The sequence below is a fragment of the Anomaloglossus baeobatrachus genome, chromosome 5 (assembly GCF_048569485.1).
Source record: "Anomaloglossus baeobatrachus isolate aAnoBae1 chromosome 5, aAnoBae1.hap1, whole genome shotgun sequence".
In the NCBI taxonomy this organism is placed as follows: Eukaryota; Metazoa; Chordata; class Amphibia; order Anura; family Aromobatidae; genus Anomaloglossus; species Anomaloglossus baeobatrachus.
The window spans coordinates 240,930,486-241,074,664 of record NC_134357.1 but is presented as its reverse complement, the minus strand read 5'-3'; the positions used below and the strand labels follow the sequence as shown (position 1 = coordinate 241,074,664).

General features: G+C 44.2%; 3 protein-coding genes across 4 annotated transcripts in view; 1 reads left to right on the top strand and 2 right to left on the bottom strand.

The window, feature by feature from the left end:
• Positions 1 to 12,796, top strand: part of LOC142312715 (uncharacterized) — a 16,950-nt gene extending 4,154 nt beyond the window's left edge. The window contains exons 3-6 of the mRNA XM_075351704.1: positions 5,491 to 5,566; positions 7,193 to 7,275; positions 7,352 to 7,463; positions 11,166 to 12,796. Of these exons, the coding sequence (XP_075207819.1) occupies positions 5,491 to 5,566; positions 7,193 to 7,275; positions 7,352 to 7,463; positions 11,166 to 11,953 (1,059 nt within the window). The 3' untranslated portion in view covers positions 11,954 to 12,796. The remainder of the gene's footprint in view (positions 1 to 5,490; positions 5,567 to 7,192; positions 7,276 to 7,351; positions 7,464 to 11,165) is intronic.
• A 36,715-nt stretch (positions 12,797 to 49,511) lies between these two features.
• LOC142311112 (uncharacterized) lies at positions 49,512 to 73,514 on the bottom strand. The gene is made up of 5 exons (XM_075349229.1): positions 73,397 to 73,514; positions 58,106 to 58,258; positions 57,750 to 57,938; positions 57,562 to 57,664; positions 49,512 to 51,405 (listed from the first exon to the last, which is right to left on the bottom strand). The coding sequence occupies exons 2-5, from the start codon at positions 58,181 to 58,183 to the stop codon at positions 49,655 to 49,657; spliced, it is 2,121 nt and encodes a 706-aa protein (XP_075205344.1). The 5' UTR covers positions 58,184 to 58,258; positions 73,397 to 73,514; the 3' UTR covers positions 49,512 to 49,654.
• Positions 73,515 to 88,178: 14,664 nt separating this feature from the next.
• LOC142311117 (uncharacterized) lies at positions 88,179 to 141,225 on the bottom strand. 2 transcript variants are annotated; one of them, XM_075349241.1, is made up of 5 exons: positions 141,048 to 141,225; positions 122,408 to 122,546; positions 111,930 to 112,076; positions 111,725 to 111,854; positions 88,179 to 90,256 (listed from the first exon to the last, which is right to left on the bottom strand). In XM_075349241.1, exons 2-5 carry the CDS (start codon positions 122,483 to 122,485, stop codon positions 88,842 to 88,844), a joined length of 1,770 nt encoding a protein of 589 aa, XP_075205356.1. In that variant the 5' UTR covers positions 122,486 to 122,546; positions 141,048 to 141,225; the 3' UTR covers positions 88,179 to 88,841. The 2 variants fall into 2 exon arrangements, with proteins under 2 accessions (XP_075205356.1, XP_075205357.1); XM_075349242.1 differs by lacking the exon at positions 141,048 to 141,225 and adding an exon at positions 126,805 to 126,889.
• Between the last annotated feature and the right edge of the window lie 2,954 nt (positions 141,226 to 144,179).

Here is a 144,179-nt window from a genome sequence, read left to right as displayed (position 1 = left end):
GCCAGTTGAATGCAGTCAAACATAGTGAATGTTGCAGAATTAAAAATTGCAAATAAGGCCTTGTCGTGTCCTGTATATTGCAGTGGCCATACATTGTGCCCAGCTCATGCTTTGGGAAACCTGCGTCCCATAAATTAAGTGGCCTCTCCGCACTACAACAATGCCAAACATGTGGATGCTAACTGTGGTTTAGACACATTGTGGTGCTCAGAAGAGAGGGGAGCATTTGCGAGCACACAATTTGCTGGATTTCTATTTTGAGGTGAGGTAGCCATAGCGTTTTTTGAAAGCCTTTGTGTTACAAGTAATGTGGAAGCTTCCTATACTTCCGTTAACAGATGACGGCCCTTAGTGGGGACTTGTGTTTTTTGTGGGTTGAGTTGAATGCTATTTGGTGGCAATTTTGGTACAGAACATTTTGAATCAGTTCACATTTTTCTTGTAAGCGCTCAGCATAGAGCACATCGGGGTTTCCATCTGGATCTTTGAAATATGTGATTCAGTTGAAACACCCGACAAATCCATTCATTATAATGAGGCAGCAGAGTTTGCAGGAGACCGCAGCTGCCCGTGCCCACAATCTGGGTTTGGAGCACTGCGGACTTTCGCTCTGTTTTCCCCGCAAATAACACTTGTGTTTCCGCAAGCATAAATTGACATGCTGCGGCTCGGTGAAGCCGCACCGCATGTGAGTTTACGCTGCAGAGACGAGATGCTTACTGGGCATGGGATTTCTATATATCCCATCCACTGTGCTTGTACTGTGCAACGCAGAGTTCCTGATCATGGGCACGCAGCCTTACATGTATTCCTCAGTATAAGCACTCAGTGTAGCGTGCAGGATAAATATCAGCCGTGGCGTACTGAGACCTTTGGGAGACTGAACAAATCAACAGCAGTTGAAGAATCGGCTTTATGTATTTATTACACCGTACACCATGCGGTATAAATGATTAGGCGCCTTTTATTCTTCCGGTCAGTGCGGTTACAGTGATACCAGGTTTATATAACTTTTTTTAGGTTTGGCTACTATCATGCTAAAACGCTTTTTAACAAAATAAAGGTTTTTTTGTATCACTGAGTGTTAAAGGCTATAGTCATGTGAGAGCTTGTGTTGTTTTTTTTTCTATTGGTACCATTTTGGGCCACATAATATGTTATGTTTTGTTCGCTTTCTATTCTGCTTTTTGTCAGATAGAAGAATGAAGAAACAGCAGTTCAGGAATTTTTTTTTTTTTTTGCGCCGTTCACCGTTTCGTAAACGTGATAAGACTGCTTTATTCTTTGGGTCAGTATGATTACAGCGATACCACTTTTTTATAGTTGTTTTTTGTTTTTTTATGTGTTGCTGCTTTTAACCATAAAAACTATTTTATAGAAAAAAAGTTTTTACATTGCTGTATTCTGAGAGCTATAGTTTTTTTTTTTTTTTTTTTTTTTTTTTTTTTTTTTTTTTTTTAGCTGACAGCTGTATGGCGGCATGTTTTTTGCGGGACAGGATGAGGTTTTCAGCGGTACCATTTTTATTTATGTATGTCTTTTGTCTTTTTTATTGCATGTTAGTCCACTGTTTTTGTCAGCTGTATGATTAAGAAGGCAGTTTTTGCTACTTTTTTTATTTATTTATTTATTTTGTTTTACAATGTTCACTTCAGTGGTTAACTAGTATGACAGTTTTATAGATCAAGTTGTCGCCATGGCGATGATCGGGTCCTTGTGATGACGTCATGGCGGCACTGATCAGAGAGGAGTGGGAGCGCAATCCCTCTCCCAATCCCCTAAGTGAAGCGATCGATATTGCATTTAGGGGGTTAAACAGCCAGGCACTGCTCGGTCACCATCCCGGGCTGTGAGAGCTGGGGCTCGGCTTTTGGGAAAGCCTCATATCGATGTTTGAACGATCGTCAGGGCATACTAATGTCCTTGGCCGGGAACGGCTTCCCTTCCAAGACTCCCTGGTGCGGTGGCAATCGGGGAAATATAAGGTGTTAATGACAGCTGTGATTTGTCAAAAAAAAAAATCACAGCAGTCATCAAACCCTATGTTGGTAAAGGGTTGGGGTCTATGAGATCCCCTGCATTATTAATTGTGTAAGTAAAAAGAAAAAGCCTTTAATTATTTAAAAAAAAAAAAAAAAACACCTTTTCTGCAATTTATTAACTGCCAAAACACCACTGCAGGTCTGACGCAATCCATAGCACTTTGTCACATGACGATCCCGGCTGTGCTAGATCTGAGGTCCCAATGGGCGTTTACATTAGAAAATGCTACTAAGCACTGTGGCGTCAGGGACACCGGGATGGAGCCGCAGCTGTGAGAGCACTGAGGTCACAGCTGGCAGTTCCCACTTAACCCCAGCTGTGATCTCAATGAACTCTGTGAAGTTCCCTCAGGTGAACTCATTTGGTGTAGAAATCTGCATCTCTTGGCAGAAAAATGCACCAAAAATGTGTTTTTGACTCATTTTCTGCCAGGAGATACAGAATTGGTGCAGAAATGTGTGCAACCAAATAGTCAATGTGTGCACATAGCCTAAAGGGTGCTTTACACGCTGCGACATAGCTAGCGATTGCTAGCGATGTCGCGAGCGATAGCACCCGCCCCCGTCGTACGTGCGACATGTGGTGATCGCTGCCGTAGTGAACAATATCGCTACAGCAGCGTCACACGCACATAACTATTCAGTGATGTCGCTATGGCCGCCGAACAATCCCTCCTTCAAGGGGGAGATGCGTTCGGCATCACAGCGGCGTCCCTAAACGGCCGCCCAATAGAAGAGGAGGGGAGGAGCTGAGCGGCGGGAACATACCACCCACCTCCTTCCTTCCTCCTTTCCGGTGGACGCAGGTAGGATGATGTTCGTCGTTCCTGCGGTGTCACACATAGAGATGTGTGATGCCGCAGGAACAACGAACAACCAGCAGCATGCACCACCAACGATATTATGAAAAGGAGCGACGTGTCAACGATCAACTATTTTTGCCGTTTTTGCGATCGTTGATCGTCGCTCCTAACTGTCGCACGCTGCGATGTCGCTAACGACGCCGGATGTGCGTCAAAAACACCGTGACCCCGACGATATATCGTTAGCGATGTCGCAGCGTATAAAGCACCCTTAATACGATATTGAGTTCAATGAGTTCACTTGTAGTGAGTTCACCTGAGGTCACAGCTGGGGTAGAGTGAGAATTTCATACAAAACCCCGAAAATGGGCTACCCAAAATTGCTGGTACCTTTCCAAAATTTTGGGTGAACATTGTTTCAAGCATGTGGTGCTTGTTCAAACTCACCTGTGCCAAGTAACAGGTGTGAGCAACATCAAAATCATATTTGAAACCAGATAAAAAAAAGGGGAGAAGTTGATTTAATATTTTCATTGTTTGTCTGTGTGTGCCACACTAAGCATGGATAACAGAGAGAGGAGAAGAGTGCTGTCTGGATACTTGAGAACCAAAATTGTTGAAAAATATCAAAAGCCTTAAGGGTGCTTTACACGCTGCGACATCGCTAACTATATATCGTTGGGGTCACGGTGTTGTGACGCACATCCGGCGTCGATGGCGACATCGCAGCGTGTGACAGCTAGGAGCGACGATCAACGATCGCAAAAACGGCAAAAATTGTTGATCGTTGACACATCGCTCCTTTTCATAATATCGTTGGTGGTGCATTCCGCTGGTTGTTCGTCGTTCCTGTGGCATCGCACATCGCTGTGTGTGACACGCCAGGAACGACGAACATCATCCTACCTGTGTCCACCGGAAAGTTCTGGCCGCTCAGCTCCTCCCCTCCTCTTCTATTGGGTGGCCGTTTAGTGACGCCACTGTGACTCCGAACGCACCTTCCCCTTGAAGGAGGGTTTGTTCGGCAGCCACAGCGACGTCGCTGAAGAGGTATGTGCGTGTGACGCTGCCGTAGCAATATTGTTTGCTACGGCAGCGATCACCACATGTCGCGCGTACGACGGGGGCGGGTGCTCTCGCTCGCAACATCGCTAGCGATGTTGCAGCGTGTAAAGCACTCTTTAAGGTTACAAGTCCAACTCTAAAGATCTTGTTGTTCCTTTGTCCACAGTGCGCGACATAATCAAGCAGTTTACAACCCATTGCACTGTAGCTAATATCCTTTGAATTAGAACACAGCAAAAAATTGATGAAAGGTTGCAACTTAGGATAGTCCGGATGGTGGATAAGCAGCCCCAATCAATTTCCAAAGAAATTTAAACTGTCCTGCAGGCTCCGGGTGAATCAGTGTTAGCTCGAACTATCCAGCCACATTTAAATGAAATGAAAGGCCTATGGCAGGAGACCCAGGAGGACCACACTGCTGACACGGACATAAAGCTAGACTGCAGTTGGTCAAAATGTACGCGAGTAATCCAAAATACTTCTGGGAAAGCATCTTGTAAACAGATGAGACCAAGATAGAGCTTTTTGAAAAAGCTCATCATTTTACTGTTAAGCATAAACGGAATGAGGCCAACAAACAAAAGAACACAGTACATGTAGTCAAATATGGTGGGGGTTCAAAGATATTTTGGGCTTGTTTTTCTGCCCCTGGGTGCCATAACAGTGTGCAAGGCATCACAAAATTTGAAGATTACCAAATTATTTTGATTGCAGTGTAGTACACAGTGTCAGAAAGCTGGGTTTGTATCCTAGGTCATGTGTTTTCCAGCGGGACAATGACCCCAAACATACTTCAAGAAGTGCTCAGAAATGGATGGAGAGTTCTGAACTGGCCACCCATGAGTTTTGCTCTAATTCCCATTGAACAGCTGTGGAGAGATCTATAAATCGCTGTTGGGAGGAGGCAGCCTTCAAATATGAGAGACCTGGAGCAGTCTGCAAAAGAAGAGAGGAACAAAGTTCCAGTTGAGAGGTGATGGTTATAGGAAGCAATTGATTGCAGTTATTTATTCCAAAGGGTGTGCAACCAAATATTAAGTTGAGAGGGCCAATGATTTTGCCCAGTCCTTTTATTGGAGTTTTGTGTGAAATTATGCCCAATTTTCTTCTTATTTGTTTATATCTAACCTAATATGCAATAATATTTAGAGCTGTGTTACAATTTATAGACCATTAACTAATCGATATGTTGTCTTTGGCTTCGTGGCCACGATCAGGGTTTGCAGCATTTTGGATGCATGTTTTCGCTGCATCCAAAACGCTGCAATGTACAATACAAGCACAGTGGATGGTTCTAGAAATCTCATGCCCACTGTGCTTGTTTTTCCCACAACAAATACTGACCTGTTGCGCGCCTCCCCAAAGCCGCAGCATGTCAATTCTTTGTTGCGGAGACCCAAACGTTCTCCACAGGGGGAACACAGCTGAGGATGGGCACTTCCCTTTCTAACAAAAGGGAGGTAGGGGAGTACCCTATTTTTTTGTATGCCCTGTTTGCCAGATTACATAATAACCACCCTGTGATTACAGTATTATTGTCTGTGTCCAATTCCTAAATACATTGTAATATTTTCACCTAGGTTTGGGAGTATTTAGAAGGACACCGGAATCTGTACATGGACATCGTAGTAAATGACCCATCCCTCACACCACAGGGTAAGAGTTGTCTCATTACTGGTTACGATAGCTATCTTAATTCTCTGGCCAGTACATAAAGGAGATAGATAGATAGATAGATAGATATGTTAACCTCTTTATGACCTATGACATATTTACGTCATGGGTCATGTTTTCTGCTTTGATGCAGACTCGCATGCCGAGCCCACAGCTTTCTCTGCACATGTTGGCTGATCTGATGGGGGAAAAAAAAAGCAAGCCACGTGGGGTACCTCTTATTTTGATAAACAGCCAAGATAAGCACATGGCTGGGGGCTGCAGCCTGTAGCTGTATGCATTCTCTATGCTGAGTGAGTATCACAATATGGGAGGACCCTACGCAATTTTTTTTTTTTAATTTATTTTTTACAGCTATATAGACACAGTGTCTCTGAAAGCATTTAGACACTCTGTCACACAGGGTGGGGGCGTGTCTGACTGCAACCAGTGCCAGTGGGTGGGGGAAGCAGTGCATATGTATGAGGTTAATGAGCAGCCACAGAAGTAGTATGAGCAGCTCAGAAGCAGTGTACAGCTGTGCGAGAGACACTGGAACTGCATGGCGCCCGCTTCCACCCCCCCTCCTTTTTATTTTTTTATTTCTTTATTTTTTTCCTTTTATTTATTTACTTTTTTTAATACCAGAGTTGCAGGATTCTGATCATTACCTGGAGTTCCCGGGGAACTCCGGGGCCGGTACTTGATACTTTTGAACTTGCGCGGATCTGAACTTTTAAACTCCAGATCCACCCATCACTACTAGGAAGTCATAGTTTCTGCTGTAGAAAGCAATGATGATGCACTGCTCTGCACAGCACAAGTAATCAGATGACTGCAGCTTGAAGTCTCCTAAGGAGACTAGAAAATATAACAAAAAGTAAAGGGGAAAAAAAGTTTTTAAAAATTTGAAGAAAAATAAATGTCCAAATCACCCCCCTTTTTGCCCCATTGAAACTAAAACAATAAAAAAATACATATTTTGGTATCTCTGTGTTCACAATATAAAATCAATGTAATCAGTAACCGGCATAGCGGGAAAAAATTCAGAACACCAGAATTATGTTTTCTTGGCCGCCACAACCTTGTGATAAAATACAATAAGAGGCAATCGAAAAGTTGTAGTTACCCAAATATACTATTTGTAAAAATGTTAGCTCAGGGTGCAAAAAAATAAGCCATTGCTTAGCCTAAAAAAAAAGAAAAGAAAAAAAAGCGTTACAGACCTTGGAAAATGGCAAAATGTCACCAAAAGAAAACATTTTTTTTTTAAGAAAACTATACATGTTTGATATCTACAATCCCGTACTGATCTGGGGAATCATATTGCCAGGTCAGTTTTACCATATAGTGAACACTGTAAATAAAAAACCCAAAAAACATTTGTGGAATTGCACTTTGTTTTGCAATTTCACCGCAGTTGGATTTTTTTTTTCCCATTTTACAATACAATATGGTAAAATGAATAGCTCCATTCAAAATTACAACATGTCTCTCAAAAAACAAGCCCTCATATTGCTATACTGATGGAAAAATAAAAAGTTGGCGAAAGTGCAGGAAAAAGCAAACACATCGTCTGGTGTAGGAGTTCAAAACCCTTGTGTATTTATTTTTATTTTTTTGCTACAGCTGGTTCCAATAGGAGATATACACCTGGAAAATGCCCCAAGGACTTTCCAAAGGAAGATCAGGATATCTCACAACACTGTCAGGTATGGAATTGAGATGGCCACTTAAAATCCTCACTTTATCTCAATATGACCATAGTGTTGTTTCTGGATCACTTAGGATGAAGACTTGATTGATATTAAAGTTGAAGTACTAGAGGAAGAAGATGATGATGCATTTGAGAAGAGCGAGGAGCAGTGCAAAGTGGAGACACCTTCTACTACCAGACCATGTGAGTAGTAATTGCTAAACCTCTAAGCTAAGGCCTTGTGCACACGCTGCAGTTTTTTGTTTTTTTTTTTGCATTCTTTATTTTAGAATGTTCAACATATCAGATAAACATCATTTATAGCAATATTCTTTTTATATATACATAGCAGAAAAAGTAGGGGAAAAGAAAAAAGGGAGAATTAACAGGGTAGGAATAGGGGAGTGGAAAGGAGGGAGGGGTTAAGGTGATGTAGAGAGGGTATAGGGACAGAAGGAAGGAATACAGTCCTGACAAGCAAATGTGCATTTTTAGAAAATAAATAATAATGAACTTATATGATATAAATGTGCAATATAACTTTCCACATATCACCAGCAATATTAAAGGTGCGGGTTTTTTTTACTAATTTTTTATGCATTTTTTTCAAAATCTGCACCAAAATCTGCATGCCTCTCCTGAAGCAGCAAAGTCTATGAGGTTTCTGAAGTGCTGTGCCAACGTTACTTTTTTTTTTTTCCTTGCAGATTTTGATGCAGAAAAAATCTGCAGCATGTCGATTGTTGGGGCTAATTTCCTGCGTTTTTTTTTTTTTTTTTTGCCCTTCCAGCCATTGACTTCACTAAAGAAACACACGGGGAAAAAAAAACGCACGCAAACGGATGTGTTTCTGGATGCGTTTTTCTGCCAGAAGGTGCAGATTTTAAATGATTTCTGCAGCGTGTGCATATACCTGAATGGTATACCACATGTTTGTGGCCTTTTTTCCTTGTCATAAGATTTCATTCAGATGTCTGTTTTCATGTATATATTCTATCTGTGTTTATCAATACACACACATTCTAGTTTATGAAGCTGTTTATAGCTTTGAGCTTTTGCAGACTGAATGTCAACAAAAAATAAGACCAGAGACATGTCTGTTTTTTATCCAAATCATTTATCAAACTCCCCAATGACGTACTATATGTCTGTTGCATTAAAGGGAATCTGTCACTTTTTGGTACTGAGAGCAGTATAATGTAGTAGCAGAGACCCTGATTCCAGCGATGTCACTTCCTGAACTGTTTGCTGTCAAATTGATAAAATAACTTTTCTCTGCTGGTGATCTAGTATTTAAATGTAGAGCAGGGTTATAACGAGCTCATGGAGCTGCTGGACTACCTGCAGCACGCCAAGTAGTCCTCAAATGGTAATCTACTGCTGATTAAACAGTGATAGCTCAATAAGTGACAAACAGCTGGAATCAGGGTTTCTGTCTCTACGTTATGCTGCAGAAGTGTTTTAGAGTTTGGAGCTGAACTCATTAAGTAGCTTATGACACTTAATTTTGAGAATCTTTTCAGTGCTGTGTGCCACCTTGCACCTCACGAAAAGTGGTACGCCAATCATGAACTGGATTAACAGCATTGGCGAACTTGATGAACAGGCGTTTTTTTTTTTGTTTTTTTTTATCTACCATGTTCACTATATGGTAAAAATGGCTTGGCCATATGATTCCCCAGGTCAGTACAAGTTTGTAGATACCAAAAACATATACGTTTATTTCTATCTAAATGGTGAAAAAATTCAGAATTTTGTAAACAAAAAATTGTGCTTTTGTCACCATTTTCCGAGACCCATGCTGTTCTCATTTTTCAGGATCTGAGGCTCAGTGATGGCTTATTTTTTTTGTCTTGAGCTGACATTTTTAATTATAGGAAAAAAGTCCATCGCAGTTAAAATCATCAGTATTTATTTGTAGAATCCAATAAAAGCCATATAGTATAAAGCGGTCAGCAAAATATGGAACACGAGTAAGACTGTGTCGAAACGCGTAGTTCTGTGGGGTCTCTATATCTGTATCCCTTGTATATTTTGCTGACCGCTTTATACTATATGGCTTTTATTGGATTCTACAAATAAATACTGATGATTTTAAAGTCTACATCCTGAGGACTGCGCTGGACTTTTTTCCTATATCGTACATTTGGCTGCCAAGCTTTCCCTGCGCTCGGTCCACACAGACAGCGGTGAACAGCAACTCGGTGAGCTGAACTTTTTTCTTTATCTTTGGACATTTTTAATTATACCATTTTTGGGTAGATGTGATGTTTTGATCTAATGTTATTGCATTTTATTGCAATGTTGCGGCGACCCAAAAAATGTAATTCTGGAGTTTTGATTTTATTTTTCGCTACTCCCTTTACCGATCAGATTAATTGATTTTATATTTTGATGGATCTGGCATTTCTGAACATAGCGATACCAAATGTGTGTTTTTAGGTTTTGTTTTTTTGTGGTTTTATTTATTTATTTTTATCGTTTTCAGTGGGACAAAAGGGAGTTAATTTGAACTTTTTTGGCTTTTTCCTTTTTTTTTTTAAAAAAACTTTTTTTTTCTTTTACATATTTTTTAATGGATTTTACTAGTCCTCTTAGGGGACTTTATGCTTTTAGTATCCGATCACTTCAGCATTGCTCTGATTAGCAAAATTATTGATCTCCTGTGAATGCAGGCAATCTGCCAGCAATACCATGAAGTGAGTCATAGCGGTGACAAGGGTCATAAACTGACCTCGCTCTGTCATGACAACCCATTGTCGTGCTGGGATCGCTTCACAGGGCTACCGATGATTGCAAGGAACAGTGTGATCTCCACCGGAGCACCTTAGATCACGCTGTCAAGAGTTTGACAGCACAACCTAAGGGGTTAACAGGCGCAGGTATATCTCTGATCCACCCTCGTTTGTTAAGGTACCGTCACACTTAGCGACGCTCCAGCGATCCCACCAACGATCTGACCTGGCTGGGATCGCTAGAGCGTCGCTACATGGTCGCTGGTGAGCTGTCAATCAGGCAGATCTCCACAGCAATCACAGATCAGCGACCCGTGTAACGACGCTGTGCTTCATAACCATGGTACACATCAGGTTACTAAGCAAAGCGCTTTGCTTATAGTTACCGAGGTGTACCTTGGCTACGTGTGCAGGGACCCGGCTTCTAGAAGCTGCGGACGCTGGTACCCAAGGTAAATATTGGGTAACCAAGCAAAGCCTTTGCTTGGTTACCCGATGTGTACCTTGGTTACCAGCGTCCGCAGAAGCCGACTCCCTGCACATTCAGATCATTGTTCTCTCACTGTCAAACACAGCGATGTGTACTTCACAACGGGAGAGCAACGACCAAAAAATGGTCCAGGATATTCAGCAACGACCGGCGACCTCACAGCAGGGGCCAGGTTGTTGCTGGATGTCACGCACAGCAACATCGCTAGCAAGATCGCTGTTGCGTCACAAAAACCGTGACTCAGCAGCGATGTCTCTTAGTGAGACGTGGCCTTTAGCTGCACGTGTTGGCTAATCAAATAAGCCAATAGGTGCGGGGAAAGACGTGGGCTCAACGTGTGAGCCCACATCAAAGGTAGGAAAGTGACCTAGGTTGTAGATATACACATCCTAGGTTGCTAAAGGATTAAAGTGTTTAATTTCCTGGCATATACACTTTGATGAATCAGGACCTGTGGGTCTGTGAAACACTGCAAATAGCACATGCCTGCCATACTAGTGGCAACATAATGCTATGCATTATTTGCTGACTGGTACGAGAAGTTTTTCTTTTGCATACAAGAAAAAGTGATGAATCACTACTGGTAAAAAAAAGAGACTGACCAAACACTGATGAATATCTTAGACTTTTGTATACTATATAGTGCTGTTCCACACTGAAAGCTTGTATTATATTTTGTAGGTGATGGAAATAATAGAAGAATTGTTGCAGAAGAAGATCCAATTATATCTGTTATTTGTGATATGAAAGAAAAACAAATTGCGGTGGTTAAGGAAAATCAGGTTCCTTGTGAAGCAGATGTACTATGTGATAGCTCTGGCCACAGAGATGGATCCGATGCGACGAATATTGATGCACAGTGCACATCTCATACATGCAGTGACTTGTTCCCATGTTTTGATTGTTTTACTAAAAATTCAAGTCTAATTCCACAAGAGACCATTGACTTGAGTAAAACCCCATTTTTATGCTCTGCTTGTGGAAAATCTTTTACCAAGAAATCAAATCTGGTTCGTCATCAGATCATTCATACAGGCGAAAAGCCATTCCCTTGCCCGGAGTGTGGAAAGCGCTTCAAAACAAAGAGTGATCTGGTCAAGCATAAGAAAACGCACACTGGAGAGAGACCATTTTCATGCATTGAATGTGGCAAATGTTTCTCTGGGAAATCTAACCTTTTCTATCATCAGCTAATCCACACAGGGGAGAAGCCATTTCCATGTTCTGAGTGCGGCAAATGCTTTACACGTAAGCAGCAGCTCCTTGTTCACCAAAGGACACACACAGGGGAGAAACCATTCCCATGTTTGGAATGTGGGAGATGTTTCAGTAATAAATGCGATCTAGTTTTCCATGAGAAGACTCACACTGGAGAAAGACCATTTTCCTGTTCCAAATGTGGGAAAAGTTTTATTCGTAAGTTTCGGCTCGTTCATCACCAAAAAACTTGTAGACATCAAGAGACTTAACTGTGCAGCTAGGGAACACATGTTAATAAAAATCACAGTGATCCCTCAAGTTGAAGCTAGTCTCAATGTCTTTACTGTAATGGATCATTCACCAAGGAGCTTTGGAGCGTGAAAATGACTGCATTCAATACACATGAGGTGCTAAATTATATGGGGAATATGGAATCGACAGTGGTACTAAGCTTTAAAGATAAATTAAGAGACAAATTTGAGAATGGTATATACCCAGATTAAAAGAAGCGAGATAGTACTGTTTGAGAAATAATTTTTATTAGAATATGTTAAAATACAGACAGAGTAAAATGATCAGCATCGGTGTCTACTAAGATAGGGTCGTGAGCTACCATATATTAGGTAAGTATAATATAGAATAATTAGAATATACAAGACATATCGTTAAGCATGGGAAAGTTAATAAATAGAAAGTTTACATATATACCGTTATAGGGTCTGTACTCAAATCATTATAAAGTACATACAATTTAGCAGCAAAAAAAAATGACTCTAAAGTGTTGTGTATGTAGTTGTGGGGTCTGTATTAACATCACCCTTAAATATCAGCATTCAAACAGTGGCTAAATATATCCACGAGTAAGAGTAGTGGTAGTGGTAGTAGTAGGTTGTAGGTTAGTTGTGGTTGTAGGTTAGTTGTTGTTTATAACAGTCACTGCTGTTCAACTGCCTTACAATATAAAAATGATCAATATAATAATGCACTATACATTATTTAAGCAATGTTTATCAATGCCAAATCCATATTATATTAACCCCGTAACATTGATGTGTGCTGGATATAAGATAACCTTAAAGGGGTTGTCTTGAGACATTACATAAATGTGTATTAAATACATAAATTCTGTAAATAATTTTCCACAAGTGACTAAACTGGTTGTAATTAAGGAAGCTGCGAGAAAAATAGCTCCGTAAAGGAGCTGTTCGATCTTCTGAATCGTTACAGCTTGCGGTAATAGTGGGTGGTCATGTGCCCTGCAAGAATACAATTTGCATACATGCGGTCACTTTGACTAGTGTTATACACATTCCTCACTTACACACATGGGTAAGAGAAAAGAGTAAGACACGGCTGCACCCCACTGGTCCCTATACAGACTATAAGATCCTAGCCGTACAACTAACAGCACCACCGTGGACCTGGCTCTCTGAAAGGCCTTCGAGGAATTTCTTCTGCCTCCTGAGGGACTAGAGGGGAAGCCGCACAAATAATCTACAATGGGGGAGGAAGATGTGAAGGAACAAACAAACTCAGTGTGAACTAAAACAAATTCAAATAACGTGAAAGAATAAGGGTCTGGAAAGGAAAACACAGAGGAATCATAGACACTGAAATTGTGTTTTCTGCCAAGGGAAACCCCAAATATGAAGACCTGGAAATCCCAACAAGTTCACATAGAATTATAGCCAGGAAGGACATGCAGTGAAGGGAGAACATATATATCCTCACCCAGGCTGTGATAGGACAAACCAAAACAGGACAATGAAAAACATTTGAAGAGGATAAAGCCCAGAAAGGAAAAATGGAATTAGACTTGCCAGTAATGCCTTTTCTAGGACATACATTTTCCAGTAAAAATGTGTATTTAGAAACGTTAAAATCGTACCACAACCCCAGGGATATAGTGCATGTGACTAACAAAACCAAACTGAATAAAATCAATCAAGATAAGGGGTTTACCAATATGGACGTAATAAGCACCTAAAATGTCCCTGTGTGTCTATCAGTGCCTGCGTGAGGAGGTTATTTACCCTATTTTCCGTGGCACCCCTGCTCCTCAATAGGTAGTCCTCACTGTACCTGTAAACTCCCGTACAGAGAAGAAACTGGCGAGGGGGATAAATAGCAAATGTCCAAAGGAGCAAAGATAAATTACCGTGTTTATGTATGTATGTGTGTGTGTGTGTATGTATATATATATATATATATATATACATACATACATACATACATACACAGATATAGATATAGATATATATATCTATATCTATATATCTATATCTATATATCTATATCTATATATCTATATCTATATATCTATATCTATATATATGTATGTATGTATGTATGTATGTGTATATATATATATATATATATATACATATATATATATATATATATATATATATCACTACAGGGGAGCTGGGGGCAGCTCTGGTATGCTGCTGGGGGCTGGTGAAAGCTGCAGGAGGCAGCGTTAGATCTCCTGCTCCCGCTCATATAATATGCACTGCCGCTGTCCATCACCGTGATGCTGAAACCGCACCGCGGTGATGGGCTGGGGCAGCGGCGCATATTATATCTGCCTGCGGCCCCCTTTGATGGCACATGCCCGCCCCCATGCTGCTGCCCATAGTAAAATAAAAAACTCTTTATTCACCTCCTCCAGGTATCTCCTGGTCTCTGCTGCCACTGTGATCAGGCACGCAGAGATAATATCACTCTGCTGTGCCAATCACATGACCGGCACCGAGAACCAGGAAGTGCAGGAGCTCAGCAGCACGGAGGGAGACATGAGGGAGGACAGCACTGGAGAAGGTAAGGAAAGAGTGTTTTATTTTACTATGGGCAGCAGCATGGGGGCCATATCTAACACAGGGGGAAGTTTGCCATCCATAGGGGGCCATATCTAACACAGGGGGAGGTGTGCCATCCATAGGGGGCCATATCTAACACAGGGGGAGGTGTGCCATCCATAGGGGGCCATGGGCAGCACAGGGGGACGTGTGCCATCCATAGGAGACCTGTGCCAGCTGTAGGAGATGTGTGCCATCTATAGGAGACCTGTGCCAGCTGTAGGGGATGTGTGCCAGCAATAGGGGACCTGTGCCATCAATGGGGGACCTGTGGCATCACTGGGGGATGTGTGCCAGCATAAGGGGGCTATATTCAATATAAGGGGGCCATATCCAGATTAAGGGGGTTAATTTTAGGATGGGGGCTATGAGGGACATATACCCTATATGATTTGTTAGATGGACACTGGCATAAGACGGACCCCATTTAACATTAAAAAAAATATATCTTTTCTTTCACCAAATTTGGGGGTGCGTCTTTTAATCAGGTGCGTCTTATAAAGCGAAAAATACAGTACATATGAATGATCACAGCAGCAACCATATTTGGCATAATGGATTGTATGTCAAAAGATAAATAAGGTGCAAGACAGTTTGTTTTTCAAGTCAATAGTAACATAAAGTCACTTAGATTCTCAATGATTTCTCCTAAGGAAAAATCATCTAAAAGCTAAATAACTTTATGGGTCAGTAATATAATGGTGTGAGGAGACATTTATTTGGAGGGCCGCACAGCCCTCCATTTGCTAGCGAGAGTTACACTGACTGCCATTAGGTTCCAGGATGAGATCCTCCGACCCAATGTGAGACCAGGTGCAGGTGCAGTGGGTTCTGGGTTCTTTCTGAAGCTAGGCCTCGTTTGGCTCAACTGTGTCAGCAGTTCCTGCATGAGGAAGGCATTGATGCTATGGACTGGCCTGCCATCCAATCGAGCACATCTAGGACATCATGTCTTATTGTTCTCAATGCATTCCACTATGTAATGAATGAAGATTTGCAACTAGAATATTTCAGTCATTAAGATCTAGGATGTGGTATTTTAGTGCTCCCTTATTGTTTTGAGCTGTGTTTATTCGATACAACTTTAGAATACAAAAAACTTTAATAAATTGCAAATATGCAATACACTATGCAGGAAGTAGAAAAAAGTTTTCAACAAAAATGTATGGAATATTTGTGCCGTCTACAAATTTGTTCTGAGAAATATTGCCTCCATCAGATTCTCCTTCATAGATGACCTTAAATCTGATGTACTTATTTTAAGGCTAGAGAAAATCCTCTCTATACTAACTCAGGTTGGTGGCAAAGGAGCAACCACATGGGTAACATCTCTAAAAATCTCAGGGTATAACCCCTTAACGACCCATGACGTACTGGGTACGTCATGGATCGTGTGCTGTTAAACCCCGCCCCCTGCCGTGGGCAGGAGGCGACGATCCGCACACATATCAGCTGTTTTCAACAGCTGACATGTGTGCCTGCTTGCCGCGGGTGGAATCGCTTCCACCTGCGGCCCTTAACCCCTTGCATCTCGCTGCCAAAATCTGGCAGCGATATGTATGTGCGCGCTGCCATGACAGTCCCTTACCCCGCCCCCACCGGAAGTCACGTGACATGATCACGTGACTTTCAGTGGTTGCCATGGTAGCACAGGGTCATGTGATGAGGCCTGTAGCTAACATGACTCACTTCCTCTCAATGCCGGAATACAGCCGGCATTGAAAGTAAAGCACCAAATCTGCAGTTCTCAGCTCTGTAGCTGAGATCTGCAGATAGTGCAGAGCGATGGGATTGCTGATTGCTATAGCCCCCTAGGGGGACTAGTAAAATAAAAAAGTAGTAAAAAAAAAAAAGTTCTAAAAAAAAAAGAACTAAAAGTTCAAATCACCCCCCTTTCACTCCATTGAAAATTAAAGGGTTAAAAAAATATACACACATTTGGTATTGTCGCGTTCAGAAATGCCCAATCTATCAAAATATAAAATCAATTAATCTGATCAGTAAATGGAGTAGCGGCAAAAAATTCCAATTTTCACAAAAATCGCAACAGGCGATCAAAACGTAGCATCTGCGCAAAAATGGTACCGATAAAAACGTCAGGTCGAGACGCAAAAAATAAGCCGTCACAGAGCCTCAGATCCCGAAAAATGAGAACGCTACGGGTTTTGGAAAATGGCGCAAAACGTGCGCCACTTTTTTTGGACAAGCTTGTGAATTTTTTTTAACCCCTTAGACACAAGTAAACCTATACATGTTTGGTGTCTACAAACTCGCACTGACCTGAGGCATCACATAGATGCATCAGTTTTACCATATAGTGAACACTGTGAATAAAATATCCCAAAAACTATTGTACGATCACACTTTTTTTTTTGCAATTTTAAAGCACTTGGAATTTTTTTGCCATTTTCCTGTACACTATATGGTAAAACTTATGGTTTCATTTAAAAGTACAACTCGTCCCGCAAAAAACAAGCCCTTACATGGCAAGATTGATGGAAAAATAAAAAAGTTACGGCTCTCGGAAGAAGGGGAGCAAAAAACAAAAACTGAAAGTGCCCGAGGGCTAAAGGGGTTTTAGGAATTGCCTCATGCACAGTCAGTGTTGATGAACGGATCAACTCTTCTACTTTGAGAGCAAGTCTGTTTACTTATGGAAGTGGAATATTGTTCCTTTCGGCAACGCTTTGCTTACTCAATGACGTCCAAATACTTTTCAAAATTACACACCTCAGCTGATGATGCTGAAGATATGGCAGCAGTAGCACTGGATGACAGAATTCCTCTTGCTCTTGGCCGTCCTGTAGCCGCTCATCCTAACTGCTACCTTTGTCAGAGCTTCTTTTCCTTTAGTAAGCGATTTATCATCCAGCAATATACAATAACTTGGGTCCACATAAACAGCTGCCAGAGAAATGTTTTTTGTAATAGCAGTGTTTCTCTCCATTTCATTAAAGCAGCAATATCATGTTCAATTTACCTACTCTTTTGGCCAGGCAAAAAAGCAAGTTCTTCCACTCCTTTACGAAAATGCTAGGAGATAAATTCTCAGCTTGTAATTTTTTTAGTGACTGTAAATGGGTGCTGAAGCAATTCTCTCAGCCAGCTGTGTCCATTGACCTTCATTTAGCAAAAAAAAATATTCAGCACATACTGCATTGAACTGCTGTACCCAATTTATTATATATTTTCGGAGTCGACCCATTTTATACTGACTCAGACTCCACCAAAATGTACTCTGAGTTCACAGCCCTTTAAATTAAACGTACTCTGGATCTCATATTACATTGCTTTTGGTGGCTCAGAATCCGGAGGGATGCAGTGTCCTATGTGTCTGCAGTCTTTGAGTGTCCCTAGTCAACTTTGGACAGACATTTCCATGGACTTTATTATGGAATTACCTATCTCTGCTGGTAATACGGCAATTTTGGTGATGGTGGATAGGTTTTCTCCTATTACTCGTGTAAATAAAAAATTGGGGCTATAGTAACATTGTCGTGTAATAAACATTATTATTTTAACAAACTTTCTGACAAGATTGGGAATTTCTAAGGGTCAAGTGGCCTCTTGTAGAAGGAAGAGAGTTACTGTCATGGCCCCACTCCGGAGTTCAAACCGGTGATTGGTCTTTCTCTTGGTTGGATCACAGCCTGTTTTGTGTTAGTCCAACAGCTGGCGTATCTCTTGTACAGTGGGTACGGAAAATATTCAGACCCTTTTAAATTTTTCACTATTTGTTTCTTTGCAGCCATTTGGTAAATTAAAAAAAAAGTTCATTTTTTTCTCATTAATGTACACTCTGCACCCCATCTTGTCAGGAAAAAAAAAACAAATGTAGAAATTGTTGCAAATTTATTAAACAAGAAAAACGGAAATATCACATTGGCCCAAGTATTCAGACCCTTTGCTCAGACACTCATATTTAAGTCATATGTTTGCCATTTCCTTGGGATCTTCCTTGAGATGGTTCTACTCCTTCATTGGAGTCCAGCTGTGTTTAATTACACTGATAGGACTTGATTTGGAAAGGTACACACCTGTCTATATAAGACCTCACAACTCACAGTGCATGTCAGACCAAATGAGAATCATGAGGTCAAAGGAACTGCCTAAGTAGCTCAGAGACAGAATTGTGGCAAGGCACTGATCTGGCCAAGGTTACAAAATAATTTATGTAGTACTCAAGGTTCCTAAGAGCACAGTGGACTCCATAATCCTTAAATGGAAGAAGTTTGGGACCACCAGAACTCTTCCTAGACCTGGCCATCCAGGAAAACTGAGCAATCGTGGGAGAAGAGCCTTGGTGAGAGAGGTGCTGTGAATGTTAGTTATGTTTTGGCTGCTGGAAGGCTCCCTCTGGTGGCCAGGAATGGTTTGGACTTGGACCAGGTGTGTTGTGCAGTGGGTGTTTCCTTTGCTAACTCTCTGCTTATTTAAATCCTGGTCTGATTGCAGGCTGTTGCCGGATGTCAGTTGTTCTTTGTATTTCCAGCCTGCTTAATCCTGCTCTACACCACATCTTCCCCAGATAGGTGCTTGCTCTTTATTTATTGTCTGGTTCTTTTGTTTATCTGGGTTTGTCATTTGCTGTGGTTGGTTTCAGTTTATTTGCTTGCAGTGATTTTCCCCCTTAGTGGATTGTTGAGGAACTCCCTGCAGTTCTGTGTGGAGTATAGCTCCTTTGGGTCCATGTGTTTGTGGCTTGTTGACTTTGTTATGATTCTTGTTTTCTGTTCATTGGTATGACAAGGGCACCTGGTATAGGACAGAGTTCAGATCGTGCGATCTGAGGGCCTTTTTGTACTATCAGGAAGTTGGTATTTTGCAGGGTTTTTCTCTGGCCACCATCAGTCCCTTTCCTGTCCTTTCCTATTTTAGTCAGCGGGGGCCTCACCTTTTGCTAATCCTGTCATCTACCTGTGTATTGTGTTTTTCCTATATCACCGCAGTCTTTTAATGTGGGGGGCTTGCTATTCTTGTCTATTTTCTGAGGCAGAGAATTATTCATCTTTCCTACCTTTAGGATAGTTAGTTCTCCGGCTGGGTTCGCGGTGCACAGGATGTTAGTTCACCCCTCGGCTACTTCTAGTTGTGATGGTTAGTAAGGGGATGGCGGCCAGATTAGTTGCCAATACTCTTGTCACCTTTTGTCTTCATACACCGAAACTTTCTATTACCTTAAAAACCATAATTTTTATTTGACATATATGCCACAAACAGAGTACATACGTACATAGAATATAATAAAAATTATTAAATTATTGTGAGGAAGAAAGGTGGGAAAATTGTAATATCCTTCTCTCACCCATCCTCACATACGGAGGTCGGCGTCCTAATAGATCATGACGCCTCCGTTCCTCGTCGACTGACGTCCTATGCTGACCCTTCACTTGCTCTCAAGTGGGTAAGGTGCAACACCAAAGATAAAGCCCACAAAAGTTGTATGTACATATAGGATATGCAGAGAAAAAGGGGGGAGCTATGTCCGTCACTAAACATCCGTCAAAAGACTATCAGGGATGGGTCAGACTAAGTCCTTAAGTCGACATTCAATAGAATTCTAATATTGACTTAAGCTGTATTTTTTTGTCCAGGATTCACCCTACGCGTTTCGCCCCTTAGCAAAAGGGGGCTCATCAGGGGTATATCAGCATGGATCCTTGAAACTCACAGCTTCAAACCTAGAATAGAACAAAGGTTTTTTTTTTTACTAAAAAGACTACTGTTGCCATCAATACGGATGCAAACACCACAATGTGGCATATAAAGTATAATTCACTGACCATTTCCATAAAATAGCACCGGAACCAATGAAAAATCTGGTACATCCTCCAGAATCAATATGACACCACTTGATGCACCTAACAAAGATGGTAGCCATTTTTAATGTCACTTACAAATATATTTATATTTAAATGAGGAGGAAAGTGTACCAGTCTGATACCTGATAAATTGCTGCTAAACATAGAATCTGAGATTAAATCGGGTTCAGGCTAACTTGCCGCAACAAATAAAATCCGTGCCCCCAGCACTTACTTATGCGGAGTGTGCAACCTTAAAAAACAAGCTGCTTGCTAATGGCACCGGTCACCTAGCTGCTGAGCTCCAGCCACCTCGACTCCTAACCGGCTCACTGCGGCTCACCAGTGGCACCAATCTCTCTGCACACGGGGGGAAAGTGCTGCGGAGGTACCCAGGAACGTGGCATGCCAAGGGGAAAGTCCCAGAAGAAGCCGTCCCCGGCGAAAGTTACAGACTTCTTCTCCAGCACGGGAAGAGGGAAAATGGCAGCAGCATCCTCCTCCACAACTTCCTCACGCTCATCCAGGAGGGGATCCACAGCAGGCCCAGACTTGGACACAGACGCTGCAGATATACCGCTTACCAAAGGTACCATGCAGAAACTGCTCAGTGCCCTCCGCTCATCACTGCAGCAGGATTGGAAAGATATGGTGGCTGAGCTGAGGGGAGATATCACTGCCATAGGCAGTCGCACAGCACACATTGAAACTAAAATGCAGGAGCTGACAAAGTCACACAATAGCCTCATTGATGCCAATGCAGCACTGGAGGAACAAGTGCAAAAGCTCCATACCAAGGTCTTGGATTTAGAGGACAGGTCCCGCAGAAACAACATAAGAATCAGAGGAATTCCAGAGGCCATACCAGACAAGGGGCTGCAGAGCTTTCTAGGCTCCTTGCTGCAGGAGCTGCTTCCAGACCTGTCTGCAACTGATTTCCTGGTGGACAGAATACACAGAGTCCCTAAGCCTAAATCCCTCAGTGCTGATGCCCCCCGGGACACTTTGGCTCGCCTGCACTTTTACAAGACCAAAGAAGCCCTGCTGCGAGCCCTGAGAAGGAGGCCGCCTCTGTCTGAGCAATTCCAGCACCTGTCCATTTTTCCGGATCTGTCTGCAGGAACCCTGGCAAAAAGGAGGGAATTTGCCCCTTATACCAAAATTCTCAGGGATGAAGCTATATCCTATAGATGGGGTTTCCCTGTAAAGATCCTGCTTTTCCGTGCAGGAAACACCCACGTCTGCCATTCCCCACAACAGTTGGCAAAGCTCCTATCCTCATGGAACATGGCAAATCTCCCGGCCAGATCTCCAAGAGCCACAGGATCATCCCAAAGGGATAAAGTGAATGAAGATTGGTCCGTCGCGTGAGTTATGTGATATGTCTGAGTCGCGGCTGAGACTTAGTTGCTACTTTTAAGGTCCGCTGGTTCTGTTCAACCAGGACCCTGAGCCCCCATGGCGGTACATTTCCACCATACCGCAGGCCCCCTTTTTGGGCTTTTTTCTATGTGGACTGATGCTCCCTACATCAGTAATGTTAGTGATGTTAATGTTGTCAGTGTTACCTCTTTCCTGCCTAACCTTCCTTTCTCCCCCCGCAGCTCTAGGCAAGAGACTTTTTTTCATGTACAATGGTACTGAACTGTATGTCTATAAATGTTAGGGGCCTGAACTCGCCGGCCAAGAGATCCATGTTTTGGCGGGAAGTGGTTAAATCCAAATGTGACGTGATTTGTGGTCAAGAGTCTCATCTCCTCCAGGGGGACTCGCACAGGTTAAATAATGCTAAATTTCCTTTCATACTGCTGGCTTGTGGGAAAAAAAAAAAGGCTGGAGTATTCATTTGTGTAAAAAATACTGTTGCGTTCACACTACATTCCCAACATTTAGACCCTGAAGGTAGATACGCCATTATTAATTGCTCCATAAATGGATCTAAGTATACTATTGCAACCCTTTACGCCCCCAACTCTGGTCAGATCAGCTTTCTGCGGAGGTTTCTTTCCAAGCTTTCATCCGTTACAGAGGGTAAGCAAATAATCTGCGGGGATTTTAACATGTTAATGTCCAGCACTCTGGATTGCTCCAATACTGCTGTAAAGAGGAAGGAAATGAGCACAATAATTTCAGAAAGGCATCTCCATGATATATGGAGATACCAACATGCAAATGAGAGGGACTACACATTCTTCTCACCTCGGTTCACCTCATACAGCAGATTGGACTACTTTCTGGTTGAAAGCTCACTTATTTTGGATTGCTCAGATTCAAAAATTGGACTTATAGCTTGGTCGGACCATGCCCCCATATACCTGACAGTCCAGGAGCAAAGCCGCACGCCCGTTTTTACCCGGTGGCGCATGAATGACTCCCTCCTAGCCTGTAGACAAATCTCTGAGGAGTTGCAGGCCGACCTCGCAGAGTTTTTTAAATTTAATGACAACAAGGAGGTGACAGAGGAAACGCTATGGTCTGCACACAAGGCCTTTATTAGGGGGTCATTCATCAAAATTGACACTAGGGAGAAAAGGAGGCGTCAGGCAACTTCCAAAGCTCTACTGTCCCACATAGCGCTTTTAGAAGCCCACAATAAATCTGCCCCAAACATGTCAACATCTGACGAACTCAGGAAACTAAGAACACAGCTCCGCCAATTGCTGATGGTAGATTATGAGAAAAATTTAAGATCCCTCAAACAGCGGTACTATATGATGGGTGACAGGGCGGGTGCCTTACTAGCCAGGAGGGTTAAAAAACGAGAAATGCAAAACAAAATTGAATACCTCGTGACGGGTTCTAATGCCACAATACGCAACCCAACGGAAGTAGCCAATGCATTCGCTGATTATCAGTCTCTCTACAACCTTAAAAATGACCCCAATGCCCCAAAGCCTACCCAATCGGCAATTAATTCCTTCTTAAACAATATTAATCTTCCTCGGTTATCTACAGTACATCTAGAGCAACTAAATTCCCCTTTCTCCCTGGAAGAGGTTCGCCAGGCGGTGATCACAGCCAAAAGAAATTCAGCTCCAGGCCCAGACGGCCTCACTAACTCCTATTATAGGCAATTCACTGAAACCCTGTCTCCTTTCCTCCTGAGACTTTTCTCCTCTTGGCGAGCCACAGCAGATATTTCACCAAATAATCTAGAGGCCATTATAACTACCCTGCCAAAGCCAGGAAAACCCCCTACATCACCAGGAAACTTCAGGCCAATATCCCTCCTAAACTGCGACTTAAAATTGTACGCCAAAATAATCTCAGCTAGAATACATAAAGTCCTTCCATCACTGATTTCCCCGGATCAAGTGGGGTTTGTGGCGGGGAGGCAGGCGAAAGATGGGACGAGACGTATGCTGGACCTGATTGCGGTGGCTGAGGGGAGGAAAATCCCCAGTGTATTCCTGTCCTTGGACGCAGAGAAGGCGTTTGACAGGGTGCACTGGGGATATCTGAAATCTGTACTGGCCAAGTTTGGATTTGAAGGCCCCATACTTACCGCCATAATGGCACTATACTCTAACCCTAACGCCAAAGTTCTGGCATCCGGATTTATATCTCGGAGTTTTGAATTATCCAATGGGACACGCCAGGGGTGTCCGCTCTCCCCTATCATCTATGCCCTTGCTATAGAGCCTCTGGCGCAGACTATCCGTGAATGCCCTCGGATCTCGGGGATTCGAGTGGGGAGTACAAACCATGTGATTAGTCTATATGCGGATGATGTGATTTTATCCTGCACTAATGTTGAGGTGTCCCTAAAACACGTAATGGAGATCCTGTCCTCCTTCGCTCAAGTCTCGTATTACAAGCTTAATATTACCAAGTCCTTAATTTTTCCGCTCTTCCTGCCCGCCTCAACTAGAGCCACTCTTTCTCATCTTTACCCTTTCAAATGGGAAGACGAGGGTATCCCCTACCTGGGTATTATGCTGGCCCCGCTACACTCCGTGATCCGGAAAAATCTGCTGACCCTGCACACCTCACTGGATAGAGAACTTACTCGCCTTTCTCTTCTCCCGCTCTCTTGGGTGGCGAGAATGCAGACCTTTAAAATGATCTGCCTCCCAAAAATTATCTACTTACTTCGGTGCCTGCCCCTAACAATTCCGCAACGGTATCTCACCAAAATTCATTCGCTAATGAGTAAATTTATATGGGCTGGGAAAAAACCTAGAATAGCCCTGAGATGCATGCATGCCCCGTTAAGTGGTGGAGGAATGGGTATTCCTAATATTCTAACATACCACAGAGCCGCTATCCTGGAACCGGCTCGAGATTGGTGGAGGAATGATTCAGACTTAAGATGGTTACAGATTGAGTACACCTGGGCACAGGTCCACTCCCCTAAACAATTCATAGACTCCCTAACCCCTTCGCCCCCCGGCGATCTTCTACCCACCACAGCAGCTCTAAAGAAAGCTTGGTCCTTGTGGAGCAAGCCAGTGTCACATGCTTTAGGTCCCAGCATTCCCCTTAGATCGCTAGAAGCCTTCATTCCGAACTTGAATCTTGCCGCCTGGACACGTGGAGGTCCAATCACCCTAGCAGATCTCTATAGAGAAGGCGTCCTACTCCCGTACTCAGAAATGTGTGATAAATTTAACCTTCCCCGACACAGTCTATTCCAGTTTTTTCAAATACGTCACTTTCTTCAGTCCGCTCCTCATCTCCCGGCTCCCACGACAGCTGACCACGCCTCAATTAAAAAATTCTTTCAAAATAGCAAAATCAAAGGCCTTTCATATATCCATAATATGCTAAACTCCCCACAACCGGACAAACAATTGCCGTATATGCTCAAATGGGAAAAAGATCTAGCTTCTCCGCTTCCGCCGCAAGAATGGTTCGCGGCCTCAAAATGGATCCACAAGTTCTCTTCTTGTCTCAATCATATAGAGCAATTAAAAAAGGTTCATCTGAGGTGGTACAACTCCCCTACTAAACTGGCTTCTTTTTCCCCACATGTGTCACCACTGTGCTGGAGGGGCTGCAACCACAGGGGCACCTTATGTCATATGTGGTGGTTTTGCCCTAAGTTATCTAACTTCTGGCAGGAGGTGTTCAATCTAATCCATGAGGTTACTAGTCTCCGCCTTTCTCCAAACCCAACCTTAGCGGTGCTACACATTGGCTTAGATGGGATCCCGGATCTTTTAAAAAACATCATTTCTTACATTCTCATAGCTGGCAGGTACTGTGTGGCATACAAGTGGAGGTCGGTGAGCCCCCCTACAAAAAGAGATCTAATTGAGAGGATCAACCTACACTGGCTATACGAAACCAACTTGGCCCCCAACCTAGAGAAGAGAACGGTGAGACTTAAACAATGGCACCCGTGGGCCACTTCCCTTTATGCAACGGCCCTCCCCCAGATACCGACACCTACACCATAAATAAATTGATTATGCCTAAGAATGTCTTGTAGAGCTGCTTCCCCCACCCCCTCTCTTTCCCCCCTCCCTCCCTGCTCCTATGTTCAGGTTGTTGTTGTAAGGAGTATTTAATGTCCCAGATTGATATTCTGATAATGGCTCGAGGCTATTCCACCTCTTGCTACTCAATGCTCCTGTTCTTGATGTTGTTGTATGAGAAGTTTGTATTTTTCTGAAAACTCAATAAAAAACCTTTATGATTAAAAAAAAAAAAAACCTTAAAAAACAAAAATTGCATATATCTCAGTCACGTAACATCCTCATGTGTGCACCCAAATTGTGCACCCCACCAGCCTGTTATTAAAAGGTGACGCTCAGAGCAGATTACACCTCACCACCTGAAATATGTGCTACCACCAGTCAGTACATACCCAAGAATTCAGATCCTTAACAGACAGAGTCCTTAGATAAATTTTAGATCCTCTGTAATACCAACACAAAATAAACATTATTGGCAATCAGCCTAATGTCATATAAAGTACATAGAGGAACATACAAAGAGTCGATTAAATACCTGAATCACATCAAGAGGGTATTCCCCAGGTAGCGATATGTACTCCATCCGGGCGTTCGTTCAATGACTGATACTTCATAGGCAGTTTAAATAGGGAAAAACGTGCCAAGATCAGGTAATTGAATCACTTCCTATCGGGCGGTGCACCCAACACAAAGAGCACACAGTTCTTTTGCACTCAGATGGTTCCGATGTGGAAAGGTTCCCATCCACTGCGCACGCGCGCCTCATACTTCGCGCATGCGCAGTGTAAACACCTAAAGGCATTACAATCACGTCTGAACCTTACACTCGCACACATCCAATAGCTGCGATTTGTGGAGGTCTTCCATGGTTCCGGATCATAATACAACATCCGGCCTACAAATTTAAAGGGTACTCTTAAGAAGGAAAAACAAAAAAGCTGCTGAGAAAACTTTTTTTTTTTTTGGTATTTTTTCCCTTCTTCTTTGGGTTCTGTGGAAGATTTCTTTTTCTAGCATGGATAAATTGGGTGAGCGTGTTGCTCATCTTGATGCTAAGGTTCGTCGTATAGAGTCTTATCTTGCACAGACTCCCCTTGCAGAGCCTAAGATTCCTGTTCCTGAATTTTTTTCGGGAGATAGGTCGAGATTTTTGAGCTTCAAAAATAATTGTAAATTATTTTTTGACCTGCGCCCTAAGTTCTCAGGGAATCCCGTACAGCAGGTTAAGATTGTCATCTCCTTGCTGCGTGGTGACCCTCAGGACTGGGCCTTCTCTTTAGCGTCTGATGATCCGATTCTCAGTGATGTGGACTCCTTTTTTCAGGCCTTGGGTTTATTATATGACGAACCCAATATTGTGGACCAAGCAGAAAAGGTCTTGTTGTCCTTTAACTCAGGGTTTGGATTCTGCAGAAACGTTTTGTCAGAAATTTCGAAAGTGGGCGCTCCTTACCAAATGGAATGATGATGCACTTGCGGCTCTTTTTCGCAAGGGTATTGCGGATGCTGTGAAGGATGTAATGGTAGGATTTCCCGTCCCTTCTGGTCTTGATGCCTCTATGACCTTGGCCATTCAGATTGATAGGCGTTTATGTGAGCACAGGAAGATACCTGCTGGTTTTGTGCCTGTGGAACAGCCTTTGGAGCCTATGGAGTGTGATAGGGTCCTTTCTAATGCTAGTCGGCAGGGGTTCAGACGGAAGAATAGACTGTGCTTTTATTGTGGAGACGCTTCATAACATCTCTGTCTGCCCTAACCGTGAAAGGAGATATGCTACTTCTGTTACTGTGGGTTCTTTGCAACCAAAGTTTCTTTTGTCTGTCACATTGATTTGCTCATTGTCTTCCTTTTCTGCATTTGCCTTTGTGGACTCAGGGGCAGCGCTCAATTTGATGGATTTTGGGTTTGCTAGGGATTGTGGTTTCCCCATGGTTCCTTTGCAAACTCCTATTCCTTTAAGGGGCATTGATGCTACCCCTTTGGCAGAACATAAACCCCAATTTTGGACCCAGGTGCCTATGAGAGTTGCACCAGCGCATCAGGAAACTTGTACATTTTTAGTATTGCATAATCTACAGGATACCTTGGTACTGGGATTTCCGTGGTTGCAGACCCATAATCCAGTTTTTGACTGGAGATCCTTGTCGGTAGCTAGTTGGGGTTGTCAAGGTGTGCATCAGGACCTTTCCGTGTCATCCACATCTGCTCAGGCAGTTGATGTTCCGGCCTTCTTGTCTGATTTCCGTGATGTATTTAATGACCCGGAATCTGATTCTCTGTCTCCACACCGGGACTGTGACTGTGCCATTGAGTTGGTGCCCGGTTGTAAATTTCCCAAGGGGCGGATTTTCAACTTGTCTGTGCCCGAACATGATGCCATGCGGTCATACATCAGGGAATCATTGGAGAAGGGGCACATTCGGCCCTCATCTTCTCCTTTGGGTGCCGGCTTCTTCTTTGTTGCTAAGAAAGATGGTTCGTTGAGGCCTTGTATTGATTACCGTCTTCTTAATAAAATTACGGTCAAATATCAGTACCCTTTGCCTCTGATGTCTGATCTGTTCTCTAGAGTGAAGAGTGCCAAATGGTTTACGAAACTGGATCTCAAGGGTGCGTATAATCTCATCCGTATTAAGGAGGGTGATGAATGGAAGATGGCTTTTAATACTCCTGAGGGGCATTTTGAGTACCTAGTGATGCCTTTTGGGCTCACTAATGCACCCTCCGTCTTCCAGGCCTTCATGAATGATATTTTTCGGGACCTTATTGGTAAATTTTTGATTGTGTATTTGGATGACATCTTGATTTTATCTGATGATTGGGACTCTCATGTTGGGCAAGTACGGGATGTTTTTCAGATACTTAAGGATAATGCACTGTACGTTAAGGGGTCAAAGTGCCTCTTTGGGGTGCAAAGGATTTCCTTTTTGGGCTTCATCCTGTCTCCCTCCGCTATCGAAATGGACCCGGTTAAGGTTCAGGCTATTTACGACTGGGTGCAACCGACTTCTCTAAAATCCCTGCAGCGGTTTTTGGGGTTTGCTAATTTTTACCGTAAATTTATAGCCAATTTTTCTGCCATTGTCAAACCTCTGACAGATTTGACAAAGAAGGGAGCTGATGCTGAGCATTGGATCCCTGAGGCTATTGTGGCCTTCCAGGAGCTTAAAAGGTGATTCACTTCTGCCCCAGTTCTGCAGCAACCTGATGTGTCTCGCCCATTTCAAGTTGAGATCGATGCCTCAGAGATCGGAGCAGGTGCTGTTCTGTCTCAACGAGACGCTACTTCGGGTAAACTTAAGCCCTGTGCCTTTTTCTCTCAGAAGTTTGCTCCTTCTGAACGGAATTATGATGTGGGAAACCGGGAATTATTGGCTATGAAGTGGGCATTTGAAGAGTGGAGGCATTGGTTGGAGGGGGCTAGGCATCAAGTTGTGGTGCTTACGGACCACAAGAATCTCATCTATCTGGAATCGGCCAAGAGGTTGAATCCTCGGCAGGCCAGGTGGGCTTTGTTTTTTACCCGGTTTAATTTTGTGGTCTCTTTTTTGCCGGGCACCAAGAATGTTAAGGCCGATGCCCTTTCCAGGAGTTTCTGCGCTGACTCTTTGGAGGTTGTCGAACCGTCTACTAGCCTGAATGATGGTGTAGTTTTCTCGGCTATTTCGCCTGATCTGCGGTTGGTACAGGCGGAATTTCAGGGGGATAAACCTGAGAGATGTCCTACAGGGGAACGGTTTGTCCCAGACCAATGGAGAGACCGAGTTGTCTCTGAGGTTCATTGCTCTGTTTTGGCGGGTCATACTGGCATTTTTGGTACTCGGAATCTTGTGAGACGCTCTTTTTGGTGGCCTTCCCTGACCCGAGATGTCCGTCGTTTTGTGCAGTCGTGTGGAGTTTGTTCTAGGTCCAAGCCCTGTTGTTCACGTTCTAGTGGGCTATTATTGCCTTTGCCTGTACCTAAGAAACCTTGAACGCACATCTCTATGGATTTTATTTCAGAGATTCCCGTCTCTCAGAAAATGACTGTGATTTGGGTGATCTGTGACAGATTTTGCAAGATGGTCCACTTGGTTCCCCTATCTAAGTTGCCGTCTTCATCAGAGTTGGTGCCTTTGTTTTTCCAACATGTTGTTCGTTTGCATGGTATTCCCGAAAACATTGTTTCTGACAGAGGGGTGCAGTTTGTATCCCGGTTTTGGAGGATTTTTTTTGCTCCAAATTGGGTGTTCAGCTGTCTTTCTCCTCGGCGTTTCATCCTCAGACCAACGGTCAGACTGAAAGGGCTAACCAGACCCTGGAGACCTATTTACGGTGTTTTGTTTCTGCGGATCAGGATGACTGGGTTTCGTTTTTGCCTTTGGCTGAATTTGCCCTTAACAATAGAGCTAGCTCTACCACGTTGGTATACCCACAATTGCAGAAAAAGGGGGATCACCCTAGGTTCCTCTCAGGGCAGCTTGAGGCGTCTTACTGTCCGGGGGTGGATTCGGTGGTCAACAGAATGCAGCAGATTTGGGGGCAGGTAGTGGATAAATTGTTTCAGTCCCAAGAAACTGCCCAAAAGTTTGCCAACCGGCGTTGGACTGTTGGTCCCCGGTTTAAAGTAGGGGACATGGTGTGGTTGTCCTCTAAAAATATTTGTATGAGAGTTCCGTCTCCTAAATTTTAAGCCCAGATTTATTGGACCTTATAAGATTTCGGAGATTATTAACCCTGTATCTTTCTGTTTGACTCTGCCTGCGTCATTTAAGATTCACAATGTCTTCCATAAGTCCTTGTTGAAGAAACATGTGGAGCCAGCAGTTCCTGCAGCAGCGCCTCCTGACCCTGTTTTGGTACAAGGGGATCTGGAGTATGAGGTTGAAAAAATTCTGGATTCCCGTCGCAGTAGGCGTCAGCTTCAGTACCTTGTGAAATGGAAGGGTTATGGGCAGGAGGATAACTCTTGGGTTGTGGCTTCTGACATTCATGCGGACAGGTTGGTTTGCGCCTTCCATCATGCTCATCCCGAGCGACCCGGTGGCGTGGGTGAGGGTTCTGTGACCCCTCCTCAAGGGGGGGGGGGGTACTGTTGTGACTGTTAGTTATGTTTTGGCTGCTGGGAGGCTCCTTCTGGTGGCCAGGAATGGTTTGGACTTGGACCAGGTGTGTTGTGCAGTGGGTGTTTCCTTTGCTAACTCTCTGCTTATTTAAATCCTGGTCTGATTGCAGGCTGTTGCCGGATGTCAGTTGTTCTTTGTATTTCCAGCCTGCTTAATCCTGCTCTACACCACATCTTCCCCAGATAAGTGCTTGCTCTTTATTTATTGTCTGGTTCTTTTGTTTATCTGGGTTTGTCATTTGCTGTGGTTGGTTTCAGTTTATTTGCTTGCAGTGATTTTCCCCCTTAGTGGATTGTTGAGGAACTCCCTGAAGTTGTGTGTGGAGTATAGCTCCTTTGGGTCCATGTGTTTGTGGCTTGTTGACTTTGCTATGATTCTTGTTTTCTGTTCATTGGTATGACAAGGGCACCTGGTATAGGACAGAGTTCAGATCGTGCGATCTGAGGGCCTTTTTGTACTATCAGGAAGTTGATATTTTGCAGGGTTTTTCTCTGGCCACCATCAGTCCCTTTCCTGTCCTTTCCTATTTTAGTCAGCGGGGGCCTCACCTTTTGCTAATTCTGTCATCTACCTGTGTCTTGTGTTTTTCCTATATCACCGCAGTCTTTTAATGTGGGGGGCTAGCTATTCTTGTCTATTTTCTGAGGCAGAGAGTTATTCATCTTTCCTACCTTTAGGATAGTTAGTTCTCCGGCTGGGTTCGCGGTGCACAGGATGTTAGTTCACCCCTCGGCTACTTCTAGTTGTGATGGTTAGTAAGGGGATGGCGGCCAGATTAGTTGCCAATGCTCTTGTCACCTTTTGCCAATGATTTGTGGAGGTCTTCCATGGTTCCGGATCATAACAGAGAGGTAAAGAAGAATCCCAAGATCATTGTGGCTGAGCTCCAGAGATGCAGTAGGGAAATGGGAGAAAGTTTCACAAAGTCAACTATCACTGCAGCCCTCCACCCGTCGGGCCTTTATGGCAGAGTAGCCTGATGGAAGCCACTCCTCAGTGTAAGACATATGAAAGCCCGCATAGAGTTCTTCCAGTTAATGGTGTGTCGGAACCGAAGTGGGTGGGAGTGGACAGGTGTCCTCGAATCTTGCTATAAAAATATTGGTGTGATGGCTAATGGGGAAAAAAGCGCTCACGTGGATGCTACTATTGGTCAGCAATGTGGTTTGTGTAGGTTTTTGTGAATCTTCAGGAGAGTGTATAATACTTTTGTGTCATCGGATGTGCTTTAACGAGGAACTCCGCTAATTTGCTGTTGTGTTTGAAATAGTAGTCTATTTTATCTTTGATTAGAGTTCTGATCTGTGGCGTCGGATCTTTGGAGATGGATAGGTATGTTTACTCATCATTAAATTGGCTTTAAATTTCATAGAGGTAATAGGACTTGTCCATTAGGACAATGGCTCCATCCTTGTCAGCTGGTTTTATAAGTTTCATATTGTGTTTTAAATTTCAAATGGCTCTGTTCTTTTCTGCCATAACGTTATGTTTGAGGTGCAGAAGGGCCCCTTCTATTTCTCTAACCTTGTTGTTAATGTCAGAAGTGGCTAATGAGATATGTTTCTACTGGATGGTAAGTTTTTGGAGGGGTTGAAGGTTCTATGGACTTTGAGATTGAGTTTTTTAAGTTGAAAAGTTAGGATGCAAGATTGGTAAATGTGACATCTGGGGTGTGCTCCTGTGTCAGGAAGTGATCTTTCAACCTCAGGGATCTAAAGAACCATCTACGTTCTTGGTCTAGTTTGAATGAATCATAAGTTGGGGTAGGACAAAAGTACCTTTGTGGAGGTCTTGTATTTCTATGTGTGATAAGTTGTACTAAGAGATTTTGTATACCAAGTCTGGCCTACCTGTGAAGGTGTTTGGATCTGGTAAACAGTGCAGTGTCGTCCTCCTGCCACACCTCCCCCTTGATGTCTTTGTCCTAACAAATGGTAAATGCGTTGTTGACTCTTGTCACTGAGCTGGTAGACTATGGGTAATGACCATAGTTTGTGAGGCGTCTGTCCTGGAACTTGGAAGAACACCATTTGTAGACATGGTCCTTTAAATAAAATTCTTGATCCCTGAGGAACTTTGATTTTTTTTCCGGGCTTGTAGGGTCTTCTGAACCTTCGTAATGGTCTCCTGTGTTTTAAATGTGATATTATCCCAGTTGGTGGTAGAGATGGTATTCGTTAGTTCCTCCTCTATAGTTCCTGATCTTAAAGGGAAAGTGTCATCAACATTTTTTTTTTTTTCAATAACTGAAAAAATATAAAAGTATTAAATGTTATGCTTAAATAAAATTGTTTTTGAGAAAAATATAAAAAAATAAGTTTTTGATTTTTTTTCCACTTGTAAACACTAGGGGGAGCAGCTGCTGAAATCCTTCTGTAGAGCTAGCTCACATTACAACTGCAGTAAAAGTTGGTGGAATCTGCTCTCCTGTGTGTAGTGTCACATCTCCCCCTCCCAATCTGGGTGTTTCCAAAAGGATAAGGGAAGATGAAGTTTAGGATCACAGTGTAGAGCCATTTTGTTGGTGGCCACAAAGTGATCCTAATGTCTAAAGTGTCACCGAGGACAGCTGCATAGTGCTCTATTGTATCCCAATGCCCAGCTGACTGTATCCCAATGACCCGCTGACTGTATCCCAATGCTCCGCTGACTGTATCCCAATGCCTCGCTGACTGTATCCCAATGCCCCGCTGACCGTCAGAGTGCTGGGGGGGACCAGCAGAGAGCGGGGGATATCGGCAGAGAGCGGGGAGGAGATGACCGGCAGAGTGTGGGGGGGTGAACGGCAGAGTGTGGGGGGTGAATGGCAGAGTTGGGAGCAGCACGCCAGGATTAGTTACGATGCAATCACCGCTGCCCGATGCCGGTTCTCACCCCATCCATCTCAGCGGGTGACGGGGAAAGTGGAGCACATAGCATATGCTGTGAGCTTCACAGAGATTGCGGCAGTCTCCTCCCTCTGCTGTGATCTGGACAGCCCAGGGGGCATCTGCAGGTCACAGCAGTGAGCTCTCATGTGTTATGTATAGGGGTCTGAGTCCGCATATCAGAGTCAATGCCCTAGAAGCTGCCCTAAAGGTGAGTAACTCGTTAATCACAGCAAATCCAAGATGGCAGCCACCAGTGCTTCAGCAAAACTAGAATTAAATAAAAACTAAATAAACAGTGAGTTTAATTTTGTATTAAAAATACTTGATTTCATAATCACTATTAATAGAAAAATAAAAAAATGCGACACCTTACCATTAAGACTAAATTCTGCAATCTTTCTGTAGAAATTTGATGGTTAATAGGATGATGTCCAGTGAGCACTTATTGAGAATGTTCTCGTACTTTGAGCAGTATTCGGTGTTATTAGCAAAAAGTGTCGGACGTAGGGAAACTCTTAGATCATGAGGGATCCTATCAATCATATTTGTCTCAAAAGAATTTTCTCATCTGTTATACCCAATTAGGGTGACTTATTTATGAAATTATTTTCATCATGGTGTTTACATGTTACAGACAAAGGCTCGTTGTTGAGCCAAAAAGTTGGACGAAAATACACGACTGGTTAAACAACAAAAGGAACGTTCTCAAAAATTGCTTCTTTTTTAATTTTTTCACTTCCTTGAGTGCCAAAGCTCACTGTTTACCATTGGACTTTCTTTTGCTTCTGAGCATCATCTTATATAGTTGAGTCAGGTCTACCTATGACATACTTCAGTTTATGTCCAGTATCCTGTGGGTCTGAGAGTCTGCAAGTAGGAATTAGATTGTCTTTGCTTCGTGGTGATCCACAGGCTTGGGCTTTTTCCTTGCCTGATGAGACTCCAGAGTTGGCCCCTGTAGAGGCATTTCTGTCGGCTCTTGGTCTCATTTATGACAATCCTGATAAACTCGCTGTTGCTAAATCCAAGATTTGTGGATTGGTTCAGGGAGATCACAGAGTGGATGACTACGGCTCAGAGCTTAGACAAGGGGCTGTGGAGACCTTTTTGGAATGACTCTGCTATTCGGAGTCAGTTCTGCCATCGATTGTCTGATCAGATCAAGGACAGACTAACTTACAATTCCAGTTTGTAGTCTTTGGAGGATGCTGGACAGAAGTCTGAGGGATAGACACGTTTATGGGTATTTTGGTGGCATCACCTTCATCAGTGGAGACTTACACAAATTGATGCTTGTAGGAATACCCGAGAAAGTATGAATTGTGGAGCAACAACTCGTTTTTGTTTATATTGTGGTCGTTCAGGTCACATCATGGTTCAATGCTTTAGGTACATTAATCTATTCCAAACAAAAATAATACTAAAAGGTAAGTATGAGGATGCTGATTCCAAGATTTTCAGATTATCTCTGGTACAATCTTCAGCAAATTTTTTTACAGGTGACCTTTGAGACTAAAATAGGGTTTATTTTTCCTTCTACATTTGTGGATTCAGGTTCTACTCTGAATCTTATTGATCATCAGTTTGATATTAACTGTGGTTATAATGTCTCTTCCTTTGTTCATCCCATTTAAGTTTCAATGATTGATAACTCTCCTCTTTCCCAACACTACATGACCTCACAGGTTGAGGATATATTTTTGAATGTAGTGGTATTGCACGCTGAACTCATTTCATTCATGGTGATTTCTTCTTTACCTGCAAAATTGGTGTTGAGTTTGCCTTGGCTAGTTAAGCACAACCCTGCTATCAATTATGAGACTCAGGAGGTTGTCTTGGGGTTTTTCTAGTTGTTTATCCAGGCCCTTGGCTTCTGTAAGGTCTCACCTTCCAGATTTTATTCAAGATTTTCATTATGTATTTTCTGAGTGTGAAGTTCTCCAACCATATAAGACGTGATTGTGCTATTGAATTCTTACCAGGACCAAAAATTCCTAAGTCCTACTTATTTGATCTTGCTCTTTCTGAGAGAGGCCTTTCAGTGAAGCAGGAGAGAGGAGTTGTATTGCCGTGTTACCGCGCTGCCGGACAGACTCAGAGGATTTTTCATTAAATCAGCAGGTTTTTATTTATCATAGTTATATGAATTTCAGAGCTAGCATCCTCCTTCTTCAGGAACCAACAACAACAACAAATAACAATGTCATTGGACATTGTTATTGTTATTGTTAGTTCCTGATTTCACATCTCCCCTGGTTTCTCTATCCCAGTGAAAGTGTTAGGGTTCAGTCATAACTAGTGATTAGCATGTCTAGCAGTCATAACTAGCATCTGAAATGTATGGGCAGATTCCAGGTTACTCCAACAGCCAATCACAGACGACCATTGTGTGACAGCGTCTGTGATTGGCTGTTGGGACCCTCACACATATAGTAGTGTCAAAATAAATAAATTTAAAAAATGACAGAGCTCCGCGGTATTTTTTTGTGAGCGCAGATAAAGCGGACGGCTACGGACTGCCACCCCCATCTGCCTGGCTTTACCTTGGTTGGCAATCAAAATACAGGAAGACCTATATATATATAATATATATATATATATATATATATATATATATATATAATTTTTTTTTTTTTAATTATATTAAAATAATTAAAAAATGCGTGGGCTTCCGCCGTATTTTGATTGCCAGTCAAGTAAAGCCAGGCAGCTGGAGGCTGGGTTTCTCAGCATGGTAAGGCCCAAGCATTTTGGGCCCCCCACACTAAAAACCGCAGCCCACACCCCTGAAAATGGCGCATTGTTTCTTAGCATCATTTCCAGGCGCTTTACCCGGCTCGACCAGCGGCCCTGATGGCGGTGGCACGCTGAGTAATAAAAGGGATAATGCCAGCTTTGTATTCTCAGCTGGTATTAAGCCTAAAATTCATGGTGTCATGCCAAATTAGACATGGCCACCATGAATTTCTAGTAAACAGTAAAAAAAAACAAACAAAAAACAAAACACATTAATAAAAAAAAAATTTTTGAAACAAAAAAACCCCCAAAAATATTTAGAGACTCCATCTTTATTATAAACAAATCCTTAGTCTGACGTAGTCCACAGGTAGAGCAATGTCAGCTCTGCTTTATCGCTCTGTATAGACAAATGTCTATACAAAGCGAGAAGCAGGTAGAGCAATTTCAGCTCCGCTTCATCACTCTTTACAGACAAGCATCTCTGCAGAGAAAGAAGCAGGTAGAGTATGGTCAGCTCTGCTTAATCACTCTGTATAGGAAAGCGTCTCTACAGAGAGAGAAGCAGGCTGACACTGAGGGTATGATTCCACTTGCGTATGACTCGTGCATCACCCCGCACAGCTTGACATCTCCTGACAGAAGCTCCTCAGCTGCATGAAAATACATGCAGCCGACCCGCTCCTGTCGGAAGAGTGTGCGCCGTGCCGGGTGATGCAATGCAACACTCGCACAGTGACAGTCAAAGTTCAATCGAGTCCATGAGCCATGGATTCAGGTGAACCCTGACGTCACCGCGAACACTGCTGAAAACAGCCGAAGACTGCTGATTGACGAGCAGTGCAATGAATACCCCGGAAGTTAGCAGGACCTTCCATGATGACGTCATGGCCATGTGACCAGTCTGTAAGCCAATGTCTGTATAACATTCACACTAGACTGGTTACATGGCTATAACGTCATGAAAGGTCCTTTAGTCAGTGGTGGTTACCTGGGGGCACAGCAATGATCGGACGCGGAGGCAGAAGCGGCCGGGAGACAGAGTCTGTAGGACGTTTTTTTTTTTTTTTACAACCCCTGGACCCGAACTGTACCCGAACTGTAACACGAGCTTCCCAGGAAAGCTAGTGTTTGGGATCGTGTGCATGAACACTTTCTGAATATGGTTTTGACTATCTAGTGGGATACAGTTTATAAAATTGAGTCTTTGTTTGTGGGTTTTCTGACACATACAAGCTTAAAAGTCATTTCAAAAGTGAAGTGGTCACTAAAAAAACAAGTTTTGTAAATTTTCATATAAAATTGTTTGCTAAATATTTATGTAATCCTTCTAAAATCCTAACAAAAACTCATATAAAAATGTTGCTGACAAAGTAGACATATGGTAAATGTTAGTTTAACTATGTTGTGTGGTATTACTATCTGTTTTAATGACAAAAAAAATTTTGAAAATTGAGTATTTTTTCTTCAAATTTCAAATATAATCACATTGACCTAAATTTACAACGAACATTAACGTGTTATGGAAAAACAGTATTAGAATCACTGGGATATGCAGAAGTATCCCAGAGTTCTTGCCACATAAAGTGAGTGACATGTCAGATTTGAACAATTTGGCCTGGAAAGTGAAAACTGGCTTCCGGGGAAAGAGATTAAGTGGATGTGGACTAAAACAGATCAAAAATCATGAATAAGCTGTTACTTTAAACAAAATCAAGATTTTATTCTTAGACTGTATATCCCAGTCGCACAATCAAGCATTTTTTTAAAGTGTAAAGAACAGTAATTTTCATTTCACTATTATTGAATTGAGTGAACACTACAAAAGCAAAAAATTAATTCTAAACAACGTTCTTAACAGGTTATAGGAGAGAAATACATGTAGCAAACTTATATGAGGAAATATATTTTTCATCTATCCACAGACATACCTTATTTTTTGGACTATAACCGCACTGGTCCTTAAGACGCACCTGGGTTTTAGATGCGAAAAGTAGGGGGAAAAAATATGAAGCAAATAATGTGGTCATTACACAGTTATAATGGGGGGGGGGGATCTGCTGCCGACACGATTATGGGAGTAATGTCCCCCAAGTCAATATTAACTTCCCACATCCTGGGCCCCTTCCAGGTACAGTTGTGCTCAAAAGTTTAGATACCCCAGCATATTTTTTACTTTCTTAGCCTTTTTTCAGAGAATATGAATGATAACAGAAAAACATTTTTTTTTCCCACTCATGGTTAGTAGTTAGATGAAGCCATTTATTGTCTAACTACTGTGTTTTCTCTTTTTAAATCAAATCTAATCAAAAGTTCACATACCCTGGTGATTTTGGCCTGATAACATGCACAGAGGTTGACACAAATGGGTTTGAATGGCTAATAAAGGTAACATCCTCACCTGTGACCTGTGGAAAGCAAAAGGTTTGTCAACGGATCTACGGGAAAAGATAGTTGAATTGTATAAAACAGGAAAGGGATACAAAAAGATATCCAAGGAAATTATAATAACATTTGAATTTTTTGGTCACCATTATGATTTTAAAAGAGAAAACAAGTAGTTTGACAATAAATGGCTTCATCCAACCATTAACCATGAGTGGAAAAAAGATTTTGTGTTATCATTCATATTCTCAGAAAAAAAAAGGATAAAAAGCAAAAAAAATCTGCAATGGTATGTAAACTTTTGACCATAACTGTATATATGTCCTTAATCTTGGTACATATTATCCCCATCATGGGCCCATCCTGGTATATATGTCTCTAATCCTGGTATATACAGTGGGGGGAAAAAAAGTTATTTAGTCAGCCACCAAATGTGCAAGTTCTCCGATTTAAAAAGAGGAGAGAGGCCTGTAATTGACATCATAGGTATACCACAACTATGAGAGACAAAATGAGAAAACAAATCCAGAAAATCACTTTGTCTGATTTGGCAAGATATTTTTTTGCGAATTATGGTGGAAAATAACTATTTAGTCATCTAAAAACATGCAAGATTTCTGGCTCTCACAGACCTGTGACTTCTTCTTTAACCCCTTCACGACCATGGACGGATATATCCGTCATAGAGCATGTCCCGTTAAGCCCCGCCCCCTGCCGCGGGCAGGCGGCGTTGATCGGCACACATATCAGCTGTATTCAACAGCTGACGTGTGTCTGCATGTTACGAGTGGAATCGCATTCCACCCGTAACATTAACCCATTACATCTCGCTGCCAAAGTCTGGCAGCAAGATGTATATACGCACGGTGAAGATTTTCACTTACCACCGCCCCCACCGGAAGTCACGTGAGTGATCACGTGACTTTCAGTGGTTGGCATCGTAGCACAGGGTCATGTGATGACGCCTGGAGCTATGACGTTTCACTTTGGTTTCCCCTAGGCCCGGAGCAGAGAGAAACAGGAAGTGACTGTATCTGTTGTTCACAGCTGTGTAGCTGTGATCAGCAGATAGTGCAGAGCGATCATATTGCTGATCCCTATAGCCCCCTAAAAAAAAGTTAGTTTTAAAAAATAAAAAAAAAAAACAAAAAACCTAAAAGTTCAAATCACCCCCCTTTCCCCCCATTGAAAATTAAAGGGTTAAAAAATAAATAAATATACACATATTTGGTATCGCCGCGTTCAGAAACGCCCGATCTATCAAAATATAAAATCAATTAATCTGATTGGAATTTTTTTGCCACTACGCCGTTTACCAAACGCCAAAATTACGTTTTTTGGTTGCCGCATGTTTTACGCAAAATTCAATAACAGGCGATAAAAATGTATCATCTGCGCAAAAATGGCACCATTAAAAATGTCAGCTCGGGACGCAAAAAATAAGCCATCACTGAGCCATAGATCCCAAAAAATTAGAACTCTACGGGTTTTGGAAAATGGCGCAAAACGTACGCCACTTTTATTGGACAAACTTGTGATTTTTTTTTAACCCCTTAGATACAAGTAAACCTATACATGTTTGGTGTCTACAAACTCGCACCGACCTCAGGCATCATACCCACACATCAGTTTTACCATATAGTGAACACCATGAATAAAACATCCCAAAAACTATTGTGCCATCACACTTTTTTTGCAGTTTTTCCACACTTGGAATTTTTTTGCTGTTTTCCAGTACACCATATGGTAAAACCTATGGTTTCATTTAAAAGTACAACATATCCCGCAAAAAACAAGCCCTCATATGGCAAGATTGACGGAAAAATAAAAAGGTTACGGCTCTCGGAAGAAGGGGAGCAAAAAACAAAAGCGCAAAAACGGAAAGTGCCCCGGGGCTGAAGGGGTTAAGAGGCTCCTCTGTCCTCCACTCATTATCTGTAGTAATAGCACCTGTTTGAATTTATTATCAGTATAAAAGACACCTGTCCACAACCTCAAACAGTCACACTCCAAACTCCACTATGGTGAAGACCGAAGAGCTGTCGAAGGACACCAGAAAAAAAAAAAAATTGTAGCCCTGCACTAGGCTGGGAGGACTGAATCTGCAAAAGGCAAGCATCTTCGTGTGATCAAATCAACTGTGGGAGCAATAATAAGAAAATCGAAGATATACAAGACCATTGATAATCTCCCTCAATCTGGGGAGATCTCACCCCGTGGGGTCAAAATGATCCCAAGAACGGTGCAAAAATCCTAGAACCACACGGGGGGACCTACTGAATGACCTGCATAGAGCTGGGACCACTGTAACAAAGGCTACCATCAGTAACACACTACGCCGCCAGGGACTCAAATCCTGCAGTGCCAGACGTCTTCCCCTGCTTAAGCCAGTACATGTCCGGGCCCGTCTGCAGTTTGCTAGAAAGCATTTGGATTATCCTGAAGAGTATTGGAGGAATGTCGTGTGGTCTGATGGAACCAAAGTATAAATGTTTGGTAGAGAAACACAACTCGTCGTGTTTGGAGGGGACAGAATACTGAGTTGCATAAAAAAAAAACATCATACCTACTGTGAAGCATGGGGGTGGCAACATCATGCTTTGGGGCCGTTTCTCTGCAAAGGGACCAGGAGGACTGATCCACATACATAAAAGAATGAATGGGGCCATGTATCGTGAGATTTTGAGTGCAAACCTCTTTCCATCAGCAAGGGCATTGAAGATGAAATGTGGCTGGGTCTTTCAGCATGATAATGATCCCAAGCACACCGCCAGGGCAATGAAGGAGTGGCTTCGTAAGAAGCATATGAAGGTCCTGGAATGGCCTAGCCAGTCTCCAAATCTCAACCCCATAGAAAACCTTTGGAGGGAGTTGAAAGTCCGTGTTGCCCAGCAACCGACGCAAAACATCACTGCTCTAGAGGACATCTGCATGGAGGAATGGGCCAGCATACCACCAACAGTGTGTACCAACCTTGTGAACACTTACAGAAAACGTTTCACCTCTGTCATTGCCAACAAAGGATATAGAACAAAATATTGAGATGAAGGTTTGTTAATTACCAAATACTTATTTTCCACCATAATGTGCAAAACAAAATTTGCAAAATCAGGCAAGGTAATTTTCTGGTTTTTTTTCTCATGTTGTCTCTCATAGTTGTGGTCTACCTATGATGTCAATTAGAGGCCTCTCTCATCTTTTTAAGTGGGAGAACTTGCACAATTGGTGGCTGACTAAATACTTATTTCCCCATTGTATGTCCACCATCCTGGTATCTATGATCGCCTATCCTGCTACATATATTTATATTACATTACAGCGGAGTGCAGTGCGATAATACGCATCCGCTGACAATGGAGGAGATGGGGGGATTAATCCCTCCCTCTCCTCCGCAGCGCCCGCCCTGTCTTTCCCAGCTGTGCTGTGATCGCAGGAGCCAGGAGCGGGAGCAGAGTGTCATGCGATACACTCGCATTAAATGCCTGTGTGTCCCCAGCCTAAGACTCAGCCCAATTCTGGGAGAAAAGCAGTGAACACAAAAGTACAAAATGTGAGCATTAAAAGCAGCATGTCAGTAGGATCAATTCTCCTAAGCAGTCTATATGAGTATGTAGGTCATAGAAATTTGAATAAAATGATACCTTGATATGTGTGATCTGATGTCTTAAGGCCACGTCTCACTAAGCGACGTCACTAGCAACATCGCTACTGAGTCACGTTTTTTGTGACGCAACAGCGATCTTGCTAGCGATGTCGCTGTGTGTGACATCCAGCAACGACCTGGCCCCTGCTATGAGGTCGCCGGTCGTTGCTGAATGTCCTGGACCATTTTTTGGTCGTTGCTCTCCCGCTGTGAAGCACACATCGCTGTGTTTGACAGCGAGAGAGCAATGATCTGAATGTGCAGGGAGCCGGCTTCTGCGGACGCTGGTAACCAAGGTACACATCAGGTAACCAAGCAAAGCGCTTTGCTTAGTAACCCGATGTGTACCATGGTTACATGTGCAGGGAGCCGGCTTCTGGCAGCTGCGGACGCTGTTAACCAAGGTACATATCGGGTATCCAAGCAAAGTGCTTTGCTTAGTAACCCGATGTGTACTATGGTTACGAAGCACAGAGTCATTAGACAGGTCGCTGGTGGCTGATCTCTGTGGAGATCTGCCTGATTGACAGCTCACCAGCGACCATGTAGCGACGCACCAACGATCCCTGCCGGGTCAGATCGCTGGTGGGATCGCTGGTTGCGTCGCTTAGTGTGACAGTACCCTTATTCCACAGAAATCCACTTTTTTCTTAATATGTAAATGAGCTGTTAAAACTATGGACCAGACATAAATCTCCTGAGAATATGCCTCTAGAGTTTATTAGAAATGAAAGGGGATGTTATCAGTGTGAGACATGGAATGACTGACAATCTGTTGTCCTGATCTACATTGGTAATACTCCCTTTCAATTAAAATATGCTCTGTAGGCAGATTCTAAGGAAGATTTGTGTCTGGCATTAACATTTCAGTTACAAATTAAGAAAAAAGTGGATTTCTATTCTTATTTCTATTGGATTAGATATTAAGATATCATTTTATTTAACTTTCTATGAGCTACATGCATATAGACATCTTAGGAGAGTTTATCCTACTGACGAAGGGAATTTTGTTTACTTACCGTAAATTCCTTTTCTTCTAGCTCCTATTGGGAGACCCAGACAATTGGGTGTATAGCTTCTGCCTCCGGAGGCCACACAAAGTATTACACTTTAAAAAGTGTAACCCCTCCCCTCTGCCTATACACCCCCCCGTGCATCACGGGCCCATCAGTTTTGGTGCCAAAGCAGGAAGGAGGAAAACTTATAAATTGGTCTAAGGTAAATTCAATCCGAAGGATGTTCGGAGAACTGAAACCATGAACCAAAAGAACAATTCAACATGAACAACATGTGTACACAAAAGAACAAACAGCCCGAAGGGAACAGGGGCGGGTGCTGGGTCTCCCAATAGGAGCTAGAAGAAAAGGAATTTACGGTAAGTAAACAAAATTCCCTTCTTCTTTGTCGCTCCATTGGGAGACCCAGACAATTGGGACGTCCAAAAGCAGTCCCTGGGTGGGTAAAATAATACCTCGATAAAAAGAGCCGTAAAACGGCCCCCTCTTACAGGTGGGCAACCGCCGCCTGAAGGACTCGCCTACCTAGGCTGGCATCTGCCGAAGCATAGGCATGCACCTGATAGTGTTTCGTGAAGGTGTGCAGACTCGACCAGGTAGCCGCCTGACACACCTGCTGAGCCGTAGCCTGGTGCCGCAATGCCCAGGACGCACCTACGGCTCTGGTAGAATGGGCTTTCAGCCCTGAAGGAATCGGAAGCCCAGAAGAACGATAGGCTTCAAAAATCGGTTCCTTGATCCACCGAGCCAAGGTAGACTTGGAAGCCTGCGACCCCTTACGCTGGCCAGCGACAAGGACAAAGAGCGTATCAGAGCGGCGCAGGGGCGCCGTGCGAGACACGTAGATCCGGAGTGCTCTCACTAGATCTAACAAATGCAAATCCTTTTCACATTGGTGAACTGGATGAGGGAAAAATGAAGGTAAGGAGATATCCTGATTGAGATGAAAAGTGGACACCACCTTAGGGAGAAAGTCCGGGACCGGACGCAGAACCACCTTATCCTGGTGAAATACCAGGAAAGGGCCTTTGCATGACAGTGCTGCAAGCTCTGACACTCTACGGAGTGAAGTAACCGCCACTAGAAATGCCACCTTCTGCGAAAGACGTGATAGAGAGACATCCCGCAGCGGCTCAAAAGGTGGTTTTTGAAGAGCCCGTAGAACCATGTTGAGATCCCAGGGTTCCAGCGGACGCTTGTAAGGTGGGACTATGTGGCAAACTCCCTGCAGGAACGTGCGTACCTGCGGAAGCCTGGCTAGACGCTTTTGAAAAAACACGGAAAGCGCAGAGACTTGACCTTTGAGAGAGCCGAGAGACAAACCCTTGTCCAATCCCGATTGAAGGAAGGAAAGAAACCTGGGTAAGGCAAACGGCCAGGGGATAAACCCCCTCTCAGAGCACCAGGCTAAGAAGATCCTCCAAGTTCTGTGATAGATCTTGGCTGACGTTGGCTTCCTGGCCTGTCTCATAGTGGCAATGACATCTTGAGACAACCCTGAGGACGCTAAGAGCCAGGACTCAATGGCCACACAGTCAGGTTGAGGGCCGCAGAATTCAGATGGAAAAATGGCCCTTGAGATAGCAAGTCTGGTCGGTCTGGGAGCGCCCACGGTTGCCCCACCGTGAGATGCCACAGATCCGGGTACCACGACCGCCTCGGCCAATCTGGAGCGACGAGGATGGCGCGGCGGCAGTCGGACCTGATCTTGCGCAACACTCTGGGCAGCATTGCCAGAGGAGGGAATACATAAGGCAGTTGAAACTGCGACCAATCCTGAACTAAGGCGTCCGCCGCCAGAGCTCTGTGGTCCTGAGACCGTGCCATGAATGCCGGGACCTTGTTGTTGTGCCGAGACGCCATGAGATCGACGTCCGGCGTTCCCCAGCGGCAACAGATCTCTTGAAACACGTCCGGGTGGAGAGACCATTCCCCCGCGTCCATGCCCTGGCGACTGAGGAAGTCTGCTTCCCAGTTTTCTACGCCCGGAATGTGAACCGCGGAGATGGTGGAGGCTGTGGCCTCCGCCCACAGCAGAATCCGCCGGACTTCTTGGAAGGCTTGACGACTGCGAGTGCCGCCCTGGTGGTTGATGTACGCAACCGCCGTGGCGTTGTCCGACTGTATGCGGATCTGCCTGCCCTCGAGCCACCGATGGAACGCCTTGAGGGCTAGATACACTGCCCTTATCTCCAGAACATTGATCTGAAGGGAAGACTCTGTCGGAGTCCAGGTTCCCTGAGCCTTGTGGTGGAGAAAAACCGCTCCCCATCCTGACAGGCTCGCGTCCGTCGTGACCACAGCCCAGGATGGGGGCAGAAAGGATTTTCCTTTCGCCAGAGAAGTGGGAAGAAGCCACCACTGAAGAGAGGTCTTGGCTTCCAGAGACAGAGAAACGTTCCTGTCCAAGGACGTCGGCCTCTTGTCCCATTTGCGGAGAATGTCCCATTGGAGTGGACGCAGATGAAATTGTGCAAATGGAACTGCCTCCATTGCTGCCACCATCTTCCCCAGGAAGTGCATGAGGCGCCTCAAGGGGTGCGACTGTGCCTGAAGAAGGGATTGCACCCCTGTCTGCAGCGACCGCTGTTTGTCCAGCGGCAGCTTGACCATCGCTGAGAGAGTATGAAACTCCATTCCGAGGTACGTCAGTGACTGGGTCGGAGACAATTTTGACTTTGGAAAATTGATGAACCAACCGAACCTCTGGAGAGTCTCCAGAGCAACGGTCAGGCTGTGTTGACAAGCCACCCGTGAGGGTGCCTTGACTAGGAGATCGTCTAGGTAAGGGATCACCGAGTGGCCCTGAGAGTGAAGGATCGCTACGACGGATGCCATGACCTTGGTGAAGACCCGTGGGGCTGTCGCCAGGCCGAAAGGCAGTGCCACAAACTGAAGGTGTTCGTCCCCGATGGCGAAACGCAGGAAGCGTTGATGCTCTTGAGCGATCGGCACATGGAGATAGGCATCTTTGATGTCGATTGATGCTAGGAAGTCTCCTTGGGACATCGAAGCGATGACAGATCGGAGGGATTCCATGCGAAACCTCCTGGTTGTCACATGTCTGTTGAGCAATTTTAGGTCCAAAACGGGACGGAATGAGCCATCCTTTTTTGGCACCACGAACAGATTGGAGTAAAAACCGCGACCGCGTTCCTGAAGGGGAACGGGGATCACCACTCCTTCTGTTTTCAGAGTGTCCACCGCCTGAAAAAGCGCAACGGTCCGCTCGGGGGGCGGAGATGTTCTGAAAAAACGAGTCAGAGGACGAGAGCTGAACTTTATCCTGTAACCATGAGACAGAATGTCCCTCACCCATCGGTCTTGGACATGTGGCCACCAGGCGTCGCAAAAGCGGGAGAGCCTGCCACCGACCGAGGATGCGGTTTGGGGCGGCCGAAAGTCATGAGGAGGCCGCCTTGGAGACGGTGCCTCCAGCGGTCTTTGGAGGACGTGACTTAGACCGCCATGCAGAAGAGTTCCTCTGGCTCTTCTGTGGTCTGTTGGACGAGGAGGGTTGGGATCTGGCTGAGGGCCGAAAGGACCGAAACCTCGCTTGAACTTTCCGTTGCTGAGGTCGGTTTGGTTTGGGTTGGGGTAAGGACGAGTCCTTTCCCTTGGATTGCTTAATAATTTCATCCAATCGCTCGCCAAACAGTCGGTCGCCAGAAAAAGGCAAACCGGTCAAGAACTTTTTGGAAGCAGAGTCTGCCTTCCATTCGCGTAGCCACATGGCCCTGCGGACTGCCACTGAATTGGCGGATGCTACCCCTGTACGGCTAGCCGAGTCCAGGACAGCATTCATGGCGTAGTATGCAAATACTGACGCCTGAGAAGTCAAAGATGTTACTTGTGGCGCAGCGGTACGGGTGACCGCATTAATCTCAGACAGACAAGCTGAGATAGCCTGGAGTGCCCACACTGCTGCAAAGGCTGGGGCAAAAGATGCACCTATGGCTTCATAGATGGATTTCAGTAGTAGCTCTATCTGCCTGTCCGTGGCATCCTTGAGTGATGCACCGTCAGCCACTGCTACTACGGATCTAACCGCCAGTCTAGAGACTGGAGGATCCACCTTGGGACACTGAGCCCAACCCTTAACCACGTCAGCGGGGAAGGGGTAACGTGTGTCATTAAGGCGTTTAGTAAAGAGCTTGTCCGGGAAAGCCCTGTGCTTCTGGACAGCATCTCTAAAGTTAGAGTGATCGAAGAAAGCACTCCGTGTACGTTTAGGAAACCTAAACTGGTGTTTCTCCTGTTGTGAAGCCGAATCCTCTGTAGGCGGAGTTGGGGGAGACAGATCTAGCACCTGGTTGATGGACGCTATAAGATCATTTACTATGGCGTCCCCTTCAGGTGTATCCAGATTGAGAGCAACGTCAGGATCAGAGTCCTGAGCTGCGACCTCCGCCTCCTCCTCTAGAGAATCCTCAAGCTGAGACCCCGAACTGCGTGAAGAAGTCGGGGAAGATTCTAAGCGAGCCCGCTTAGCTGGTCTGGGACTGCGGTCCGTGCCGGAGTCCTGCACGTAATAACTAGAGGCCACACCAGGAACACGCTTAGTCGCAGACCGAGAGGGGCCTGGGGGTGATCCCGCAGTGCCCGGGGCCTGTGTAAGGGCCGGTCTGGACTGCAAAACCTCTAGAAACTTAGCAGACCATTTATCCATAGACTGAGTCATGGAATGAGAAAGCGACTCAGAGAGTTTGTCAGCTAAAACAGCAAACTCTGTCCCTGCCATCTGGACAGGGGGGGCCGGTGGTTCTACCTGGGCCGAGGGACCCCCTAGTGCCTCAGGCTCCGGCTGAGCGAGTGCCATAGGGGCCGAGCATTGCTCACAGTGAGGGTAGGTGGAACCTGCAGGTAACATAGCCGCACAAGAGGTACAGGTAGCAAAATAATCCTGTGCCTTGGCCCCCTTGCTCCTTGTGAACGACATGCTGTTGTCTCCCAGGAGCGTGATCACTGAGGGTATATAGCCACAAGTTAACAATACAGCTGAACCGGAAAAGTATACAAATATAATGTATCTATATACAGTTCAGCACCCTAGGGGGACCAGCACCGGTAACCGGTGTGGCTTACCAACCGCTCCAGCGGTGTGTGGCCACCAGATTCCCTGCCTCGGGTCTCCCAGAGCTGCAGCCAGACGTCCTCCACCGGCAGGATGTGTTAAAACATGGCTGTCGGCGTTCACAGGGGAGGAGGGAGCCGTGGGCGGACTTACAAAAGTGCGGGAATCTGGTGCCCCATAGGGATTAGTGAGGGGGGAGGAGGACAGCTATGTGTGCTCCAGCCCTCACTGTCGGCGTCAGCCCGACCGTCCCGCCCTTGCCCCTGACTGGCAGGCCCGTGGGCGGGCGTTTAATGTACTAGGCCGCAAAAGCCGGGGACTAAAGTAGAAACCGCGGCCGGCCAGCAGGCATGATCGGCGCGGTAGTCCCGTACAAAAAACCAACGCTGCATGCGCTGCAGCGTCTGAGGCCCAGGTGCTCCATGCACCGTCCCAAAGGGGACACAGAGTACCTGTAGTTGCAGGGCCTTGTCCCTGACGATACTCAGTCTCCTGTCCGGCAGATACCACCAGGGGCTGCGGAGGGAGCCCGGTCCCAGTGCCTGGATGACCGGTTAGGATCCCACTTCACCCAGAGCCCCTAAGGGATGGGGAAGGAAAGCGGCATGTGGGCTCCAGCCTCTGTACCCGCAATGGGTACCTCAACCTTAACAACACCGCCGACTCAGTGGGGTGAGAAGGGAGCATGCCGGGGGCCCTGTAAAGGGCCCTCTTTTCTTCCATCCGAAATAGTCAGCAGCTGCTGCTGACTAAAATGTGGAGCATTGTGTGCATGTGTGCCTCCTTCAACACAAAGCTAAAAACTGATGGGCCCGTGATGCACGGGGGGTGTATAGGCAGAGGGGAGGGGTTACACTTTTTAAAGTGTAATACTTTGTGTGGCCTCCGGAGGCAGAAGCTATACACCCAATTGTCTGGGTCTCCCAATGGAGCGACAAAGAAAAACTCCCTTTGAGAAACTATATCATGACATTAAATTATGTATTTGGTCACTAGTAACCAATGATATTACATTACATTAATGTAATAATTGAAAATTCAACATAAAGAGAATATTCCTATTATTGTAAATTTTCTTCCTTTTTGCTCACAGATTTCTCTCCAGTGTGAATTTTTTGATGAAGGAACAAATTACTTTTCCTCATAAATCGCTCCTTACATTCAAGGCATGAGTAAGGTTTTTCTTTAACGTGGTTTCTCTGATGTATAACAAAGCCTAATTTACGGATAAAGCAATTCCGCCACTCAGAACTGGTCCCTGGTTTCCCTCCTGCGTGGATCCTCTGGTGTATAGTAAGATCTGAACTACTGTTAAAATATTTTCCACAGGTTTCACAAGGGTATGACGTCTTCTTACTCCTATGCAGTGTCATGTGGCGTATAAGATAGTTATTACTCGTAAAGATCTTTCCGCATTCTATACAAGAAAATGGATTCTTCACAGTGTGCAGCCTTTGATGTTTCAGTAGGTTTTGTACTTTAATGAATGTCTTCCCACAATCAGGGCAAGAAAATGTTTTTTCTCCAGAGTGAACTCTCTGATGGTCAGTAAGTTCACACTTGCTGGAAAACCATTTGTCACATTCTGTGCAAGAGAATGGATTCTCCGTTCCATGAATTTTTTGATGTTGGATAAAATTTGAGTTACTGAGGAAACATTTTCCACATTTGGTGCAAGAGAACGGGCCTTTCCTATTATGGACTTTTTGATGAACATTGAGATGTGATGCTTTTGAAAAACACCTACCACAATCTTCACAAGAATATTTTTTTTCTCCAGAATGCATCATCTGATGTCTTACAAGATACGGCTTACTGAGAAAAGTTTTATTACATTCAGTGCAAGTGTGCTGTTTCTTAAGCATGTGCATTCTCGTGTGTGTGGAAAGTCCAGATTGACAAACAAAACTTTTCCCACATTCAGTACATAAAAATGGCTTGTCTAGGTTTGTCTTTTGCCGAACATGTCTTCTATGGACAGTTTTGCGACTAACTGTATGTTCAGTATCTGGTGGTAAATAGATGTCAATTTCTGATGGCGGTTCCTCTTGAAACTGATAACCAGTATGATGGTGTGTATGGAATGTAGGAGTATTAATGGCTGTATTTTTAGTATAGTCTTCATCATATGAGATTGGTTCTTCCTTAATATGAAACTGACCTTGTGGAAGTTCTGTGGATGTAGAAAAGTCTGGAAGATTTGATACTTCACTCGAGACCGGTTCCTCTTTAATATGTGAACATTTATATTCTTGCATGTTATCTGTGACACTGGACTTTATTTCCTGTGACATTGATTCTTCCTTAATATGGACAGTATTAGATTGTATAGAGTCCATTGGAGTTTGGAGGCCAGTGTATGTTACCCCTCCTATATCATATAACGTTGGTACCTCGTTAATCTGAAACGTCAGATATTCCGGTGTATTTGTGGTTGTAGGACTATCAGCATCTGTGAGGATTCTTTTCTTTATTTTACGTGCGGGAATTGCATACGGATGGTCTAAAAATATTGAGTTAATGCATTTTTTTCGTTTCTTGTCATCCTCATTAAATAATCTCTGAAAGTTATTTGGTATATCTTGTTTTATGTGACCTATGGATGGACAAATCCCTTGTATAAGATACATTGCGTCACAAGAAGTTGCTTTCTTGGTAAACATTTCTTGATGGTGTATCAAATTAAGATCACCCACTGTTGGGCATCTTACTTCCTGGACTGCTGTATGGAAATCATATTCATTCTTTAAATAAGATGGTGGCAAAAAAGGTGTAGAAAGTTCTCCCAGTTCATATTTAGCGTTTGCCAAATCTGTTAAAAGGGAAATGTAATGTATTAACACAAGTCTAATAATCCGAAAGCTAGCTTTAGATGAAAACATCTACAAACAAATCTCAGAAAATACCTCAAACATCAGATTCTGAATTCTGATTACACAAGTGTCATGGATCTGACTTTCGGAAGCTGTGGATATTGTAATACATATATTTTTCAATGGAGACACCAATGGATCCCACTCACTTTCAAATGTACCTACACTTTTGTATACTCAACCTCAGTGGTATAAACATGCCGACTGGTACACAGTTCGCATACTAAACACACACACAATACTCAAATGGCTTTCATGATAACTGTACCATCCATCATGCTAGAGGTCTGACCATGTGGGGATAATTAAAGTGTAGGTTCCAATATATTTCACAGCAAGAACTACACTCTAGGTCACTATTTTTGCTTTTACAGATATATAAAAGTATGACTAAAAAAATCCCAGATGGAACCTGTTAGGCTATGTGCGCATGTTGCGTTCTACGTTTTGTCACTGCATGTGCATTTAAAAACGCAGCCGAAAAGCTGCATTTTGGATGCATTGTGACTGCAGATGCAGAGTTCATGCGTTCTGGATGCTTGCTCTCCCATAGACCGAGTGGGAAAAGCATCCAAAACGCACAAAAGAAGTGACATGTTGCTTTTTAGATCGCATCAATTTTGTAAAAAATTTGGCATGCAAATCGCTGCGTTCTAAAACGCAACGTGCGCATGGAATTTCCTAAATTATCATAGACTTTGCTGGGGATGCAGAACGCATGCGTTTACACTGCAGTTTAAAAAACTGCGTAAACGCATGAAAAAACAAAACATAGCCTTAATGCAAGTGTGAACAGGACCTTAGTAAAGATTATTTATTAGAACCTTGAAAACCAAAAAGAAAAACTCCTAAAAAAGATTTTAATAGTATTCAATATTAAAATCGTTAATTTATAAAAAGCTATATTGCTTCTCAATGTCCACTCAGTATAGACCGATTAGATCACATCCGGCCCTGCGTCATCATGTGATACGTAAGTGGAGCGGGAAATACCCATCCATTTAAAGGACGGCGGTCGCTACGGGAGGGTGCACTTTCCTGCAGGTAGCTGGTACAGTGGGATTCCTTACACCTGCAGTGCAACCAGTCACTGCACGGAAGACCTGCCCTTTATTATAGGCCATTGCTGTCGCTCTATGGTTGCAAGTGTATCAGACTGTCCGAGGTATGTGACTTTATCTAGGTCTGGCCTGTTTTAGCTGCCTCTCTTGAGAATATGTGTTGTCTTTGGACACTATATTGTATGTGATTCTGATAATTATATTTTTGTCTAGATGGTATTGTTTTGGACGTGAAACCCTTTGAACTTCCCCTGATGAACCCCTAAGCAAACATATAGGGGGGAAACGCGTCGGGATACTTCACTGGATGGCCCCAGCAGATAAGTCATCCCTGCTGGGATTTGTTGCTATTTCTATCTAGGCTCAGCTTGGTGTGATTACAAATTACCTTGCCTTTTTACGCCTGTGCAGGCTTAATGGTCTGTGCAGCTGGATTATGGTTGCTATATTTATGGCAATCTTAGTAAACTGATAATTGTTGACCTGTGACATTTGGCACTAATTCATTTCTTTTTGGTGGTGTGTGCGCTTTTTGGCAACTGGTGGGTTGCAAGGAGAGAATAGGGAGAGACGACGAGGAGTAGGGAGTACCCGAAACTTTATGGTGCACCTCCGCTGGTAGGTAGGCGATAGGGAGGGATAATAAACCCCCCCCCTCCCCTACAATAAGTAGTACGACTACCCCGAAATTAATAACTACTACAGTTGATTTATTTATTCTTTATAAATCACCATCACTCATCCCACATATTGTCTCCACCATCTTCTACACTCACCTCACGTGACCGGTCTATACTGAGTGCACATTAAGAAGCAATATAGCTTTTTATAAATTAACGATTTTAATATTGAATACTAATAAAATCTTTTTTAGGAGTTTTTCTTTTTGTTTTTTTTTGCTCTATTACTCCTGTTTTCATTAAGTTTGTTTGATAATTATTAGAACCTTGTTCATCAAACTTACAAGCCAGGTAGCAAACATCTGCAAAACATGGTCTCTGATGCCTAACTTTTGTGTCTATGACTGCTCCTAAATGACTCTGAACAATAAGTGGAAATTAAAAATATTACCTTCAAAATGTGGAAAAATATTGAGATTATTCTCCAAGGTGCCAGGAAAGTCTAGAAGACTGCCCCAAAGTGACTAAAGTAGCAATTTACTATGAGACTATAATGCCTTATTATTATAAAACAAAATTACCCTACACATCTACTCCTGTGCCCTTTGTGTACACTCTTTCTCATTTGAAACCCATCATGTTTTAATAATTTAATCAATAAAGAAAAATATTGCAACCTTTCTATTGGCTATTATTTATGTATAGGTTTATCTTATTAGTGGTGGCGATGGGGTTACACAGAGAAGCTGGTCTAGGAGGCATGCCACCACTAATATCTCCTGCAGATAACGCACTGATTTGATTGAACAGACAGCATACAGTCTAGTAAGTGACACATTGTTTGAATCAGGGTCTCTGCCCCTACTTCATGGTGCTCTCACATTATATAGCAAAAACCAGCTGACAGATTCCCTTTAACCCCTTCAGCCCCCGGGCACTTTCCGTTTTTGCTTTTTGCTCCCCTTCTTCCGAGAGCCGTAAGTTTTTTATTTTTCCGTCAATCTTGCCATGTAAGGGCTTGTTTTTTGCGGGACGAGTTGTACTTTTAAAGGAAACCATAAGTTTTACCATATAGTGTACTGGAAAACGGGAAAAAAAATTCCAAGTGCAGAAAAATTGCAAAAAAAGTGTGATCGTACAATAGTTTTTGGGATATTTTATTCACTGTGTTCACTATATGGTAAAACTGATGTATCTATGTGATGCCTCAGGTCAGTGCGAGTTTGTAGACACCAAACATGTATATGTTTACTTGTGTCTAAGGGGTTAAAAAAAAAATCACAAGCTTGTCCAAAAAAAGTGGCGCACGTTTTGCACCATTTTCCAAAATCCGTAGCGTTCTCATTTTTCGGGATCTGAGGCTCAGTCATGGCTTATTTTTTGCGTCTTGACCTGACGTTTTAACGGTATCATTTTTATGCAGATGCTACAATTTGATCGCCTGTTATTGCATTTTGCGCAAAATTTGCGGCGACCAAAAAACGTAATTTTGGCGTTTGGAATTTTTTTTCCGCTACGCCATTTACTGATCAGATTAATTGATTTTATATTTTGATAGATCGTGCATTTCTGAACGCGAGCAATACCAAATATGTGTATATTTTTTATTTTTTTAACTCTTTAATTTTCAATGGGGTGAAAGGGGGGTGATTTGAACTTTTAGGTTTTTTATTTTTTTTTTAAATTTTTTTTTTTTCACTTTTTTTTTTTTATTTTACTAGTCCCCTTTGGGGGCTATCAGCAATCCGATCGCTCTGCACTATCTGCAGTTCTCAGCTACAGAGCTGAGAACTGCAGATTTGCTGCTTTACTTTCAATGCCGGCTGTATTCCGGCATTGAGAGGAAGTGAGTCATGTTAGCTACAGGTGTCATCACATGACCCTGTGCTACGATGGCAACCACCAAAAGTCACGTGATCATGTCACGTGACTTCCGGTGGGGGCGGGGTAAGTGACTGTCATGGCGGCGCGCATATACATATCGCTGCCAGATTTTGGCAGCGATATGTAAGGGGTTAATGTCCGCGGGTGGAAGCGATTCCACCCGCGGCTAGCAGGCACACATGTCAGCTGTTGAAAACCCAGTACGTCATGGGTCGTTAAGGGGTTAACCCCTTGACAACCTCGGACGTAAGGTTCTGTCCCTGCTTTTGATGTGGCCTTCCACGCTGACCCTGCATCTTTCCCTGTACGTCGGCTGATCTGATCAGCCGACATGTGCCTCTAACAGCTGAGGGTGGATCAGAGATTTGCCCACAGCTGTTAACCAGTTAAATTCTTATGTCAATCTCCCCACTGGTGGAGAGCACGCATTCACGACTCCCATTGGCGGTTTCGTGATGTGATTGTGGGGCATCCATGTGTTATCCTGACAGCCAAGAGTCAGCTGAAGACCCCTGTATTTGTCATGATGAACTTCCTCTGAATGCCAGCTGCTTGCCAGTGTTCATTGATAGTCATCATTTCTGCTGCACAGAGCAGGGCTGATGCATTACTCTGTACAGCAGAAGTAATCAGATAATCACAGCTTCAAGTCCCCTAAGCTGACTAGTAAATATAATAGAAATGTCCGATATATCAAATATAAATTAATTCAATTGGTAACAGAAAAAAAAAATGCTAAACACCAGAATTTAAGTTTTTGGGTGGCCGCAACATTATAATAAAATGTAATAAGAAGTGATCAAAACAATGCATCTCCCCCAAAATAGTATGAGTAAAAATATCAGCTTTGGGAGCAAAAAATAAACCATCACACCGCCTCAGATACCAAAAAATAAAAAACATTATGTGTCTTGGAAAATGGTGCCAAAAAGGATTTATTTTTTCTTCAAACTTCTGATTTTTTTCTCACCAATTAAATAAAAGAAAAACTATACATGTTTGGTATCTATGTACTTGTACTCATCTGGAGGATCATACTGTCTGGTCAGTTTTACTATATAGTGAACATGGCAAATAAAAACCAGTAAAACAATTGTGGAATTGCATATCTTTTTTGCCAATTCCCAGCACTTATTTTTTTTTCCCCGCTTTCTAGGACACAATATGGTAAAATGTAATAGTTTCATTCAAAAGCACATCTCGTCCCGCAAAAAACAAGCCTTTACATGGCTATGTTGATGGAAAAATAAAAGACTTATGGCTTTTTTAACAAGAAGAGGAAAAAACAATAATGAAAAACAGAAAATCGCCGGTGAAGGGGTTTAACAGATATTTATACCTCAACAGTCTCAGGTATATATTCTGTTTTGTCTGGCTTTTTTAGGCCTATATATACTAACAGTGGCCTAAAATAGTACAAATGACCCCATTGTGCCTCTAAATAGTAAAAGTGCCCCACTCTGTGATTGTACATATTATATAAAGCCACAGTGAGGGCACTATTAATAGTAAGCGCTGGGTACCCACTTTCAATATTAATCCCACCCCGAAAACTTCTGATGTCCTTCCAATAAATATCCTTCCAGGTCAGTATGATTACATAGATAGCAAATGTATAGTTTTTGTTTTAAGTGGTAAAAAAAAAAATCAGAAATTTAAAAAAACAAAAAAAAACTTGCTTGTGTCACGACTCTCCGAGACCCATAATGTTTTCAATTTTTTGGATATGGAGCTGTGTGAGGGCATGCTTTTTGCGCCTGAGCTGACATTTTTACTGATGTTATTTGGGAGTATATATGATCACTTGTTATTTCCTTTTTCTTCTGTTGTTGTGGAGGCCGAAAAACTATAATTCTGGCTTTTTTATTTTCTCTTCACGATTTCATGTTTACCGATCAGATTAATTTATTTTATATTTTGATAGATCGAACTTTAATGAATGCAACGATACAAAATATGTGTATTTTTAGTTTATTTAGTTCATTTTTAATGTGGTAAAAGGGGGGGTGGTGATTTTAAATTTTACATTTTTTTCAAAACATTTTTTTCTACATTTTACTGTATTTAATATTCCACCAAAGGGACTTTAATCTACAATGGTCTGATCATTTATTATATATACAGCAATGTCACAGCATTGCAGTATATAGAATAAATTAGTCTCCTATGAAGACCAGCCACAGGCTGGTGTTCACAGGAGTACTGTGATAACAAACAAAGGGGTGAGAAGAACACGCCCCCTACCAGTGAGTGTTAAATGCTGCAAACAGAGATTGGCAGCATCATTTAACAGGTTAACAGCCATGGATGGAGCGCCTCTCCACTCGTGGCTGTTAGAAGTAGATGAAGGCTGAATAATTTAGCCTTCATCTGCAGGGAAAGATGCAGGGTCAGTGTGCGAGCCCGCATCAAAGGCAGGAAGACTACTTATGACGGGCATAGCACTTCATAAGTCGTTAAGGGGCTGAAGTATACAAAGGAAAAAAAAACAATAATCTCTCATACATAAAAAGACATTACTTTTTCTTACCTGGTGATAACATCATACCCTTGTACTGTTCCTTGTGTCCTTCCAAATACTCCCATTCCTCCATGGAGAAATAGACAGTGACGTCTTGCCATCTTACAGCAACCTGACATCACATATTGTAATTGTCAGTATTTAGACATCTATAATGTGGTACCATGTAATGTCCCAGCATTCCCAGTAGTACTTACCTCTCCACTCAATAGCTCAGTGATCTTTTTGCTGAGTTCTAAGATCTTCTGTTCCCTGCTTTTCTCTTGTACTGATGAGTTAGGTGGCATCTCCATACTAGGGCTCGGTGTACTTCTGAACCCGCCAGACACATTGGAATTACTGTTGGGCATCACATTCTCAGTGACTTTGTTCACAGGCCCATAATCCTACAAAAAAATGCAAAATGAAAATAGTTACCTAAAAAAAAAAACCAACAATCACTGCTTTCTTTAAATTCATTAGTGGTGTGATGTGACATGATTTTCAAAACAACTCACCGCTCCTGTTATGTTTATTAAAAGAAACAATAAAGACAAACCCTACAACCCCTTACCTCTCCAGTCAGCAGGTAGATGATTTCCAAGGTGATGGTCAATATTCTCTCACTAAGCTGGCTCGGATTCTTCTCCATCTGCAGGCAGTGCTTATCGTCAGTACACAACCTATACTACACAGGTTCCTCTTTAAAGAAGGGCCTCCAGATTATCTAGAGATATAAATCACATTGGATACATTTAAAGCTAGCCATAAAGCTGCACACTGTGTGCACAATTATTAGGCCTTTGGTATTTCGGATGATTCATGTTATAATTGAACAACCACAGCGCTAGTCAATCCAAAAGGGCAATAAATCTGAATATTTAAGAAAATAAAAGAGAGGTTTGAGTATCTTTGCTCAGATTTATGGAGCAACTAAATGAAACACTTTAATTTTCCTATACGAGCTGTTTATTTTCATCTGTTTAAGTGAGAATAATAAGTAAACAACTCAAAATGTACAAAAAATACAATTCTGACATTTAATATATCAGTGACCAATACCGCAACCTTGATTTTCAGTAATATCCTTCCATCTATGGAGTCTGTCTTAGTCTGGTGATGATTGACTTTTTGGGTGGCACCAACCTCAGACCCCAGACATTGCTCAGAGAGGTAACGTATTTTTCGAATTATAAGATGCACTTTTCCTCCCAAGAATTTGGGAGGAAAATGAGGGGTGTGTCTTAAAATCCGATTATAGCTTACGGGGGGGGGGGGGGCTGTATGTGCGGCGACTGGGTGCGTTCGGGCGGCGGGTGCCTGTGGCTGCGTGCAGGTGGCCGGGTGCCTGTCAGTGCCGGCTGCCTCTCTGTCCTGGAGGCCAGTTGCCTGTGCGGGCGGGCAAGCGGCGGCCAGCTGGCTCCAACTCTGTGCGGGCGGGTGGGTGGCTGTGCAGACTGTAGTGGCTGTGCGGCAGGTGTCCCAGATGGTCCGCGGTCCCAGTTTCAAATGATGGCACCGGGAGTCAGCGCGTGCGCAGATGAAGCTCTTGGATGAGAGCTCCATCTGCGCACGCGCCGCTCTGGGAGTCAGCGTGTGTGTAGATGGAGCCCTTGGATGAGAGCTCAGCGCATGCGCTGCTCCAGGTGCCATCATTTGAACCGGGACCGCGGACAGACTGAGAAACTAACCGCACCGGCCTGCTCCACCACTGACCCGCTGCCGCTGCCGCCACTGACCCACCGTCGCCACTGACCTGCCGCCGCTGCCACCACTGACCCGTTGTCGCTGCCAGCACAACCTCTGCATCCTGTGACCCCGCTTCACCACCACTGCTGCCCCCCTCCGGTAAGACAACAGCGGAGTATAAAATGGACCCCATTTTTTTTTTTTACCTTTTTTTATCTCTAAATTTGGGGTGCGTCTTATAATCCGGTGTGTCTTATAAAACAAAAAATATGGTAATTATTTTCCATCACTGCAAATCTTCCATTTAAAAAGGTCTCAAGTTCTCTATAGGGTTTAGGTCAGTTGAGGAGGGGCTATGTCATTATTTCATCAATTTTAAAGCCTTTACTGAAGGGCAAGCAGTGACTTTGATGCATATAATGGAGCATTGTCCTGCATAAAAATCAAGGTTTTCTTGGAAATTGCAGGCTTTTCCCTGTACCACTGATTGAAGAGAGAGGGTCTTTTAAAAAAAAAAATTGGCAGTAGGTTTGAGAGTTGATTTTGAGTCCATCTTCTGGCTGGAATGGTCCAACTAGCTCATGTTTAATAATACCAGCCCATAGCAGTACCCCACCTCCTACTTGCTAGTGTGTAGAGCAGACCTGGGCAAGGGGCGGCCCGCGGGCCACATCCGGCCCGCCTGCTCTCTGTGACCGGCCCGCCCGTATTCAGCTGGTGCAGAGGAGCCGGGCTGCAGCGTGCCGAGCAGGGGGAGATCCTGTGCAGGTCTGCACAGTCAGTGCAGGCAGCGGAACGCAGGAGTCTTTCCTCTGTTCCCTGCCGGCACTAATTGTCAGTGACACACGCGCGCTCTGACGTTGTCAGTACTGCGCTGCGTGTGTCATTTCAAAAGTTCCCGCCGGGCAGGAGAAGGAGCAGCACGGTAGACGGAGTAATTCATCTTCCAGGACCTGCGATGATGTCACGCCCATGTGACTGTGTGGGAGGAGACACAGGATGCCGGGCAGAAAGCAAGACATGCTGAATGCTGAAGATGTGGACACATGATGACTGGTAATAAGAAAAGAGGGGACATGAGGGGGAGGGGGGCTGCAGACTGACAGAAGGATGTGAAGGGGTGCAGAGTGTTTGAGAGGGGTAAGTTGGTGTACAGGCAGGGTGCGATATGTGGGCATGGTGTGTGACATATGGGGGTGTAGTGTGTGTGATATGGGGGTGCAGGCTGTATGGGGTGTAGTGTGTGTGATATGGGGGGGCAGGCTAGTGGTGTAGTATATGGGGGTATAGTGATGTAGTATATTACAGATGTGCTATATGGAGGTGTAGTATATTACAGGTGTGCTATATGGAGGTGTAGTATATTACAGGTGTGCTATATGGAGGTGTAGTATATTACAGGTGTGCTATATGGAGGTGTAGTATATTACAGGTGTACTATATGGAGGTGTAGTATATTACAGGTGTGCTATATGGAGGTGTAGTATATTACAGGTGTGCTATATGGAGGCGTAGTATATTACAGGTGTACTATATGGAGGCGTAGTATATTACAGGTGTGCTATATGGAGGCGTAGTATATTACAGATGTGCTATATGGAGGTGTAGTATATTACAGGTGTGCTATATGGAGGTGTAGTATATTACAGGTGTGCTATATGGAGGTGTAGTATATTACAGGTGTACTATATGGAGGCGTAGTATATTACAGGTGTGCTATATGGAGGTGTAGTATATTACAGGTGTACTATATGGAGGTGTAGTATATTACAGGTGTGCTATATGGAGGTGTAGTATATTACAGGTGTGCTATATGGAGGTGTAGTATATTACAGGTGTACTATATGGAGGTGTAGTATATTACAGGTGTGCTATATGGAGGTGTAGTATATTACAGGTGTGCTATATGGAGGTGTAGTATATTACAGGTGTGCTATATGGAGGTGTAGTATATTACAGGTGTACTATATGGAGGTGTAGTATATTACAGGTGTGCTATATGGAGGTGTAGTATATTACAGGTGTGCTATATGGAGGCGTAGTATATTACAGGTGTACTATATGGAGGTGTAGTATATTACAGGTGTGCTATATGGAGGTGTAGTATATTACAGGTGTGCTATATGGAGGTGTAGTATATTACAGGTGTGCTATATGGAGGTGTAGTATATTACAGGTGCTATATGGAGGTGTAGTATATTACAGGTGTGCTATATGGAGGTGTAGTATATTACAGGTGCTATATGGAGGTGTAGTATATTACATGTGCTATATGGAGGTGTAGTATATTACAGGTGTGCTATATGGAGGTGTAGTATATTACAGGTGTGCTATATAGGGGTGTAGTGATGTAGTATATTACAGGTGTGCTATATGGAGGTGTAGTATATTACAGGTGTGCTATATGGAGGTGTAGTATATTACAGGTGCTATATGGAGGTGTAGTATATTACAGGTGCTATATGGAGGTGTAGTATATTACATGTGCTATATGGAGGTGTAGTATATTACAGGTGTACTATATGGAGGTGTAGTATATTACAGGTGTACTATATGGGGGTGTACTATATTACAGGTGTAGTATATGGGGTGTAGTGATGTAGTATATTACAGGTGTGCTATATGGAGGTGTAGTATATTACAGGTGTGCTATATGGAGGTGTAGTATATTACAGGTGTGCTATATGGAGGTGTAGTATATTACAGGTGTGCTATATGGAGGTGTAGTATATTACAGGTGCTATATGGAGGTGTAGTATATTACAGGTGCTATATGGAGGTGTAGTATATTACATGTGCTATATGGAGGTGTAGTATATTACAGGTGTACTATATGGAGGTGTAGTATATTACAGGTGTACTATATGGGGGTGTACTATATTACAGGTGTAGTATATGGGGTGTAGTGATGTAGTATATTACAGGTGTGCTATATGGAGGTGTAGTATATTACAGGAGTGCTATATGGAGGTGTAGTATATTACAGGAGTGCTATATGGAGGTGTAGTATATTACAGGTGCTATATGGAGGTGTAGTATATTACAGGTGCTATATGGAGGTGTAGTATATTACAGGTGCTATATGGAGGTGTAGTATATTGCAGGTGTACTATATGGAGGTGTAGTATATTACAGGTGTACTATATAGTGGTGTAGTGATGTAGTATATTACAGGTGTGCTATATGGAGGTGTACTATATTACAGGTGTAGTATATGGGGTGTAATGATGTAGTATATTGGAGGTGTATTATATAGTGGTGTAGTATAATACAGGTGTATATGGGGGTGTAGTATATTACAGGTATATGGAGGGAGTGTAGTATAATACAGGTGTAGTATATGAGGGTGTAGTGGTGTAGTATATTACAGGTGTAGTATATGGAGGGGGTGTAGTGATGTAGTATATTGGGTAGAATTGAGGTAATTATATTAGTCCGGCCCTCTAAATCAATCCCAATTTCTCATGCGGCCCCATGGGAAAATTAATTGCCCACCCCTGGTGTAGAGGTTTGTGTCCGTTACTGATCCAGTCTCGGGTCCATGCATCCGGTCCGTGAAGAGTCACTTTCGTCACATCATCACATCAATCCATAAACCTTTGAAACATCTATCGTCAGATATTTCTTGGCCCACTCTTGACGTTTCCTCTTCTGAGTCTTGTTCAGTGGTGGTCTAGTTTCTTACCATATCTCCAAGCACTGAACACCTTGTTCTTCTGAGCACTTATGGGAGATTGCCGTTTTGGAATATGACAGCACTGGAGATTAATGGTTTATGTTTGACTCATACCTGAAGACAGATTTTTCAAAAGTTTTATAGACTGAGAGTGACTCTTGACGGACAAGATGGAGGAGTCCATGGCTGGATCAGTGAAGGGCACCCACTGTCCACTCAAATGTCAGCAAAGTTGTTCTTTGTTATAATTATAAATATTTAGTATTTACATAAACAATGTATTTGTCAATAAAAGTGTAAAATGTTATGAAACACTGATAATTGTACTTCAGTAACCATAGAAACATCTAATAAAAAGATCCAAAAACACCAAAGCAGCAAATTGCGTGAGAAGCAAAATTTGTGTCAGTATCAAAACTTTTGGCCTCAACTGCCAGACAGTTCCTGAAGAGAATTATCACTGTGTTATCTGTGGTATTACATAGGACTGCAGGTAACATCTACTACATTATCTGCACTGAGTTATATCTGTGTTATCTGTATTGTTACATAGGACTGCAGGTAACATCTACTACATTATCTGCACTGAGTTATATCTGTGTTATCTGTATTGTTACATAGGACTGCAGGTAACATCTACTACATTATCTGCACTGAGTTATATCTGTGTTATCTGTATTGTTACATAGGACTGCAGGTGACATCTACTACATTATCTGTACTCCGAGGTATCACGATTTTTTGGGGTGTTACATAGGACAGCAGGTGACATCTACTACATTATCTGCACTCAGATAGCACTGTGTTATCTGTAGTATTACATAGGACTGCAGGTGACATCTACTACATTATCTGTACTCAGAGATATCACGGTTTCTTTGTGGTGTTACATAGTAATAATAATAATCTTTATTTCTATAGCGCCAACATATTCCGCAGCGCTTTACAATTCAGGAGGCTCATATACATATACATATCATATACATAAACATATACAAACAAGTAACAATTATAGAAGATACAATATTTAAAGGGAAAAATGGCAACCCTGCTCGTGAGAGCTTACAATCTACAATGAGGTGGGGGGAGGGGCAAGGTACAAGTGCTTATTTACAATGACAATCCAGCCATCTCATGGGGGATAGATAATGGCTTCCTGGACCAGTTGGCCAGAGCCTTGAGATGCATTTGGGTGCCATGGAGTTTGACGTGGGGTTATGTTCTGAGAAGTTGTAGAGGGATTAGGTGAAATTAGTTTGGCTAGGGAGTGTGATAGGCCGCCCTAAAAAGATGCGTCTTTAGGGTGCGTCTGAAGCTGAGTAAGTTGTGATTTGTCCTAACTTCTTGGGGTAGAGCGTTCCAGAGGTTTGGTGCAGCTCGGAAGAAGTCTTGGATTCGGGAGTGGGAGGTTTGAATTAGTGTGGATGTTAGTCGAAAGTCATTTGCAGAGCGTAGAGAACGGGTGGGTTGATAGAGAGGAGGATGGAGATGTAGGGGGTGCCGCATTGTGGAGAGCTTTGTGGGTGAGAACAAGCAGTTTGAATTGGATCCTGTGATATATAGGCAGCCAGTGCAATGACTGGCAAAGAGCAGAGGCATCCGAGTAGCGGTTAGCCAGACAGGTGACCCTGACTGCTGCATTAAGGATGGACTGTAGAGGGGAGAGTCTAGTTAGGGGGAGACCAATTAATAGAGAGTTACAGTAGTCAAGGCGAGAGTGGATCAGGGCCACGGTGAGGGTTTTTGTCGTTTCCATTGTGAGAAAGGGGCGGATTCTAGAGATGTTCTTGAGGTGCAAGCGGCAGGAGCGGGCAAGAGATTGTATATAGGAGGTAAAGGAGAGATCGGTGTCAAGTATAACACCCAGACAGCGAGCCTGCGGCCTAGGACTTATCGTTGTGCCACACACAGAAAGGGAGATGTCAGGTTTAGGAAGGTTGGGAGATGGAGGGAAAAGCAGAAGTTCAGTTTTGGAAAGGTTAAGTTTCAGATAGAGAGCAGACATGATGTTGCAAACTGCAGTCAGGCAGTCACTTGTGTTCTGTAGTACAGCGGGGGTGAGCTCAGGGGATGAAGTGTATAGCTATGTGTCATCAGCATAAAGATGGTACTGGAAGCCAAATCTGCTGATGGTCATTCCAATTGGGGCAGTGTAGAGGGAGAAAAGAAGAGGGCCAAGGACTGAACCTTGAGGGACCCCAACAGTGAGAGGAAGAGGAGAAGATGTAAAGCCAGCAAATGATACGCTGAATGAGCGGCCAGAAAGATAGGAAGAGAACCAGGAAAGAACAGTGTCCTTTAGGCCGATAGAATGGAGCATAGAGAGAAGGAGATGGTGGTCAACAGTGTCGAAGGCGGCAGAAAGGTCAAGAAGAATAAGCAGAGAGTGGTCACCGTTACGTTTTGCTGTCATTAGATCGTTGATCACTTTGACAAGGGCAGTTTCTGTTGAGTGTAAAGGGCGGAAGCCAGACTGTAAAGATTTAGAAGAGAGTGAGCGGAAAGGTAGCGGGTGAGGAGAGAGTAGACCAGGCGCTCCAAGAGTTTAGAGATTAAGGAGAGATTGGAGACTGGTCTGTAGTTGCTTGTGCAGGACGGATCAAGGGAAGGTTTTTTTAATAATGGAGTAATGATAGAGTGTTTGAGGGAGGAAGGGAAGATAACAGAAGAGAGAGAGAGATTGAAGATTTTAGTTAGGTGAGTCGTGACAACCGGAGAGAGTGTCTGGAGAAGGTGTGAGGGGAAGGGATCAGTAGGGCAAGTGGTAGGACGAGAAGAAGAGAGGAGCCTGGAGACTTCCTCCTCTGTGACTGGGTCAAATGTGGAAAGTGAGCTGGATGGGATATGGGGAGGGATGGGATTCACAAAGCTTGGTGGCTGGGAGCTGATCTCTCGGCGGATGTTTTCTATTTTCTCTGTGAAATACGAGGCCAGGTCATCAGCATGAAGGTCTGTGATGGGGGTCTGTGCTTTGGGACTGAGGAGGGAGTGAAAGGTGTCAAAGAGCTTTTTTGGATTGTTGGCTAGTGAGGAGATAAGGGTGGTGAAGTAGGTCTTTTTGGCCAGGTGAAGGGAAGAGTTGTAGGTCCTTAACATGAACTTGTAGTGGATGAAGTTTTCTGGTGTGCGGGATTTCCTCCATAGGCGCTCGGCACTCCTAGAGCATCGCTGGAGATATCGAGTTTGTGATGTGAGCCAAGGTTGTTTTACTTGGTGTTTGGAGGTTCTGAGGGTGAGGGGTGCTACTTGGTCCAGGGTGCTTCTGAGTGTGTCATTGTAGTGCTTTACAGCCAGATTAGGACAGGAAAGTGAGGAGATAGGGGATAGTGATAAGTGTAGAGAGTCAATGGCCTGTAGGTTTCTGAATGTGTGATAGGTGGGAGTGTGCTGGGGCGGACGAGGGTTTGTGAGCTTGAAGGAGAGGATGTTGTGGTCAGAGAGGGGAAGAGGTGAGTTGTCAAAGTCAGAGATTGAGCAGAAGCGGAAAAAGACCAGGTCAAGGGTGTTTCCATCTTCATGTGTCTCTGAGGATGAGAGCTGTGAGAGGCCAAGGGAGGTGGTGAGAGATAGAAGCTGGGATGCAGATGGGGAGGAGGGGCTGTTCATGGGGATGTTGAAGTCTCCTAGGATGAGGGTTGGCAATTCAGAGGACATGAAGTGCGGCAGCCAGGCTGAAAAGTGGTCAAGGAACTGGGTGGGCGAGCCTGGTGGACGGTATATGACAGCTACTCTGAGGGGAAGGGGATGGAAGAGCCTGATGGTGTGAACATCAAAGGATGGGAATGAGAGTGATGGAGCTGGGGGGATGACCTGGAAAGTGCATTGTGAGGACAGGAGTAAGCCGACTCCACCACCATGTCTGTTTCCAGTTCTTGGTGAATGGGTAAAGTGTAAACCACCGTGAGAGATGGCTGCAGGTGACATCTACTACATTATCTGTACTCAGATAGCACTGTGTTATCTGTGGTGTTACATAGGACTGCAGGTAACATCTACTACATTATCTGCACTGAGTTATATCTGTGTTATCTGTATTGTTACATAGGACTGCAGGTGACATATACTACATTATCTGCACTCAGATAGCACTGTGTTATCTGTGGTATTACATAGGACTTCAGGTGACATCTACTACATTATCTGTACTCAGAGATATCACGGTTTCTTTGTGGTGTTACATAGGACGGCAGCCTAAGGGGAGAACTTTTCTCCTTGCGGAGACCTGACACACCAATCTGGCTGCCAGTGAGGAGTCTTATAGCTGCAATGCTCCTCTGGGAAATATGCAAAATGTCTCTTCAGGGAGGAAGGAGACACTTGTGCCACCTACTGGAAGTAGCAATCCTAAAAGTCAAAAGTGACTCTCCAACAAGCCTTGTCATATGACTTATGTCTCCTTCACACGTCCGTGTCTCCGGTACGTGTTTGGTCCGTTTCCTCACGTACCGGAGACACGGGCACATGTAGACTCATTAAAATCAATGGTCTGCTATGGACTGTGTGTACATGTAGAGCATGCGTGTGCCCGTGTGCTCCACATGTAGACATGTCTGTTTTTCTCCGGCATCACGGGTGTCACACGGAACGCAAACGGGTCACACAGAACGCAAACGGACCACATGGATGTGTTCCGTGTGACACGCACCGGAGAAAACACGTGTCTGCAAGAAAAAAAAACAAACCTTTACTCACCTTCTCCAGCACTGCTGTCTTTGCCGCTGCTGTCACTTGCTGCTGACAACCGCTCATTATGCTCATTGCATATTCACTTCACTGCGGCCTGAAGCAGCAGCAGCGGGGGAGACGGCAGGACCGGAGACTGAAGATCAGCACCACGGACAGCGACGCCAGGGACAGGTGAGTAGAAAGTTCCCTTCTCCCTGTGTTATCACGGATAACACACGGAGAACACACGTGTGCCATAAACACGGCTCATGGAGGGCAATACGCACCTTTGACACGTCCGTGAAAAATGTGCATGATTTTCACGGACGTGTGAAAGAGGCCTTAGGCTGGTTTCAGACGTCCATGTTTAATCTACAAGGCACACACATGGTTATGGTCATACGTGTGTCACGCGTATGTCACACGTGTGATGTCCGTATTTGCATACGTGTCACACGTACCGGAGAAAACACTGGTCTTTTAAATAAAAAGATATTCTATATTCACCTGTATCCAGCGCTGTTTTCTTCGGCTCTGCTGTCTCCTGCTTCTGACCCTCACTCATTGTACTCATAGAATATTCACTGCACTGAGGAGGTGGAAGACGGAGCATCGCGGGGACAGCTCTGGGTACAGCACCGCCGAGGACAGCGCCGCAGGGACAGGTGAGTATCCAGCAAGCAGTGTGTGTGCAGTGACGTCCAGGAGGTTTTCAGAGTTCTCAATGAACTCTGATGACATCCTGATGACTTATGATTAAGGACTCTGTTGGTTTTAAATTTGAAGTCCGAAACGTGTTAAGCAATCCTATGAACTGATGTATGTTTCTATATTCGGTCTTCACATGTTTTTAAGTGCATCAATAAAGGAAAAGAAATTATTTATTTTAAAGAAATTCATATAACTTGTTCTTTTTTTTTTTTTTTTTTTTTTTTACTGCACTATTCTAAGTCCTGTTGTGTATAAATACGTGACTCTTCAGATTTTGTGTTATACCATGCCTGATGAAGAGACCTGAGTAGTCTCGAAAGCTTGCAATTATTACCATCTTTTCAGTTAGCCATTAAAAGGTATCAACCACTGAGGACTCTCTGTTCTTTTAAACAATTTTTTTTATCTCTACTGGCTAACACGGTACAAAGATATATTTTACTTATTTTAAAGAAGGAATTCGTGCTGGATCCTTTTTCTCTTTTGCTGCTGTGACATCCTGATGACACCCGCACTACAGCAGGTGATAGGACGGTGACTTCACGGGCTCATCAGAGTTCATTGGGAACTCTGATGAGTCTCCGATGCTGTCCTCACGATGCTCCGGTTTCCAAGTCCTCACTAGACACACACACAAACGCATATAGCACACACATATATACACTGATCACATATACATACATACAGTTAGGTCCAGAAATATTTGGACAGTGACACAATTTTCGCGAGTTGGGCTCTGCATGCCACCACATTGGATTTGAAATGAAACCTCTACAACAGAATTCAAGTGCAGATTGTAACGTTTAATTTGAAGGTTTGAACAAAAATATCTGATAGAAATTGTAGGAATTGTACACATTTCTTTACAAACACTCCACATTTTAGGAGGTCAAAAGTAATTGGACAAATAAACCAAACCCAAAAAAAATATTTTTATTTTCAATATTTTGTTGCGAATCCTTTGGAGGCAATCACTGCCTTAAGTCTGGAACCCATGGACATCACCAAACGCTGGGTTTCCTCCTTCTTAATGCTTTGCCAGGCCTTTACAGCCGCAGCCTTCAGGTCTTGCTTGTTTGTGGGTCTTTCCGTCTTAAGTCTGGATTTGAGCAAGTGAAATGCATGCTCAATTGGGTTAAGATCTGGTGATTGACTTGGCCATTGCAGAATGTTCCACTTTTTTGCACTCATGAACTCCTGGGTAGCTTTGGCTGTATGCTTGGGGTCATTGTCCATCTGTACTATGAAGCGCCGTCCGATCAACTTTGCGGCATTTGGCTGAATCTGGGCTGAAAGTATATCCCGGTACACTTCAGAATTCATCCGGCTACTCTTGTCTGCTGTTATGTCATCAATAAACACAAGTGACCCAGTGCCATTGAAAGCCATGCATGCCCATGCCATCACGTTGCCTCCACCATGTTTTACAGAGGATGTGGTGTGCCTTGGATCATGTGCCGTTCCCTTTCTTCTCCAAACTTTTTTCTTCCCATCATTCTGGTACAGGTTGATCTTGGTCTTGGTGAGGTGTTTTTCAGCAAATTTAACTCTGGCCTGTCTATTTTTGGAATTGATGAATGGTTTGCATCTAGATGTGAACCCTTTGTATTTACTTTCATGGAGTCTTCTCTTTACTGTTGACTTAGAGACAGATACACCTACTTCACTGAGAGTGTTCTGGACTTCAGTTGATGTTGTGAACGGGTTCTTCTTCACCAAAGAAAGTATGCGGCGATCATCCACTACTGTTGTCATCTGTGGACGCCCAGGCCTTTTTGAGTTCCCAAGCTCACCAGTCAATTCCTTTTTTCTCAGAATGTACCCGACTGTTGATTTTGCTACTCCAAGCATGTCTGCTATCTCTCTGATGGATTTTTTCTTTTTTTTTTCAGCCTCAGGATGTCCTGCTTCACCTCAATTCAGAGTTCCTTAGACCGCATGTTGTCTGGTCACAGCAACAGCTTCCAAATGCAAAACCACACACCTGTAATCAACCCCAGACCTTTTAACTACTTCATTGATTACAGGTTAACGAGGGAGACGCCTTCAGAGTTAATTGCAGCCCTTAGAGTCCCTTGTCCAATTACTTTTGGTCCCTTGAAAAAGAGGAGGCTATGCATTACAGAGCTATGATTCCTAAACCCTTTCTCCGATTTGGATGTGAAACTCTCATATTGCAGCTGGGAGTGTGCACTTTCAGCCCATATTATATATATAATTGTATTTCTGAACATGTTTTTGTAAACAGCAAAAATAACAAAACTTGTGTCACTGTCCAAATATTTCTGGACCTAACTGTATGTATACACACATAGCAGATACACCGAGCACATACACACACATAGCGCACATGCATGTATACACTGAACATACACACACACAGCTGGATACTCACCTGTCCCCAGTGCTGCTCCGGCTTCCAGGTTCACACTACACACACACACACACTCTGCTGTATACTCACCCAGCGATGCAGTCCCTGGCACTGGTCCCCAGCGATGCTCCGGCTTCCAACTCATCAGTGCAGTGAATGATTATAATGAGCGGGGGTCAGCAGAGCCGAAGAAAACAGCGCTGGATACAGGTAAATATAGAAAATCTTTTTATTTAAAAGACCCGTGTTTTCTCAGGTACCGGTCACACTGATGTCACATGGATCACATCAGCGTGTGATCCGTGTGACACCCGTGCTGCCGAAGAAAAAACGGACACGTCTGCGTGTGTGAGTGCGGGGTCATGAGAGGTCACACCGTCTGTGTGAAAACACGACCATGTGAGTACAGCATAGAATATCATGGGTGCGGGTGGCATCGTGTTAAAAACGGATGTCACACGTACCTGAAACACGGACGTCTGAAACCGGCCTTAAAGGGACATTAGGAGAGAGGTGCACACGTCAGTCAAAAAGTGCTTGATTTTTCAAACTTTATAAAGTTGGATTTCACGGACTAAACACCCGAGCTGCCCCCTGATGGTATGTACACACTGTGCATGATAGTGCCGGTACTGCACTGGCTGCAGCTTATACACGAAAATCCTGATGTTTGGTTCCCTTTAAGATTTAGGGGTGATTGTCCCTCATCAGTGCAAAGTATGAGATCTCATCTGGCTATATGAGAAGCTATAATGGGGTCTAAGGGTTCAGTTCCACTTGCATTTTGCACAATCTGATAAAACATCGGATTGCTCCTAATCTAGTGCAAAACTATGTGGCAATGTCCATCTGCGATTGATTTCTCATGCTATAGCGGCACGCAGAATGAATCGCAGCATGCTGCGTTTGGCAACAATTCTCGACTCATGCACCCCAATACAAGTCTATGGGAGCATGTGAAACATTGCACTGGACTAGCATGTAATCCGACTGCAGTGCGATATACGCAGAGACAGGCAGAGGAGGAGAAGGAGAGAAAGTGCTCCCCCTTCTCCGCAGCTGTGATCCGATAGCAAGATCGTATCACAGTTGCATGACCCTCACCTGACGCTCGCAGCAGGGGGTCATTAGCATATCGTTTCCGATGCTCTCACATCGCAAGCTGTACACAAATGGAACTGTACCGGAAGGGGAAAACTTTTCTCCTTGCGGAGACCTGACAAACCGATCTGGCTGACAGTTAGGAGTCTTATAGCAATGCTCCTCTGGGAAATATGCAAAATGTCTCTTTCTCTCTAGCTGTGGCCGCTACCGTTAGTGGGGGTGCTGTGGCTGCTACCATTAGTAGAGGTGCTGCGGCCGCTGTTAGTGGGGGTATGGTGGTCACTACCATTAGTGGGGGTAGATTGGTTGCTACCGCTAGTCAGGGTGCCGTGGCCACTACCGTTAGTCGGGGTACTGTGGCTGTTACTATTAGTGGGGGTACTGTAGCTGATACAGTGGGAACTGTGTCTGGTACCAATAGTAGGTGTACTGTGGCTGCTACTGTTAGTGGGAAGATGGGGGCCGCTACTGATACTGGGGGGTAGGGAGGCCACTACCATTAGTGTGGGGTACGGCAGCCGCTATCATTAGTGCAGGTACCGTGGCCACTGACTGGTAGTGGGATAATTGTGGCCACTACCACTAGTGGGGGTACAGTGGTTTCTACTGTTAGTGGGGGTACTGTTACCGCCACCGTTAGTTGGAGTACTGTGGCAACTATGATTAGTGTGTGCACAGTGGCAGCTATTGTAATTGTGGGTACTGCGTCTACTAACGTTATTGTGTTCTACCGCTAGTGGGGATGCCGTGGCCGCCACCATTAGTGGTGGTACCACGGTCGCTACCAATAGTGGCGGTGCCATGTCCGCTACCGTTAGTAGGGGTACCGTGGCTGCTACCGATAATGGAGGTACCGAGTCCGCTACTGTTAGTGGGGATATGGCGGCCGCTACTGTTAGTCAGGGCATGACGACCGCTACCATTAGTGGGAGTACTGTGGCTGCTACCATTAGTGGGAGTACTGTGGCCGCTACCATTAGTGGGGGTAATGTGGCCGCTACCATTAGTGGGGGTAATATGGCCGCTACCATTAGTGGGGGTAATATGGCCGCTACCATTAGTGGGGGTAATGTGGCCGCTACCATTAGTGGGGGTAATGTGGCCGCTACCATTAGTGGGAGTACTGTGGCCGCTACCATTAGTGGGAGTACTGTGGCCGCTACCATTAGTGGGAGTACTGTGGCCGCTACCATTAGTGGGAGTACTGTGGCCGCTACCATTAGTGGGAGTACTGTGGCCGCTACCATTAGTGGGAGTACTGTGGCCGCTACCATTAGTGGGGGTACTGTGGCCGCTACCATTAGTGGGGGTAATGTGGCCGCTACCATTAGTGGGGGTAATGTGGCCGCTACCATTAGTGGGAGTACTGTGGCCGCTACCATTAGTGGGAGTACTGTGGCCGCTACCATTAGTGGGGGTAATGTGGCCGCTACCATTAGTGGGGGTAATGTGGCCGCTACCATTAGTGGGGGTAATGTGGCCGCTACCATTAGTGGGGGTACCGAGGGTGCTAATCATTAATGGGGGTACTGTGGCTGACACTGAGGTTACTATGGGTGATAGTGGAGTCTTATGGCCATCCCTATGTGGACACGGTGGCCGGTGTGTAGAAATTCAGGATAATGACATTGAAGTACACATATTACCTGACTATGCAGAGCACTGTGCGGACAGTAAGGGACGGGCCACACACTGGCGGCTCTGCTCCAGGGTAGCCTCCTCTGCACCGCGATGGTCCCACTGGCCCCAAACACTCCACTTCCGCTCTCGGCGTTCCACTGTACTTGTGTGTTTTGCGTTCCACCTGACAGGCAGCTCGCTTGGTGTACGGCCTCCTGTCACACTGTATAAGGCCTGGAGCACCCTCTGCTGTTCGCACATGGAACTGCGCTGTAGAAAGTGCCTGCTATTATCAGAGTATATTTTGTGTCTGCTGAAGTGCACGTACACTAGTATGTAGGTGTAGTAACATGCCCATATCCCCTTTATAATCTGGACTCCTCTGCCAACCCATACCCTGCCACAATGCCCACACCGTAGTGCCTGCTGCAGTGCTCCTATGTCAAACAGAGCAAGTGCCTATAACTTGCCAATCACAAGACCTTTTTGATACCAATATGTTGGACACAGGGCCCTTACTGCACTTTTTGCATTAGTTCCAATTCATTATTGATGGGCACGTTGTCTAGTGACAGCCAAAATAATGTGATTGAGCCCTCATACTCATTTTCCTGTCACATGTCACATGCGCCATCTTGTCACTAGCTTCCGAGTGCCCAGAAGTCAAAAGTTACAGCGCAATCTCCCAAGGCAACTCTATGAGAGCCAGAACAAGGCTCTCAGACTTGTATTGAGTTGTGACCTCCGACGCCTACATAAAACAATGGCGCTTCTGTCGCGGGCGGGGAGGAGGGTGTCAGCACTGCGCTCACCCCACTGCTCGGGTCCGGCTGCGGCTGCTCTGTGGTGGCTCGAGCGGTGGGCCGGATCCCGGGGGTCTCGAGCGGCGCTCCTCGCCCGTGAGTGAAAGGGGATTGGGTTTTGGGATATAGTTTATTGTCCGTGACGCCACCCACGGTTGTGGTGATTTGTTGACACCACCGCTGCTCTGTATGGGGATCCCGGGAATGATGGTATGGAGCAGCAAGTTGTTGTGTTGCCCCTCCGTGGGTAGGGGTTGGTTATCCCGGGGCCCAGTGATGAGGTGGGAGATGCAGGGCTTGGTGGGCGCAGGGACGCGGGGGCAGCGCTGTGCCTTGCGGCACTGTGGTACTCACTCAGCCTGAGACGATGACACAGTTCTCGGTAAAACACACAGCTGGAAAGACGGTTCCCACGGACGGCTGCACTTGCTTTTCCCTAAGATGATGATGGTTGCGATGGGTTCCCACCAGTAACCCGCTCCCCGGCTTGGATATGGGCCGGAGGAGCCCTACTTTGCCCGCAGGCGCTGGCCCTGAGAAACTGGTGCCCTGGCGGCGGCGGTGTCTCTCCGTTATGGTCGGACTGTTGCCTTCTATCGGGACTTGGTTGTTGGGAGACAGTCGTCCCCTTCACTGACGGATTTGGCAAATTATGGCAACTCCTAGCCTTGCCGGGATCCGAAAGGCCCCTGCCCTGGTGCTGACTGTTCCTTGTACACTGCTCCAGACCGCCGGGTCACCACCCGTCCGCGGTCCTTCCAGTAACCTCCGAGCAGTCACCCCTGCGGACAATCACCGCCGTCCGCTGACCTTGCTGTCTCTCAGCCCGGGGCACACACCCGGACCAACTTCAGGCTTTACAAACTGTCACTTTTCACTTTACTTCAGCTTCTCTCCTAAGCTCCTCTACCACTTCACTTCCTTCTACTTCCACACCTTAGCTGAACTACTTGTTTACTCCTTTCCGTCCCTAGCTGGACTGCCTGGTTCTTCCCGCCTCCAGAGCTGTGAACTCCTTGGTGGGCGGAGCCAACCGCCTGGCCCACCCCCTGGTGTGAACAGCAGCTCCTGGAGGAAGGCAACAAGGATTTTGGATTAGCTTTGGTGTTCCTAACTGGGGTGTAGGGTGTGATGGTGTAATGACCTGTGACCCCTGGCTTGCCCAGGGCGTCACACTTCCAGCAGATTACAAAACACAGGGGACCAACTGGTGGGCCGCGATAGAGGATGAAGACACCGGAAGGTGAATTAGGTCAAGGAACATGATGTAAGAAAATAATGGAAGGGTGTATATAAGGCAGCAGTAGTCTTCTAATTATAAAATAGGAGTATACAAGATGAGTAAAGAGAGAAAAATACCTTTATTATGTGATAAAGTGCAGAAACAGGAACATTAAAAACAGATAAAAAAGGGGGGGGGGATATTTCCACCTAAACAGGGTCCATAATAAAAAAAAATATGGATACGCCAACAATATCCCAAATAGCCTGAAAACACTGGCTAAATCTACTACAATATCAATGCTAGTTGCTAACAGTAGGACAGAACAAAATAAGCAACATAAGCAATAGAAAATATCTACAGTAAATGGCAATACATGCAAAAAAGTGTATACAGCATATTTAAAAGGGAACAAAAACAACAATTCCTTTGGACACAGTTATAAAAATAATGGAATTCACAGGAGTAATATAACCAAAATTAGCCACTCCATCAAAGCTATAAATAGGAGAACAAACAAGGAGTTTATAGCTAAACAAAAAAGGGATTATTTATTGAATACAAAATTCATAAAATCACAAAATACTGTACTGAAAAATCTTTACACACAGCGAGACAAAGAGGTGTACATAGCAAGACACATGCAGCCACTGATGATAACCGTGAATAATTAAGGGGTCCCCAGGGAAAGCAAGAATAAATGTAAAATTATTGGGATGCTATAAATATAAATTTGTCTAGATCACTCTTGCAGGTTATTATGATATTAAGGCAAAAGAGTACCACCCTCAGCATAAAAACGTCCCCACAGGACATAAATTAGATGTTTTAGTAGCTTACCCATAAGTTATGTAGCCCACCAAAAACCACCAAGATACCCCACTCCAACGCGTGTTTCACATTCACAGACAGTCCTGTGGTGTCTGGCTATAGAAAGTCACAGCACTGACCTATTATTTCCTGCTTGGTTTCCATCCCTATCCCTTTAGGACCCTGCAGAATTCCTCAGCATGTCAGCTTATGTTAATCAGTACTTCCCTTTTCTTTATATACCCTCACTTCCTATTACTTGGTGTTTGTGATATTGTGCTACCTTGTGGTCGTTTCTGCTATGGATACATTTCTATTGGGATAATTACACAACAGCAGTGCCCTCTTGTGGCTGCTTTGGGCATTTGCGACTTTTCTATACTGAGCAAAAATAAAAACACTTATTTTTGCTCCCATTTTAATGAGCTGAACTCAAACTTCTAAGACTTTTTCTATGTACAAAAGGAATTTAACTCTCCAATATTGTTCACAAATTTGTCTAAAGAACCCCTCACACGTCTGTTAAAAAACTGCACATGTTGAATGGTCCGTTTTGTCCATCCGTGTGTGTGTGTCTGTGTGTAGTACCCTCCGTGTGTTTGTAGTACCATCCATGTGTTATCTGTGTGCTATCTGTGTTACATCCGTGTAACATCCATGTGACACATACTGGAAAAAAATGCATGACACTGAAATTATTGGTTTGGCTGTGTAAAAGGTGTGCAAAGAAAGATACATACATACATAGCTTTTTCAGCTATTTAGCTAAATAATTAAATGAAAAAAAATAAATAAAATTGAGAACCAGCAAAGATAATGCAAACAGCTACAGGCTGATATTATCAGGAAGAGAAGGTCCATGGTTATTGGGGTCTTCCTAGCCTAAAAATACCAGCCCGCAGCTGCCCCAGAAGTGTCTCATCACATCAGATGCATCAAATCTGAGGCTTCACCTCGGCTCTTCCAATTGCCTTGGTGCAGTGGTAATCGGGGTAATGGTAGTTGGGGTTGGTGGCAGCTGTGAAGTGTTAGCTGGCATCAAGCCCTGGTGTTAGTAATGGAAAAGTGTCTATCAGACATCACCATTTCTAAGTGTAAAGAGAACAAAAAACACACAAAAAAATATTTTAAAACGGCACTACCTAATTTATTTAATTTTTTTGAAAACCCATGCAGGTCTGAACAAGTCTATGAAGTCCGACGTAGTCCACAATAGGAACCTGAAAGACATAAAAAAAAAGAAATAAGGAAATAAAAACAAGAGACTCCCTCAATCCAAGGGTTCCCATGCCGATACTCAATTACCTGCAATACAGTCTATGGAGACTCAGAACAAGGCTCCATGGGCTTTGAGGAAACAAAGAGAGAAAAATTGTGGACTTCAAAAAAGTGCTATATAAAACATATACCCTATTTTTCGTTTTATAAGATGCAGTGGATTATAAGACACACCCCAAATTTAGAGAAAAAAAAAAGGAAAACAAAAAAACCATGGGGTCCGTTTTATAATGCGGTGGTCACAGGAGGCAGGGGCAGTGCTGGAGTAGGCAATGCTGCGGGTGGTCCAGATACTTACTCACTTTCGGACTGCGGCGCTGATCTATCCTGGAGCTGCGGGGTCTGCTCTTTGGTGGGGCACCGGGCTCTGCTCTGTGGCTTTAATGAAATGGAAGCCAGAGTCGGCGCCTGCACTGAGAGCTTGAGCGGAGACCTCCATATGCGCATGCACTGTCAGCCGCACAGATGCCTGCCGCAGGCCGCACAGAGTCCCGCAGCTGCAGGCCACACAAATACCGGCCGCCACACAGATCCCCGCTGCACTGAGCCCCGCAGCCCCAGTACAGAGCAGCAAAGCATTGCCCCTACCTCCACCCCCCCCCCCCAGTAAGCTACATTCGGATTATAAGACGCACCCCTCATTTTTCCTTCCAAAGTTTTGCGTCTTATAAAAATACAAAACTTTTATTAGGTAAAATTAAAAAGATTTGGACATACAAAAACATACATACAAAATATGACAAAGGTTTTGAGCAGCAGCCAGTCCCAGAACACGATGAACTCTGCTGACCCAGGGACTGTGATAAGCGGTGATGTCTGGAATGTCACCACTCATCAATGTGATAAGCGGTGATGTCAGGAATGTCACCGCTCATCAAGTGATCTCGACAAATCTGACACCCCACACCCTCGCCGATCAGCTGTTTTCGGTGGTGGCGGCGGTAGCAGGCAGCCAGAAAGGCTCAGTTCTGGAGCTAATCTGTTTTCTGATAGCGGCCGCGGCAGGGTACATCTGCCTTCAATTGATCTGAATGGGAGATGGATGTACAGTACCCGGCCACAGCCGCTATCAGACGACGGAACAGCTTCGGAACTGAGCATTTCCGGCTGTCTGCTGCCGCCGGCACCGAGAACAGATGATCGGCAGGGGCGCGGAGTGTCGGACTCTGACCAATCAGACATTGATGACCTATCCTAAGAATTGTGCCCAAAGTGTCAATATTTTGTGCAGCTATTATTTTTTCAAGTACTGCTTTAACTCTTTTCCACTTCTTCATGACAACATCACGAAACTGGTGGATGTTAGAGACCTTGCGCTTCTCCACCTTCCATTTGAAGATGCCCCCAGATGCTCAATAGGTTTTATGTCTGGAGACATGCTTGAATAATGCAGCACTTTTACCCTCAGTTTCGTTAGCAAGGCAGTGGTCATCTTGGATGTGTTTTTGGAGTAGTTATCATGTTGGAATACTGCCTTACAACCCGGTTTCCTGAAGGGAGAGGATCCTGCTTTGCTTTAGTATATCAGAGTACATGTTGGCATTCATGGTTCCCTCAATGAACTGTAGCTCCCCACAGCCGGCAGCACTCATGCAGTCCCAAACCTTGACACTCCCACCACCATGCTTGACTGTAGGCAAGAGACATATCTTTGTACTCCTCACCTGGTTGCTTCCACACATACTACTAACAAAGGAACGAATTGTCTAATAATTCGGCACCACCTGAATTATTAGACAAATCATGTGCCATGTACCTATCAAATCACCTGAACACACACAATATGGCACAAAGAGGCACCAGACTTATGAATAATAAATAATTAATATGGAATAGACCTTGATGTGTGCAAAAAATACAATATTTATTTATTTATAAAGGGTGGCAAACACTCACAATTTTAAAATCATTTAAAATCAGACATAAACACTAAACACTGCCTCCAACATGGGACATATGAATTGCATAGACAAGCATATTGAGGGTAAACACATCAATACTGCCCCCTATCTGGGTATTCTTCTACAAAATAAAGTATATACTCCATCTATGCTAAAAATGTGCTTGTATTGCATCAAGTTGTTATTGGATACCCTGAGACTGTTACCAAATGGTGTATAACAAAGGCTAAACTAGCCAAAAATAATAACAATGAGTCCAAACAGTCACTAAGGATGGTTATGAAAAACTGCAATACAAGGTCCCGGAGTCACAGTGTGAGAGCCCGATGCGTTTCGCCAGTCACGCTGGCTTCATCAGGAGACTGCCATCCCCAGTGCTGTGTGTCTATAAATATCACCCACTAAAATATAGTAACAACTTGATGCAATACAAGCACATTTTTAGCATAGATGGAGTATATACTTGATTTTGTATAAGAATACCCATATAGGGGGCAGTATTGATGTGTTTACCCTAAATATGCTTGTCTATGCAATTCATATGTCCCATGTTGGAGGCAGTGTTTAGTGTTTATGTCTGATTTTAAATGATTTTAAAATTGTGAGTGTTTGCCACCCTTTATAAATAAATATTGTATTTTTTGCACACATCAAGGTCTATTCCATATTGATTATTTATTATTCATAAGTCTGGTGCCTCTTTGTGCCATATTGTGTGTGTTCAGTTGCTACTACACATGCTTTGACACCATCTGAACCAAATACGTTTATCTTAAGCCCGCTTTACACGCTGCAATATATCTTATGATGTGTCGGCGGGGTCACGTCGTAAGTGCCGCACATCCGGCATTGTAAGGTACATTGCAGCGTGTGACAGGTACGTGCGATTGCGATTGAACGGTAAAACGTTCATCGCATACACATCGTACCTTTCTCTAGAATTGCACGTCAGATTGTTCATCGTACCCGGCGTAGCACACATCGCAGTGTGTGACACCCCGGGAACGATGAACAGATCTTACCTGCATCCTGCAGCTCCCGGCTGACAATGCGGAAGGAAGGAGGTGGGCGGGATGTTTATGTCCCGCTCAGCTCCGCCCCTCCGTATCGATTGGCCAGCTGCCGCGTGACGTCGATGTGATGTCGAACGTCCCTCCCACTCCAGGAAGTGGACGTTCGCCGCCCACATCGAGGTCGTATGGAAGGTAAGTATGTGTGACAGGGGTTAATCTTATGTGCGGCACGTTCAACAAATTGAACGTGCCACACATACGATGGGGGCGTTGCAAATCGCATACGATTGCAACGTGTAAAGCAGGCTTTAGTCTCATCAAACCACAGGACATGGTTCCAGTAATCTATGTCCTTAGTGTGCTTGTCTTCGGCAAACTGTTTGAGGGCTTTAGAAAAGACTTCCTTCTGGGATGACAGGCATGCAGATCAATTTGATGCAGTGTGCGGCGTATGGTCTGAGCACTGACAGGCTAACCTCCCCACCCCTTTAACGTCTGCAGCAATGCTGGCAGCACTAGCATGTCTATTTTGAAGACACAAATGATAGGGATATGACGCTTAGCACTTGTTTTAGGTGACCATGGCAAGGCCTGTTCTGAGTGGAAACCTGTCTTGTTAAACCGCTGTATGTTTTTGGCCACCGTTCTTCAGCTCAGTTTCAGGGTACTTTGAATCTTCTTATAGCCTGGGCCATCTTTATGTAGAGCAGCAATTCTTTATTTCAGATCCTCAGAGAATTCTTTGCCATTCGGTGCCATGTTGAACTTCCAACAACCTGGTAACACTAGTGAGACACACGACACTGAGGAGAAAAAAATGACTAATTGGGCACAATCTGGCCATTTTCAGTTAGGGGTGTACTCACTTTTTTTTCTAGTGGTTTTGACATTAATGGCTGTGTGTTAAGTTATTTAGAGGGCATCAAATTTACACTGTTAAGCCTGCTTTACATGTTACGATTCTGCATACGATATTGTATGCGATCGTAACCACCCCCATCGTATGTGTGGCACGTTCAATTTTGTTGAATGTGCCGCACAAACAATTAACCCCACATGTACTTACCCGTCCATACGACCTCGATGTGGGCAGCGAACATCCACTTCCTGGAGTGGGAGGGACGTTCGGCGTTTCGCGGCAGCCGGCCAATAGAAGCGGAGGGGCGGAGTTGAGCGGGACGTAAACATCCCGCCCACCTCCTTCCTTCCGCATTGTTGGCCGGGAGCCGCAGGACGCAGGTAAGATCTGTTCATCGTTCCCGTGGTGTCACACAGTGCGATGTGTGCTACCCCGGGTACGATTAACAACCTGACGTTCAATTCATGAGGAATGAACGACGTGCGTGCGATGAATGTTTTACCGTTCATTCGCAATCACATGGAGCTGTTACACACTACAATGTACCTTACGATGCCGGATGTGCATCACTTACGTGACCCCGCCGACACATCGTAAGATATATCGTAGTGTGTAAAGTGGGCTTTATACAAGCTGGACACTGACTATTTTAACCCCTTCACGACCGGCCTATTTTTCGCTTTCCGGTTTTTTTTTTTCGCCATTCTCTTTCTGAGACGTAACTTTTTTATTTTTCAGTCAATATGGTCATGTGAGGGCTCATTTTTTGTGGAACGAGCTGTACTTTTACAGAAACCATAGCTTTTAACATATAGTGTACTGGAAAAAGGCAAAAAAAATCCAAATGCCGAAAAATTGCAAAAAAAAGTGCGATAGCACTATTGTTTTTGAGATATTTTATTCACTGTGTTCTCTGTATGGTAAAACTGATGTGTGGGTGTGATGCCTCAGGTCAGTGCGAGTTCGTAGACACCAAACATGTATAGGTTTACTTTTATATACGGGGTTAAAAAAAAATCGGATGTTTGTCTGAAAAAAGTGGCGCACGTTTTACGCCATATTCCGTGACCCGTAGTGTTCTCATTTTTTGGAATCTATGGCTCAGTGACGGCTTATTTTTTGTGACTCGAGCTGACGTTTTTAACGGTACCATTTTTGGGCAGATGCTACGTTTTGATCGCCTGTTATTGCATTTTGCGCAAAAGTTGTGGCGACAAAAAGTCATTATGGCGTTTGGAATTTTTTTGCCGCTACGCTGTTTACTGATCAGATTAATTGATTTTATATTTTGATAGATCGGGCGTTTCTGAACGCGGTGATACCAAATGTGTGTATATTTTTTATTTTTTTAACCCTTTAATTTTCAATGGGGCGAAAGGGGGGTGATTTGAACTTTTAGGTTTTTTTGGTTTTTTTTAATTTAAAACTTTTTTTTTACTTTACTAGTCCCCCTAGGGGGCTATAGCGATCAGCAATCCGATCGCTCTGCACTATCTGCTGATCACAGCTACACAGCTGTAAACTGCAGATACGTGCGCTTCCTGCTTCCCTGGCCTCCGTACAAAGCGAAAGTGAAAGTGGTTCATGTCTAGCACAGGAGTCATCACATGACCCTGTGCTACCATGACAACCACCGAAAGTCACGGTATCGGGCGGTAAGTAAAACTTTACCGCGATCGCGTTTATAATGGCGCTGTCACATATTGCCAGTGCCATTACAGGGGTTAAATGGCACGAGCAGATTCTGCTCGTGCCTAGCAGGCACACATTTCAGCTGTGAAAATCAGCTGAGATGTGCGCCGATCGCGGCATGCTGCTGCCGGCAGACCGCGGGCAGTAACGTTATGACCGCTAGGACGTAATTTTACTGCCCGCGGTCGTTAAGGGGTTAAATAAATTGCAAGTGCTGACCACTTGTTACCATCCACATTGGAGTTTTGACAAGACACAAGTCAGGTATATAAAATGTTTTTAACTTTAGTTGGTTAGGGACTGTCCTAGATGGGTACACCTTGACGAGGTGGGACAACTTCTTACCTTTTTGCAAAAATGTATATACTAAATACCCTGTTATTAAGCACTTGCAATTTATTTATTTATAGTCAGGGTATTTTTCATACAATTTTTCTCTTTGTTTTTTTTCTTGTCTTGAGGCTGCCATTCACATGCTTGTAATGTTGCATGTTTACTGAACATTTGTTACAGCTCAGCTTTTTTGGTGTTTTTTGTCTGCTTCCTTGCTTTAGTGCAAGGTGGGGGTGCAGCCCTCCTTATACTGAGACTGGGCAATCAATTTGCTTCCCAGTGCGCTGAGTATTTAGTTTGGGACCTAGCTGACCACTTGTTACCATTCACATTGGAGTTTTGATGACACAAGTCAGGTATATAAAATGTTTTTAACTTTAGTTGGTTAGGGACCGTCCCAGATGGGTACACCGTGACGAGGTGGGACAGCTTCTTACCTTTTTGCAAAAATGTATATACTAAGTACCTTGTTATTAAGCACTTGCAATTCATTTATTTATAGTCAGGGTATTTTTCATACAATTTTTCTTTGTTTTTTTTCTTATACAGTGGGACCTCGCTTAACGAGTAACCCACTTAACGAGAATTTCGCTTAACAAGCAAAGATTTCTGTAAATTTGTAACTCGGTTTACGAGCAAAATCCTCACCGCACAGTTCCAGTTCTGTACAGCCACCGCGCTCTGACCCACTCTTGCAGTCCACACAAACACACACATGCATGCACAAAACACACACAAACACGCATGCACGCACATACAGGATTATGCTCACCTTACCTTCCGTTCCATCGCCGGCGTCCTGGGTCTTGTAGTTCGGCGGTGCATCGCGACGAGGGAGAAATTCTTGCGGCGAACTACAAGACCCAGGAGGCCGGTGATGGAACGGAAGGTAAGGTGAGCATAATATGTGTACCTTCCGTTCCATCGCCGACCTCCTGGGTCCTATAGTTCGCCGCTCCAGGCTGTGTATCGGTAACCATCGTCGACGAGGCAGGAACTTCCGCTGTTAGACGCTACTCAAAGGCAGCGCGCTGACCAATCAGAGGCTCCTGCCTTTGACGTCAGCGCTCTGGGTGCGGAAGTTCCTCCCTCGTCGTCATGGTTACCCGATACACACCGTGCTAGAGAACAGCAAGTCCCAGCAGGCCGGCGATGGAACGGAAGGTAAGGTGAGCATATAATATGTGCATGTGAGTTTTGTGTGTGTTTGTGTGTGTGTGTTTGTGCATGTTTGTACGTGTGTGGAATGGCACAACAGGGGACCAGGATGGGACATTTAAGGCTATGTGCCCACGGGACTCTGTATCTGCGGATTTTTCTGCATCAAAATCCGCAGCTTTCCCCCGGAATCCGCACCTTTTCATAGGTGCGGATTTGACGCGGATTTTGTTGCGGATTTTGCGATTTTTTTTTTAAATTCAATTGAATAGGCAAAATCCGCACAAAAATCCGCAACAATAATTGACATGCTGCAGATTTTTCCGCACGAAAATCCGCACATTTCCGCTGCGGAAAAATCCGCAGCGTGGGCACAGCATTTCCCAAATGCCATAGAAATGGCTGGTTAGTAGCTGTGCTGCAGATTTCTGGAAAATCCGTGGCTTTTCCGCGAGAAATCCGCGGCAAAATCCGCGCATTTTCCGCATCGTGGGCACATAGCCTTACAAGTTGTGGAACGAATTGTCTGCATTGCAATGATTTCCTATGGGAAATCTTGCTTTGCTGAACAAGTAACTTGGTTAACAAGTACACTCCCAGAACGGATTGTTCTCGTTAACCATGATTCCACTGTATATACAATGTGTGGAGGCTCCTGCTGTATATAGGAGGCTATTTGGGGGCTCATCCTGTATATAAGTGCTATATGGGGGCTTATACTGTATATAGGAGGCTATGTGTGGTTTCATACTGTAATTAGGGGCTATGTGGGCGCTCATTCTGTATTTAGGGAGCTGTATGAAAGCTCATACTATATATAGGGGGAGTGTAGGCCTACTTAATTTTACTCAATATTAAGTGATACAATATTATAAATTAGTTATAATTATTACATTAATATTGAGCAGAGTCCAATTTCAGCCTTTTGGTTCAGCTCTCCCAAACAGTCGTATGGCCCCCAGGAAAATTAATTTTAAACCACTGCTCTATTATGTATAATGCTATGTTATGTATAGTGCTGTACATAAAGGGAAAAACGTTGCACAGCATGCTACAAGCATCACTATCTCTCTCATTTTAGGTTTGTATATGTGTACCTGTGAGTTAATCCTCTATCAAGGAGATCATATGACGTCACACGATACATCGGGGCTAGGGGGCCATGCCTTCTAAATTGTCCGTGGCCCTGGCTACACTTAATCCACTCCTGCCCATAATGACCACAGGCTTTCCTGATCAGAACTAAAGAGAGGCCTGTGCAGTATATGCAGAAGATTTGTGTCTGGAAAATCCGCTATATATCCATTTAGCAGTGTTGTAAATTAGATTTCATGGAATCTCACTGGGAAGAAAATCTACAGTGTGGACTGGCACCACAGATTTGTAATCCACAGCTGATTGAAACGCGGTATATGGAGACAGGACCGGAGCCCCTAAGGTGGCTTTAAGACTAGTGAGCCTGCGCTGTCCCTTGACTCAAAGGTAGGTTTGATGGTGACCAGATTCAAGCCTCCAGCGTGACCCTAACTATTGTCTGAACACTGATCTTACTCCCCCTCTCCAACACCCTTGGGGGTGCGCCAGAAAACACAAAAAACAACACGGACAAGGGAGAATGGAAACTCGTACACACAGCACTCAAAACACACAGAAGAGACAATGTGTGAACTGAGTGGTTACGCAAAAGGGGAGGAAGAAACGCACAACAGGGGAACGCTCACACCACTCAGAAGCGCAACGCGGATCCCCATATACCAGAAAGACACCAAGACCGGGATCACTGGAGTAAAAACTGAAGCTATCATCAGTACAGGAAGGAAGCCGTGCCTCAAATAAGGAGACAGCTGCACTTGGCAATCAGCAACCTGAGCACTGAGGTCCTGCTCACCAATCTACAGGAATTTACTCCTACAGAGCTGAAGACCAGTAAACCTGAAACAGCCGACATCTGGCTTTGGCTGAACAATCCAGAAGGCTCAGGTTACTTGTCACACTCAGTATTGTGAACAGAGTCTGATGACACTGTGTCAGCAGGTGTGTGCAGAGCCGAACATCGCATGACACTGATCACCAATTTTTGCTGCAGATGTTTTTATGAAGGGACAATCACTGAAAAACCAAGGTGAAAAATTTCATTTTTAACTTCAGCTTTAGACCCTAACGGTAAAACACATATTTACTCAGAACGCTGGTTACCTCTAATCACCATCTGAACTCCTTCTGGATGGGCAAACCATTGAATAAATGGGTTATTTCCATCATTATTAACTTTCCAAAAAACATGCATAGTGGTGTGGGGGCTGTCTGTTGGGACCCCCACTTATCTCAAAAATAGAGCACTATAATGCCCCTCTGGAATACAGAATTGGATGCAAGCTTGCCACCACTCCATGTCTTTTGAAGTGCTGGTGATAGCGTACAGCGTAGAGTCTTATAGAGAATGACTGACTACCGTGAACCAATGCACTAAAATAGGGCATTGAAGAGCTCTGCTCTCGGGATTAGTGAGGGTCCTAATGGTCGAACCCCCAGTGGTCCGCAAATTGACATCTATCCTTTTAATAATGGAAATAATCTTTTAAGAAGAGTCTGATACCAAAAGTATAAAAGTGAGGAGCAGCTTCTATATCTTCTCTCCCACTCAGTAGGGGCTTTGCAAGCAGTTTTGCAGTTTGAACTGTGAAAATTAGGAGTGGACACGTGAATGTCCCCTTCATAGTGCAGCACTGTTTATCTTCTGTTGATCTGTCAAAATCTGTCCCACAGCTATAACTAGATGAGTGGAGGTAGATGGAGCACCATGCAAGAGTGAAATTCTAAGGCCGCTTTCACATTTGCGTCGTTTTACAGTGGAAGTGCGACACCATATGGACACATGCGGTTGTGTATGAAGAACACAACCGCATGGTGTCGCGCTTCCACTCTAAATATATGAACTGTACTGCATCTGTGCTAGATTCGGTTTCTGTCAGAACGACGCAAATGTGAAACCGGCCTAAGTAGGCATGCAATATGTGATCCTTAACTAGGTATAGAGGAGTTGAATATTAAGAGAATGATCAAACGGAATAACGCCCAAAGAAAAATGCACATTTTTTTCCTAAAATACTAAACAATAGTCTCCAGGTTTTTTTTTGAAGGCGACATTTAAGGAGGTTGTCCACTACTCAGCATTAGTAGCCACATTGATGTAAAACTCCTAAAGAAGGCACTTCTCAAATAGCTTGTGTAGTCAATAGTGCCTCTGAATGGTACTATTGCGGACCGCTCATCCCCATCACATGACCCCCAGGCTCCATGATCTCTGAGATCCGTTGATGTCAGGTCAACTGGAAGTTGACCCGACATCACCAAGGCCGGCCTCAGTCTCCCTGAGTGACTGAGCTGTGGGCGGAGTTTCACCGCTCGTCACAGCCCAGCATCGCTTCCATTTGCAGCGCTCTACAAAGGAAAGAGTGCGCGAGCGAGATGCCGGATTGTGACAAGCAGTGAAACTCTGCCCACAGCCCAGTCACTCAGGGAGACTGAGGCCGGCCTTGGTGATGTCGGGTCAACTGGAAGTTGACGTGACATCACTGGATCTCAGAAGTCACGGAGCCCGGGTGTCACATGATGGGGATGAGAGGATGGCAATAGCACCGCTCAGAGGCACAATTGACTACACAAGGTATTTGAGAAAAGCCTTCTTTATGAGCTTTACATCGATGTGGCCACTAATGCTGAGTAGTGGACTACCCTTTTAAGGCCAAGTTCACAAGAACATGTAAGTTTTCAGGCCAATACTGTCCTCACTGGTCCTTGTGCATCTCCATGTGCTGTCCAAATTGTAAAGGAGGATAGTTTCAAGACCATGCATAAGGTCACACATCATTAAACCAATGTAGATTTTTTGGCAAACTGTTTCAATGTGAACTGTCTACGAGTAATCTCTATCTCTGTGTGTATCTCTGTGATATCAGCAATATTGGTATCCACAAACTCTTCACTGCAAATAATCATCATGAATGGACTCATTTCTGCAAACTAGGGTAGCAGGGATAATACTAGTTATATAAAATACCAATTATTTAAATTATCTTTTGCGTGTGAGAAAAAAATGGAAAAAGTTGTCAAGTTGTTAAAAAAACAACATTCTGATGTAAAAGTCAGCTGATTAAAAGGCGAGAGACACAACCACTGTGCTTGTCATAGCTGGGGTGCCAGCAGTCACATCCTCGGTAATAGAACAGCAATTATAGCAAATCATTTTATAAACAAAATTCAAAACAAACATTCTCCATTCAAAAGAATACTTTCTTCTAGTAACAGAGCTTAGCAAAACAGTTAACAAAAAAATATAGATGAACATAATTCTATGAGTACAAAAGCAATGAATAGTATAAAGGATAGGGAAAGGCCAACATTATCTATGGTGACTTTCAAGATGACTTGCAAGATGTCCTCTTTCCATAAAACACTCCCCACACTCCAAACAGGAATATGGCTTCTCTCCTGTATGACGTTTCTGATGCAGAATCAGGTATCTTTTACTGGTAAAACGTATACCACAGTCCCAACAACTGTGTGTTTTTTCTGCTTCCATCTGATGTCCGTCACCTTGTGATTTAGTATATGCTTCTCTTAAGTGACATTCCTGGTGACTTAAAAATTGCATGCTATTTGCAAAAATGTCCCCACATTCACTGCAAGAATAAAGATCCCGCTTTGATTGGCGTCTATTAGGTCTGTTTTTTTCTGTGTGAATCTTTTGATGTTTGGTAAGAACGGAGTTACATGTAAAACTCTTTCCACATTCTGTACACGAGAACGGCTTCTCTCCCGTGTGGATTCTCTGGTGAACGACAAGATATGCATTAGTGGTAAAATATTTTCCACAATCAGGACAACAATGTCGTTTCTCTCCTGTGTGAGTTCTCTGATGTTTGATGAGAACAGAATTACAGATAAAGCTCTTCCCACATTCGGAACAATGATACGGCCTTTCCCCGGTATGGGTTCTCCGATGGATCACAAGGTCTGATGTTGTGATGAAACCTTTCCCACACTCTGAACATGAATGTGGTTTTTCCCCAGTATGAATCCTTTTATGTCTGACCAAATGTGAACTCCTCATAAACCGTTTACCACATTCAGGACAAGAGTATGGCTTTTCTCCTGTATGACTTCTTTGATGGCTTATGAGGTGGGAATTCCGATTGAAGCTTTTGCCACATTCTGAACAGAAGAAAAGTTTCTCTGCTGGCTTATTTTTACGGTAATATGTGATGTACTCCCCTGTAGATGATATATGACGTACGATATTGACATTAGAGGATAGAGCACTAATATTTTGTACACGAGAAGCTGGTTTCCTCTTTATTTTAGGTGATGGATCTTTTTTTGGATGATCTCCTGGTGTGATGTCAATATTTGTGGCTTTAATCTTTTCTTTATTACAGGACACCGATTGTTCCTTAATTTGTGTAGTAGTATAAGTAAGATCAGAAGGAGGTTTCACCATAGAGAGATCTTCTCCAGTGCATGATAGCGATTCCTCCTTTATATGAGGTAGTGGATCTGGTGGTGTATAATGTGCATGGGTATAAGAGTCAACATTTGTGAGAGTAAAGTTCCTATTAATAGTAGGGTTAATGACTTTTGCTTCTTCACACAAATGTGGTGCCTCAGGAACATTCTCCAAATAACTAATCGCGTCAGATTTATATGAAGAACAGTTTGCAGACGAGATAATATTGGAGTTACTGTGAACACTAATAGAATCCACTGAAGAATTTATATTGTAAGATCCTACAGATAAATTTGAGGTTTGAGTTCCATCTGCAAGAAACAATTCAAGTCATTAAGACACTGGATCCACCTATAAGACATATGTATCTGTTATGACTATTACATATTAAAGGGAATCTGTTAGCAGGTTTTTGCTATTAATCTGAGAGCAGCATAATAGAGGGCAATAGAGCTTGATTCAAAGGATGTGTTAATTATTAGACTATGTGCTGTAGTTTCAATACATCAGTAATGGCGAGAAGTAGGGGTTAGTGAAGTGCTACCACCGCAGAATCAAATCGTTGATTGGAAAGAATGAGTTTCAGAGAGCTCTGTCTCCTTCAGCAGGACAGGACCAGTCAACATTACTGTAATTATTTCCAATCAACCATTTGATTCCTCGGCGGCAGTGTGGCATTAACCCTCTCTTCTCACCATTATTGATGTGATCTCCAGCTGTGGCAGCTGTCAGTGTTTGTGCCTGTTAAAGGGGTTGTGATTCTAACAACTGAACAAGGTAAGCTTTATTGCTTTTTTTTCTCCCTGGTATCTACCAGGTAAGACCCTAATTCCACTCTCTTCCCTAGTTTATCAATCTGTAGTTTCAATATAATCAGTATTTTATCAGCAGGAGATTATCATTACAGGACTAGGCCTCACACATGGCTGACCAACAAATCTGTGTAACCCCACCCCCACCCCTGATTGGCAGCTTGTTGACAAAGCACAGTGTATACAGGAAGCTGCCAACCAGGGGGTGGTAGGGTTATACACAGTTCAGTATTCGGAGCACTGCTCCATCCTCAACAGAAAAAACAAGGATTCTATCAAAACTACACCAAGCAGTCCAGTAAGTGACAATATGTTGGTCTCATATTACATGAACAAAATGAGCAAATAACTTGTTGTAAGTAAATAAATAGCAATAGTAAATGTAACTAACTTAGGGTGCTTAGTTAACACTATTTTGATCAAAACAGGCCTGGGTCCAGCTCTACAAACATCTCTATTATACTGTTGACACAGAGATGATTAATATTATAGATAGGACCATACTGATCGGGTAGACCTGGTCGCACTGGGATAGCTTTTACCCTCTTTTGATCTGTGTGTTAACTAAGTCTTAACTAAGTCCCCTATGTTATTTACATGTAACATTTAAGAGCCATCCCACCATGACAAGATGTACCCCAATCAGGACGGTCCTATCATCTAGTAATAAAACTTCATCTTGCTCATCTTGTGTTAACTGACCTCAATGTAGATGGGAGCAGTGTAGGACCGAGGCCCGGTTGTTTGGACATTATATATATATATATATATATATATATATATATATATATATATATATATATATATATATATATATATTACATATATATATATATATAACTATAAACATATATATATAACTATATGCCTAGTTCAAAGATAGGGGGCCACGCTGCTGTTTGTACAGAGTACAAGAAACAAGCTTGAGCGTGAGCCAGCATACATGCATCACATAGGAGCTCTGTCCATCTACACTGAGGTTATCTGACACAAGATGAGGCTTTGATGATAGGCCCGTCCCAATTGGGGTACATGGCACATAGCGTATAAACGCAGCCTTAACCCCTTCACCCCCGGCCACTAAAACACCCTAATGACCGGGCCATTTCTTGCAATTCTGACGTGTCACTTTGACAGGTTATAACTCTGGAACGCTTCAACGGATCCTGGCGATTCTGAGATTGTTTTTTCGTGACATATTGTACTTCATGTCAGTGGTAAATATAGGCCGATATTTTTTGTGTTTATTTGTGAAAATTTAGGAAATTTTGCGAACATTTTGAAAATTTCGCAATTTTCAAACTTTGAAAATTTATGCCCATAAATCTGAGAGATATGTCACACAAAATAGTTACTAAATAAAATTTCCCTCATGTCTACTTTACATCAGCGCAATTTTCGAAACAAAATTTTTTTTCGTTAGGAAGTTAGAAGGGGTCAAAGTTCATCAGCAATTTCTCATTTTTCCAACAAAATTTACAAAATAATTTTTTTTAGGGACCACATCACATTTGAAGTGACTTTGAGAGACCTAGGTGACAGAAAATACCCAAAAGTGACCCCATTCTAAAAACTGCACCCCTCACACTGCTCAAAACCACATCCAAGAAGTTTATTAACCCTTTAGGTGCTTCACAGGAACCAAAGCAATGTGGAAGGAAAAAATGAAAATTTTACTTTTTAACACAAAAATGTTACTTTAGCCATATAATTTTCATTTTCACAAGGGAGAAAAGAGAAAGTGCACAATACAATTTATTGTGCATTTTCTCCTGAGTACGCTGATACCCCATATGTGGTAAAAATCAATTGTTTAGGTGCACGGCAGAACTCGGAAGGGAAGGAGCACCATTTGAATTTTTGAACGCAAAATTAGCTGGACTCATTAGCGGACGCCATGTCAGGTTTAAAGACCCCCTGAGGTGCCTAAACAATGGAGCTCCCCCACAAGTGACCCCATTTTGGAAACCAGAGCCCTCAAATAATTTTTCTAGATATTTGGTGAGCACTTTGAACCCCTGGGGGCTTCACAGAAGTTTATAATGTTGAGCCGTGAAAAGAAAAAAAACATTTTTTTCACCACAAACCTGTTACTTGAACCAGGTAGCTTTTTTTTCACAAGGGTATCAGGAAAAAAATGCACCATGAAATTTATAGTGCATTTTTTCCTGAGTACGCAGATACCTCACATATGGTGGAAAGTAATTGTTTGGGCGCATGGCGGGGCTCAGAAGAGAAGGAGCACCATTTGACAGCAAAATTGGTTGGAATCATTAGCGGACGCCATGTCACGTTTGGAGACCCCCTATAGTGCCTAAACAGTTGAGCTCCCCCACAAGTGACCCCATTTTGGAACTAGACCCCTCAAGGAATTTATCTAGATGTTTGGTGAGCCCCTTGTACCCCCAGGGGCTCTACAGAAGTTGATAACGTTGAACCGTGAAAATTATTATTTTTTTTTTACCACAAATTTTTTGCATCAATCAGGTACCTTTTTTTTTTTTACAACGGTATCAGGAAAAAATGCACCATAAAACGTATTATTAAATTTTTCCTGAGTACGCAGATACCTCATATGTGGTGGAAATCAAGTGTTTCGGCGCATGGCGGGGCTCAGAAGAGAAGGAACGCCATTTGACTTTTCAAATGCACAGACGCAGTGCACTGATCGGCCGCTGCAGGACACACGGTCGGATGAAATACAAAAAGCGTCGGGGATACAGAAAAAAAAACAGTCATGCCAAAAATTGAGCAGGGATGCCGATCCGTTATGTGCATCCCTGATCAGCGCTTGGCGGGACGCACGGACGGATGCGATACAAAAAGCGTCGGGGATACAGAAAAAAAAAAAAGTACCGCCGAAAACGGACCACGGATGCAGCTACGTTATCTGCATCCCTGATCAGGGAAAGGTATTCTCACAGTACCCAGAGGATTAGCAGGAGGATCACTGACCAGAAGAACTGCAGGAGGAACAGAAGGCAAGCGAGATGGACAGCTTTACAGGAGCAGCAGGCAGGACGTTGGACAGCTCTGCAGAATACCCAGGAAGGACCCAGCGATGGAGGCAGATGTGATCGGGCCAGTGAAGACCTCGGACGACCCGGTGAAGACAGGTAAGAGGACGTTGGGGGGGAGAGCAGAGGGGGAGTGGGGAGAGCAGAGGGGGAGTGGGGAGAGCAGAGGGGGAGTGGGGAGAGCAGAGGGGGAGTGGGGAGAGCAGAGGGGGGTGGGGAGAGCAGTGGGGGAGTGGGATACCGGAGAAGGAGCTGCAGAAGCAGAATAGAGATCACGGGGGAGGAAGGCAGATCACGGGGGGAGCAGATCAGGATGTCGGGGGGAAGATCGGGGCGTGGGGGGGCAGATCGCAGGGGGGCAGGGGCCATCACGGGAGCGCGCAGGGGGCGTCACGGGAACGTGCACGGGCTGCAAGGTGAGCACAGTACTCACGTGGAGCAGGAGCAGTGACATCAGCGGCGGCAGCAGCAGTGGTGGCGTTGTACCACAAGTACCAGCCAGTACACACTGCAGACATGTTGGGGGAGGCTCCCCAGACCAGCACAGGCCAGGGGAGGGCGGCCACCTGCAGATCAGACCGCCCCACTGCACACTGATTGGAGCGATTGCGCGTCATAGCACGATCGCTCCAATCAGTGCTGCAGGGGCTGGGGCCGACATGTTTGAGGTCCACCTATGATATGCTGCAGCTGCTACAATAGATCATAGCCGGATCTCACAGTATCGCACTAATTCAGGCATTTTTTTTGCCGAAATTAGTGCGAACGATGTGGTTGGTGGTTCAGATTTGAACAGCCAATCACATCAATCGTCGATGAGGGGTGGCGATGCCACCCCCCCTGGGGTCAAACAAAGGTCCCTTGCTGTAAGAAACAGCAGGGGACATCATTTGAAAGCTGTTGCTATGGCCACGGCAATCAAATGAACTTTAGGCAGTAAAGTTACGTCCCTGGTCGTTAAGTCACGTTAAAATAGGACGTAACTTTACTGCCCGCGGTCGTGAAGGGGTTAAAGGAAACATGTTTTTATTATTTGTATTTCTGGTGAAAAGTTTGTTTATAATGTTTAGAATTAAATGGTGTAATTTTCTTCTAGAACTTTTTAAGTCAGCCACTAGGGGCTGCCATTCTTATTTGCTGGTGTGTCAGAGCACACCCCAAAAGGGGAGGACAGGAGTGATGTCCTACACAAGGTTTTCATGATATATGTCACAGCTGCTGACCCTAGTGTTCAAAAGTTGAAAATATCAAAACTTTTCTAATAGTTTTTCATATTTTCCACCTTTAAAGGGAACCAAACATCAGGATTTTCGTGTATAAGCTGCAGCCAGTGCAGTACTGGCACTATCATGCACAGTGTGTACATACCATTAGGGTGCAGCTCGGGTGTTTAGTCAGTGAAATCCAACTTTATAAAGTTTGAAATTTCGTGCACTTTTTGATTGACGTGTGCACCTCTCTGTTAATGTACGGGCGGGTTATACAAGAGTTCCCCGCCCCCCCACCAGCCTGTTCCTCCCTCTCTCCTAATGTCCGGGCGAGTTATGCATGTGTTCCCCACCCCCCCGCGCCGCCTGTTCCTCCCTCCCTCCCTCTGGCTGTATGTAAATTTCTAATCTTCAGAAACATGGCGCCGGAGTGGGCCTCTGCGTATAGCGCTTATCTCCGGCGCCATGTTTCTGGAGCCCGCATCACACAGCTTGGTGTCTAAGAGGGCGGCGCATGCGCCCTCGCTCCTTCAGATCCCGTTGTGACCGCGAGAGCGAGCGCGATCACAACAGGACTGCAGAACAGCTGATCGGAGGACGCGATCAGCTGTAGCTACGATGACGTGCCGCCTCAGGACACCGGGCCAGGACAGCAGCCTGCCAGCGACATCGGGGGTCAGGTGAGGTAAGCTCACCATGGACTCACATGACCCCGTGACGGCAGTGCTGCGAGACCCGGTCACGGTAGTGATATCGGGCGGCACTGTCTTCACGGGGTCAGGTGAATGAAATTACTAGCATCTGTGAGGACATTGCCCCAGCAGTCACACACACATTATACACACACTGCTGTGTGTGCGCCCCTGCGTTGACCTTCTGAATTCCAGGTCACTGTAGGAAGGCACTCACAGGTGTGTGTGTGTGTGTGTGTATATAATGTGTGTGCGTATAATGTGCATAATGTGCGTGCGTATAATGTGTGTGCGCGCGCGCGCATAATGTGTGTGTGCGTGCGCGCGCGCGTATAATGTGTGTATGTGTGCGTGTGCGTATGTGTGTGTGTGCGCGCGTGCGTGTGTGTGTATAATGTGTGTGTGCGTGTGTATAATGTGTGTGTGTATAATGTGTGTGCGCGCGTGTGTGTGTGTATAATGTGTGCGCGCGCGCGTGCGTGTGTATAATTGTGTGTGCGCGCACGTGTGTGTACAATGTGTGTGTGTGCACGTGTGTATAATGTGTGTGTGCGCGTGTGTGTATAATGGTATAATGTGTGTGTGCGCGCGTGTGTATAGTGTGTGTGTGTGTATAGTGTGTGTGTGTGTGTATAGTGTGTATATGTGTGTATAGTGTGTATGTGTGTGTATGTGTGCGCGTGTATAATGTGCGTGCGTATAATGTGCGTGCGTATAATGTGCGTGTGTGTGTGCGTGTGTATAATGTGTATGTGTATAATGTGTGTGCGCGCGCGCGTGTGTGTATAATGTGTATGTGTGTGTGTATAGTGTGTGTGTAGTGTGTGTGTATAATGTGTGCGCGCGTGTGTATCATGTGTATGTGTGTGTATAGTGTGTGTGTATAGTGTGTGTATAGTGTGTGTGTGCACGTGTATAGTTGTGATACCAATGTGATATGACTGAAGTTTGAATGACTATTAGATAGGGATCATAATCATAAAAGATAGGAGTGATCCCAGATATTATTTGACCTATCAATAATTCAGTATCAAAGAGATGTCCTTTGGAGGGCCAATATGATGACCAAAGAATACATGTCTTGAAGCAGTTTTCAAGATAAAGGAAGTAACATTCACAGTTCCACTTGCCGGAAACTTGTGGTTAGCTTAAAGACAGGTTTAAGGAAGCTTGCATATGAAATTTACGGCTCATTGCAATATTTCACTAACACAATGGTCAACTGTGGTCGGCCAGTTGACCACTGGCTAAATGTGCAGGAAATGTGCAGGAAGCTACTGGTGCCCACAGCAGCTTGTGGTCAAGTTACATGAACATGACTCAGCTGTCATATGCTGGTGACCATGTAAACCCAACCTACAATATTTTCCTATAAAAAATACACCGAACTCGCTTAATGTTAGGGGATACCTTCCAGGACATTGAAGTGTACGTACGCACTGTTCCTGTGATGCAAGATGCCATGATGTTGATTCCTTATCATTAATTCGAGTTCCCTCCGATGTGAAAGGATTGCTACAACATAACGGTAATGTTGATGCATATTTCTGTTATTGTATAAGTTTCTATGACTATAGTTCTTATGCCTATGTACCATTGACTATATATATTCATGTGCTATTAAAATAAATAGTATCTTGCTATAAAGAATATTAGTATTCGTGCCTGATTAGGATATCAGTGAGCGCTTCGTAAGTACGGGCTTTCAGCCCCCTTTTTAGTAGAATTTAGCAAGACAATAGTGTGTGTATATAGTGTGTTTAGTGTGTGTGTATAGTGTGTGTGTGTGTGTGTGAATAGTGTGTGTGTATAGTGTGTATAGTGTGTGTGTGTGTATAGTGTGTGTGTGTATAGTGTGTGTGTGCACGTGTATAGTGTGTGTATATAGTGTGTGTGTGTATAGTGTGTGTGTGTGTATAGTGTGTGTGTGTGTATAGTGTGTGTGTGTGTGTGTGTGTGTGTATAGTGTGTGTGTGTGTATAGTGTGAGTGTGTGTGTATAGTGTGTGTGTGTATAGTGTGTGTGTGTGTGTATATATAGTGTGTGTGTATATTGTGTGTATAGTGTGTGTGTATAGTGTGTGTGTATAGTGTGTGTATAGTGTGTGTGCGCACGTGTATAGTGTGTGTGTGTGTATATATGTGTGTAGTGTGTGTATATATAGTGTGTGTGTGTGTATATAGTGTGTGTATATAGTGTGTGTGTATAGTGTGTGTGTGTATAGTGTGTGTGTATATAGTGTGTATAGTGTGTGTATAGTGTGTGTATATAGTGTGTATAGTGTGTGTATAGAGTGTGTGTATAGTGTGTGTGTGTATATAGTGTGTGTATATAGTGTGTTTAGTGTGTGTGTATACTGTGTGTGTATAGTGTGTGTGTGTATAGTGTGTGTGTGTGTGTGTATAGTGTGTGTGTATAGTGTGTGTGTACAGTGTGTGTGTATAGTGTGTGTGTGTAGTGTGTGTGTATAGTGTGTGTGTGTATAGTGTGTGTGTATAGTGTGTGTGTATAGTGTGTGTGTATTGTGTGTGTATATTGTGTGTGTATTGTGTGTGTATATAGTGTGTGTATAGTGTGTGTGTGTATAGTGTGTCTGTATAGTGTGTGTGTGTGTATAGTGTGTGTGTATAGTGTGTGTGTATAGTGTGAGTGTGTGTATAGTGTGTGTGTGTATATAGTGTGTGTGTGTATTGTGTGTGTGTATTGTGTGTGTATATAGTGTGTGTGTGTATATAGTGTGTTTATAGTATTTGTATAGTGTGTGTGTGTGTGTGTGTGTATAGTGTGTGTATAGTGTGTGTGTGTGTGTATAGTGTGTGTGTATAGTGTGTGTGTATAGTGTGTGTGTGTATAGTGTGTGTGTATGTATAGTGTGTGTGTATAGTGTGTGTATATTGTGTGTGTGTATTGTGTGTGTATTGTGTGTGTATATAGTGTGTGTGTGTATATAGTGTGTGTGTATAGTGTGTGTATTGTGTGTGTATATAGTGTGTGTATAGTGTGTGTGTATAGTGTGTGTATAGTGTGTGTATAGTGTGTGTGTGTGTATATAGTTTGTGTATAGTGTGTGTGTATAGTGTGTGTGTATAGTGTGTGTGTGTATATAGTGTGTGTATAGTGTGTGTGTGTGTGTGTATATATTGTGTGTGTGTATATTGTGTGTGTATAGTGTGTGCGTGTGTATAGTGTGTGTGTGTATAGTGTGTGTGTATAGTGTGTGTATAGTGTGTGTATAATGTGTATAGTGTGTGTGTGTGTGTATAGTGTGTGTATAGTGTGTGTGTGTGTATAGTGTGTGTATAATGTGTATAGTGTGTGTGTATAGTGTGTGTATAATGTGTATAGTGTGTGTATAATGTGTATAGTGTGTGTATAATGTGTATAGTGTGTGTGTGTGTGTGCGCGCCTCTCTGCTGGGGCAATGACGTCACAGGTGGAAGTGAGAGGCTGCTCTCACAATCAATGGGGGACTTTTAGTTCCGCATTGAACGTACCAGGGATTATGGGATCAACCCCAGATTTGGATTTCGGCGGACCTGGATTATGGATGTCACAGGGAATTAAATTTGAAAAGATGGCGTCTATTGTGTTCTAATTTCTATTTTTATGTCTTTTCAGGGTCAACTTTGGAGAACGTCGGGGGACATCTAAATGGATTACGGCGGACCTTTAGCATTTTAATAATTTTGTTAATAAATTGGTCAACGAGGGATGGCGTCGGGGGGTTTTTTGTTCTAATAAAAAGTATTACTTTCAAATAAAGGAATTCGTAATGGGGGTGTTTACTAGATACCCACCCATTACTAATACCAGGACTTGATGTCAGCTGGCAATTCACAGCTGTTATCAACCCCATATATTACCCCGTTTGCCACCGCACCAGGGCAACGGGATGAGTTGGGGCGAAGCGCCAGTATTGGCACGTCTAATGGATGCGCCACTTCTGGGGCGGCTGCGGCCTGCTATTTTTAGGCTGGGGAGTGTCCAATAACAGTGGACCTCCCTAGTCTGAGAATATCAGACCCCAGCTGTCCGCTTTACCTTGGCGTGTATAGTGTGTGTGTGTGTATAGTGTGTGTGTGTGTGTGTATAGTGTGTGTGTGTGTGTGTATATAGTGTGTGTGTGTATAGTGTGTGTGCGCACGTGTATAGTGTGTGTGTATAGTGTGTGTGTGTATAGTGTGTGTGTATAGTGTGTGTGTGTGTATATAGTGTGTGTATAGTGTGTGTGTATAGTGTGAGTGTGTGTGTGTGTGTATAGTGTGTGTGTGTGTGTGTGTATAGTGTGTGTGTGTGTGTATTGTGTGTGTGTATTGTGTGTGTATATAGTGTGTGTGTGTATATAGTGTGTTTATAGTGTGTGTATAGTGTGTGTGTGTGTGTGTGTATAGTGTGTGTGTGTGTATAGTGTGTGTGTATAGTGTGTGTATAGTGTGTGTATATTGTGTGTGTGTATTGTGTGTGTATTGTGTGTGTATATAGTGTGTGTGTGTATATAGTGTGTGTGTGTATAGTGTGTGTATTGTGTGTGTATATTGTGTGTGTGTATAGTGTGTGTGTGTGTGTGTATAGTGTGTGTGTGTATAGTGTGTGTGTGTGTGCATATAGTGTGTATAGTGTGTGTGTATAGTGTGTGTGTGTGTAGTGTGTGTGTATAGTGTGTGTGTATATAGTGTGTGTGTATATTGTGTGTGTGTATATTGTGTGTGTGTATATTGTGTGTGTGTATATTGTGTGTGTATAGTGTGTGTATAGTGTGTGTGTGTGTGTGTGTATAGTGTGTGTGTGTGTATAGTGTGTGTGTGTATAGTGTGTGTATAATGTGTATAGTGTGTGTATAGTGTGTGTGTGTGTATAGTGTGTGTATAATGTGTATAGTGTGTGTGTATAGTGTGTGTATAATGTGTATAGTGTGTGTGTGTGTGTGTGTGTGTGCGCGCCTCTCTGCTGGGGCAATGACGTCACAGGTGGAAGTGAGAGGCTGCTCTCAAAATCAATGGGGGACTTTTAGTTCCGCATTGAACGTACCAGGGATTATGGGATCAACCCCAGATTTGGATTTCGGCGGACCTGGATTATGGATGTCACAGGGAATTAAATTTGAAAAGATGGCGTCTATTGTGTTCTAATTTCTATTTTTATGTCTTTTCAGGGTCAACTTTGGAGAACGTCGGGGGACATCTAAATGGATTACGGCGGACCTTTAGCATTTTAATAATTTTGTTAATAAATTGGTCAACGAGGGATGGCGTCGGGGGGTTTTTTGTTCTAATAAAAAGTATTACTTTCAAATAAAGGAATTCGTAATGGGGGTGTTTACTAGATACCCACCCATTACTAATACCAGGACTTGATGTCAGCTGGCAATTCACAGCTGTTATCAACCCCATATATTACCCCGTTTGCCACCGCACCAGGGCAACGGGATGAGTTGGGGCGAAGCGCCAGTATTGGCACGTCTAATGGATGCGCCACTTCTGGGGCGGCTGCGGCCTGCTATTTTTAGGCTGGGGAGTGTCCAATAACAGTGGACCTCCCTAGTCTGAGAATATCAGACCCCAGCTGTCCGCTTTACCTTGGCGTGTATAGTGTGTGTGTGTGTGTATAGTGTGTGTGTGTGTGTGTGTGTGTATAGTGTGTGTGTGTGTGTATATAGTGTGTGTGTATAGTGTGTGTGCGCACGTGTATAGTGTGTGTGTATAGTGTGTGTGTGTATAGTGTGTGTGTGTATAGTGTGTGTGTGTGTGTGTGTATAGTGTGTGTGTGTATAGTGTGTGTGTATAGTGTGAGTGTGTGTGTGTGTATAGTGTGTGTGTGTGTGTATATATAGTGTGTGTGTGTGTGTATGTATTGTGTGTGTATATAGTGTGTGTGTGTGTATATAGTGTGTTTATAGTGTGTGTATAGTGTGTGTGTGTGTGTATAGTGTGTGTGTATAGTGTGTGTATAGTGTGTGTATATTGTGTGTGTGTATTGTGTGTGTATTGTGTGTGTGTGTGTGTGTGTGTATAGTGTGTGTATTGTGTGTGTATATAGTGTGTGTGTGTATAGTGTGTGTGTGTGTGTATAGTGTGTGTGTGTATAGTGTGTGTGTGTGTGTGCATATAGTGTGTATAGTGTGTGTGTATAGTGTGTGTGTGTGTGTGTAGTGTGTGTGTGTGTATAGTGTGTGTGTATATAGTGTGTGTGTGTATAGTGTGTGTATAGTGTGTGTATAGTGTGTGTATAGTGTGTGTATAGTGTGTGTATAGTGTGTGTATAGTGTGTGTATAGTGTGTGTGTGTATAGTGTGTGTGTGTGTATAGTGTGTGTGTGTATAGTGTGTGTATAATGTGTATAGTGTGTGTATAGTGTGTGTGTGTGTATAGTGTGTGTATAATGTGTATAGTGTGTGTGTATAGTGTGTGTATAATGTGTATAGTGTGTGTGTGTGTGTGTGCGCGCGCGCCTCTCTGCTGGGGCAATGACGTCACAGGTGGAAGTGAGAGGCTGCTCTCAAAATCAATGGGGGACTTTTAGTTCCGCATTGAACGTACCAGGGATTATGGGATCAACCCCAGATTTGGATTTCGGCGGACCTGGATTATGGATGTCACAGGGAATTAAATTTGAAAAGATGGCGTCTATTGTGTTCTAATTTCTATTTTTATGTCTTTTCAGGGTCAACTTTGGAGAACGTCGGGGGACATCTAAATGGATTACGGCGGACCTTTAGCATTTTAATAATTTTGTTAATAAATTGGTCAACGAGGGATGGCGTCGGGGGGGTTTTCTAGAAATCACTTTTCTAGTGCGCACATAGCCTAAAGATCTTACTTTTACTTTTTTTTTTTTTGAATGGTTGCACAGGCCACCTTCCAACATACATATCGATGAAAAATTCATTGTACAACCGCAAGTAGCAGCAGCATAGGTGGCGAGGACGCGGCAGGCAGCGGGGATAGGTAAGCTCTATGAATCCTCCTCCTCATTCTCCTCCTCATAATCCTCCTCCTCATAATCCTCCTCCTCATAATCCTCCTCCTCCTCATAATCATGATGGAGGAGGAGGATAATGAGGAGGAGGAGGAGGATAATGATGATGGAGAAGGAGGATAATGATGATGGAGGAGGAGGATAATGATGATGGAGGAGGAGGAGGATAATGATGATGGAGGATAATGATGATGGAGGAGGAGGAGGATAATGATGATGGAGAAAGAGGATAATGATGGAGGAGGAGGATAATGATGATGATGGAGGAGGATAATGATGGAGGAGGAGGATAATGATGGAGGAGGAGGATAATGATGGAGGAGGAGGCTAATGATGATAATGGAGGAGGATAATGATGGAGGAGGAGGATAATGATGATGATGGAGGAGGATAATGATGATGGAGGAGGATAATCATGATGATGGAGGAGGATGAGGATAATGATGATGGAGGAGGAGGAGGATAATGATGGAGGAGGATGACTATAATGATGATGGAGAAGGAGGATAATGAAGAGGAGGATAATGAGGAGGAGGAGAATGATGATGGAGGAGAATGATGATGGAGGAGGAGTAGTAGGAGGAGGAGGAGGATTCATAGAGCTTACCTATCCCCGCTGCCTGCCGCGTCCTCGCCACCTATGCTGCAGCTACTTGCGGTTGTATAATGAATTTTTCATCGATATGTATGTTGGAAGGTGGCTTGTGCAACCATTCCAAAAATAAAAGTAAAGTAAGATCTTTAGGCTATGTGCGCACTAGAAAAGTGATTTTTCTCAAGAAAATTTCTTGAGAAACTTCTGGGAGTTGAAGATTACCGCACCTGCGGTAAAAAAAACGCACCAAAACCACGGGAAAAACGCATGCGCTTTTCCTGCAGTTTTCCCGCAGGTTGGTCCCTGCGTTTTTTTTATGAACTGCAATAAATAATATAGATATTAGATAGACAAATAATGGATAGATAGATGAGAAAGACCTATATAATGTCCCACCCCCGTGCATATTCTAAGCTGGCACCCTTTAGTGACTTTCATCACTAAAGGGTGCCTAGCCTTCTATTTAGCCAAAAAATAAATAATTAAAAAAAAATGACGTGGGGTTCCCCCTATTTTTGTAGCCAGTTAGGGTAAAGCAGATGGCTGCAGCCTGCTGGCAACTTCACCTTGGCTGGTAATCCAAAACAGAGGGCACCCCACGCAGTTATTTTACATTAAATAAATAATTTAAAACAAAAAACGTGGGGTCCCCCCAAATTGGATCACCAGCCAAGGTAAAGCGGACAGCTGCGGTCTGATATTCTCAGACTAGGGAGGTCCACTGTTATTGGACACTCCCCAGCCTAAAAATAGCAGGCCGCAGCCGCCCCAGAAGTGGCGCATCCATTAGACGTGCCAATACTGGCGCTTCGCCCCAACTCATCCCGTTGCCCTGGTGCGGTGGCAAACGGGGTAATATATGGGGTTGATAACAGCTGTGAATTGCCAGCTGACATCAAGTCCTGGTATTAGTAATGGGTGGGTATCTAGTAAACACCCCCATTACGAATTCCTTTATTTGAAAGTAATACTTTTTATTAGAACAAAAAACCCCCCGACGCCATCCCTCGTTGACCAATTTATTAACAAAATTATTAAAATGCTAAAGGTCCGCCGTAATCCATTTAGATGTCCCCCGACGTTCTCCAAAGTTGACCCTGAAAAGACATAAAAATAGAAATTAGAACACAATAGACGCCATCTTTTCAAATTTAATTCCCTGTGACATCCATAATCCAGGTCCGCCGAAATCCAAATCTGGGGTTGATCCCATAATCCCTGGTACGTTCAATGCGGAACTAAAAGTCCCCCATTGATTGTGAGAGCAGCCTCTCACTTCCACCTGTGACGTCATTGCCCCAGCAGAGAGGCGCGCGCGCACACACACACACACTATACACACACACTATATACACACTCATAATATACACACACTATATACACACTATACACACACACTATATACACACACACACACTATACACACACACACACTATACACACACACTATACACGTGCGCACACACACACTATACACGCACTACACACACACACTAAACACACACACACACTATACACGTGTGCACACACACACACACTATACACACACACACACTATACACACACACACTAAACACACACACACTATACACACACACACACACACACTATACACGTGCGCACACACACACTATACACGCACTACACACACACACACTATACACACACACACTATACACACACTATACACACATACACGCGCGCACACACACATTATACACACACACGCGCACATTATACACACGCGCGCGTGCGCATACACACATTATACACACGCGCGCGCGCGCATACACACATTATACACACGCGCGCGCACACACATTATACACACACACATTATACACACACGCGCGCGCACATTATACACGCGCGCACACACACATTATACACATGCGCACACACACACACACACTATACACACACGCGCGCACACACATACACACGCGCGCACACACGCACGCGCACACACACAAATTATACGCACGCGCACACACACACACATACACACGCGCACACACACACTATACACACACACGCGCACACACACACACACTATACGCACGCGCGCACACACACACACATACGCACGCGCGCACACACACACGCACATTATACGCACGCGCGCACACACACATTATACACACGCGCGCACACACACATTATACACACGCGCGTGCACACACATTATACACGCGCGCGCACACACACACATTATACACGCGCGCGCACACACACACACATTATACACGCGCGCACGCACACATTATACGCACGCGCACACACACACACACACATTATACGCACGCGCGCACACACATTATACGCACACACATTATACACACACACACACACACACACACACACACACACACACACACACCTGTGAGTGCTTTCCTGCAGTGACCTGGAATTCAGAAGGTCAACGCAGGGGCGCACACACAGCAGTGTGTGTATAATGTGTGTGTGTGACTGCTGGGGCAATGACATCACAGGTGCTAGTAATTTCATTCACCTGACCCCGTGAAGACAGTGCCGCCCGATATCACTACCGTGACCGGGTCTCGCAGCACTGCCGTCACGGGGTCATGTGAGTCCATGGTGAGCTTACCTCACCTGACCCCCGATGTCGCTGGCAGGCTGCTGTCCTGGCCCGGTGTCCTGAGGCGGCACGTCATCGTAGCTACAGCTGATCGTGTCCTCCGATCAGCTGTTCTGCAGTCCTGTTGTGATCGCGCTCGCTCCCGCGGTCACAACGGGATCTGAAGGAGCGAGGGCGCATGCGCCGCCCTCTTAGACACCAAGCTGTGTGATGCGGGCTTCAGAAACATCGCGCGGAGATAAGCGCTATACGCAGAGGCCCACTCCGGCGCCATGTTTCTGAAGATTAGAAATTTACATACAGCCAGAGGGAGGTAGGGAGGAACAGGCGGCGCGGGGGGGGGTGGGGAACACGTGCATAACCCGCCCAGACATCAGGAGAGAGGGAGGAACAGGCTGGTGGGGGGGCGGGGAACTCCTGCATAACCCGCCCGGACATTAACCTCATAACGACGGCCGTACGACTTAAAGCGGCGGCAAAACAGGGTACTTATTCTGTTCCGCCGCTTTAAAGCGGCGGCCCGAAAAAACCCTGTAGCGCCCCCCAGCGACCGAAAATCTCGGGGGTTTCAGCTACCGGGGGTAGCTGAGACCCCCCAGATTATGAATCGGGGTGTTTTTTTTGGACCCCGATCATGTGATCGGCGGTATACACCGTATACCGACGAACACATGAAAAAAAAAGAAATGGCCGGTAAAACTGATTTCTTTTTCATCTGACATGATCAAACATGTCAGATGAGAAAGAAATCTAACCCCCTAGTGCCCCCAAAGCCCCCGGTACCGGAGAGTCCCCCCCACCCCCACCCCTACCCCCACCGGACATCCAAAATGGCGCCGAAGCGCACAGAAAACTGCCGCCGCCGCCGGCTCTGCAGTCATTTCCCTCCGATCTGAAATGATCAAACATTTCAGATCGGAGGGAAATGTCCTCCCCCTGACCCCTCCTCCGGTCCACCGGAGCCCTCTGGTCACCGGAGCCCCCTCCGGTTCTCCAGAGCCACCACCCCCCTCCGGAGCGTGGAAGATGGCGGCGCACAGCGCGCGGCCGCCTTCATTCTGCTCTTTCTGCCGCATGTGACACGTCACATGCGGCAGAAAGGTGTCCCCAGGTCCCACTAGGTAACCCCCCCCCCCCCCAAGCCCCCGGTTATACGTTACCTGTCTGCCGCTCCGGGCCCGCGATCGCCGCCTCCTTCTTCAATGCTGGCGGCGCATGCGCAGACAGCGGCTGTCAGCTGGATCTCTGCAAGCAGGGATCCTGCTGACGTCGCTGATGCACAGGCTCCACTGTGGACCGGGGGAGGGTGAGTGCAGTGATCTGCAGCCACACTCCTCACATGGAGAGGCTGCTGTTCCAGAAAATGGGGGGTACGTTCTGTGAGCGTGCCCCTCATATTCTAGAATGAGGTTACTGCAGGTCACTCTGCCCTAGGTTGGACCGGGGCAGTGTGAGTGCAGTATTCTCAGATTACTGCACCCACACTGCTCATGGAGAGCTTGCTCTTCCAGAAAATGGGGGATACGTTCCCTGAACGTGCCCCCCATATTCTAGAAGATCCAGAGTCGGCGCGGGACCTCCAAAATGGATTACAGCGACCGGAATTTCTTTATTTTCAATAAATTGGTAAAAGAGGAATGTTTCGGGGAGTGTTTTTTCAAATAAATTTTTTTTTTGTCTTTTTTTTTTCTATTACTGACTGGGTTAGTGATGTCGGGTATCTGTTCAGATGCCGTGACATCACTAACCCCAGGGCTTGATGCCAGGTGACATTACAGCTGGTATCAACCCCATATATTACCCCGTCTGCCACCGCACCAGGGCGCGGGATGAGCTGGGGCGAAGCGCCAGGATTGGCGCATCTAATGGATGCGCCACTTCTGGGGCGGCTGCGGCCTGCTATTTTTAGGCTGGGAAGAGTCCAATAACCATGGCTCTTCCCACCCTGAGAATACCAGACCCCAGCTGTCCGCTTCACCTTGGCTGGTGATCTAATTTGGGGGGGACCCCACGTTTTGTTTTTTTTTTTAAAAAAACGCCTGGGGAGCCCTCCAAATTGATCACCAGCCAAGGTGAAGCTGTCAGCTGTGGTTTGCAGGCTACAGCTGTCTGCTTTACCCTAGCTGGCTATCAAAAATAGGGGGGACCCCACGTCGTTTATTTTAATTATTAATTTTTTGGGGGGCTAAATACAAGGCTAGGCACCCTTTAGTGCCACATGAAAGGCACTAAAGGGCGCCAGCTTAGAATATGCAGGGGAATGGGACGTTATATTTGTTTGACATCTATCCATTCATCCATTGTAGCATTTTACGCTGTGTGCCCACAATCAGGGTTTGCAGCGTTTTGGGCGCAGAGTGTTTTCCCTGTGTCCATAATGCTGCGTTGTGCAGTAGAAGCACAGTGGAAGGATTTTTAGAAATCCCATGCCCAATGTGCTTCTTTTCTCCGCAGCATAAACCGACCTGTGTCGCAGCTTCCCGAGCCTCAGCATGTCAATTTATGCTGCGGAGATGAGTGTTCTCTGCAGGTAGCATAGAGCTCCACAGCGGCCTGAACCCAAATCGTGGGCTTGGGCAGCTGCGTTCTCCCGTGGACAACACTCACATCTCTGCAGGAAGGCTGACACTGTATACTAGATGCCGTGTCGCTGGATCATGGCCACAGAGCCTAACAGTGAGACATTTGTTGCTACAGCAACATTTTTGTGAAGTACCTGTGGATTCAAAATGCTTACTATACTCCTGAATAAAATCCAGTTTCCAAAATGGGGTCACTTGTGGGGGTTTCTGCTGTATAGGTACCCAAGGGGCCCTGCTAATGTGACATGGTGCGCGCAATTTATTTCAACTTTTCCAGAATTCAAATGGTGCTCCCTCCATTCCAAGCCCTCCCATTTATCCAAACAGAGGTTTTTGGCCACATGTGGGGTATCCCTGTGCTCATAAGAAATTGGATAACAACCAGTGGGGTCCACGGTTTGTTGTTGTCTCTTGAAAAAGTGAGAAATTTGATGCTAAAGCAACAGTTTTGTGAAAAAAATGAAAATTTTCAATATGGCAACCTAAGCTTATCAAATTCTGTGAAGTACTCGTGGATTCAAACTGCTCACTATACACCTAGATAAAAGCCTTGAGGTGTCTTGTTTCCAGAATGAAGTCACTTGTGGGGGACCGCCACTGTTTAGGCACCTCAGGGGCTCTCCAAATGCAACCTGGCGTCCGCTATTGATTCCAGCCAATTTTGCAGTCAAATGGCACTCCTTCCCTTCCGAGCCCTGCCATGCGCCCAAACAGTTGATTTCCACCACATATAAGGTATCGCCAAACTCAGGAGAAATTGCACAATAAATGTTATGCTGAATTTTTTCCTTTTACTCTTGTAAAAAAAAAAGCTACCTGGTTGAAATAACAATTTTGTGGTAAAATTTTATTTTTTTTTTTTCATGGCTCAACGTTATAAAATTCTGTGAAGCACCTGAGGGTTCAGGGTACTCACCAAACATCTAGATAAATTCCTTGAGGGGCCTAGTTTCCAAAATGGGGCCACTTGTGCGGGGTTTCTGCTGTTTAGGTACCTTAGGGGACCTCCAAATGCGACATGGTGCCCGCAATCTTTTTCAGCCAAATTTCCTTTCTAAAATTCAAATATTGCTCCTTTCGTTCCAAGCCCTCCCATTTGTCCAAATAAAAAAGGTTTCAGACCACATGTGAGGTATCACCGCGCTCATAAAAAAGTGGTTAACAAACCTTGAGGTCAAATTTTTGGAATTACCTCTTGAAAAAGTGAGAAAATTGATGCTAAAGCAACATTTTTGAGAAAATTATTAAAATTTTCAATATGACAACGTAACGTTAACAAAATCTGTGAAGTACCTGTGGATCTAAAATGCTCACTATACCCCTAGATAGAAGCCTTGAGGGGTCTAGTTTCCAAAATGGTGTCACTTCTGAGGGATTTCTTCTGTTTAGGTACCTTAGCGGACCTGTAAATGCAACATGGTGCCCACAATCTATTTCAGCCAAATTTGCTTTCCAAAATTCAAATATTGCTCCTTCTGTTCCGAGCCCTCCCATTTGTCCAAACAGAGGTTTCTGACCACATGTGGGGTATCGGCGCGCTCATAAGAAAGTGGGGAACAAGTTTTGAGGTCCATTTTGTTGTGTTATTTCTTCTAAAAGTGAATAAATTTGGGTTAGAGCAACATTTTTAGGTAAAATTTAATTTTTGCTTTTTTTCATTCCACATTGCTTTTGTTCATGTGAAGCACCTGAAGGGTTAATAAACTTCTTGAATGTGGTTTTGAGTACTTTGGGGGGTGCAGTTTTTAGAATGGTGTCACTTTTGGGTATTTTCTGTCATCTAGGCCTATTGAAGTCACTTCAAATGTGATGTGGTCCCTAAAAAACTGGTTTTGTAAATTTTGATGTAAAAATGAGAAATTGCTGATAAACTTTGAACCCCTCTAACTTCCTAACAAAAAAAAAATTTGTTTCCAAAATTGTGCTGATGTAAAGTAGACATGTGGGAAATGTTATTTATTAACTATTTTGTGTCACAGAAATCTCTGGTTTAACGGTATAAAAATTCAAAAGTTGAAAATTGCTAAATTTTCAAAATTTTTGCCAATATTAAATTTTTTTCATAAATAAACACAAAAAATATTGTCCTAAATTTGGTACTAACATGAAGTCCAATATGTGACGAAAAAACAATCTCAGAATCACCGGGATCCGTTGAAGCGTTCCAGAGTTATAACCTCATGAAGTGACACTGGTCAGAATTGCAAAATTTGGTCTGGTCATTAAGGTGAAAATTAGCTCCGTCACTAAAGGGTTAACAGAGAGGTGCACACGTCAATCAAAAAGTGCACGAAATTTCAAACTTTATAAAGTTGGATTTCACTGACTAAACACCCGAGCTGCACCCTAATGGTATGTACACAATGTGCCTGATAGTGCCAGCACTGCACTGGCTGCAGCTTATACACGAAAATCCTGATGTTTGGTTCCCTTTAAAAATAAATAAATAAATATTAAACAATTCCTTTTTTGGCAGACACATTCCTTTTAAGCCACGATGATTTTGTTTTTTTTTTTTTAAATTGCAGCATTGTGGTTTTACTGTGATCGTGGTGAAAAACGAAGCCGCAGTATGTGACCATAGTGCTACTAAACACTCTCTCCTATATAATTTCTGCCACTGCCTATGCAGAGCGCAGCAGCCAGTGATTATTACACTGCTGCACTCTGAACTCTTATTAAGCTCCATTTTTGAAGTTCAACGGTGGTTTCTGCAGAACACAGCCATCGAAGTGACTTAGTCATCATCTGCTGTGGTTTACAAACTAAATTTCAATGTACAGAGCTCAGTAGCCAGTGATAAAGTGAGCCTGAGTGCTGTGCTCTGCAGAGGCAGCAGTTAGCTCAAGAAGTGTTCAACATATGGAGCCCAGCAACCGATGATGATCTGACAGTACAACTGTGTTATGCATACTGGACATAACCAGGATTGTGACCCCTCCATGAAAGTTGGCCATTAGCAGCCCACCCTCTCTGACCCCCTGCTGAGTATGGTAGACACGAAAGAAGTGCAGTCCCGGATGTCTTTCCGTTGCTGCCATGTCAACCAAGCAATCTCAACTACATGACATAACCACTGCAGCCAATTACTTGGCACAGTAGTCTAATGCACTCTACACTGGCATGACCTCAGTGATTGGCTGCAGCGGTTACTTGTAAAAGCGAAGCGTAGTGTCAGTACCTTAGTGGCAAGTGGAAATCTGATTTCAGTCAATTTCTCAGTCACTCTCAGATCAGTGATCTTCACAGTACACACATGTAAATACATATTCATACATAATGATCTAATCTCCGTGTACCTGATGATGATGATGAGCGGGCTTGGTGATCCTTAATCATAAGATCCTCATACAGATCCTTGTGTCCTTCTACATACTCCCACTCCTCCATGGAGAAATAGACGGCGACATCCTGGCATTTTATAGGAACCTGATATACAATAATACAGTCATCATCCATATACCCAATCAGTTATAATGCCCCAGTATTCCCAGCAGCGCTCACCTCTGCAGTCAGCAGCTCAATGATCTTACTGGCGAGTCCTATCACTTTTTGGTCATTTTTTCGCCTGCATATCTCACTTCGGTTATCTCGCACCTTGGTAAGGATGCTGGTTGTTGACTTTCTGGAATTCTTGGAAGGAACATAATCCTATAAGAAAAGATGATTATTCAAATACGTTTCTAGGCCGAAATAGTGGCTAATGAGTGGAACAAGCATTCATAAGAGTACTTCTTGCCAAATGCTGGCCCATGTAGGCTACTAATCACCCTGTTACCCACCTAATTGCATCATTCATGTCAATCAATTCATGTAAATCCAATAAGAGAGCCTAAAAATCATGATAATTGGCTTGACATCATCCCTTCGGAGTGCGATACTGATAATATTTTGAGGACATTTGTAGTAATGACCCTCAAATCCCTATACAGTCCACATTAGCCCTGTGTAAAAGCTCTATTAGGCTAAGTTCACACACTGCATTTTTTTCACGCTGCGTTTTTGTGCGATTTTTGTCACAAAAACCGCACAAAAACGTACCTGCGGCAAAAGAAACGCGGCACAAATGCATGCGTTTTTACCGCGTTTTGGTGCGTTTTTTGCTGCGTTTTTGCTCACTGCGTTTTTATGCGGTTTTTATCAGTGAACATTGCCATTAAAGATTGTTAAAAAAAAAAAAGAAAAAAGGTCTGATATCATTTCCTTCTTCAATATGTTCTTCATTCTCGACTAGTGTATGCAGGAGAGCAGACAGCTGCAGAACTACAAGGCTCAGCATCCTCCATCCAGGACTGTATGCTGGAGGGACAGGCAGAGGGAGCAGACCTACAAGGCTCAGCATACTCTATCCACTAGTGGATGCAGGAGAGCAGACAGCATCTGCAGAACTACAAGACTCAGCATCCTCCATCCAGGACTGTATGCTGGAGGGAGAGTTAGGGGGAGCAGACCTACAAGGCTCAGCATACTCCATCCACTAGTGGATGCAGGAGAGCAGACAGCAGCTGTAGAACTACAAGGCTCAGCATCCTCCATCCAATAGTGTATGCAGGAGAGCAGACAGCAGCTGCCGAACTACAAAGCTCAGCATCCTCCTTCCAGGACTGTATGCAGGATTTCTTTGCCCCCCCCCCCCCCAAAAATGACGTGGGCTTCGCCATATTTTTGTATGCTAGCCGGGTACAGCAGGCAGGTAGATAATAGGCAGCTGGCTGCCCCCAACCCCCAGCTGCCCATTTGTACCCGGCTGGGAACCAAAAATATAGGGAAGCCCTTTTTTTTTTAAACTATTTCATGAATTTCATTAAATAATTAAAAAACAAATGACGTGGGCTTCGCCAAATTTTTGTGTCCAGCCAAGTACAACTAGGCAGCTGGGGATTGGAATCTTCGATGCAGGGTAGTGTAATGACAAAAAATTTTTTTATGAAACCATGTGCAATGGAGGAACTTTTATGGGTAATTTAAGAATAAGTATTGCTTTTTTTGTTTTTTTAAAAAAGTTCCCCCTTTCATTCAAATGAAATAAGGCAAAAATTATTTTTTCCCCCCCAAAAAAGGACATGCAATTTTACATTATTGAAACGATAATAGTACTAAGAAACTTTTATTATTCGTTTTTTAACAAATACGGTATAAAACAGTTAATTCTAAGTACAATATGTACAAAAGAAGTGTTTAAAAATTATTTTTTCTTATGAATTTTAGATTCAAAAATTCAATTTTTTTCGATTACGCATTTAGTTCCTCCATCAGTTTTACAGCACGTTCGGCATTTTGGTTAGATCTGGGAATGTCAATTAATGACTCCTCGACCAACCATTGCGCCTTCAAACACTTAATTGCCTTCTTGCACTTTGTCTTGGTGAGTGAGGTTAACAGTTCATTGAAGGAGCTTCGTTGTAGTGTTGCGACTGGAACCAGGCATTTGCCCATTCATAGCAGATGAAGTCGCATGCTATACCGAGGACGCGGCGCCACCCTGGTATCAGAAAAAATGCTATAACAGCATATACAGCTTGCGAGTTCCATCTTGCCATGTGCAGGTTTGGGAGTTTCTTCCAACTGATTCGAGGCCAACGTGATGTTGTTTTGTAATGACGATATGCCTGACATAGTTCATATAAGAACTTGAAATCATCTCGCCATCCAGGATTCTCGCCTGTGTTGACATCATGTGTTGCGACTTGGTGGTAATCAATCTGAAGTGAGGCATAGTTTTCTGTTAATTTGTCAATGAAGAAATAATTGAGTTCTGGTTTCTTCGTTGACTCTGGAATAAGGAAATTCATGACGTGCTTCAGTAGGAGGTCGAGTACATGGTGTTGACAGCCAATGTATTGTGGCTTCTGAAAGCCCTTTCTCAAGACATCATCCTGTATCAGCGTTACAATCCCGTTCAAACGACCAGTATTTACTGCTACCATGTCACAGATTATCTTGCGAATATTTTCCCAAGCGTCGTATTCATCAATTAGCTGATGTAGTTCCTTGTGAATAGCCGTGGCAGAAATTCTCACATTTCAGAATACCGAGTTTGATTTCGGTTGTGGAATTTTTCAGCAGAACTACTTGATACTCTTCCCCTTGGATTATTTTACCATCGAAGTGGAGACAATAGGGATCTTTGCTTTGAAGTGTTTCAAAAATTTTGGTTTGCGATTGCGAAGTGCTGGCTTGAGCTTGAAATATTGATAGTCGGATTCGTTTTCTTGGATGAATTGATTCCAAAGGAGCTTGTCTGAGCATCGAATAACCAACCTTGCCTCCACTCTCAACTTGCCTCAGGTAGAGCTCTTTATCCTCCGAGTTTTTCCATTCTCCATTAACGTTGGTGACATCAAATAACTGAGAAAGTGTTATATTACTTAGAAATCTATAAACATTTACACTATTTATTTATTACAATAATTTTATCACTTATTCACTTCATATACACTTTTTAAATTAAAAAATGTATTCACAATTAAAAAACTTATTCACAGTAAAATTCACTTTCTAGTATCCAAGATGGCTGCCTGACTCCAAATGTACCACATGCTTTTCAATTCTTTCAGCTCTTCTTTTAGCACATGTTTTGTAAGGCTAGATCTAACTTTTAAAGAAAACGTTAAATATAAATTTTTAATGGGTAACAATAAAAAATGTCATTTTTTTCACTAGATTATTCTTATTCTAGATGTTCTAAATTATTCCTGAATATTCTAAATCATTCCAGAATCTTCAAAAAATTAAAAACACGAAAAATCGGGGTTTTTTTGAAAATTTTGAAATGAAAAAGAGGGGGAACTTTTTTTAATATTTTACAAATTTGATGATACTGTCATTTGAATGCAATTGCTCCTCGAATGTAAGGGGTTTCATTTTCGTTTTGAAAATTTTTTAAAATAGTCATCACACCCAAGCTTTCTGGGCACCCCCGCTGCGAATTGCAGTCCGCAGCCACCCCAGAAAATGGCGCTTTCATAGAAGCGCCATCTTCTGGCGCTGTATCCAACTCTTCCAGCTGCCCTGATGCCGGTGGCTCGCTGGGTAATAATGGGGTTAGGGCTAGCTGTGTATTATCAGCTGGCCCTAAGCCCGAAACTCATGGTGTCACGCCAATATTAGACATAGCCACCATAAATTTCTAGTAAAGATAAAAAAAAAACACAACACAGAAAAATATTTTTATTAGAAATAAAACACAACACAATTAGTGACTCCATTTTTATTGAAATAAAGAACCCCCCTCTGCAGTAATCCTGGGTAAAGGGTCCAGCGCCGTCCAATCCGGATCCAATATCATCTGATCGGTTTGCTGGAAGGCAAAGCGATCAGATGATGTGCCAGGTTCAAGGCCTGAATCACATGACACAGCAGCTGATTGTATAAAAGCCGTTTATACAATCAGCTGATGCATCAGTGCAAAAAAACAAAACAAAAAACCACACACTTCTGTGCAGCGTTGGACTGGCTACCAGAGGAATCTCCAGTAATGCCAGGCCTGGATTCAGGTACCTGCACTGCACTCCGGAGCTGTCACCTGAGCTCTGGCGAGCAGCCTGGACTTTACAGCGAGCGCCAAATGACTGATTCCCCGGCACTTGCGGTTCAGTTCATGACAGCTCAATGGGTGGAAAACGCAGTGAAAAATGCAAAAATAATTGACATGCTGCGTTTTTGTGGGCACTACGAAAACGCAGCTAAAAAAAAATGCTGTGTGCAGACAGCAAAAATGAAAACTCATAGACTTTGCTGGGGAAGCAAAGTCATGCAGTTTTCTGAGCAAAAACGCCGTGAAAAACGCACTGTGTGAACTTACCCTAAAAAAGGGAACCTGCCATGTAAAAAATGCTATTAAATACGGAGTGACTCTGCAGCTTAATAGCATTCTAAAACTACCTGGCCGCCACACTGAAAGCTCAGTTACCGGGAGGAAATTAACTTAATTCCTCCCGACAGCCTTCAGCTTTCAGTCATAGAGGTGCAGCTGAAGTCACCGCTCAGTGAACAGCGACATTACCCACGCCCCGGCACTGACTGACAGCCGGCTCAGCAGTGTACCAAAACAGACACTGCTGTCAGTCAGTGTCAGGAGTCATTACAGCTGCAGCTCACTATGCACTGAGCGGCGACCGAAACGGCTCCGGCCACGGACCTATGACTGAAAGCCTGAGGCTGCTGGGAGGAATAAAGTACAGGTCCTCCCGGTAGCTGGTGCTTTCATTGCTGCAGCCAAGCAGTTTTACAGCACTATTAGCCTGCAGAATAACCCCATATCTGCAGTTACAAGTGTGTTTTGGCATCACAGGTCCATTAACCCCTTCACTACCTTGCGATTTTCCGTTTCTGCGCTTTAATTTTTTCTTCTCCTTCTTCCAAGAGCCAGAACGTTTGTATTTTTCCATCAATATAGCTATAAGAGTGCTTGTTTTTTTTGCAGGAAGGACAAGTTGTACTTTTGAATGACACCATTTATTTTACAATATAGTGAACTGGAAAACGGGAAACAAATTCCAAGTGCTGTGAAACTGCAAAAACAAAGTGCAATTCCACAATGGTTGTTTTGTTTTACTTTATTTACCATATTCACTATATGTAAAACCGAGATGGCAGTATGATTCTCCAGGTCAGTATGAGTATGTAATCACCAAACTTTCACAATTGGATGTGTTTAAAAATATGTTTTTGTGCAGAGATAATCTGATATATGTGCCCCTGCTATGTACTGAGTAATGGCCGTGTCTGACTGTACAGGGACATGGTCTGATCTTACCACATCTACTGGACAGGGGAAAAAGAGTATACAGACATTACAGCACAAGATTGCAAATATTTTTTTCTTTGAGGTAAAACATTTTTAAAAGACCGTCAGGGAAATGTTTTACCTCACAAAAAGAATCAGCTGTGATCCCATGCTATAATTTCTGTATACTCTTACTTCTTCCCCAGCCCAGGAGATGTGGTATGATCAGATCATGTCCTGTATGATCAGACACAGCCATTACACGGTACATGCCTGGGGTACATTTATAAGATCTCAAAACATTTTTGTAAACACTAAAAATTGTGGAGCTTATTATTCCAAAATCTATTGATTAAAATTATCTTTGTTGGTGGGGAAACCCCTTTAAGTATATCTAATATATAAAGCTGAATGTGTGTGTGTGTGTGTGTGTGTGTGTGTGTGTATATATGTATGTATGTATGTATGTATGTATGTGTGTATGTATGTGTGTATGTATGTGTGTATGTATGTGTGTATGTATGGGAGACAGACATTATATTACATTTCTATCTATTTGTTTTGTGGTTTTTGTGTGCAGAATACATTTTTGTTAATACATTCTATTTTGTTAACAGCAGTTATTAACCCGGGCGAAGCCGGGTAGTGCAGCTAGTTCATTATAAAATGGTTCACTGTATACGCCGGGGTCTCAGAAGCCAGAGCAAAGTATAGTAATGCCAGCCACGAGAAAAGGTGACAGACCACCCGCGCATGTGCACTACAATACTTTAATCTGCTGTCAGCCAGGCAGACCAAAGTGTGCATGCACAGGAGCACAATGGAGGCCTCTTTGTGAATGATGCAGCCACATGTGGCTGCGCAGGAGGACGGCGATCACACAAGATGGAAGAGGCACTGGACTGAGACCAACGACACCCAACGCAGGGCCGGCGTCAGCACCCGGCAAACCCGGTCAAATGCCGGGGACCTGGGCTGCCGTGTGGGGCCCACTCGTGGTGGCAGGAGTGGTGTACCGCTACTCAGGGGGGCCCGGTGCCCGCGCTGTCACCAGCCTCCCCCCGCCGAGGATCGCGCTGACAGCTCTGCAGTGGAGCGCGGTGATGTCACAACCACACATCTGCACTGAGGTCAGAGCGACAGCAGTGGATGCGCCGAGGAGACCGGAACAGCAGGGGAACCAGGAGAAGTGAGCATGTACTAGTCACTGTGGCCAGACAACCATGGGGCTATATACTACATGAAGGTGCATAATGCTATCTGGGTCTATACTGTGCTCTATAGGGCTATATGCTACATGAAGGTGCCTAATGCTATGTGGGTCTGCACTGTGCTATATAGGGCTGTATACTACATGAAGGTGCCTAATGCTATCTGGGTCTGTACTGTGCTATATGGGACTGTATACTACATGAAGGTGCCTAATGCTATATGGGTCTGTACTGTGCTATATGGGGCTGTATACTACATGAGGGTGCCAAAATTCTATCTGGGTCTGCAGTGTGCTATATGCTGGCTGTATACTACATGAAGGTGCCTAAAGCTATCTGGGTCTGCACTGTGCTATATGCGGGCTGTATACTACATGAGGGTGCCTAATGCTATATGGATATGCATTGTGCTATATAGGGGCTGTATACTACATGAGGGTGCGTAATGCTATATGGGTCTGCATGGTGCTATATGGGGACTGCTTAATGTTATATGGGAGTTGCATAGTGCCATATGGGGGCTGCATAGTGCCATAGGGGGGCTGCATAATGCTACATGGGGGCTACATAATACTATATGGAGGACTAAGGGGGCTTCATAACACCATATAGAGGAATATGGGGGCTGCATGCTACTATAACCCCAAAGTTGTATGTCCCCTCCACCCCGGTGCTGTATACCCCCCAGAGCTGTATGTGCCCCCCAACGTCAGTGCTGTTTACCCCCAGAGCTGCATGTAACCTCCCACCTCAGAGCTTTTTGTCCCCCCACCCCAGAGCCACTGTCCCCCTCTAGAGCTGTATACCCTTTTCCTCAGTAATATGTATACCCCCAGTAATGTGTATGTCCCTAGCCTCTCTTGTGATGTATATACAGCAGTGTTAGTGTTCTCTATATGCTGCCATGTCTGTTAGTGACTGCCATCAATCAGCATGGCACCGACACATGCCCAGGAGGAGCTGGATGGACACAAGGGGGAGATGAATGAGGCTGTTGCCGGCTTCCCAATATAAGAAATATCTCTAATGTGTCTGTGTGTGCATGTATGATGTGTATCTATGTATGTCAGTGTATATGACTGTGTCTAGATTTATGTCTATATATATATATATATATATATATATATATATATATATATATATATATATATATATATATATATATATATATATATATATATATATATATATATATATATATATATGTGTGTGTTTTTGTGAATTTCTCTTTAAATATATATGTGTACGTATCTGTGCATGTCTATATGTGGATGGGGCCCACTGAGACTCTTTCGCCCAGGGCCCACAAAAACCTGGAGCTGGCCCTGACTCAACGGACCGCCCCAAGGTGAGTATAATAAAGGTGTTTTTTATGTCATACAGAGCGGCCTGGGCTTTTATATACAGTATTCTGGAATGCGGTATAGAAGAGCTCACTGGTGGTGGTCGCAGCCTATAGGGAAAAAATCTGGTGACAGGTTCCCTTTAAGGCCCCCGCGGCTGCCAATGTTGACCTCTGTGAGGATCAAGCCATAATTTTTAAATAAATATATATTATATATACTGCGTTCAAAAGTTTGGGGTCACCCAGACAATTTTGTCTTTTCCATGAACAATCATACTTTTATTTACCAAATGAGTTGCATATGAATAGAAAATATAGTCCAGACATTGACGAGGTTAGAAATAATGATTGTTACTTGAAGTAATAATTTTCTCTTCACACTTTGCCTTCGTCACAGAATGCTCCTTTGCAGCAATTCCAGCTTTGCAGACCTTTGGCATTCTATTCTAATTTGCTGAGGTAATCTGGAGATATTTCACCCCATGCTTCCCCCCTCCCACAAGTTGGATTGGCATGATGGGCACTTTTTGCGTACCATACGGTCAAGCTTCTACCACAACAGCTCTATAGGGTTGAGCTCTGGTGTCTGGGCTGGCCACTCCATTACAAATAGAATACCAGCTGCCTGCTTCTACCCTAAATAGTCCATGCATAATTTGGAGGTGGCTTTGTGTCATTGTCCTGTTGTAGGATGAAATTGGCTCCAATCAAGTGCTGTCCATAGGGTATGGCATGGCGTTGAAAAATGGAGTGATAGCCTTCCTTATTCAAAATCCCTTTTACCTTGTACAAATCTCCCACTTTACCAGAACCAAAGCAACCCCAGACCATCACATTACCTCCTCCATGCTTGACAGATGGCGTCAGGCACTCTTCCAGCATCTTTTCAGTTGTTCTGCGTCTCACAACTGTTCTTCTGTTTGATCCAAACACCTCAAATTTCGATTCGTCTGTCCATAACACTTTTTTCCAATCTTCCTCTGTCCAATGTCTGTGTTCTTTTGCCCATAATAATTTTTTCTTTTTATTAGTCAGTCTCAGATATGGCTTTTTCTTTGCCACTCTGCCCTGAAGGCCAGCATCCCAGAGTTGCCTCTTCACTGTAGACGTTACACTGGCATTTTGCGGGTACTATTTAATGAAGCCAGTTAAGGACCTGTGAGACGTCGATTTCGCAAACTAGAGACACTAATGTACTTGTCTTGTTGCTCAGTTGTGCAGCGGGGTCTCCCAATTCTCTTTCTACTCTGGTTAGAGCCTATTTGTGCTGTAGTCTGAAGGGAGTAGTACACACCGTTGTAGGAAATCTTCAGTTTCTTGGCAATTTGTCGCATGGAATATCCTTCATTTCTAAAATCAAGAATAGACTGTCGAGTTTCACATGAAAGTTATCTTTTTCTGGCCATTTTGAGAGTTTAATGGAACCAACAAATGTAATGCTCCAGATTCTCAACTAGCTCAAAGGAAGGTCAGTTTTATAGCTTCTCTAATCAGCAAAACTGTTTTCAGCTGTGCTAACATACTTGCACAAGGGTTTTCAAGGGATTTCTAAACATCCAGTGGCCTTCTAACACAGTTAGCAAACACATTGGACCATTAGAACACTGGAGTGGTGGTTGTTGGAAATGGGCCTCTATACACCTATGCAGATATTGCACTAAAAAACAAACGTTTGAAGCTAGAATAGTCATTTACCACATTAACAATGTATAGAGTGTATTTCTGTTTAATTTAATGTTAGCTTCATTGAAGAAAAATGCGTTTTTCTTTAAAAATAAGGAAATATCTAAGTGACCCTAAACTTTTGAACGGTAGTGTGTATATGTGTAATATATATATATATATATATATATATATATATATATATATATATATATATATATATATATATCTCCATCCATCACAAGGATGAAAACAAAGTGAACATAAAAAAAAAGTTGTTTTTTTTAAAGTTTGAATCAAAACTTCCTTTTTCTCACGCAAAATTTTCAAAAATAGAAAAAACAAAATACAAAAAAAAATAATTCAGTATCGATGTGTGCACAAAGGTCTAATCTATCAAAATATAAAATTATTTAACCCGTACGGTAAACGCTATAAAGAAAACTAGGAATTAAGCCCCATAATTGCTGTTTTTCAATAGTCACAACTCCCATTAAAAAGTGCAATGAACAGGTCAAAATGGCATATAAAATCTAGTAAGAAGTAAAGTTTTGCAGACAAATAAAAGATGACACATAGCTCCAACAATAATAAGTACAAGTCTTGAGAAATGGAGACACAAACCTACCTTTTTTCGCACCACGAAAATAATAAAAAAAACTATATAAAATTCGATATCACCATAATTGTGAATCGGAAAATAACTGCGGTGAATCTCATAAAGCAATACCGAAACTGAGATTTACTTCACCCTTTAACCTCAATTAGATTTTTTTCTAATTTTTCAGTACACTATATGAAAAAATTAAATGTGTAAGTCAGAATTAAAACTTGTCTCACAAAAAACTCCGAGCGATTCAGAGAAAATAAATTTTAAAGATCCGGCTGTAGACCATATCCGGAGAAGAGACTAGGCTGGCCGGCTGTTCCCAGCGCGATTACCAGGTCTTGGTGGAAACTCGTTAAGGAGTTGAGTGCAGAAAGCTGCATGAATACCAGATATGGGTAATATCAAGTGATAAAATTCCCTACGTACCTCTCCGGTCAGCAGGTAGATTATCTCCAAGCTGAGGCTTAATATACCCTTTGTTATGTGTTTCACGTTTGTCTTCATCGTCCGTTTATCGGATGAACTTCATAAACTTCTTATCTGAGATCTAATGTCCCTGCGTAATCTACAAGAAGAAAATTCATCAATCCACAGAACAAGGATATGAGCAATGATGATGGTGGACGTCATGATGGAGCAGGACGGTAAGGACAAACAAGGATGAAAATCTAGGACCTGGAGGAATAGACAACAATATTGTTGGATGGTGAAGAGGTGACATTAATGGGAAGGGAATCATTCAGAATATCCATAAAATAGAAAGAGTGGGCAACTGAGAACATCAATTATGGCACAAGTTGAGGAGTAAAGGACCAGGCAATTATCATATACAGTCATGGCCAAAAGTTTTGAGAATGCTACAAATATTAATTTTTACAAAGTCTACTGCTTAAGTTTTTCTAATGGCAATTTGCATATACTCGAGAATGTCATAAAGAGTGATCAGCTTAGCCAATATTGACTTTGCAAGTAATTGCTGTTAAGAAAATGAACTTTAACCCCCAAAACACATTTCAACATCATTGCATTCCTGCCTTAAAAGGAGCAGCTAACATTGTTATAGTGATTGTTCCATTAACACAGGTGTGGATGTTGATGAGGACAGGGCTGGCGATCAATCAGTCATGATTAAGTAAGAATGACACCACTGGACACTTTAAAAGGAGGCTGGTGCTTGTTATCATAATTTCTCTTCAGTTAACCATGGTTATCTCTAAAGAAACACGTGCCGCCATCATTGCCATCATTGCTCTGCACAAAAATGGCCTAACAGGGAGGAGTATCGCAGCTACAAAGATTGCACCTTAGTCAACAATCTATCGCATCATCAAGAACTTCAAGGAGAGAGCCTCCATTGTTGCCAAAAAGGCTCCAGGGCGCCTAAGAAGGATCAGCAAACGCCAGGACCGTATCTTAAAACTCTTTCAGCTGCGGGATCGGACTACCAGCAGTGCCGAGCTAGCTCAGCAATGGCAGCAGGCTGGTGTGAGTGCTTCTGCACGCACTGTGAGGCGGAGACTGCTTGAGCAAGGCCTGGTTTCAAGGAGGGCAGCAAAGAAGCCACTTCTCTCCAGAAAAAACATCAGGGACAGACTGATATTCTGCAAAAAGTACAGGGAGTGGACTGCTGAGGACTGGGGTAAAGTCATTTTCTCAGATGAATCCCCTTTTCGATTGTTTGGGACATCTGGAAAACAGCTTATTAGGAGAAGAAGAGGTGAGCGCTACCCCCAGTCTTGTCTCATGCCAACTGTTAAGCATCCTGAAACAATTCATGTGTGGGGTTGCTTCTCAGCCAAGGGAATCGGCACACTCACAGTCTTGCCTAAAAACACAGCCATGAATAAAGAATGGTACCAGAAAGTCCTCCAAGAGCAACTTCTCCCAACTGTCCAAGAGCAGTTTGGCGCCCAACAATGCCTTTTCCAGCATGATGGAGCACCTTGCCATAAAGCAAAGGTGATCACTAAATGGCTCATGGAACAAAACATAGAGATTTTGGGTCCATGGCCTGGAAACTCCCCAGATCTTAATCCCCTTGAGAGCTTATGGGCAATCATCAAGAGACGGGTGGACAAACAAAAACCAACAAATTCTGGCAAAATGCAAGCATTGCTTATGCAAGAATGGACAGCTATCAGTCAGGATTTGGTCCAGAAGTTGATTGAGAGCATGCCAGGGAGAATTGCAGAGGTCCTGAAGAAGGGTCAACACTGCAAATATTGACTTGCTGCATTAACTCATTCTGTCAATATAACCTTCTGGAACTCATAATATGATTGCAATTATATTTCTGTATGTGATGTAAACATCAGACAAACACAATTAAAAAACAGAGGGCAACAGATCATGTGAAAAAATAATTTTGGTGTCATTCTCAAAACTTTTGGCCATGACTGTACAATCACAGGACAAGAAGGCCACGTGGATAATGAAGAAGCCAGATAACTGCACAAAGATGAGGAACACAGTATCAGGGCATAATAGAATAAATCCATAGAACAGGGCTGGGGGTGAAAGGGAGAATGTGATAAATGAGGAGAAAGGAATTCTACATGGCATCTGTAGAGTATTAGGGAAAGATGTGGATGATGAGCATTACGATGACCCAAGAGGAGAGCGAAGATGAGACCAAGATAAAAACCATAAAGATGACAATCACCAGAAGAAGGAATAACGTTATAGGAATGACACAGCATACATATGGGAGAGGGCTAGGAGGGGACATGGATGATGGGACAGGAGGAAGGGGGATAAACTTCCAGTAATCATACATATAACACAGAACTAGGAGGAGACATGGATGATGGGACAGAAGGAAGGGGGATAAACTTCCTGTAATCATACATCTAACAGTACTGGGAGGAGACATGGATGATGGGACAGGAGGAAGGGGGATAAATTTCCAGTAATCTAATATATAAAGCTGAATGTGTGTATGTGTGTGTGTGTGCGTGTGTATGTATGTCCGGGATTGGCATCCGCACCTTCGCAGCTACAGCCACAAAATTTTGCACACTCACACTTCTGGACCCCGAGAGCGTCATATGCTATGTTTTGAGGGGAAATTTTAACCCCGCTCTTTACAGTTATTCGCCAAAAAACCTGCCTCCATTAAAGTGAATGAAGCTGGGAGCCACAGTGCAGCCAGAACTTCAGAAGAATGCGTGGCCACGCCCTTATATGGAATGTTGGCGTGTCACAATGCAGCCAGGGAAAGAGACAGACACAGACAGGGAAAGAGGCAGACACAGACAGAGTAAGAAACAGACATAGACAAGGTAAGAGACAGACACAAAGAGACAGACACAGACAAAGAGACAGACTGACAGGGAAAGAGACAGACAGGGCTGAATCTGTGTATGTGTGTCTGTGTATGTATGTATATGTCCGGGATTGGCATCTGCACCGTCGCAGCTACAGCCACAAAATTTTGCACACTCACACGTCTGGACCCCGAGAGCGTCATAGGCTATGTTTTGAGGGGAAATTTTAACCCCGCGCTTTACAGTTATTCACCAAAAAACCTGCTTACATTAAAGCGAATGGAGCTGGGAGCCACAGTGCAGCCAGAACTTCAGAAGAATGCGCAGCCATGCCCTTAAATGGAATGTTGGCGTGTCACAATGCAGCCAGGGAAAGAGGCAGACACAGACAGGGAAAGAGGCAGACACAGACAGGGAAAGAGGCAGACACAGACAGGGAAAGAGGCAGACACAGACAGGGAAAGAGACAGACACAGACAGGAAAAGAGACAGACACAGACAGGGAAAGAGACACAGAGAAAGAAAGAGAAAGAGACAAACAGGGTAAGAGACAGACAAAGAGACAGACACAGGGAAAGAGACAGAGGGAAAGAGACAGACAGGGAAAGAGAAGGAAAGAGACAGACAGGGAAAGAGACAGACAGGGAAAGAGACAGACAGGGAAAGAGACAGACAGGGAAAGAGACAGAAATAGATAGACAGACAGGGAAAGAGATAGATAGACAGGGAAAGGGATTGAGACAGACGGAGAAAGAGACAGAGACAGTCAGAGACAGACAGGGAAAGAGACAGACAGACAAAGGGAGAGAGAGACAGAGAGATATATACAGAGGGGGAGACAGACATTATAATTACATTTATATCTATTTTTTTTGTGGTTTTTGTTTGCAGAATACATTTTTGTTAATACATTCTATTTTGTTAACAGCAGTTATTAACCCGGGCAAAGCCGGGTAGTACAGCTAGTCATACATATAACAGTACTGGGAGGAGACATGGATTATGGGACAGAAGGAAGGGGGATAAACCTCCAGTAATCATACATACTGTATAACACAGGGCTAAGAGTGGACATGGATGATGGGACAGGAGGAAAGTTAATAACGTTCTCACAGGATTTGGAGGAGACATGGATGACACAGTAGAAAGGGGGATAAACTTCCAGTAATAATACATTTAACACAGGACTAGGAGGAGACATGGATGATGGGACAGGAGGAAGGGGGATAAACTTCCAGTAATCATACATACTGTATAACACAGGGCTAAGAGTGGACATGGATGATGGGACAGGAGGAAGGGGGATAAACTTCCAGTAATAATACATATAACACAAGACTAGGAGGAGACATGGATGATGGGACAGGAGGAAGGGGGATAAACTTCCAGTAATAATACATATAACACAAGACTAGGAGGAGACATGGATGATGGGACAGGAGGAAGGGGGATAAACTTCCTGTAATAATACATATAACACAAGACTAGGAGGAGACATGGATGATGGGACAGGCTTCTTGAACCGCTCAATGGACACATACCAATTTCATAAGTTACCATTTTAAGACGATGCTGAAGTTGGTTTCTTATTCGTCCAGTTTCTTATTCGGGGCTGAAGTTGGTTTCTTATTCGTCAGTTTCTTATTCGGCAATTTAGTTTTTTCAGTTTTTTATGCATTTAACAACAAAAAAACACATGACAATAATAAAATACAATGCACTGATGCGCCCTAATATAAATACACTCAAAACCAGCTGCGAAAATTATAAAACTGGCAAAAAAATGGGCATCAAAGTGGGCACCGAAGTATGTTAGTGAAAGGATTAAATGGCTTTGGGCCACTGATCTAACACCACGATTGCATATCTAGTGATGCCTCTAATCAAACTCAAGTGTCTCCAGCCTGGCCCAAAGGGGTTCTGGGCATCAGAACTGGCATCAAAGTGGGCACACAGGCAATTTTCACAGATTTGAATAAATAACTGGTGTTTTTAAGGGGTTAAATGGCTTTGGGCCACTGATCTCACACCAGCTTTACATACGTAGTGGTGCCACACAACAAATTCAGATCACTCCAGCCTGGCCCAAACAGGTTCTGGGCATCAGAACTGGCATCAAAGTTGGCAAAATTGCAGTTTTCACAGATTTGAATAAGTAACTGGTGTTTTTGAGGGGTTAAATGGCTTTGGGCCACTGATCTCACACCACATTTACATACCTAGTGTTGCCACACATCAAATTCAGATCACTCCAGCCTGGCCCAAACAGGTTCTGGGCATCAGAACTGGCATCAAAGTTGGCAAAATTGCAGTTTTCACAGATTTGAATAAGTAACTGGTGTTTTTGAGGGGTTAAATGGCTTTGGGCCACTGATCTCACACCACATTTACATACCTAGTGTTGCCACACATCAAATTCAGATCACTCCAGCCTGGCCCAAACAGGTTCTGGGCATCAGAACTGGCATCAAAGTTGGCAAAACCCCAGTTTTCATAGATTTGAATAAGTGACTGGTGTTTTTGAGGGGTTAAATGGCTTTGGGCCACTGATCTCACACTACATTTACATACCTAGTGATGCCACACATCAAATTCAGATCACTCCAGCCTGGCCCAAACAGGTTCTGGGCATCAGAACTGGCATCAAAGTGGGCAAAACCCCAGTTTTCACAGATTTGAATAAGTAACTGGTGTTTTTGAGGGGTTAAATGGCTTTGGACCACTGATCTCACACCACATTTACATACCTAGTGATGCCACACATCAAATTTAGATCACTCCAGCCTGGCCCAAACAGGTTCTGGGCATCAGAACTGGCATCAAAGTGGGCACACAGCCAATTTTCACAGATTTGAATAAGTAACTGGTGTTTTTGAGGGGTTAATTGGCTTTGGGCCACTGATCTCACACCACATTTACATACCTAGTGATGCCACACATCAAATTCAGATCACTACAGCCTGGCCCAAACAGGTTCTGGGCATCAGAACTGGCATCAAAGTTGGCAAAATCGCAGTTTTCACAGATTTGAATAAGTAACTGGTGTTTTTCAGGAGTTAAATGGCTTTGGGCCACTGATCTCACACCATATTTACATACCTAGTGATGCCACACATCAAATTCAGATCACTCCAGCCTGGCCCAAACAGTTTCTGGGCATCAGAACTGGCATCAAAGTGGGCAAAACCTCAGTTTTCACAGATTTGAATAAGTAACTGGTGTTTTTGAGGGGTTAAATGGCTTTGGGCCACTGATATCACACCACATTTACATACCTTGTGTTGCCACACATTAAATTCAGATCACTCCAGCCTGGCCCAAACAGGTTCTGGGCATCAGAACTGGCATCAAAGTGGGCAAAACTCCAGTTTTCATAGATTTGAATAAGTAACTGGTGTTTTTGAGGGGTTAAATTGCTTTGGGCCACTGATTTCACACCACATTTACATACCTAGTGTTGCCACACATCAAATTCAGATCACTCCAGCCTGGCCCAAACAGGTTCTGGGCATCAGAACTGGCATCAAAGTTGGCAAAATCGCAGTTTTCACAGATTTGAATAAGTAACTGGTGTTTTTGAGGGGTTACATGGCTTTGGGCCACTGATCTCACACCATATTTACATACCTAGTGATGCCACACATCAAATTCAGATCACTCTAGCCTGGCCCAAACAGGTTCTCGGCATCAGAACTGGCATCAAAGTGGGCAAAACCCCAGTTTTCATAGATTTGAATAAGTAACTGGTGTTTTTGAGGGGTTAAATGGCTTTGGGTCACTGATCTCACACCCCATTTACATACCTAGTGATGCCACACATGAAATTCAGATCACTCCAGCCTAGCCCAAACAGGTTCTGGGCATCAGAACTGGCATCAAAGTGGGCAAAACCCCAATTTTCACAGATTTGAATAAGTAACTGGTGTTTTTGAGGGGTTAAATTGCTTTGGGCCACTGATTTCACACCACATTTACATACCTAGTGTTGCCACACATCAAATTCAGATCACTCCAGCCTGGCCCAAACAGGTTCTGGGCATCAGAACTGGCATCAAAGTTGGCAAAATCGCAGTTTTCACAGATTTGAATAAGTAACTGGTGTTTTTCAGGGGTTAAATGGCTTTGGGTCACTGATCTCACACCACATTTACATACCTAGTGATGCCACACATGAAATTCAGATCACTCCAGCCTGGCCCAAACAGGTTCTGGGCATCAGAACTGGCATCAAAGTGGGCAAAACCCCAATTTTCACAGATTTGAATAAGTAACTGGTGTTTTTGAGGGGTTAAATTGCTTTGGGCCACTGATTTCACACCACATTTACATACCTAGTGTTACCACACATCAAATTCAGATCACTCCAGCCTGGCCCAAACAGGTTCTGGGCATCAGAACTGGCATCAAAGTTGGCAAAATCGCAGTTTTCACAGATTTGAATAAGTAACTGGTGTTTTTCAGGGGTTAAATGGCTTTGGGCCACTGATCTCACACCATATTTACATACCTAGTGATGCCACACATCAAATTCAGATCACTCCAGCCTGGCCCAAACAGGTTCTCGGCATCAGAACTGGCATCAAAGTGGGCAAAACCCCAGTTTTCACAGATTTGAATAAGTAACTGGTGTTTTTGAGGGGTTAAATGGCTTTGGGCCACTGATCTCACACCACATTTACATACCTAGTGATGCCACACATGAAATTCAGATCACTCCAGCCTGGCCCAAACAGGTTCTGGGCATCAGAACTGGCATCAAAGTGGGCACACAGCCAATTTTCACAGATTTGAATAAGTAACTGGTGTTTTTGCGGGGTTAAATTGCTTTGGGCCACTGATCTCACACCACATTTACATACCTAGTGATGCCACACATCAAATCAGATCACTCCAGCCTGGCCCAAACAGGTTCTGGGCATATTAACTGGCATCAAAGTGGGCAAAACCCCAGTTTTCACAGATTTGACAAAGTACCTGTTGTTTTTTACAGGATTACATTACTTTTTGCCACTGGTCTTATAGCAAGCACTAGCACAAAATATATCTACATAAAAATCACACTTTTTTTGCTGTCTGGAGAACTTAAAGGGAACCTGTCACCAGATTTGGAGCCTATAAGCTGCGTCTACAACCACTGGGCTCTTATATACAACATTCTAACATGCTATATATAAGAGCCCAAGCCACTGTGTAGAATATAAACACTTTATAATACTCACATAAATGGTCGCTGCAGTGGATGTGGCTGAAATGGTTTACTTCGTCCTCCGGTGCCTGCGCCTCCATTTTTGGCCATCTTTGTCGCCGCCTCTGTCGTCCTTGTGAAGTCGGAGTGTATTACGCGTCCGACGTCATACAGAACCACCGGCATCCAGGTCCTGCGCTGGCGCACTTTCATCTGTCCTGAGCAGGGCAGATCAAAATATTGTAGTGCGCATGCCTTTAACGATCAAAAACACTTTAATCAAAGTGAACAAATTGCTACTTTATACTTACTTGAATAAGTTACTGAAATGTTTTTAGAATTAAAGGGGCTGTCCAGCCTTAAGGTGGCTTTACATGTTACGAGATCGCTAAAGCGATGTCGTTGGGGTCACGGAATTGGTGACGCACATCCGGCCGCTTTAGCGATATCGTTGCGTGTGACACCTATTAGCGATTTTTAATCGTTGCAAAAACGTTCAAAATCGCTAATCGGTGACATGCCCCCCTCTTCCCAAATATCATTGCTGCTGCAGTAACGATGTTGTTTCTCGTTTCTGCGACAGCACACATCGCTCCGTGTAACATCGCAGGAACGAGGAACCTCTCCTTACCTGCGTCCCGCCAGCAATGAGGAAGAAAGGAGGTGGGCGGGATGTTACGTCCCGCTCATCTCCGCCCCTCCGCTTTGATTGGGTGGCGCTTAGTGACGTCGGTGTGACGCTGAACGAACCTCCCCCTAAAGGGGGCTTTACACGCTACGACATCGCTAATGCGGAGTCGTTGGGGTCACGGATTTTGTGACGCACATCCGGCCGCATTAGCGATGTTGTTGCGTGTGACACCGATGAGCGATTTTGCATCGTCGCAAAAACGTGCAAAATCGCTCATCGGTGACATGGGGGTCCATTCTCGATTATCGTTACTGCAGCAGTAACGAAGTTGTTCCTCGCTCCTGCGGCAGCACACATCACTGCGTGTGACGCCGCAGGAACGAGGAAGCTCCCCTACCTGCCTCCCGGCCGCTATGCGAGGGGAAGAAGGTGGGCGGGATGTAACGTCCCGCTCATCTCCGCTCCTCCTCTTCTATTGGGCGGCGGTTCAGTAACGCAGCTGTGACATCACTGTGACGCTAAACGAACCGCCCCCCTTAGAAAGGAGGCGGTTCGCCGGTCACAGCAACGTTGGCGGGCAGGTAAGTATGTGTGACGGGTCTGGGCGATGTTGTGCAACACGGTCAGCGATTTGCCCGTGTCGCACAACCGATGGGGGCGGGTGCCCACGCTAGCGATATCGGGACCGATATCGCAGCGTGTAAAGTAGCCTTTAGAAAGGAGGTGGTTTGCCGGTCATAGCGACGTCGCTGAGCAGGTATGTGCGTGTGACGCTGGAGTAGCAATAATGTTTGCTACAGCAGCGATCACCACATATCGGCCGTGCGATGGGGCCGGGTGCTATCACGCTCGACATCGCTATCATCGGCTACCTATGTCGCAGCGTGTAAAGCGGCCTTTAGGCTAGAAATCTGCGTCAGTCTATGTGACAATAACATTGAGACTCCTCACATCACACACACTGCTCACTGTAAGGATTTTATGTGCCGGTGGCGAGATCTTCAGATGTTTGACCACAAGAATGTGATTTGCAGTCATGCTGGCACGTGCCAACTAAATGGTTGCAGCTTTGCTCAGTACGTGTTTTGAGCGAGAGCAGACATGTCTAGTCAGAATGAGCCCGGGAGTATGCAAATCCTATCCTTGTGGGCACACACACATCGATCCTGGAGCAGGCTTTGGCAATCTTTACAGTGAGCAGTGTGTGTGATGTGAGCTTTTACAAGAATATAGTCACATAGATTGACTGCAGATTTCTAGCACTAGACCCGACAACCCCTTTAAAGGATTTTGGGCCACAAATCTAGGCTTGCCACAGATAGTGATGCCTTATATAAAAACTAGCTCCTGGCATCAAAATGTGTGAAAGCAACCATAGTTTATTTATTTTAATATCTTGACACTGATTCCATAAACTCACAATTATGGTGAGGAATGGAAGTGTGATGGCAAAGGTTTTCTTATTTATGACAAGCTTTGTCATGCGTTACACACAAAATCTTACTTCAGGATCATTTGGGGTCTCACCTTTGCTTGATGCTGGTCCCATTATGCTATGTGCACACGCTGCATTTTTCGCATCATTTTTGCTCATTTTTCAAATGCGTTTTTGGTCTAAAAAATGCATGACTCTCCTTCCCCAGCAAAGTCTATGAGTTTTCATTTTTGCTGTCCGCACAGTGCCATTTTGTTTTAGGTGCGTTTTAGTGGTGACCACAAAGATGCAACTGTGACGCCCTGGCCTAGCCAGGTAGTCACAGACATAGAACACACACACCCCTTCCCTGGACAGGTCACACCAGTCACACATTCAAACCCTTGTTGCCACCCTCCAGGCTTGATGTCCACACCAGGTGGGGTGGAGCCAGGCAGTTGGCCCCGCCCACCGAGGAGCTCACAGGCCTGGAGGTGGGAAAACAGTCTAGTCTAGAGAGTCCAGTTGTGGGCAGTGGAGAGTGAGGAGTGAAACTGTTTGTGTCTGGGTTGGAGCCCAGGCACGCCCAGCAAGGTCAGCAGACGGTGGTGGCCGTCTGCAGGAGTTGGTGACGGTCAGCGGAACCGTAGGACCGGAGTCGGGCGGGGGCCTGCCGGTACCGAACCGGGGATCCGATTGGCCGATTGGAGACAAGCACTAGGCAGGGTACTCAGACCCTGACTAGGCTTAAAGCAAACCTTTAGTCAAATTTCCTGATTTCAGTATGGACCTCAGGGGTTCATTCCCACCCAAGTCCCGATTGAAGGCAACAGCCCAACCATACCGGATAATCGCCACCGCCAAGGGCCAGAGATCCAAAGGGCCAGCGTCTGCGGGCAAACGGGCTCCTCCGACAGGTATACGCCGTGAGCGGACTACCGGTGCCCAGGCATTGGAGTCAAGATACAACACATAGGTGCAGGGAAACGACAGCCACCATCAACCCATCCAGGGAGAACACCGCAGCCGGCTGCGGGCCCCCGTCCATCCAGTCGTTTGGTTTACCAGAGACTCTGTCTCTGTCAATCTGTGTCTGAGTGAGTACACCAGTGCCATCCGGCACCGCACCGCGCTGCACCGCAACAATGCACCCTGCAAGCCCCTGCTACGGAACTCTCTCTCTGTCTCTCCCTCTCATCACTAGGTATGTAAATGTGGTGTGAGATCAGTGGCCCAAAGCCATTTAACCCCTCAAAAACACCAGTTACTTATTCAAATCTGTGAAAACTGGGGTTTTGCCCACTTTGATGCCAGTTCTGATGCCCAGAACCTGTTTGGGCCAGGCTGGAGTGATCTGAATTTGATGTGTGGCAACACTAGGTATGTAAATGTGGTGTGAGATCAGTGGCCCAAAGCCATTTAACCCCACAAAAACACCAGTTACTTATTCAAATCTGTGAAAATTGGCTGTGTGCCCACTTTCATGCCAGTTCTGATGCCCAGAACCTGTTTGGGCCAGGCTGGAGTGATCTGAATTTGATGTGTGTCATCACTAGGTATGTAACTGTGGTGTGAGATCAGTGGCCCAAAGCCATTTAACCCCTCAAAAACACCAGTTACTTATTCAAATCTGTAAAACTGGGGTTTTGCCTACTTTGATGCCAGTTCTGATGCCCAGAACCTGTTTGGGCCAGGCTGTAGTGATCTGAATTTGATGTGTGGCATCACTAGGTATGTAAGTGTGGTGTGAGATCAGTGGCCCAAAGCCATTTAACCCTTCAAAAACACCAGTTACTTATTCAAATCTATGAAAACTGGGGTTTTGCCCACTTTGATGCCAGTTCTGATGCCCAGAACCTGTTTGGGCCAGGCTGTAGGGATCTGAATTTGATGTGTGGCATCACTAGGTATGTAAGTGTGGTGTGAGATCAGTGGCCCAAAGCCATTTAACCCTTCAAAAACACCAGTTACTTATTCAAATCTATGAAAACTGGGGTTTTGCCCACTTTGATGCCAGTTCTGATGCCCAGAACCTGTTTGGGCCAGGCTGTAGTGATCTGAATTTGATGTGTGGCATCACTAGGTATGTAAGTGTGGTGTGAGATCAGTGGCCCAAAGCCATTTAACCCCTCAAAAACACCAGTTACTTATTCAAATCTGTGAAAACTGCGATTTTGCCAAATTTGATGCCAGTTCTGATGCCCAGAACCTGTTTGGGCCAGGCTGTAGTGATCTGAATTTGATGTGTGGCATCACTAGGTATGTAAATGTGGTGTGAGATCAGTGGCCCAAAGCCATTTAACCCCTCAAAAACACCAGTTACTTATTCAAATCTGTGAAAACTGGGGTTTTGACCACTTTGATGCCAATTTTGATGCCCAGAACCTGTTTGGGCCAGGCTGGAGTGATCTGAATTTGATGTGCGGCATCACTAGGTATGTAAATGTGGTGTGAGATCAGTGGCCCAAAGCCATTTAACCCCTGAAAAACACCAATTACTTATTCAAATCTGTAAAACTGGGGTTTTGCCTACTTTGATGCCAGTTTTGATGCCCAGAATCTGTTTGGGCCAGGCTGGAGTGATATGAATTTGATGTGTGGCATCACTAGGTATGTAAATGTGGTGTGAGATCAGTGGCCCAAAGCCATTTAACCCTTCAAAAACACCAGTTACTTATTCAAATCTATGAAAACTGGGGTTTTGCCCACTTTGATGCCAGTTCTGATGCCCAGAAGCTGTTTGGGCCAGGCTGGAGTGATCTGAATTTGATGTGCGGCATCACTAGGTATGTGAATGTGGTGTGAGATCAGTGGCCCAAAGCCATTTAACCCCTCAAAAACACCAGTTACTTATTCAAATCTGTGAAAACTGAGGTTTTGCCCACTTTGATGCCAGTTCTGATGCCCAGAAACTGTTTGGGCCAGGCTGGAGTGATCTGAATTTGATGTGTGGCATCACTAGGTATGTAAATGTGGTGTAAGATCAGTGGCCCAAAGCCATTTAACCCCTCAAAAACACCAGTTACTTATTCAAATCTGTGAAAACTGGGGTTTTGACCACTTTGATGCCAATTTTGATGCCCAGAACCTGTTTGTGCCAGGCTGGAGTGATCTGAATTTGATGTGCGGCATCACTAGGTATGTAAATGTGGTGTGATATCAGTGGCCCAAAGCCATTTAACCCCTGAAAAACACCAGTTACTTATTCAAATCTGTAAAACTGGGGTTTTGCCTACTTTGATGCCAGTTTTGATGCCCAGAATCTGTTTGGGCCAGGCTGGAGTGATATGAATTTGATGTGTGGCATCACTAGGTATGTAAGTGTGGTGTGAGATCAGTGGCCCAAAGCCATTTAACCCTTCAAAAACACCAGTTACTTATTCAAATCTATGAAAACTGGGGTTTTGCCCACTTTGATGCCAGTTCTGATGCCCAGAAGCTGTTTGGGCCAGGCTGGAGTGATCTGAATTTGATGTGCGGCATCACTAGGTATGTGAATGTGGTGTGAGATCAGTGGCCCAAAGCCATTTAACCCCTCAAAAACACCAGTTACTTATTCAAATCTGTGAAAACTGAGGTTTTGCCCACTTTGATGCCAGTTCTGATGCCCAGAAACTGTTTGGGCCAGGCTGGAGTGATCTGAATTTGATGTGTGGCATCACTAGGTATGTAAATGTGGTGTAAGATCAGTGGCCCAAAGCCATTTAACCCCTCAAAAACACCAGTTACTTATTCAAATCTGTGAAAACTGGGGTTTTGACCACTTTGATGCCAGTTCTGATGCCCAGAACCTGTTTGGGCCAGGCTGTAGTGATCTGAATTTGATGTGTGGCATCACTAGGTATGTAAATGTGGTGTGAGATCAGTGGCCCAAAGCCATTTAACCCCTCAAAAACACCAGTTACTTATTCAAATCTGTGAAAACTGGGGTTTTGACCACTTTGATGCCAATTTTGATGTCCAGAACCTGTTTGGGCCAGGCTGGAGTGATCTGAATTTGATGTGCGGCATCACTAGGTATGTAAATGTGGTGTGAGATCAGTGGGCCAAAGCCATTTAACCCCTGAAAAACACCAGTTACTTATTCAAATCTGTAAAACTGGGGTTTTGCCCACTTTGATGCCAGTTTTGATGCCCAGAATCTGTTTGGGCCAGGCTGGAGTGATATGAATCTGATGTGTGGCATCACTAGGTATGTAAGTGTGGTGTGAGATCAGTGGCCCAAAGCCATTTAACCCTTCAAAAACACCAGTTACTTATTCAAATCTATGAAAACTGGGGTTTTGCCCACTTTGATGCCAGTTCTGATGCCCAGAACCTGTTTGGGCCAGGCTGGAGTGATCTGAATTTGATGTGTGGCATCACTAGGTATGTGAATGTGGTGTGAGATCAGTGACCCAAAGCCATTTAACCCCTCAAAAACACCAGTTACTTATTCAAATCTGTGAAAACTGAGGTTTTGCCCACTTTGATGCCAGTTCTGATGCCCAGAAACTGTTTGGGCAAGGCTGGAGTGATCTGAATTTGATGTGTGGCATCACTAGGTATGTAACTGTGGTGTGAGATCAGTGGCCCAAAGCCATTTAACCCCTCAAAAACACCAGTTACTTATTCAAATCTGTAAAACTAGGTTTTTGCCCACTTTGATGCCAGTTCTGATGCCCAGAACCTGTTTGGGCCAGGCTGGAGTGATCTGAATTTCATGTGCGGCATCACTAGGTATGTAAGTGTGGTGTAAGATCAGTGGCCCAAAGCCATTTAACCCCTCAAAAACACCAGTTACTTATTCAAATCTGTGAAAATTGGCTGTGTGCCCACTTTGATGCCAGTTCTGATGCCCAGAACCTGTTTGGGCCAGGCTGCACTGATCTGAATTTGATGTGTGGCATCACTAGGTATGTAAATGTGGTGTGAGATCAGTGGCCCAAAGCCATTTAACCCCTCAAAAACATCAGTTACTTATTCAAATCTATGAAAACTGGGTTTTTGCCCACTTTGATGCCAGTTCTGATGCCCAGAACCTGTTTGGGCCAGACTGTAGTGATCTGAATTTGATGTGTGGCATCACTAGGTATGTAAGTGTGGTGTGAGATCAGTGGCCCAAAGCCATTTAACCCCTCAAAAACACCAGTTACTTATTCAAATCTGTGAAAACTGCGATTTTGCCAACTTTGATGCCAGTTCTGATGCCCAGAACCTGTTTGGGCCAGGCTGGAGTGATCTGAATTTGATGTGTGGCATCACTAGGTATGTAAATGTGGTGTGAGATCAGTGGCCCAAAGCCATTTAACCCCTCAAAAACACCAGTTACTTATTCAAATCTGTGAAAACTGGGGTTTTGACCACTTTGATGCCAATTTTGATGCCCAGAACCTGTTTGGGCCAGGCTGGAGTGATCTGAATTTGATGTGCGGCATCACTAGGTATGTAAATGTGGTGTGAGATCAGTGGCCCAAAGCCATTTAACCCCTGAAAAACACCAGTTACTTATTCAAATCTGTAAAACTGGGGTTTTGCCCACTTTGATGCCAGTTCTGATGCCCAGAACCTGTTTGGGCCAGGCTGTAGTGATCTGAATTTGATGTGTGGCATCACTAGGTATGTAAGTGTGGTGTGAGATCAGTGGCCCAAAGCCATTTAACCCCTCAAAAACACCAGTTACTTCTTCAAATCTATGAAAACTGAGGTTTTGCCCACTTTGATGCCAGTTCTGATGCCCAGAAACTGTTTGGGCCAGGCTGGAGTGATCTGAATTTGATGTGGGGCATCACTAGGTATGTAAATGTGGTGTAAGATCAGTGGCCCAAAGCCAATTAACCCCTCAAAAACACCAGTTACTTATTCAAATCTGTGCAAATTGGCTGTGTGCCCACTTTGATGCCAGTTCTGATGCCCAGAACCTGTTTGGGCCAGGCTGGAGTGAACTGAATTTGATGTGTGGCATCACTAGGTATGTAACTGTGGTGTGATATCAGTGGCCCAAAGCCATTTAACCCCTCAAAAACACCAGTTACTTATTCAAATCTGTGAAAACTGGGGTTTTGCCCACTTTGATGCCAGTTCTGATGCCCAGAACCTGTTTGGGCCAGGCTGGAGTGATCTGAATTTCATGTGTGGCATCACTAGGTATGTAAATGTGGTGTGAGATCAGTGGCCCAAAGCCATTTAACCCCTCAAAAACACCAGTTACTTATTCAAATCTGTGAAAACTGGGGTTTTGACCAATTTGATGCCAGTTTTGATGCCCAGAACCTGTTTGGGCCAGGCTGGAGTGATCTGAATTTGATGTGTGGCATCACTAGGTATGTAAATGTGGTGTGAGATCAGTGGCCCAAAGCCATTTAACCCCTCAAAAACACCAGTTACTTATTCAAATCTGTGAAAATTGGCTGTGTGCCCACTTTGATGCCAGTTCTGATGCCCAGAACCTGTTTGGGCCAGGCTGGAGTGATCTAAATTTGATGTGTGGCATCACTAGGTATGTAAATATGGTGTGAGATCAGTGGCCCAAAGCCATTTAACCCCTCAAAAACACCAGTTACTTATTCAAATCTGTGAAAACTGAGGTTTTGCCCACTTTGATGCCAGTTCTGATGCCCAGAACCTGTTTGGGCCAGGCTGTAGTGATCTGAATTTGATGTGTGGCAACACTAGGTATGTAAATGTGGTGTGAGATCAGTGACCCAAAGCCATTTAACCCCTCAAAAACATCAGTTACTTATTCAAATCTGTGAAAATTGGCTGTGTGCCCACTTTGATGCCAGTTCTGATGCCCAGAACCTGTTTGGGCCAGGCTGGAGTGATCTGAATTTGATGTGTGGCAACACTAGGTAAGTAAATGTGGTGTGAGATCAGTGGCCCAAAGCCATTTAACCCCTCAAAAACACCAGTTACTTATTCAAATCTGTAAAACTGGGGTTTTGCACACTTTGATGCCAGTTCTGATGCCCAGAACCTGTTTGGGCCAGGCTGTAGTGATCTGAATTTGATGTGCGGCATCACTAGGTATGTAAATGTGGTGTGAGATCAGTGACCCAAAGCCATTTAACCCCTCAAAAACATCAGTTACTTATTCAAATCTGTGAAAATTGGCTGTGTGCCCACTTTGATGCCAGTTCTGATGCCCAGAACCCCTTTGGGCCAGGCTGGAGTCACTTCAGTTTGATTAGAGGCATCACTAGATATGCAATTCTGGTGTTAGATCAGTGGCCCAAAGCCATTTAATCCTTTCACTAACATACTTTGGTGCCCACTTTGATGCCCATTTTTATGCCAGTTTTATAATTTTTGCAGCTGGTTTTGAGTGTATTTATATTAGGGCGCATCAGTGCATTGTATTTTATTATTGTCCTGTGTTATTTTTGTTGTTAAATGCATAAAAAACTGAAAAAACTAAATTGCCGAATAAGAAACTGATGAATAAGAAACCAACTTCAGCCCCGAATAAGAAACCAACTTCAGCATCGTCATTTTAAGTTGCTTCTGGTCACACGCAGAGCGGGGGGAGGGGTGGGCGGGACTGTTTTGATTATAATGTCATCCATGAAATGCTCTTTGTATAAGAGCAGATTGTAAAAGAAATTCGGTTAAAATTCAATAAAAAGATGATGGGACAGGAGGAAGGGGGATAAACTTCCAGTAACCATACATATAACAGTACTGGGAGGAGACATGGATGATGGGACAGTAGGAAGGGGGATAAACTTCCAGTAATCATACATATAGCACAGGGCTAGAAGGGGAAATGGATGATGGGACAGGAGGAAGGGGGATAAACTTCCAGTAATAACACATATAACACGGGACTGGGAGGAGACATGGATGATGGGACAGAAGGAAGGGGGGATAAACTTCCAGTAATCATACATACTGTATAACACAGGGCTAGGAGTGGACATGGATGATGGGACAGAAGGAAGGAGAATAAACTTCCAGTAACCATACATATAACAGTACTGGGAGGAGACCTGGATGATGGGACAGAAGGAAGGGGGATAAACTTCCAGTAATCATACATATAACAGTACTGGGAGGAGACATGGATGATGGGACAGGAGGAAGGGGGGATAAACTTCCAGTAATCATACATATAACAGTACTGGGAGGAGACATGGATGATGGGACAGGAGGAAGAGGGATAAACTTCCAGTAATCATACATATAACAGTACTGGGAGGAGACATGGATGATGGGACAGGAGGAAGAGGGATAAACTTCCAGTAATCATACATATAACAGTACTGGGAGGAGACATGGATGATGGGACAGGAGGAAGGGGGATAAACTTCCAGTAATCATACATATAGCACAGGGCTAGAAGGGGAAATGGATGATGGGACAGAAGGAAGGGGAATACACTTCCAGTAATCATACATATAGCACAGGGCTAGAAGGGGAAATGGATGATGGGACAGAAGGAAGGGGAATACACTTCCAGTAAGCATACATGTAACAGTACTGGGAGGAGACCTGGATGATGGGACAGAAGGAAGGGGGATAAACTTCCAGTAATCATACATATAACAGTACTGGGAGGAGACATGGATGCTGATATCACCCACTATACTCACCTAGTGTGATACCACTCATACATGTGCTTGCAGCTTGCACAGGATGTTGCAGATCGGCGCTCTCTGCTCTTCCTGCCTCTGGATCCTTGCTCTCTAGTCTCTATGATCCCGGGGTCACATTGTATCACCTACTCTCTGGTCTCCGGGAGAAGTAACGTTATCTTTCCCGGCGGTGTGAGCACCCAGAACAGGAGATCCGGTGGTCGTGCAGTGCAGCTCCCTCTAATGGTCACCCGTAGTAATGACATATTCACAGTGAGACGTTATTTGTTAAATTATTTATTTATCCCATTCACAATCCTATAATGACATTAGATACAGCCAGGCGGGGGCTACGGGAAAATGGCCGTGGACGGATAAACCTATAAAGAATTAATTTGGCCCTTATGTTCAGGATCAGTGACTGGATGCTGACGTCACGCTCTCCATACTTACAAATGCTATTCATCGCTACATAAAGCGGTGTCAGCCAATCACCGTGGTGGGCGGGGTTCAGCTGGTACCGAAGGGTTGAGCCTAGAATGTACAGGCTGTAGTCATGCCCAGGAAGTAGCCCGTACATTCTAGCTTCTTCAGTAGTGAAGCAGTTAGAATGTACAGGCTGTAGTCATGCCCAGGAAGTAGCCCGTACATTCTAGCTTCTTCAGTAGTGAAGCAGCTAGAATGTACAGGCTGCAGTCATGATCTGAAGGAGCCCGTAAATTCTAGCTGACTCACTACTGAAGAAGCTAGAATGTACGGACTCCTTCCTGGGCCTGACTGCAGCCTGTATATTCTAGCTGTTTGACTACTGAAGACACTAGAATGTACAGGCTCCTTCCAGGTGTATATTACTGAGGATTTCAGATATACAGGCTCCTTCCCGGACCTGACTGCAACCTGTACATTGTAATACACTCTTTACTGAAGAAACTAGAATGTATGGGCTTCCAGGTGTATATTATTGTGACGCCCTGGACTAGCCAGGTAGTCACAGGTAGGCCCTTACACAAACACCTCCCCCCCCCTTAGGCCCTGTGCGTACTTACCGTTTTTTGCCGCGGATTTCCTGCGGATTTGCTGCATGTTTCGCTGCAGAAAATGTTCATAACATCTCTGCAGTAAATCCCCAGCAAAACCTATGGCAAAAAAAAATGCTGTGCGCACTAGGCGGAATTTGACAGCTGCATGTTTTGCAGCGGTATTCCCGCAGCAAAAACAATTGCATGTCACTTCTTTTCCGCACGTCGCTGCGGGATTTCACTCCATTGACTGCCATGTAATCGTGAAATCCCGAAGGGAATAACGCAGGCAGCAAATTCTGTGTGGTTCACTGCGTTTTCCTGCGTTATTCCCTCCGGTATTTTGCGGTTTACCTGCGGTAATGTACATCGCTGCCTGCGGTTTGCAGGAAAGTGATGTCATTATGGCAGGAAGAGGAAGCGGAGCAGAGAGTAAATGTCGCGGGCGGGGAGGAGGGTGTCGGCACACTACGCTCACCCCTTCTGCTCGGGTCCGGCAGCTGCTCAGTGGTGGCTCGAGCTGTGGGCCGGATCCCGGGGTTTCTCGAGCGACACTCCTCGCCCGTGAGTGAAAGGGGGTTTGTTGGGTGTGGGGATTGTTATAGTTCGTGACGCCACCCACGGTTGTGGTGATTTCACCACCGCTGCTCAATACGGGGTTCCCGGGGATGGTGATGCGGAGCAGCCAGGTGTTGTGTTGCCCCTCCGTGGGTAGGGGTTGGTGATCCCGGGGCCCGGTGATGGTTTGTGAGGTGCGGGGCCTGGTGGGCGCAGGGACGCGGGGGCAGCGCTGTGCCTTGCGGCACTGTGGTACTCACTCAGCCTGAGACACGGACACAGTTTGTACGGTAAACCAAACGGCTGGTAGGACGGTCCCACAGACAGCTGCACCTGCACTCCCGGTAGGTGACGGTGATGTCCCTCTTCCTTGCACCTATGGTTGACTTGTGGTAGCGGTGGATTCCCTCCGGTTACCCGCTCCCCGACTACAATCTGGGCCGGAGGAGCTCTACACTTTGCCCGCAGGCGCTGGCCCTGAGAAACTGGTGCCGTGGCGGTGGCGGTGTCTCTCTGCTTCAGGTTGGGCTGTTGCCTTCAATCGGGACTTGGTTGTTGGGGGATCTACGTCCCCTTCACTGACGGATTCGGCAAATTTGGCGACTCCTAGCCTTGCCGGGGTCCGAGAGGCCCCTGCCCTGGTGCTGACTGTCCTTCGGAACACTGCTCCAGACCACCGGGCACACAGCCAACGGGGTCCTTCCAGGAACTTCCAAACGGTCCCCCTCCAGACAGTCACCGCCGTCGCTGACCTTGCTGATCTGGCCCTACACAAAGCTGGACCCTTCAGGCTTTCCTTTCTTCTTGTCACCTCACTTGCTTTCCTCCTTTACCACTTTTCTACTTTCACTACTTTCACTTAGTTGTTTACTCCTTCACTCTAGCTCCTCACTCCTACTCCTCCCTGAGCTGAACTGCCTGGTTTTCCCGCCTCCAGAGTTGTGAGCTCCTCGGTGGGCGGAGCCAACCACCTGGCCCACCCCCTGGTGTGCATCATCAAACTCCTGGAGGAAGGCAACAAGGATTTCTGGTTAGCTTTGATGTGCCTACCTGGAGTGTGGGGTGCGGTGGTGTGTGACCTGTGTCCCCTGGCTTGCCCAGGGCGACACATTCCCCCTTAGCAAAATGCAGACCGTCCGCGGGCTGCCGTCCTACACCGGTTTTATTTTTCTGAAAAACATAACATTTGGAAAATCAACATATATACATTTTTAATCAAAAACTCTTCCCAAGACGGGAGGCACATTTACTTTTAACGTTGCAACGGTGTATGGTTACGGTTTCCGCTCTCTCCCACCCAAGCAACCTGGCCCTGATGCTGCCCCTAAAGCCCAGGCAGCACCCCTTGACCCACAGTCCAGCACACGGTACCCGAGCGGGATCTGTCCTTGCCCTCCAGAGGGTAGCCACCGGTTCCTTTGGTGGCTGGGCCCCAGCCTGCTCTGCTGAGGGCCCTCCCTCCAACCTGCCTCTCCGGAGGCGGCACTGCGGAAACGGTAACGGTAACCAACATATTTACAAGCCACTTAACGTTTGTGGTGCCCTGCAAGTTCACGGGCTTGTCCATGGATAG

What these genes read in the sequence shown, in the direction of transcription:
- LOC142311117 (XM_075349241.1), bottom strand. Translation starts at nt 122,485, where the DNA reads ATGAAGACAAACGTGAAACACATAACAAAGGGTATATTAAGCCTCAGC. An exon ending in TTGAGCTGCTGACTGCAGAG is followed by an intron (nt 111,855 to 111,929) that starts GTGAGCGCTGCT and finishes ATTGTATATCAG; the next exon opens with GTTCCTATAAAATGCCAGGA. An exon ending in CCGCTCATCATCATCATCAG is followed by an intron (nt 90,257 to 111,724) that starts GTACACGGAGAT and finishes TGTTTCTTGCAG; the next exon opens with ATGGAACTCAAACCTCAAAT.
- LOC142311112 (XM_075349229.1), bottom strand. Translation starts at nt 58,183, where the DNA reads ATGGAGAAGAATCCGAGCCAGCTTAGTGAGAGAATATTGACCATCACC. An exon ending in CTGAGCTATTGAGTGGAGAG is followed by an intron (nt 57,665 to 57,749) that starts GTAAGTACTACT and finishes ATGTGATGTCAG; the next exon opens with GTTGCTGTAAGATGGCAAGA. An exon ending in GGGTATGATGTTATCACCAG is followed by an intron (nt 51,406 to 57,561) that starts GTAAGAAAAAGT and finishes CCCTTTTAACAG; the next exon opens with ATTTGGCAAACGCTAAATAT.